General features: G+C 44.9%; 1 protein-coding gene across 4 annotated transcripts; it reads left to right on the top strand.

Annotated features, from left to right (window-relative positions):
- The first annotated feature begins 64,074 nt into the window (after nucleotides 1–64,074).
- Nucleotides 64,075–132,268, top strand: LOC119170663 (DNA damage-regulated autophagy modulator protein 1). 4 transcript variants are annotated; one of them, XM_037421889.2, is made up of 7 exons: nucleotides 64,075–64,185; nucleotides 115,085–115,245; nucleotides 120,221–120,288; nucleotides 122,023–122,195; nucleotides 127,153–127,330; nucleotides 129,660–129,724; nucleotides 131,265–132,268. In XM_037421889.2, the coding sequence occupies exons 1-7, from the start codon at nucleotides 64,090–64,092 to the stop codon at nucleotides 131,448–131,450; spliced, it is 927 nt and encodes a 308-aa protein (XP_037277786.2). In that variant the 5' UTR covers nucleotides 64,075–64,089; the 3' UTR covers nucleotides 131,451–132,268. The 4 variants fall into 4 exon arrangements, with proteins under 4 accessions (XP_037277786.2, XP_075743053.1, XP_075743052.1 ...); XM_075886938.1 differs by lacking the exon at nucleotides 64,075–64,185 and adding an exon at nucleotides 79,448–79,612; XM_075886937.1 differs by lacking the exon at nucleotides 64,075–64,185 and adding an exon at nucleotides 89,606–89,635.
- Nucleotides 132,269–144,179: the final 11,911 nt, after the last annotated feature.

Here is a 144,179-nt window from a genome sequence, read left to right as displayed (position 1 = left end):
GACCGGCGCGACCAGCGTCCGTCGGCGGGGCCCGACGGCAACAGCGGCGACATGCGATATGCCGCATTTCGGGCCGATGCGTTACCCAGATAACACTGCGTCTCCCTAATTTCGTGACGGAGGGACTCCCGACGCATTGAAACGCGCATGCGTCAAAGCAACGCAGCGCGGCGTGCGCCTGCGAGTATATGGCAGGACCAGCGCCTGGCGTGGCAACGCCGGCGTAACGCAACGAAATGGACGCCGGCGAGCACACGCACCGCGTCATGTGAAATGTATTGGCACCTTTACTGTGGCATGTAGTCATGTTCTCAAACGACACGCATCTCAAGATTATCATGGTTGCTCCAATCGCATACCTTCATCATCTATAGACGTCACGTAACACTAAATTTGGCATATATGAATCTAGCGAAACGGCTGCGGGCACGTCATGAGTGTGGCATGTAGTCATATAGATATATAACACGCATCTCATAATTATTATGTTTGCACCCGTCACATTCCTTCGTCATTCAGTCACGTCCCGTAATACCAAATGTGAGGCTAGTGAAACGGCCGACAGCGCATCAGGAGCATGGCATGTATTCATGTTGTTACATGACACGCATCCCATAATTATCTTGTTTGCACCAGTCACATTTCTGCGTCATCCATTCACGTACCGTAATACCAAGTTTGGTATATGTGACGCTAGCAAAACGGCCGCGAGCGCATCATCACCGTGGCACGTAGTCATGTTGTTACTTGACACGCATGTCATTATTTTCATGTTAGTGTCTGTCGCTTGTGTTAGCCATGCAATCATGTCATACCATACCAGTTTTACAACATAGCATGTGAACGAAACCACCGCAAGAGCTGCGGGACCACGAAATGTAAATCTTGACATTCATGACATACATGTCATGATTTTTATGATATGACTAGTCAAATATGTTCTTCATACAGTCACGTTATGCCATACAAAGCTCGGTATTCATACCTTTATCCAAGTGGCCAAGAGCGCTTGAAGTCGTAGGCGGCTAGATAGATAGATAGATAGATCGATAGATAGATCGATAGATAGATAGATAGATAGATAGATAGATAGATAGATAGATAGATAGATAGATAGATAGATAGATAGATAGATAGATAGATAGATAGATAGATAGATAGATAGATAGATAGATAGATAGATAGATAGATAGATAGATAGATAGATAGATAGATAGATAGATAGATAGATAGATAGATAGATAGATAGATAGATAGATAGATAGATAGATAGATAGATAGATACGCTCAAAGTCAGCGAAGTTCGCAAAGAAATGCTTCGCATTTAAAGCTAGTATCAGAAGAATGCACTTTGAACACTATGTGGTTGCCACGTTGAACTGACTGGGCGTACTCTCTTCAGCTTTAGCAAGGTATAGCGAGTGTAGGGATGCAGTTGCATGAACTAAAGGCGGCGCAAGAAGGGAACTTCGCACAAAGTGCTGTACGTAAGCACGCGCGCACCGCTCCTCTAGTCCGGCCGTCCCACCTGTCATTTAGTCCTTGGAATGTCTACTAGATCGCGGTACTTCTACATGATAATATATATGATGAAAAGATGTGAGACGGTGGAACTTGGAGTGTTCACTAGATGGACGGATGGATAGACAGACAGATGCACGCACGCATGAATACGCGAGTGGTTGGATGGATGGATGGACGCATGGACGAATGCACGAACGGACGGATTCATGCACGGACGGACGGACACGCAGATGTATATGCGCAGGAATGGAGGGACGGACGGACTGTATCGCAGATGGACTGAGGGATGCTTCGCCCCACTTATCATTACGCACTCGGTGGATATGCTGTGATTTTTTTGTTATTTAAATCTAGAAAAATTTGTTCTGTGAAGCGAAATGCACGAGGTTCAGACATTGCTACACGAAGAATTGAACTGTTAGTGGACACCTCAATAGCTAGGTACCACTGGCATTACTGCTCACTTATTCGCAGGTGAAAACATAGAAGATAGGTTGTGTTACAGCCGGATATTTATTTTATTTTATTTTATTTGACAATACTGCTAACTCCTGGTGGAGTCTCCGCAGAGTGGGGTTACAATAAAAAATGAAGACAATACAAAGCAAAGAACCAACACAATTAGTTAAACAAAACAGGCGCACAATGTGTAATTGTACAGGCGCACAATGTAAACAGGCGCACAATGTATAAAGAGAAAACCAGAAACAAAAACGGACACCCATTCAGGCCGAAATATAAGGCGAAAGGCAAGCAATGCATAAGAAAGGAACTCCACACAATCAACCGGCAAGCAATGAATCGAACAATTCCACACTGTTGGCCTCAACGGTGGGTGCATCCAGGGCGTTCCACTCATCGATCGTTCGCGGGAAAAAAGAATACTTAAAAACATTATTAGCCGATTGATATGGAGTGATTGAAAAACAATGTCGCATTCTGGTATCATAACCTGTTGAAAAATGCACATAATTGGATATACTGTCGTTGAGATGACCTTTAACTATTTTAAACATAAAACGTAATCGTGCGATTTTATTCCTCGCCGAAGTGTGCTTCAGATTAGCCTTCGCCACTAAGCCTGAGACCGAGACCCTATCGTAGCGATTGAAAATAAATCTTACGGCTTTGTTTTGGACTCTTTCTAGCTTATTAATATTAGATTGTGTAAAGGGGTCCCAAACAATATTAGCGTATTCTAGAATAGGTAAGACAAGTGTTTTAAATGCTATAAGCTTAGTATCACAAGAAGAATGATGAAGGGAGCGTTTTAAGTAATGCAGTTTCGACATTCCTTTGTTAGTGATCTCTGTTATATGATCATTCCAGCGCAGGTCGCTACGAATGTGAAGACCAAGGTACTTGTAGTGCTCGACGCGAGATAGGATGGTACCGTCAATTGTGTAGTCAAATGAGTGTATATGTGTTTTATTTGCGATAGACATGACAACACTTTTCTTAAGATTTACTGACATTTGCCATGTATTGCACCATTGAAAAAGCTGATGAAGTTCCCTGTTCAGTTGCAGTTGATCATTAATAGAGTTAATAACGGAGTAAATTACCCAGTCGTCCGCGTACAACCTAATTTTTACATTACAATTGTCAGCAATATCATTGATGTAGAGTAAGAATAATAATGGTCCTAACACCGATCCTTGGGGTACTCCCGAAGAAACCGGAAGCATGGTTGAAGTAGCTTGATTGAACGAGACACACTGTTTTCTAGAAGTTAAGTAAGACTCTATCCAGTTACAAATTGTACTATTCTTTAAGATGTGCGAAACTTTAAGTAGTAGTTTTGGGTGCGACAGTTTATCGAACGCCTTGGTGAAATCCAGAAAAATAGCGTCAATTTGAGTATGATTGTTGATCGCCGAAGCAAAGTCATGAATTACCTCAACTAGCTGCGTGACGGTGGAGAACCCATGCCTGAAACCATGCTGTGCAGGTGATAAAACTGAGTTGGCTTCCAAGAATTTCATAACATGCTTGTAAATTACGTGCTCCAATAGTTTACAGCATGTACAGGTGAGGGCTATTGGTCTGTAATTGGCTATCAGGTGTTTATCGCCTTGCTTATGTAGGGGTTTAACTATCGACGTCTTCCAGTCATCAGGTAAAAGACCAGTGGACAGAGATAAGTTATAAATTAATGTAAGATACTTGGCGCACCATAACGCGTACCGCTTTAAAAACGCATTGGGTATTTCATCTGGACCAGGACTTTTTTTTATATTCAGGTCTAACAATAAATTAAGTACCCCAGATTCTGATACATCTAAATTTTCTATAGGGGGCAGATCACTAAATTTTTTATAAAAAGGGGAGCTTCCATCATCTGTGACAAATACAGATTTGAAGTAATCATTAAATTCACTGGCAATTACAGTAGCATCAGAGGTAGAAGCATTATTTACAATGAAGGTATCACAGTTTGAGATCACCGGTTTTATGAACCTCCAAAAAGAGGCAGGGGACTCTTTTATCATTTTACTCAGCCTAACATTGTAAAAATTATGTTTCTCTTCTCGCATCTTAATTTTAAGTTCTTTAGATACACTTAAGATTTGATTATGAATATTTGTGTTATGGTGGAGCTTTTTTTTAGCTTTCTTCAAACGCTTAACCTTCCTTTTTAAATGAATAATGTCCCGTGTAATCCAAGGATTGGATACGTTAGTTTTTTTAGTTCTAAGGGGTACAAAAAGTTGTATGCAAGCATGGACCATGTTTCTAAATTTTACCCACAAAGCGTTAACATCACATGTGTGAACACTGCGAAAGAAATCGTCGTAAGATGATTCCAACATTTCCAAAATAGATACATCATCAGCTCTTGCAAAGTCATGAAAACTTATAACCTTAACATGTTTCGTCGCCTTTAAAGAAGGAAACTGTACAAGCACCGCATGATGGTCGGAGATGCCATCAACTACATCACACTCAATAGTTCCCGGAATGTTGCTTCGAACAAAAACGAGATCCAGAATGGATTTAGACTCACCGTGAACACGTGTACAATCCTTAACTATTTGTCTTAGATCAAAGCGAAACGCAATGTCGATAAGTTCTTCACCACACACTATATCATTATTAGTAGCTGAAAATGTATTCCAGTCGATTCCCGGCAAATTAAAATCACCGCAAAGAATAAGCTTTGTGTTTTGCGATATAAGGGAAGCTATAAATGCTTTCAGCTCTTCCAGGACTTTTACATCTTCGCCGGGTGGTCTGTAAACTACTCCAATTACTAGGCATTCGTTTTCAAAAAACAATTTGCAGAACATAGCTTCAGCTCCAGGTGGCTCGGACAAGCGTACTACTTTTAAGCCTTTTCGAAACAGAAGTGCCACTCCCCCACCCCTGAAATTCCTATCTCTCCTATGAGCGCAAAACTGAGGGGGCGTGAATTCGCTATCGAAGACACCGTTGTGAAGCCATGTTTCGGTTAAGGCGATTACGTCAGGATCGTGAATTGAAGTTAAGTGCTCTAAATCGAGGCCCTTGCGCACAATACTTCGACAGTTTGCGTTGAGCAGTTTCAACGAAAAGGGAGGGTGCTGGGGTCATTGTTTTGCGTTTCTAGAAACTGCAACCTTATCGTTAGATGCTTCATCCCAGGTATACAGAGTTCCATTGACAGACACCTTGTCGTAGGAAAGTTTAACCCGATCCCCGCGTTCTCTGTGTACACTGGTACAATCCCACAACCTTTTTCTTATGTTCCGTACTTTTTCTGAGTAATCTTCGGTCACATACATACCAGAATTTTTTAGTTTGCCACAGTTCTTTAGAATTGATTGTTTTTCTCTATAATCAAGTAATTTAATAACGATTGGTCTCGTTTTGTTTGGGCGTTTTGATCCAATCCGGTGACATCTTTCCATACCATTTATAGAAAGCTGAAGCTTTTCTTGAAAAAAATCCCTAGAAACACATTCACACAGAGATGACAATGTTTCATCTGCGGGTTCACGAAAACCGTGAATAATAATGTTATTGCGCCTGCTGCGATTTTCGAGATCGTCAACTTTATCAGCAATAGAGGCAATGCTTTTATCTATGCTCTGCATGTGGGATTTCATAGAAGCAAATTGCTCCTGAGCATTGGCAATCGGTATGACCGATGCCTCCAAGGAATCTAGCCTGTCTTTGAGCTGAACTAAGGTGTCCTGTAAAGAAGTCTGCGCCGTGCTATAATCGTTCATACGGCGAATTATTTCCTTTTGGCCTTCAAGAACGTGAAGTAGTAATTCATGATCACTTTCAGAGTCTACTTTTGAGCTGCGCAGTTGGCGTGATACCTTATCATCATTAGGCCCTGGGTTTTGCTCAACGTCACCGCACAGTAATAGCACATCAAAAAAGAAAGAACTTAACGAACATAGTAGACTACAAAATGCACATTTTCGCTTCTGTGGGCAAGGCAGCAGGACAAGAAAAGGATCATTGCTTCGAAAACATTTAGCACCGCTAAGGTAACTGACCTGCACAAGGAAAAAGACGTGCTTGTTCAGCATAGTTGCAGGCACGCTGCCGCCTCGCCCACTGAAGATGCGCAGGGGTGGCGGCGAGTATATAAGTCCTGGGCCGGATGACGTCACGTGAAAGGAGGTGAAGGCATGGCTCGCAAGTGCACACGAGGCGCCTGGTTGTTCGATGAAACTGCAGTAGTTCATGAATGTTGAATTTCCGTGTACTTCGCCAGATAGGGCACGAGAAACGTCGGCTGGGCAGAAATCCTGATCGGATGCCGGCATAGGGCTGGACGAAATGGCGACCAGCATCTGCACAAGGAAAAAGACGTGCTTGTTCAGCATAGTTGCAGGCACGCTGCCGCCTCGCCCACTGAAGATGCGCAGGGGTGGCGGCGAGTATATAAGTCCTGGGCCGGATGACGTCACGTGAAAGGAGGTGAAGGCATGGCTCGCAAGTGCACACGAGGCGCCTGGTTGTTCGATGAAACTGCAGTAGTTCATGAATGTTGAATTTCCGTGTACTTCGCCAGATAGGGCACGAGAAACGTCGGCTGGGCAGAAATCCTGATCGGATGCCGGCATAGGGCTGGACGAAATGGCGACCAGCATCTGCACAAGGAAAAAGACGTGCTTGTTCAGCATAGTTGCAGGCACGCTGCCGCCTCGCCCACTGATTCCTTCTAGTGGTGTTCGTGTTCGTCTTTTCTTCTCATGATGTAAAGAACTATGGCTCCCTACCGATGTTTGAAATTAGTCAGAATTCCAGTGAATAAAAAAATAGTGAAAGGTATGACTGGGGTAACTACTATTCGAGAAATCCCATGTTCGGCATGAAGTATATTTGCGTGGTGTGCAATAAAAGCAGAATAAGTTACGCTGAAACGTAAAAACTGTCTTCTGATGATTCTTGTTCGTGTGCTTTCATGCAGACGCCAACGTGCTTGGAGGTATCTGTATCGCTCATGAAGTTGCTTTTTGCTTTTTCATTTTGGCCCTCAACAAAAATACACAATCTCTGACAAAATTTATACAAAACAACGGGAAAGTGTTTTTATTTTTTTATCATAGAAGCCACATTCGCCCAATTTAAGACATATGATTTTAAAATACACGAAGTCTGTGCCTGTTAGTGCAAGTGCTCGAATGGGACAGCTGCTATATTGCTAGCAACTGCGCGAAGTAGCCAATCTTTGCTCCTTTTTTTTCACGTCTGCCTCACTCAGATATTCGTAACAAGCAAAATGAAATGGCTTCATCGGATGACTACAAAACAGGCCTCTTGTTTTGACGCCCTTCCCTTTTTCAAGTGGTGTGGCGCGACGCAGAAGCGACCGCGATACAGCTGAGCGAGCTCTTTGTGTTTGCATCCCCCTTTCACACACACACACACACACACACACACACACACACACACACACACACACACACACACACACACACACACACACACACACACACACACACACACACACACACACACACACACACACACACACACACACACACACACACACACACACACACACACACACACACACACACACACACACACACACACACACACACACACACACACACACACACACACACACACACACACACACACACACACACACACACACACACACACACACACACACACACACACACACACACACACACACACACACACACACACACACACACACACACACACACACACACACACACACACACACACACACACACACACACACACACACACACACACACACACACACACACACACACACACACACACACACACACACACACACACACACACACACACACACACACACACACACACACACACACACACACACACACACACACACACACACACACACACACACACACACACACACACACACACACACACACACACACACACACACACACACACACACACACACACACACACACACACACACACACACACACACACACACACACACACACACACACACACACACACACACACACACACACACACACACACACACACACACACACACACACACACACACACACACACACACACACACACACACACACACACACACACACACACACACACACACACACACACACACACACACACACACACACACACACACACACACACACACACACACACACACACACACACACACACACACACACACACACACACACACACACACACACACACACACACACACACACACACACACACACACACACACACACACACACACACACACACACACACACACACACACACACACACACACACACACACACACACACACACACACACACACACACACACACACACACACACACACACACACACACACAGTATCGCTGCGCATGGGAGCTCAGCTATAATGAGAAGGGATCATGGGCGTTTCGGGTATGAGGGGTGTTTCTACGCGAGTCACAGCAGTGTCGTCCATTGGCACGATTAATTCACGTATCGCACACTGATGTGTGCGAGAGAGTGCCCGATTTGAGTATGATTTCTGGCGTGACGACATCGAATCACGTGAAATGAGATCCATTCGTAGCAGCGAGGAGTTCATCGCTAGCGGGTAAGTTTACGCTCGCTTCACTTCTATACGTCCACGGTGCAACAAAATCATTCCGACTAAGTTATTAGTTTCGTTATAAGCGAGTAGTGATGATTTAGTACTCCGGAAATACCCCTTCCCCTATCGTATACTGTTTATAACGGAGGAAGATGATTTACATCTTCTCAATTGATCACTCGCATCAAGACATGTCGAGTGTTATTTGTTCCACTGGCACCTTTTTTCTTAATTTTATTGTCGCAGTTTCGGGCATGCGTTTTCATTGGTTGCATAACGCTACCGTTGCTTTCACCATTTTTTTTTACCTCGCGATCACAATTAGTGCATTGGAATGAATCGCCGGATTATCTCGTTCAGCGTGTTCTTGCAATTTTTGCGCGAAGGCTATAACATCACTCTAACCCTTAAATGGCTTCTCCGAGTGAGCTTCACTCATTACAAATTGCTGCAAATTTTATGAAGACCTTATCTTTCTGAGTATTCGAGACGTTTTACACCGAGTTTGAGTTTTCTGCCACAGCACACCACTCTTCTTATCACCAGAATAAGGTACTTGTTTCACTTGCCTTCCTCAATGACTAATATTCGCGAAGAGCTCTCCAGACGATTGTACAGCGCTCATGGTGACAGTTACCACGATGATTACGGAACCGCCGAGCAAATGCGCCGAATCAGTTTTTCCTAACTACAGCAATCTATTGCGAACCAGTAGTTCAAGGACCATGCATAACTCTCTTGTTTGTCCTACCACTATTTTTGGAAGTACGATCAGGTGGTATTTGGTAAAACTCGTTGACAGACGAAGCTTCCATCCATCTACCAATACCAGCGAGCACTGTTTGCTTGTGGTACCTAACCTATTTTTATACTACGCAACATGCTACTCGCCCGTGCACGTGTCAGTCGCTCAGACGTCACTTCGCTTCGTGCGTGCAGAAACAACAAGGAAGTCTTCGAGGTCCCAATACAAATTGGCTCTAGTTCACCGCCTCCGGGTCAGCACGAGCGGACGCCCCGTTTGTGGCACTATGCCCCAGGAGCGGCTGCCATTAAGAAAACTTGAGCGAGAGATATGACATAGAGCTCACGCTGGTCTGACAAAATCATGACGTCAGCCACGTTGTGAGCGCTACAAGATGACACATTCTTTTATAGTTTGAAGGTAAGGTCATAAACAGCATGCCAGTAACAGATCTCGATCTCGTCGGTTGTTCAAAATAAAGCAAAAACCATGAAGTCTTTACGAAAACCCACAAAAGGACACTGAGGCACAGGCGCTGTACGCCGCCTTCCTTCGTAAAATGTGCGCTGTTGTCGGCTAATGTTAAACAGGGTATAGTGCATGGTCATACACGCAACGTAAGCTTCCTTTTGTTATACAGGTAGATTGATAGCGATGCATATTGGGCGTTTTTTTTTTGAAGAGCCAACTTAGAAACCTTAACGGGGCCAAATTAATGTTATAACACGATTGTAGTCAATATGCGGCAATTTCTCGTAGTAACGTGAACTCGAAGAGGCGGTTGCGATCTAAACAAAAACATTTTTGTCCCCATCTGAAATGCACCAGGATTCGATCCCGCGACCGGCGGGTCAGTAGCCGAGTGCCATAATCACTAGAACACCGTGGCGACTTCATAGCAACAGCCAAATTAGTTAATATGTATTATGAAATACATGCGCTTAAAGTTCATGTCGGCTATCATTTTACATGTAGAAAAGTGTTTAAAAAAAGGAAGAGTATAATCGATTTATTGTGGGAAACTGCTAAAGCTGTAGGGTAAATTCCCCCCCCCCCCTCCTAATGGATTAGGGGTGGCTGCTTGTGCAAGCCTGTGCCCCCTTCACGAATGACCAAATTCTCTACTACACCAGAGAGTAGCGAGGATACGATTGAAATAATAATAATAATAATAATAATAATAATAATAATAATAATAATAATAATACCTTTTATTTCTTCAAATAAAACAGTACATGTGACTAGGCCAAACCGGACGCGTTACAAGATTAGCCTAAGAGGGATGATAGGACGAAAACAACGTGCTTATAAGATTAGAAACAACAGGGCATATAAGCAATAGTTACAAGCAATATACAATAGTTACAGCTATTGAAAGTGAGAAGGTGTAAAGGAAAAAAGAAAGAATTAGAGCAAATGCTTCTTAAGCAAAGTAACGCACTGGATAACTGTGCAGCATCATGCTTGCGAATGAGTGTATATGAAATAACACACGACATGCATTACAATCGTATAGACAGATACGCCGTAGCAGTTTCTTTAATTTGTATTTTGTTTTTGTGCGAAAAATGCTGGGGTAAAGTACATTGAAATAGGTTGGTACATAATGGGCTCGTATTCTAGTTCCACACTTTGTTGAGCACCGCGGCCTCCAGTAACGTACTTTGGGCCTTAAAGAACGAAAAGTAACATATGAAACCAGGAATTCTTTGGACCAGAAATGTTTTAAAACAACCGTTTGAATTAATAGATCACTGAAGTTTGGCATAAACAGCGTTTTGAAAATGTCTTTCTCAGAATTAGTTCAGGTCGTAAGATATATTTTTTAAAATCGAACGCAATATTCTGTTTATTCTATTGAGCCAACAGACAGCACAGTGTCCATAAATGGTTATTCCGTAACGCAGTATACTGTAACCTAAAGCGTGTGCTATCATTTTACGTACTGGAAACAGCATGTTGTATCTTATGTTATATAATAGACATGACACAGCGCGAAGTCTTCTTTTGCAAACATAGGCGAGATGACTATTTCAGGAAAGGTCGCTGTCAATGTATAAGCCAAGGTATTTCACAACAGATGAATACTGTGATGGCCCACAAGAGCAGGATAAACAGTCAGAAGAATGCAAAACGAAAGGATAGTCAAGGGTTACTTTCTTCAATGGATTGTGGAGGCAGATTAGATTAGTTTTAGACACAATTATATTAATAAGGTTATCTCTAAAACAATCCATATCTTTAGTGGCAGCTGACTGAAGAAGAGTAATCACCTCATAAAAGTTGTTTGCAGTCGTCACGATCACAGTGTCGTCGGCGTATTGATATAGAGAAACCGGTATCGTGCTGTGAAGGTCATTTACTAAAATATTGAATAGCAGCGGACTAAGAATTGATCCCTGTGGAACGCCGGTTTTGATGATTTGAAACGCGCTGCGAGATTGTTCAACGGATACAAGTTGACGCCTGCCTTGGAGAAAATTTGCCAACAAAGACCAGAAAGCACCCCTAAACCCTAACTGAAAAAGTTTATCCAATAATAAGGTATGATGGACACTGTCGAAAGCCTTGCTGCAGTTAAGAAAGAGCGCACAGGCAACTTTGTTGTTATCGAACGCCTCGTTCAACTGATCAGAGAAGTCTTCCAATAGCGTCTGAGTGCTTTTCCCCTGTCGAAAACCATGCTGGCAAGGCGATAAAATGTTGTGACTATCGAGAAAGCTTGTCATCGTTAACAACAAATGTTTTTCTAGTATTTGTGTTATAGAAGGCAGAATTGATATCGCACGATAATTTTCAAGTTTATCACGCGCACCGCATTTGTCTATAGGTATAACTATCGATGTTATCAAGTGTATGGGAATTTCTCCACTAGAAATTATGCAATTTATTAGTGCTAGCAGAACTTCATGGGTGTATTCAAATGTGCGGTGCAAGTCAGTTATAGAAACACCATCAATACCAGCAGATTTTTTACACTTCAAACTGAAAATGATAGATCGTAATTCCTCATGTGATATTGAAGGTAGATAAGCCGATTCGCTAACACTGTGACGTAAAGTGCACGGGCCTACTTGAGAATTTGTGTTTTTAATTGTTCGAGAGAAAAAGTTGTTAAGTTCGTCAGCAATCTCCTGTGCGTTATTGGCTTGACTCGAAAAAAAGTTATTCAAAATATTGACGCGAGTGTTTGCGCCTCTAAAGGTGTTAATTAACGCCAAAGTTTTTTTTTTTTTTTTTTTGCTGCTGTTACTGGCATTCTTAAATTTGGTTCGGAAATGGGTTCGTTTAGCCGAGCGAATCCAAGCATTAATCTTGTTTCTGCTTTGCTTAAATTTGGCTCGCAAGCCTGAACAGTTAGGATAACGCTTACATTGTGTCCAAAGCAAGTCCTTTTCTTTTAGTGCAGCGAGTATATGTGTTGACATTCATTTATTATCCAATTTACGTTGTTTAATGTGTATCGTTCACGTCGCACTTTCTTTTAAGCTTATGAACGCTTCTACAAATTTGACGTAGAGGTCACTAGGAGACGTTATTGAGAACAAAAAATTCCAGTCATAATGAGCTGCCAGATTATCAATTTTTTTTAATCTAGCACCGAAATCAGTTTTTTTTTTTTGTATCGGTTGGCGTCGTCGTCATATGTGGACAGCTGATTGAGCCGCAAAGTAATGGTCAGCTATCTTCGTGTGTACTATTGCGGTTTTTGTGAGCAGGTTCTGCGCACGCACGAAAACGTGGTCAATGCACGACACGATATGTGGGGTTTAACGTCCCAAAACCACCATATGATTATGAGATACGCCGTAGTGGAGGGCTCCGGAAATTTTGACCACCTGGGGTTCTTTAACGTGCACCCAAATCTGAGCACACATACCTACAACGTTCCTGCCGCCATCGGAAATGCAGCCACCGCAGCCGGAATTTGACCCCGCCACCTGCGGGTCAGCAGCCGAGTACCTTAGCCACTAGACCACCGCGGTGGGGCAGAGTAACAAGGAGTACGCTATCTATGAAAATGCTCACCCAGTGAAGCAAAATATTTATCTAGTGCAGTGGTGTACATGATAAAAATATGTGATCCCCATTAAGCGCATTATATAATATTTTAATGAGCAGATTTTTTTGTTCTGAAAGATCGGAATATTTTTAAATAAATTGAGGAAAAAAAGACGTTTGATGGCTGCGGACAATGTGGTTCAGCCGGTAAAAAAACTACGTTGTCATTGTAGCATCTTCATATCGCATTACAATATTAGTGTACGAGAGCTATAATACCAGCAGTATTTAGGAGTAAATGCATTAGTGGACCCCTATAGGTGTATGGCTTTACTATTTGGATCACATATTTTTGTGTTTTAGGGCATAAACGAGCTACATCGGGGGTGAGGGAGTTGCACAATGCACGCTGTTGTACTGCGCACTTGTGACACTGGTGTTTAAGGGTGTCATACATTTAAAGAATTTGTTTCAATAATAAATTGAAATGGAAGTTCGCGCCTGTCTGTTTTACGCCTTTCGTCTAGACAAAATTGTTTGCACAAGAAGTATGTTATTCTCGAACCCATGATCTGTGCCCCTCCCCCTACCCACCCCCCCCCCCTGTTAACCCACATAGTTGAGCGTTTTTCTTGGAACAAGTCACTCTGTGTCAGGGCTAGGTAGAGATACTAGAAAAGTATTTAAGAATAGATATATCGAAATACACGCGCTATAAGTGTAAAATACAGATCCTGAGACAGCAAAAAGCTGCTTAAGCGCAGGCTTTTGGAAATAAAAATTTACACGATGTCCCGCTGAAGGGAAATTATGTGTAGATGAGAAGAAGCAGGCACTAACGCTTACATACACTGGCGTAGGCGTTGCGCAGGAAAGAAACCTGGGGAGGCGGAAAGCGCGTAATGATGGTGGACCGGCATTTTTTGCGCGAACATACCAATTGCTGCTAATGGACGATGAGAAACAGAAGACTCCGAATGGACACAGAGACCAACAGTTAGTTTTAGTTATTGCACACGCTGCGAATTTCCATTGTTCAAAAACGCACACGAGCGATCTCGCACCGGTGGTATCTTTGAGGTCAAGACCCAGTGCTTTGCCATTTTTTTGTTTCTTTTTTTGGAATAAAACATGCAAGATTTCATTCATCAGTGTTTCTCTTGTACATCAAAACTTGTGCTTTTCGCATACCCAGTGTTATAAACATCGTATAATCATTTTGTAATACTTTGTTAGCCGTTTATCAACGTGTGCATCGTTTCATGATTGACCATACGCTGTTTTCTTGTTTTATTTGTTGTTTTTCTCTCTTTGTGGTATGCTTATTTTACGCAAACCGGAAACTGATGTAATTTTGATCCATTTTCTTTTTATTTCCTAATTTCTTGAAGCTTTGAAAATCGACGTCAAATTGTTTTTTCATGTTTTTGCTCTGCGGATTTGTGATGCCAAGTGAAAAGGGGTAGGAGCCTCGTCAAGCAGCTAACATAGCAGCATTTTGCTCTTATCCTTGCGTTTTCTTTTTCGCAACTCTGTGAAGAAAATGCTCAATGAAACTGAAACTGAAACTGAAACTTATATATGCGTGGTGACCAGTGAACAGTTGTGCAGCGCGGGCAATTTTTTTTTTTTTTTCAATCAAGAAACTCGTTAGCAGACGTTGCCTCTGTCATCGATGAGAGGCGAAAGAGGGTGAGCGTACGAGAGGAAAGAGGGGAAGGAGACGCGCAGGCGCAATGGGGTTGTAACCACCGCGAGGAGGAAAGCCCAGAGGAGAGAGAGGGGAACGAGCGTAGGCTAGCAGACGATGTCCGCGTCGTCGTTGCGAGGTGGGAGATGAGAGAGGAGAGATAGGGAGAGGAGACGCGCATGCGCAGTGGAGCGAGGACGCCACCGGATGAAGCTCGCTCATAAGATGCTTCGCATCTAAAACAAGATACATCTGTCTTACGGATACTGCGATAGTGTTTTTTTTTTGGGGGGGGGGGGGGGGTGGGGGGGGGGGTGTGCTGATACTTCGGAAACGCTATCAAAGTGCAGTATATATTCTGAAATATGTTGCAGCGCACTAAATCTTTCAAGCAAAGCATATCACCGAATTTCCTAACGAACACGAGTAACTATAAAGAAGGCATGTAATTACTTTACACACAGAACATGCTTTGCTGATAAGCTTGTTTCTTTACTAGCTTTGAAGCATCAGTAGCTTGTCAAATAAGCTCTCTGCTAGACAGCGTCAGTTTGGCTTCAACGCAGGACATGCACACGCTAAACGGCTGGCCTGCTAAAGAGAAACATAGCTGCTGCACTAGCCTTCAAAAATTGTGACTTTGTTGAAAAAAGAAGACAATATTGCTTGTGTGGCTCTGTCGTCATCAGCATTCAGTGCTTTACCATGGGGCGGAAACTCTCTATTCCTCTCTTGTATTCGGTATGGGCAGCGGCAGCACCGATTTTACCACTGGCGGTTGCCGGGCATCCTACTGGAAATAAATCAGGAACAGAAAATTTCATGATGCCGTCACTGGCGGCAGCCAAAAAGAGAGGGAAATGGCAAAAATCGGAGCAGGAAGTTTGCTACGGAAGCCCTCCTTTCTCACTATGCATGCAAACGGAATGCGCTCGTGCCTTCTTTCAGACCCGCTGGCTGCTTGGGCGATGCAACAATTTGTTAAACTTTGTTAATCTTTTCTATAATTTTGATTTTGTCCGTGTTTTCGCAAAAGTTGAAAGTTAAGCTGACTGGTCTCTCAGTAAGACGAAACTCGATCGGCCGAAATAAAATTAACTCTTGTTGCACGTTTTGTATAAAAACAGGCATGCATGTAGAGAGAAAGTGCCAATCTATAAAATCAGCTTTACCTTCCAACTGACTTAAGGACATAATTAGCAACAGTTTAACCCATAATATCCGAACCAATGTGAACATTATGAACAATCGCGAATAGGACACCTTTTATTTGGCTAAATCATGATTGTTTTAACGATGGGGATAGTTTTCTTACAGAGCTTGAGTACTAAAGGAGACTGAAGTTCAGAGGCACGGAAAGGCTTGAAGCGATCAGTAATTTTACGAGAAAGAACGTCGCTGAAAACGTTGCTTCGGCAAGATGACTTGCCTCTTTCAGGGCAACAGCGTTACCTTGACGAAGAAAATCTCCTTTGTCAGAACGTTGGCTCCGTGACATTTTCTTTATAATATTTAGAAGCAATCAGTTCATCACGTGTACATGAGTGGCACTATTAGAAATAAAGACAATTTTTTTAAACCGTAGCTTCAAGCATTTCATAAGCAGGAAGCAACATATAATTGCTTCACTTCATTTGAACTACACAATGAAAGTAAAAGAAACTAAAACAATGTAGCCGAGCTAACTCGAATTCAAGCATTTCAATAAGCGCATTTTCCCCACATGGGCTTGATTGTTGTCTTCACCAATTAATCAAGATACACTGCAATTCTGTCCGTATACTCATGCAGGCTTGCTGAGAACTGAATTTAATCTTATGTAAATCAATACCTGCTCAAATAATGGGTCCGAACTCTTGTGCTCACCCGTTGCCTTTAGGAAACGCTGAAGAACCTTCGCGGAACTAGAAATATCCTGGTTAGCACATTGCAGAGCCGCGCAAAACTGTACTACCCGATTAAATAACCTTCGACGAAAGCACGGTTGCCTTGTCCGACGCAGCTCACAGGGCATAAAGAAACATACTTACATAAAAAGCCATGCGTAGGGCCACTTACATAGGTCCCTGAAGCCGAGCTACTGCGCTGCATTCAGCGCCACGAGTGGGTTCTCAGACCCGATATTGTCTTCAACATAATAAAATAACAAATACTTTTCCTTGCGATGTTGGGATTTAAGCCCGTACCCTCATGCTCCGATGGCAAGTGTCCTTACCACTAGTTCGCACACCTATGCTTCCACAAAGGGAATACATGTACAATACATCTCAACCACACGAATGTGCACCCTTTGTGCAAAACAAATGCAAAAAGTAAACAACACTTTCTAAACACACTTCACTGATTTTTGTGGCAAAGCGTTAAACGTCCTCAGAGGGACACAATGTAAAGCGGATATGCTAAATTACACAAATTAATAAAGTTTATTTCTTACGAAAATTTGATGCCAAACTTGGGTTTTTCTTTTTTGTCCTCCTGAAGTGGCTGCAATTACGTGTCTTCACAATGGAATAAAAGTGAGCATGGGTACGTCATCTAGCAGTTGGTCAAACTCTTTTGGTTGCTTGGCTTGGCCACTCTTTATATAGTATATTTTTGTGTGAACGCAGTGCTTGTTGTCTGCTCCCCACAACATGCTTTCTTCATCTTTCCCGTAGTTCTCACACCAACCGAGTGAAATAGGTGAACGCGATCGAACTTATAATGTCGCCGAGCGAGGGGCCAGAAGGAGCGGAGACAGGTGCTACGAACGCAGGTCAATCACTTGCCGCGTATCGCCTGATTTAAAATTCCCAAATAAGGAATAAGAAAGGATATAAAAATTTTGTACAGAGGTATCAAAGTTTTTATTTGCAAAAACTTGTGAAAGTCAATAAATACGAGCATTCACATCAACCTCGCTTCGTTCAACCGGATCTTAGGATGCCTGGCAACCACTATGAGCGTGCTTGTTCCTTGAAACCGAAACTAGCGCTGATATTCTGGAGCCTGGCTTTACCACATCGGCCACTGTGTGCTAGAGTGCCTCGAGGCCCACTCCTAAGCGCACATAGAGTCACCCTAACGGTGAGCGCCCCCTGCACTCTCTCGCCTTTGCTAGGCTTAGTGATAAAGAAAAACAAAAGTCTTGTTTTCTCATTGCAAACACGTCGAATTATTTCCCTTAAAAAATTAACGAGATACTTGCGTCGTGCACAGTACTGCGACGCGTTCGATACATCCTAAATGCGCTTCACATCTGAAATACAAATATATTTTTCAAGTGTAAGTCCATACAGAAAGACGGGTTCAAATCCCGGCGGCGGCGGCTGCATTTCCGATGGAGGCGGAAATGTCGAGGCCCGTGTGCTCAGATTTGGGAGCACGTTAAAGAACCCCAGGTGGTCAAAATTTCCGGATCCCTCCACTACGGCGTCTCTCATAATCATATGGTGGTTTTGGGACGTTAAACACCACAAATCAATCAAATCAATCAATCATACAGAAAGACAGATACTCGCAAGCATCTCTGGGATACCATCGCGATACCCTTGTGTCGCGCGATACCGCCCAGCCCCTGCTAAGCGCCCAACAACGAAATAAGTGCCACTAGGTGTTGATGCCACCAGGCGTAAGGTGGACAGTGTTCTAGGCAACTGCTTGTATAATTTGTCGTCGCTTAAACTCTGTACAACGCGACTCAAAGAGAGTGAATCAATTATTTGCCCTTCAAACCGGGCGCCTCCAAATGGGTGCTCGATCGAAGCGTTTCTCTCGCTCCATCCGAGTGAGTGGGAACGCCGACTGTGGGAGGTCCCCCACACTGCCAGGCAAGCTCACTTTGAGTTCTGCGGGAAGGTGGCGCTACCAATCTATAGAGTGGGTAAGTGTATAGTCTACTTCGTAGCATGACCCAACCCCGTCGAGGCTATGACAAGGATTATGCTATCACTCCACGCGCTCGCCACCCTTGTCGGAGGCGGGAGCCTTCCCGTAAAGGCCGCCAGCACATATTCCGCATATTCCGCTTAATATCCGCGGGAGGCCCGCAAACTCTTTTTTTATCGTCCCTCCTAGCGTCTCTCGCTTGCATTTACGTGAGAGCAAATGCAAGCCAGAGACGCGAGAGAGGTCTGTGCACCATCTTCGTAGTCGCGCGAGCACCTTTGCGAAGCTAGATGTCGGTCGTGCGCTTCCGATGGGTCCCCAAGGACCGCTTGCAAAGTGGTTACTGCGAATGCGTGAGCAAGTTCACATTCCCCTAGTTAGCCGAGATAGCCACAGACTAGCAGGCAAAATATTCTTTCCATTAGCTTCCTGCTTTTCCTTTATTACGTTTCTCCCGTTCTGTTGTTGCATGGGGTCGGAAACACGCTGAAGCGTGACGTTCCCGGAATGCATTTTGAAAATCCTTTGTGGTGCACCCACACCTTCGCTAGAATGTGGAGGGATGAAGATGCTTTGAGTTACAAAAGCAGTCTGAAAACGAAAGCTCCTGTTTTTAAAACATACCTATGGGAAATCAAACATGCAGGTGTCTTTAAAGAGCACGTAAGGGGGCGCTCCCTATAGTGTGAATATAGTTACACTATAGGGAGCGCCTAAGTGTAAATGCTAATAAGCACCCCCCTTCGTATACGCGGGGGTAAAGACTACATGAGGCTTTGGGTTTCAGGGAAAAACATATAAAGCTGAACACGTCCGCGATATAAGCAAGCAACAGAGAAGAGGCTGTTAGAGTATTAGCAGCAGACAAGTTCAGATAAAGAACAGAAATAGTGGGAAAATGAGGTCACTCTGCTTGCAAAGCAGAAATGGAACATCAATTATTTTTTTGTTATAATAAGATCGATTTATTCGAAGTGGATAAGACATTAGGACAACATAAAAAGAAAGTTTTCTTTTCATTTTCTTTCTTGCGAGCCTGGCGGTACACAATTCACCGCCCCGTTATAAAGGGGACGCTCATAGCATGCATGCATGCATGCATGCATCCATCCATTGATCTATCCATCCATCCACCCATTCACCCATCCACATACCCACCCACCCCCATCCGTCCATCCATCCATCCGTCCGTCCGTCCGTCCATCCATCCGTCCGTCCGTCCGTCCGTCCGTCCGTCCATCCGTCCATCCGTCCGTCCGTCCATCCGTCCATCCGTCCATCCATACATCCATCCATCCATCCATCCATCCATCCATCCATCCATCCATCCTTCTATCCATCCATCCATCCATCCTTCTATCCATCCATCCATCCATCCATCCATCCATCCATCCATCCATCCATCCATCCATCCATCCATCCATCCATCCATCCATCCATCCATCCATCCATCCATCCATCCATCCTATTAACGTGATAGCGTTAGGGAGCTCGTGTCGCAGAAATTCTGCCATCAGCGTCGGCACCGTTGGTTGTGAGCGAAAAAATGGTCCGTGAGCGAAACGTCGAGAAAGAAGCAAATAAAATATTGAATAAAAGTTTCAGTTCCATTTAGGATCGAACCAGGCCGTTAGCGTGGCAAGCAGCTGGTGTCCTACCACAAAGCCACAATGTTACATGCAGCTGATTCGGGGGGAAAAAAGACTGCATAATGCCATGAAGTGGAAGGAGTCTACTTAACGCATTTTGTTCGACAGGTGTCCCGACGAAAACGAGCCCATTCAGCGATTCGTACGCGCATTTGGCAGGCCATCAAACTACGTCGAAAAAGGCCAGGATACTGCAGCGATCGCCACTAAATACACAGGAACTTTCAAACAGCTCTAAATATGAACTATGTCCATCTAGCTGAAAACATATCATGCCTTTCCAGAGGCGTTGATCAAGCAAAGAGAGAGAGAGAGAATAAAACATTTATTTGCGACCGTGGAAGGAATGTCGGTGAGTTGGTTTCTCAGTACGGGGTACCATTGGCACGGGCCGCTGTCCTCGCTCGTCTCACGAGGGCCTCTTGCGTCTTCGGATCCGAGCTGGACAGAGCAGCCTCCCACCCTAGAGTGTTGTGCTGTGCTTTAGGTTGTAGAGGTGGATTGTGTGGGCATTCCCATACCACGTGGTATAGGGTGGCTGTTTTCGTGACGCAGAAACTGCACTGTGGTGCGTATGTGTCGGGATCTATCTTGGACAGTATGTATGGATTGGGATAAGACGAGGTCTGCAGGCGACGCCAGGCTATCTGAGATTCTTTGCTGGGCTTTGGCCTGAAGGCGGAAGTTTCCGTGTTTCGAGTCATTGATGTTCTAGAATATCTGTGTATGTTAGGAATAGGTCCATACGCGTAGCCGAGAGTGGGTGCAATGTACCGGGGTCGGAGGTCCGGAAGAGTAATTCTCGGGCCGAGGCATGGGCGAGCTCATTGCCTCTAACTTCGCAGTGGCCGGGTATCTATATCAGCTGTTTCCATTCGCCCTCTGAGCGTGAGGACGAGAGTTGTTTAAGACGACGATGCGAAATGGGGCCAATGTAGCTTTTGCGAAAATTTCGATTGGCTGCTTTTGAATCTGTTAGAACGAAAGTGGACAAAGCAAAGAGTAATGCTAGATAGTGTGCTGCCATCTGTGAGGAATTGTGAGACTCATTATGGCTTTTGAGTTGGCGAGCGCGCGGCGTGTATCGTGGGCGCCATGTGACTCTTGCTTTAGATCAAAACCTTTATGTACCTTTCGAGCGTATAGAACCCTCATCGGATTGACAGACAATGCGGAATGCGACGTCTGCTGCACCAAAAAAGACATCGACCATCTGAAATGCCATTGCCCTCGATTTGCCTCTGAAAAACTGAAGCTTTCGGACGCCTTGCGACAATGGGACGATCGGCCACTCTCTGTGCAGATGCTACTGGAACACCGTCATCGCCTTTCGTCGGCTCAAAAAGCAGTCAAAGCTGTCTTGTGCTTTTTGAGAACTACAGGCCTACGTAACCACCTTTAACTTTTGCGTAGTGCCACCGCTGCATACGCGCCAGCCGATTGACTGACAATCCTCTTTTTTTTTTCTTCTGTTTCTCTTCTATTTCATCTCTCTCTCATTTTTATGCCCCCTTCCCATTCCCCCAGCGTACGGAAGCAAATCGGGCATGTGCCTGTTTAACCTCCCTGCCTTCCCTCTTGTTGTTTATCCCTCCTCCTCCTCCTCCTCCGCCTCGCGCGCGCGTGTGTGTTTGTGTGTGTGTCCATGTGCAATCTGTGAGACATTATGAAAAACGTGTCTCGACTACAGCAGAGCGCCGTTCCATCTGAGGGAAGTGTCCACACTGCACAGCCACTGCGTTACTATAGAAGGGTATTAATAAGTATGCACTTAGCGGTTGAAGGGCGCACTAGGAGCCGTATTTCGCTATCGCGTTTGACTCTTAATTAAAGGTTCAATTTAAGGGTCCCCCGATTTTCGTAACGCCGTCAATCGGCGCTTCAGTGCGCGAATTCCAACAAGACAACTACGAGGAACCAGGTGACTTTTCTTCGGAAACTTAAAAAAAAATAAAAATTTACACGTGCGGCTCATCTCACTAGCGTGACCTGCTCAGCCAGCTCTGTATAGCTGTGCATTCCAACAGTATATTGTCTTTTAAACCATGAAAAGCGGAACAAGTCCGCGATAGAAGCAAGTAAGAGATGGTTAGATTATTGGTGTAGAAAAGTAGAGATAAAAGATATAAAAGGGGGATTGGGGGAATGACGTCGTTCTGCCTGAAGAGGCAGAGAGATGGACCGTGAATATATATTATTCTTTTATATACTGAGACCAATTTAACCAAATTAAAGACTATACAGCCTGAAAAAGAGCTTCTGCCTCATATCTAACAAATATGTTTATATATTGCCCAAAAATACAAGAAACTTTAGCAGATTCTTATTACACAGTGTGAATTAAACACAAAAGAAATTCATGACAAAGCAACATTTGAACATACGTTCATTCTTACACAATGTGAAAACACACATACACACACACACACACACATATATATATATATATATATATATATATATATATATATATATATATATATATATATATATATATATATATATATATATAAAGCCAGGTGGTCCAAACCAGCGATGCCCATGGTTCTCTTCTCGCCCATGTTTTTCATAAGCCGTTCCATGGAGATATCTTCGAGGATGTTGATGAGCATCAACGAATGGGACAATGTTCGCAAGCTGCGCCGAGTTTACTTTTACTTGGAGGAATCTGCGAAGACGTGGTACGAGAACCACGAGGGTTCCTTTGCAACCTGGCAAGAGTTTAGCCGTCAGCTCCGTGACGCCTTTCGGAACACCGAAAGGAAGGAGAGGGCTGAACAAGCCATATCCTGCAGAAACCAGTGGCCGAACGAACGAGTATCCATATTTGTCGAGGACATGCTTCGGCTCTTCAAGCGCGCGGACCCTGCCATGCCCGAGGAAAAGAAGGTGAGGCATTTGGTTCGCGGAGTAAAAGAACAGCTTTTCGCTTTGCTCGTGCGCAATCCACCAACGACAGTCGCCCAGTTCATCAGTGAGGCGACCACTATGGAACGTACGCTGCAGCAGCGGTCATCACATTGCGATCGCCAGATCCCGGCCACCGCATGCTCTATCGGCTCTGACAGCGAGACACAGGCCCTCGCAGACTTCATTCGAGGTATTGTTTGGGACGAACTGCGACAGCTTCAGGCGGTGGGATCCCATCAACCTGTGTCTGCCCTCGCGGATGTAATCAGACAAGAAGTCCGGCAGGCCGTCACACCCCTGACCCCAATCACACCACCGATTCCCGAGGCGCCAATCCTGACATGCGCAGCGGCATTGTGATCCCCTGCGCCACCGGCTACAGATCTTGCTATGCGGTCCAGGTACCAGGCTATGCAGTAATTCCACGCTACTGCTTCGAGCCCGCCTCACGGCTCAAGGTTCCCGAGCACACCCACCTATCTGCCGTCTACCTCAAGACAAAGTGGTAGCAAGGCAAGCACGTGCATGGCGCACCTCGGATAACCGTCCGCTCTGCTATCACTGCGGCGAAGCGGGTCACGTATACAGGAACTGTCAATACCGGCAACTAGGTCTCCGCGGCTTCCATCCTGATGCTCGATGCCCGCGCTACGGTGAGCGCCCCCGCGAAATCGAAGCCTATCTCACGGGCCAGCGAACACCTTCGACTGTTCCGCACCACCAGTCGAGATCACCGTCGCCTCGCCGGTCTACGTCACGCAGTTTGCCCTCATTGTCTTCCGCTCCTTTCAGGAGCCGGTCACCAAGTCCCCGCAGGGGAAACTAGGAACGGCGACTTCTGGGGGTGAAGTCACGGCTCGGCGAACTATAAAGGACCCTCACTCGACGCAACGTCCAGGCGAGGACCATTCCGGTTTTGCAGTGTTCTCTGACAGCAGAAAGATCGTTTCTGCCGAAATCGCCGTATTCGTTGACAATCATGCTGTCAACGCCCTCGTCGACACCAGCGGCGACTATTCCGTAATGAGCGCCGCACTGGCATCTGAACTAAGGAAGGTTACCATACCATGGCAAGGACCCCAGTTGCGCACGGCAGGGGGCTATCTGGTGATGCCTACCGGTATGTGCACGGCACGCATTCGTATACGTACGTCGACACTTGCAGGCTCTTTCCTCGTATTGCGCGTGTGCTCTCGGCCAGTCATTCTAGGAATGGACTTCCTTCGTGAATACGGCGCCGTCATCGACCTCCGTGAATTACTTGTGTCGTTCAAGGATCCTTTTTGCGCTGCAACTGACAGTACACAATTCCGGATAAGAGCACTTCGTGTTACCGATGATTCTCTGACTCTCCCACCTCGAAGCAGCCTCTTTGTCGAAGTAGAATTGGGACAGGACATGTCTGACGCGGTAATTGCAGAGGCCAATTTGTCTCTCCTTATTTCACGACAAATCTGTGTTGCCGGAGGAATCATTCAGCCTAGCAATAGGCATGTTCACCTGCTTGTCACGAACTTCAGCGACGAATATCGCCACCTAACGAGACACACTGCTATTGCATATTGTGAAGAACTTTCCGATGCCGATGGTTCGCCCATGTTAGCTTTATTTTCATCGAATGGTCACCCTGACGAGGCGTTCGCGACCACTCTTGACGTAAACGAGAGACTACCTTCGTCTCAACAAGAAAGCCTTTTGCGTTTACTCGGCTCATTTCAAGACTGCTTTGCCACTACGTCAAAGGTTAAACAAGACCTGCTGCCAGGAGTTCACCCGAACCAGAGCAACGAAAACGTTCTCCTCTTCTTCGTAGCCCAAAACGGCAATGAGCCACAGCGGCTATATATATATATATATATATATATATATATATATATATATATATATATATATATATATATATATATCTTGTTCATTGCCATGTTTAAGCTACAGAGCACATTCGCTTTGTTTCTGCGCTTTCTCTGCCTTTTTACTCATCTAAGGGCAGCAAACCATAAGCTTGTCTCCCGGTAACGCCTCTTAATTTCCTCATATGGCGGGCCCCCTCTTACTCGTCCAGCTATGACATTATGTATGATGGTTATAAACACAGATTACTCTTAATAGCGAAGCTGTTCTTATTCGTCGTAACAAGTCAGTCGTGACCCAAAATGGTCATACTTTTTCATCGGCATGTGCTATCTTCGTCCTTTTCTATTTCGCGTTCGAAATATGTACGCCAATTCATCCGGCGTATAGCAAGGGTCTGAGAGACTGAGTAATAGAAAGAGAAATAGAAGATATGGAAGAAAGTTAAAGAAAAAAACTGTGCGAGAAATTTGCGCACCTCTACGAACCAATGATGATGAGTGGGCGTCCTAAGGTCCACAATGTCTACGTTGATGCCGCCGACTAGTATGAAGGAAGTAGAAGCGACAGTTGTGCCTATTTCGCGATGAGAAAAAAAATCACCAGGACTGCGCAGAGCGCCACACATTCACAACGAAAGCATGAAGAGCGGCCTTGCAGAGCCTTTGTAAAAACCAGATGTGTAAAATCTAGCAGAAGATTTGCCGGGGAAAGCCATTATGGCATAAACAAGTAGGCCAGCATTTGAATGTATAGAATTGGTCGGTCGGTCAGTCGGTCGGTCGGTCGGTCGGTCGGTCAACCGGCCACCCGTCCGTCCATTCGTCCGTCCACCAGTCAGTCAGTCAGTCAGTCAGTCAGTCAGTCAGTCAGTCAGTCAGTCAGTCAGTCAGTCAGTCAGTCAGTCAGTCAGTCAGTCAGTCAGTCAGTCAGTCAGTCAGTCCTTCTGTCTCTCTCTCTGTTCGTCTCTTTGTCTATCTGTCCCTTTGTCTGTCCGTGTGCCTGTCTGCCTCTCTTTCTGTTTGTTTGTATTTCCGTCCGTCCGTACGTCCCTTCGTCCGCCCACTCCTACCGAACTCTAGCACGCAGCCGATGAACGGACGCTTCACCCCACTCGTCATCATTCACTCCATAGATATGCTGTGCACATGTATTTAATATACGAAAATGACGAACGCATCTAGGTAAATTATTTCGAAGGACATATATAGACAACGCCATCTAGTGAGCAATGCCTAAAAGTAATTATGGGTGGCTACTACAACAACATACTACTACAAGGGAATGACCCACACCCTATAAGGAGCTTCGCCCCTAAAACTGCAACACTACCTTGAAGAATTGCTCCCCCTGGCCCTTTCTTCGTTATTTTTTGCGCTAAATAGCCACAACTGTGGATTCTAATTGAATATTCTAAATAGTTTGTGCGTGTAGGTGTTTTATATTTTCCAGTCGCAATTATGATTCATATTATAGTACTGGTAAACCGTCTTACCATCTTTGTTTCCCCATATAATGTAAATTGTGACATAAAGTGACAGAAGGAGCTGGCGACTAACCTCGCCCATAAGGTTCATTATGTTGCCGACTGGAATAAAGGGTTTGCGCATGTAGGTGTGTTATAATGTTTCGTTACTTGTGATTGTTGTTCGTCTGAACATTTTATATTCACACACACACGCACACACGCACACACGCACGCACGCACACACACGCACGCACGCACACACGCACGCACACGCACGCACGCACACACGCACGCACACGCACACACACACGCACACACACACACACACACACACACACACACACTGAGAGAGAGAGAGAGAGATGTTTCGACTATAGGAATGATTTCCTTTACACCATGACCACGGGCAGTAAGCGTTGACAACAAATGTAGGGCTGAAAGTCCGTAATAAGGCTATTTAGGTCACCGACTAGTATAAAGGGTTTGTGCTTCTATGAGATTTATACTTTTCTGTCACATTTATGAATAACTTTAGTAGATTCCACACTTTTAGGGACTAAGTTCCTTACAATCGAGGCTTGTCCATTGGCGTTGGCAATGTTGTGCACCGTAGCCAGCGCTGATGACGACAGTGAAGAACAGGCGCGTTCCAGACAACACATTCTCTTTCTGCCATCACGGCACAGCACATGCAAGGTACCCGCTATGCACCATGACGATGAAGATGGTGACAATGATGGTCACGGACAACAACTGGCTTGTGCAGTCAATGACGTGCGAATATGCTCTACGATGCATTTCATATTTCTGGAAACCAACAACCATCAGGGGAACGTCGCAAATCCTCGTCTTCACCAACGGCAGGCTATATTTGGCACAGCTAAGCAATAATGTTGAAGGGAAAGCAATATTGACAACTCAACACAACACACCATTTATGACCGATCAACCTTGTATATTACTGTACACCACTTCGTCAGTCCCTTACATGTGGGAATGCCCACTGTCAAGGGTGATTTATATACGGCAACACCAAACGTTCGCACTGCTTTGCCCACTCATAATCATTCACTTCGTGTATATGCCATGATTTGTTTTCTTGCCTGACATCCGCGCATCTCCCCGTTACGGACACGGACGTGGGTGAACAAGCCTCGGTCCTAAGGTCCATCGCCCCTAAAGAATTCAAGAGCCGGCGTGATTTGAACTCGCGTACCTACTATCCAAAAGTGAGAATCCTAACCTTGTGGCTATCCCTGCTTGTTTTTTCTTTATCATCTGTGTATATATTCGGGTCTCGAAATGGCGAGCGAGCACCACGCCACCTTCTTGGAGTGAAAAGACACAGTAGAAACGGTCGGTCCAAACCAAACAACATACTTTTATTTACCCACTTTTAGAACGGTGATATCGTCAGCCGAATTATACATCACTTGTAATGAAACCCCTAAGACATCCTTACACAATATTACCATACACCCCAAAACGTGACAAACACAATAACACACCCAAGGCGGCGTCGCCAACGCTTGACTTACCACGCGGGCCCCCCGGGCTGCAGGTCGCGATACCACACGCCGAGGACCCACGCTAGAGACAACCATTCGCGGCAACCGCCACACGCAGAAGAGACTTGCTTATTTCTCGCTCGCCGCTACCAAGGCTTGTCGCCACCGGCGCTGACGTTTCCTAACCATGATGATGATAGCGGTGATCACCGCTAGCCAACACAATTTCACCTATCGCTCGGTAGTTGTATCCAGACATGCGGCTTTTGGGCGAGACATGTGAGCCACGCGGCGCAAACAACTTTACGAAGGGAGGAGGGTGTCAGCACCCTCACAATATGTATTTACAGCACCGACGAACAAATATATACCAGACAAAAACAAAAATGAAAGAAAAGGTACAACTCTGCTAGCCATGTAGGCTGACAGAAAGTGACATAGCCTTGTATATATAGCATCAAATACCAAAGGCACAGGAAAGAAAATTGAGGGTGAAGGGGACAGATGTGAGCGTAAGGAGGAGGGAAAGGTGGCAGGAAATTATATAAATCATAGCATACAAAGACTTAGAAAGACAGATAGAAATAAATTAATGGAAAAAGAGAAAGAGAAGAGCAAATAGAGAGGGGAAAAAGCTACAATTACAGGGAGCAAGCGAGGTTGTTCTTTCTTGGTATATTTTGTTTTGCTTTGCTCATCGCATCTTCCTTTGTGTGCGTCTTGTGTACGCATTGGTGTTGTGTGCTTACGGCACGCGTGTTCATCGTTTTTTAGGTGTATGCACGCCCACTGTCTTTTTCCCAGCTGTGCACACATCTATCAAAATATGAGAAAGTGAACCCTACATATAACGCAGCTAATATTGGCTGCACTTCATTGGCTACATGTGTGGAAACATAATTTATTTTTGTACAGTTAGTGATGATATACACTTGGAAAACGAACAGACATTACCTTAGGATCCGTGCCCTCTCTCCTTGAAATTCACCGACTCTGCATTGATTGATTGACTTGTGGGGTTTAACGTCCCAAAACCCCCATATGATTATGAGAGACGTCGTAGTGGAGGGCTCCGGAAATTTCGACCGCCTGGGGTTCTTTAACGTGCACCCAAATCTGAGCACACGGGCCTACAACATTTCCTCCTCCATCAGAAATGCAGCCGCCACAGCCAGAATTCGAACCCGCGACCTGTGGGTCAGCAGCCGAGTACATTAGCCACTAGACCACTGCGGCGGGGCAAAAAGATCCATCTGGCCGTTTGGCGCGCTGAAGCCTAAGGCTTCTAGAGTTCGACATGACCATCACCTAAAAATCTGGGAAAAGGCACACCGACGCCGACTGTCTCTCACGGTCGCCAGTGGAGACGGTCGCTCGTGATGATAGATAGATAGATAGATAGATAGATAGATAGATAGATAGATAGATAGATAGATAGATAGATAGATAGATAGATAGATAGATAGATAGATAGATAGATAGATAGATAGATAGATAGATAGATAGATAGATAGATAGATAGATAGATAGATGTAGGCAAATATTTTCTTACCGCAATGGACACTACTTAAGTTCTTCAGGATCCTTTCATGTTTAACATTGTCGAATGCACCTTCAAGGTCGAGTGCAAGGATTGCTTTGTCGTCGTGCGTCGAGGGAATGGGTTGGATAATGTCTCGTTTTAGTTGCAAGAGGATATCTTGCGCAGACAGGTGTGGCCTAAAGCCAAACATGGAATCTGCGAAATGCCCCTTGCTCTCAAGGTACGTGGCGAGACGGTCTCTAACCATTGTTTCCATTAATTTGCCGGCACATGGAGTTAATGATATAGGTCTGAGGTTGTCCGTGCTGTTTGCTTGCCTGGTTTGGAGTAATAAGGAGGAAGACTGAGCCCTGAAAGAGGAGGACGTCTAGTTTCTTCGAAAGCGGCTTCCGCACGGCCCGCATCTCCCCCGTGGGTCATTCCTTTGCATGGAAAAGGGAGACTAAGTGGTTTGCACGCGGCACGCATCCTTCTGTGGTAACTTTTCAACGGTCTATCCGTTCATCGCGCGCACCTATTGGGGTCAGTTACTTCTTTTCAGATAATTTCGCTAGAGTGTAGGATTCCCGGCAACTGCTACGAGCGTGCATGTTCTTTGAAACCCGAACTAGCGCTGAGATTCCGGGGCCTGTTTCAGCCGCCATGGGTATGATGGGTAGTACACCGTTTTGCCTAATCTTCATGCATGCGACTTCAAACGCATTTCTGCGGTCGTTTATTGTTGCGTTTTGGTTTTGTTTCGAATAAAAGAACGGACCACTGCGAACTTCGTGAGCCTATTTCTATTAGTGAGCCTTAATGGTCAAGGTGGCGAAGCGTAAGCGCTTCACCTTTGCTGCACTTCGTCTTACGGCAAAACGGATTCAGGTCACACGGAGCCAAAACATTGGAGATTAGGCAAGTCCGTGTACTATCATTCTCAGCAGGCTGAGGAGCTGCCCGTTGCAGCTCCCATAAACGCCGGCGCCAGAGTTCCTTCTAGTGTATTTGTAAAAAACTCTATGCAACTGCGGCGGTACATACGGGCAAAGAGTTGTTGCGCACACATGAGATGAATTAGAGAGAGAGAGAAATGAATAAAAGGAATAGACAGGGAGATTAACCTGGAAAAACTGGTTTTCTATCCTGTACAGGAGTGGGGAAATGAGGGTTGAAAAGAGGGTAGAGATAAACCTGTAAATTTAAACGCAAAATCACAGCTGAGTAGCGAAGTCACCAAAATATTCTTGCGCACAAAGGCGCCTCACACATGTCTATGCATTTCAGTTTCCTCGTAGACAGGAAGAGGTTCAGTTTGGTGGTCACCGTGCAGCAAACGTGCACTATAACGAACTGCCGTAACGAGAGAAATTCATGACGTTTGCTCAATGGGCCGAGGCAGTGCCGTTGACAATTTTTTCGCAATAGTGGGCGGCCAAGCGCTGAAATGTTTCCTCTTACACTATTACTTTCCTTAAGCGTTTCCTCATTGCTCAGAACACTGGTCGTAAATAGCATACGACACTGCAAGAAACATCAAGCGGCGTGCTCCGTCAGTGTAAGATCAAAATATAGGGCCCTTGTGTGACGCCAAATGGTTATCGCTGTGGTGATCCTGGTTTTTGGCTATATTAGAATGACACTTAGTTGGTAGTAAAGAACTTTGAAGCACCTCAACATCCAAGATGTGGATCAAAGCACGTCATGAAAATGGTTTAAGAGACGTCGTTCCTAATATTGCGGCCTCCACTGCCGAGCAATGGGCCCGGGATCTCATTTTTAGCAGCAGAACAAAAAAAAACATGGTGCAAGCGCAACAGATGTATGCAAAGAGAACGAATTGACTCGAATCTCGTGGCATAGATCAGTGAACGTGAGATGGCGTATTTTTATTTTCAAGAAACTCGCATGTTGTTAGGCAAGCAAATTTTTCTAAGAGAAAGTTAAGTGACAAAGCATAGAAGAGAACAAATATTGTGTTTAGCACTACTTTAGTAATTATTTCGTAAATTGAAATGATGTAAAGTTGACGAAAAATCACCCTATTTCTTAGCGGGATTCAAACACATAACCGTCGAAGTGCACCTTCTGTTCCATATTACACGCACTATTACGCGCCGAGCTTATTCAACAGTGAAAGGTTCGGATCTCATCAATGAAAAAGCTCAATTTTCGCCCACTTTAATGCCTCGATATTTGCGCATTCATTACTACAATGTTGTTCAAGACAACGATCAATGTAATCCACGCTTTCTTCAGGCTAATGCTTCGTTGGGCCCATCGGCCAGTAGCAAATGAGGGTACACCGAGGATGGGATGTCCTTTCTCTCCTAACCTTTTACGTTCACCATATTGCCGAAGTGGATATGGACGACAGACGTTACCGTATTGTTTGCCTCACTTGCTCAACACACTGTAATAAAATACAATGAGAGAAACATATCCTTTAATATGTAGGATTTTACGTACGAAATCCACTATATCGTCAAGGAAAACGCCACAGTGGGGAACTTGAAAAATTTAGAACATCTGGTATTTTTTTAACATGGACTGACATCTCATAGTAACATGGGCCCCTACCATTTCGCCCCCATCGAAATGCCACCTCTGCAACCGGTATCGATCCCGTGACCTTCGGGTCAGTAGCCGAGCAGCCCATAGGCACTGATTAGCCGAGGCTGACGAGAAAACGTGGTGTAAGAGATACTCAAAAAAAAAAAAAAGAACCTTCACGTTTTCCAAGTTCTAAAAGTGATTGCTCTATTGTGCTAAGAAAATGTATTTTTATAGCTATTACAGCCTGTTTGATGTTATTCTGTTGCTTTGTATACGTCAATATAACACGTTATTTACTTGAACGAATATCTATCGGTAGTTATTTACGTATATGCAAACTCTGTACCTGTGTTACTATAAGCTTTCAGGAAACAAGGTTTCAGATGACACGCTACTTTTTCTTACATGTGCGTAAGACTCTGAACTGCTTTTAAGATAGTATTGGTACATACTTGCGTGCCTCCACCTATGACTTGTACGGGGGATTCGGCATTCGTCAAGCGAACTCTTTCCCGCTTCTCCCCTAAGCTTGCCCACATCTACAGTGTCTAAATACACAGCTTGTCCACATCTAGACATCTACAGAGTCTAAACTTTCATTTCATTTGACTTTAATCGCGAGGCAAGAAGCTGTTCTGTGTGGATTGATCAACGTTGTAACTATTGAATGGGCATACCAAGCAAGGGGTGGGGCGATGTAGGATGCGAAGGCGTATATCGACCTATGAGGAAGCGGTGCATGCAGGGAGACTTTGTTGTCTTTCCGCTGTCGACTTGTGGTCATCACTTCATGGCACGTGGCTTCCATCAACGTCAAGCATGCTTCGCGAACTCCTCGCTTAGATGTACGCGCACATGTTAGGTGTGTGCAAGGGTCCCAGTGGTTTAGAGGAGCCGTCCCTCGAAATTTCATGACCACCCCACGTGAGTGACAAATAGTCGCTTAAGTAACGATTATCTACCTTTCCGCTAAAGTCGGAATCGGCATCCGCCTGCCCTCTATTTCTTCCTTAGATTATATTCATCCGTGCCGCCATGCACGATTAGTAAAACCTCTGGGGCCTCCATGCATTGATTTTTTATTATCAAAGCACTTCGTTCCTCTAACTGTATGTCCCTGTGTAATCGCTAAATGCCGACACCTTGTGGACGAATTTATGATAATTGGTATATGCGAGTTGGCATTCCTCTGTGGGACTCAGATAAGAATAAGGAAGAAACAGTAGTAGTGGTAGTAGTATTTGGAGTGAAAGAGTACTTCATCATCATCATCATCATTTATTTTTCCCTTAAAGGCCCCTCTCGGGGTATTACATAAGGGGGGGGGGGTTACATAAAGAGTTACAAAAAATATCGGATCACAATACTGAAACATAACACATAGAAATGCAGACTTATTTAAAAGCACAAAAAAATGTTACAATTTGAATCAGGCATATGAAGGCGAAAAGAAAGAACAGTGTAAAAGAATTTTACAGCGTAAGATGATCAGTGAGCAACTGCTTAAACGCAATAGGGTTTCGCTCAACGACAACACAGTCTGGCAAAGTGTTCCATTCTGCAATGGCTGTTGGCAAAAAAAAAAATTGCCCGCAGCTTCCCTCGGGGGAACACTGAGGAGGATGCGGAGCATATAATTGGTTAACGTTGTGTTAAAGTGCGACTTACTTGGGTCGATGGCTAAATTGGTTAACGTGGTTGTGAAATGGGGTGTTAAATTGCGACTTACTTGGGTCGATGGCTAAATTGGTTAACGTGGTTGTAGGAGGGGGTGTTAAATGAGTGAACACGTACACACGTATGCGAAAGGGCGGCGCTGGTCGAAGGGACGTTGATCATTGTGTTTGTGGATTCGTTGGAATTCATTTCACCGCGACCTTGGACGTCGACGCGCCGTACAAACCAACCGACGAGCGGCAACTGAGCGAGCGAGCGCCGACCTTGAGTATATATACAGCGCGACGGCGCATACACTGTCAGCTGTCGAATGTTCGAGAAGGGGGAGAAGCGCAACGGCGCATGCGCGCGCGTCAGCTGCCGATGTTCTCGAAGCGCGACGGCGCATGCGCGCGCGTCAGCTGCCGATGTTCTCGAAGCGTGACGGCGCATGCGCGCTACATTATACAGCTAGCGAATGTTCGTGAAGAGGAGAAGCGCACGCGGTGTGTAGAGGAGGAAGGGTGCACAGATGGTGGAGGAGTGAAGCGCGCGCGGTGTGTAGAGGAGGAAGGGATGCACAGATGGTGGAAGAAGGAGGAGGAAGCTTGCGGACGGCGCCGCACTACAAGCCTCGAGTATTAGATGCTCCGCATCTAAAAGATTGATTAAAAGAAGACGTAGAACCGTGCAAACGCTGGACGCTGCACGAGTTAAAAAGGCGATGAGATGTACGGCTTGGCGGGATAAAGAGGTTACCGTGAAGATGTGGAAAGTTATAGTAAAGCCTATGGAACAAGCACAGCCTTGCAATCTTCCGACGGAACGACAATGACTCGAGTCCCAATGATGACTTTATGGCACTGATGCTTTCATCACGGCCGTACCTAGAAGAGATGAATCTGGCCGCACGGTGCTGCATAGATTCTAAAGTGTTAATGAGGTATGCTTGATGAGGGCTCCAAATAGCTGAGGCGTATTCAAGCTTACTTCGTATAAATGTTTCGTAAGCCAGTTTTCGCGTGGATGAGGGACACAAGGAAAGGGAACGTCTGATGTAACCAAGTGATTTAGTAGTGTCGGCTGCTAATTTGGTGATATGATCGGACCATGTCAATTTTTTGTTTATTGTGACACCAAGATAACGATAAGATTCGACGAGGGACAAAGCTATTGAGTTTAAGGAATACGTGTAATTACTGTTGGAGCGCTTACGGGATATCTGCATAACTTTACATTTCGAAATATTGAGTTTCATTAATGAATTGGAACACCAGGATTCCATTTGATGCAAGTCGCTTTGAATGATTTCATGGTCAGTTCGGTGTGCGATGCGACGATAAAGAACGCAGTCATCTGCAAAAAGTCGAATAGAAGATGAAATGCCATTAGGAAGGTCGTTTATGAAGATGAGAAAGAGCAGAGGACCAAGAACGGATCCCTGTGGTACTCCAGAAATCACGATAGTAGTGGCTGAACAGTGATTACCGACAACCGTGTATAGGAGACGATTGGTCAGGAAGCATCGGATCCATGACAACGCTAGGGGGTCCAGCTGTAGGCATGAGAGCTTGGCCAGAAGTCGCTGGTGGGGGACACAGTCAAAAGCTTTCGCAAAATCAAGATAAATGACGTCAGTTTGAAAGGATGAGTCTAAGTTTAAGTGAAGCTCAGTAACAAATTCAAAGAGCTGAGTATCACATGATAGGTTAGGCCGAAAACCATGTTGATTGGGGAAAAAGAAGGATTATTACCTAGATGACATGCTATTTGTGAGTATATTATATGTTCTAGGAGTTTGCAGGCAATGCTGGTAAGCGAAATGGGACGATAGTTGGAGGGATCCGAGCGGCTGCCAGACTTGTATACAGGTACTACTTTATTAATTTTCCAGTCCGTCGGAAGTGAACTGTTAGTGATTGACTGCGTGAAAATTATTTTTATTATAGAACTAGAGAACACTTTCGTGCCTTTTAGTATTTTGGCTGTAATACCATCATGTCCTGGGGCACTAGAAATCTTCATTTTTTCAAAGAGCTTCAAGATTCCTTGAGAAGTAATGATTATAGGAGGCATATCGGAAAGAGAAAGGTTGGGCGGATCAAAGTCGTTTAGCGTGGGTTCATTAGTGAAAACAGATGAAAAGTACGAGTTGATTACATCTGATCGCTCATCAATTGGCACATTAGAACCATCAGGGTAACTCAAAGAAATATTTTTGGAGCTTTTACTAGTTGTGAGGATTTTCCAGAATTTTTTAGGGTTGACACGCACAATGGTCTGCAAGTCGTGGTGGAAGAACTTCTTTTTGGATTGCCTCAAAGCAGAAGTATATTGACGCAGACTCGTAAAATACTTTTCCCACTTTGAGGAAATTACCGTTTGCTTCGCATCGCGGAAAAGACGCTTTTTTTTCTCTAACAACCTTTTTAGCGTGTTCGAAAACCAGGGTTTTCCCAGGTCACCGCGAATGCGTACAAGGGGTACATGTAACTCTACAAGCGATGTTAACTTATTCTTAAATAACAGCCAATTATCGTCTACTGAACGAAGTGAAGCACACCGACGGAAGTAATCAAGGAACTCACTTAATTCTGAGTTTATTTTTGTGAAATTGGCTTTGTTGTAATCCCTGATGTGTTTTATTGAGCGCTGTCGTACAGGACGTGGGATGCTTAGGTTAAAGAGCACTAAATTGTGGTCACTTAGACCTTCAACGGATAATAGCGATTTAACTGTATCAGGGTTGGAAACAAGTACGAGGTCTAAGATATTTGCCCCACGGGTTGGTGTATTAACCATCTGAGTAAGGTTAAACGTCAGGGTTGCCCCGCCGCGGTGGTCTAGTGGCTAAGGTACTCGGCTGCTGACCCGCAGGACGCGGGTTCGAATCCCGGCTGCGGCGGCTGCATTTCCGATGGAGGCGGAAATGTTGTAGGCCCGTGTGCTCAGATTTGGGTGCACGTTAAAGAACCCCAGGTGGTCAAAATTTCCGGAGCCCTCCACTACGGCGTCTCTCATAATCATATTGTGGTTTTGGGACGTTAAACCCCACATATCAATCAATCAAACGTCAGGGTCATTTCAAGAAAATCTTTGGACTGGCGGTTATCTGACTCAAAATTTGTCCAGTTAATATTTGGAAAATTAAAATCACCACAGAGCATGAAATAAGCAAAAGGAAAACGAGAGTAAAGATGTACTAGGACTGTATTTAGTTTATAAATGAAGGAGGCATCACAATTAGGAGCGCGGTAGCAAGCAATAATCACAGTCATTTTCGAAGCGAGTGAGATGTTCACAGTGAAAACTTCGTGTTGACAGTTCATTTTGATGACATAAGAAGGAACACTTTCTTTAACAAAAATCAATATTCCGCCCCCCCCCCTCCGCCCCACCCTGTCAAGCCGGTGAACAGCGTACGCTTGGCCGTCTTGTAATAGCTCGTGGTCAGCAATGTGCAGCTGAAGCCAAGATTCCGTAAATATTGCAACGTCAGTGTTGTTGTCATTCAGAAGGGATTCAACAGCGTCTTTCTTAGGCAGGTAACTACGCACATTAGCGATTAAGACTGCCATACATTGACAAACGGGATCATTCATAGGGGCGAGGCAAGGTTGGGGGGGAAGTGGGAGACGCGCATGCCTGAGATATAGAAATGACTGCTACGACTGCAATTCAACAACGCTATCAGATTCTGCATGGTACGAAAATAGCTTGTTTTCAAGTAGTAACTTGTCAAAGCGTAGCTTGAAGGGTTTGCCGCTCAGCATGCCATGGTCATATAGTTTCCTTCGTGCCTGTCGAACTCTAGCTGAGTAGTCTTCGCGAATTGAAAAAGTCGTGCCCTTGAGCTTGGACGCAACTGCAAGAATTTTTTGATTTATCTTTAAATCTTGCATATTTTACTATGATAGGTCTACTTTTGTTTTGCTGGTATCGACCAAGCCGATGTGCACGCTCCAAGTCGTCTTCTGGTATGGAGATACCGAGATTTTCAGAGCAAAATTTTATCACTTTTGCCTGGGACTGAATCCAAGACTCGCCTTTTGTGTCTGGGATACCACAAAAAAGCAGGTTAGAGCGACGTAGGCGATTTTCAGCATCATCACACTTATCTGTGAGAACCCTGATTTCCGCAGAAAGTTTGGCAAAACTGTCCTTCACGTCTGCCTTTAGACCTGTTTCATTAGACTGAGTCGACTGCACAATTTTTTCTAGGGTGTCAACACGAGTCGAGAGGGTGGTCACGAGCGCCTCAATGCTAGACTGGGATGTTCGGATTAGTGAAAGTTCTGTCAGGACCGAGGTTTGAGATGCTTCTATGCGGGATATTGCATTTGCAATGGTTTCCATTGACGGTGGTGAAACAGGTCCTGGGTTTAGTTCGACGTCACCCGACAACAATAGGAGCATATTTACCGCCTGAGCATTGTTACAAAGAGACCACATTTCACACAGTAACCTACATGTACCAATAACACAAGTGGGGCACGACATCGCAAGAAGACAGCGATTTCCAGAACGCACGCAGGCCGCGTTTGGAAGGTAACTGACCAGCATTAAGAAGGGCATTTTCGTGACCACTGTCGTTGCGGTGGCGTGCCCCAAGGCGCTCGAGTCTGGTGCCGCTATTTGTAAGTGATGTTACGCCCCTCACTTGTAGTAGGCCGGTGTTGCCAGACGCAGAAGCGAGCGGCCGACGGAAACGGCATCCTCGGGGTTTCTTGTGAAGAGGCATTCCAGGCCAGCGACTGAATCGTGACGGGCGCGATTTGGCAATAGCCAGGAACGGGTGGTTACCCAGGAAGCCAAGGCGGAGCAATGGTGCGAACAACAGGACGAAAACCTGCATTAAGAAGGGCATTTTCGTGACCACTGTCGTTGCGGTGGCGTGCCCCGACTTGCATTATTATCATTATTATTATTATTATTATTATTATTATTATTTTGTGGTTGTTGTTACGTATAGTTGTAATAATATCGTGGGTTCTACGGGTCAAAAGTGCGATCAGTATTTAAGGCACAGCAAAGTGGAATGTTCCGCTAAAATTGATTATTCGGTGCTCTTTAGCATGATATCGCCCAGTACGTGGCCCTTTAGCATTGTGCTTTACTCGAAAGGCGACTGCCGCAGTCAGGATAGGAATTGCGAATTTAGTGCCGAGCACCGTACTCACTGCTTTGACGCTGCCTCCATTTTTCAGAGCGTGTTCAATTCTCTCCACGTTACACCTTCTTACATTTGATACCTTACCCTTAATAATCAACTGAGAAAGCTCTACCAACTCTATTTTTCTTAATGAGGTTCTTCGTTTCCTGGGACAGCTTGCCAGTGTCCTGTCGAACTACTGTACCTCCAACTTTCACTGCACACTTCGTAATGATACTCGGCAGATTATCATTCCTTGCATCAACGCTAAGGCTGGTTGACTCGATAAGAGCCGAATACCTTTTCTGAAGTGAGACTCCGAATTCCTGTACTTTCCTTCTCAATGTTAGCTCATTGATTGACTTCTTGCGTATCAGTTTCTGTCATTCCTTCATCAAGCCTAGGCGAATTCGAGACCGTACAATTCTATGGCCACTGCGTCGTACCTTACCAAGCACTTCCAGATTCTGCACGATGCCTGGGTGTGCACTCAGTACAAAGTCTGTTTCGTTCGTAGTTTCGCCATTAGGGCTCCTCCATGTCCACTTATGGTTCTCTCGTTTTCGGCAGAGGTATTCAAGATCCCCAGTAAATTATGGCGTTCGGCGAATTCTACTAATACCTCCCCTCTGGCATTTTAGTACCGATGCCGTAATCTCCTACTGCCATGGTCTCCAGCCTGCTTCTTCCCCACATTGGCATTGATGTCTCCCATCAGTATAGTAAACTTTGTTATATACCTTACTCATTGCCGATTCCAGGTCTTCATAGAAGCTTTCAACTGACGCGTCATTATGGCTCGATGTAGGCGCGTAAGCGTGTGCTGCCTTCATCTTGTAACTTAGGATGGGCGAAAATTAGATGTATGCATCAGGGCACAAGGATAGGATAGTTAAAATAGTGGAGGAGTTATACAAATATCTGTATAGTAGTCGGGACCACCACGACCTTACTACAAGAACTAGTAGTAACCCAGGTGGCACCCAACTAGTAATGATAGAAGAAGTCAGAAAAACCTTGGAGATCATGCAAAGAGGCAAAGCTGCTTGTGAGGACCAGGTAACACCAGATCTGCTGAAAGATGGAGGACAGATTGTGTTAGAAAAACTAGCCACCCTGTTCACGACGTGTATCCGGACGGGAAGAGTACCAGAGTCTTGGAATAACGCTAACATCATCCTAATACATAAGATAGGAGATGACAAGGACTTGAAGAATTACAGGCCGATCAGCTTGCTCTCTGTAGTATACAAGCTATTTACAAAGGTAATTGCTAACAGAATTAAGGCAACATTAGAATTCAATCAACCAATAAAACAAGCAGTATTTCGAACAGGCTACTGAACAATCCACGACATTTTAAAGTCAATCAGGTAATAAAGAATTGCTTAAAGTACAGCCAACCACAATACATAGCATTTATATATTACTAGAAGGCGTTTCATTCAGTAGAAATATCAGCAGTCATGCAGACACTATAGAATCAGGGCGTCGACGAAGCATATACAAACACCCTGGAAGAAATCTACAGGGGATCAACTCATACCATAGGTTTCATAAAGAAAGCAACAGAATACCAATCAAGAAGGTTGTAAGGCAGGGTGGTACAATCTCCCCAACGCTATTCACCACGTTCTTAAGGAAGGTTTTCAGGGGCCTGGAATGGTAAGAATTAGGTTTAAGAGTTAATGGAGAGTACCTTCATATATGTGCTTTGCCGATGACTTTACATTGCTGAGTAACTCAGTGAATGATAAGCGGAGTTACACAAGGAGAAGAGGAATGTAGGTCTTAAAATTATTCTGCAGAAAACTAAAGTAATGCACAGCAACTTCGGAAGAGAACAGCGCTTCCAGATAGCTAATAGTGCCCTGGAAGTTGTAAAAGACCACTTAGGACAGGTAATAAATGAGCCGAACCACGAGATTGAAGTAACTAGAAGAAGAAGAAGAAGAAGAAGAAGAAGAAGAAGAAGAAGAAGAAGAAGAAGAAGAAGAAGAAGAAGAAGAAGAAGAAGAAGAAGAAGAAGAAGAAGAAGAAGAAGAAGAAGAAGAAGAAGAAGAAGAAGAAGAAGAAGAAGAAGAAGAAGAAGAAGAAGAAGAAGAAGAAGAAGAAGAATGTGGTGGAGCACATTTGGCAAGCACTCTCAAATCATGACAGGTATTTTGCCACTATCCGTCAAGAGGAAAATATATAACAGCTGCATCTTGCCGCTACTTAGCTACGGTGCAGAGACCTGGAGACTTAAAAAGAGGGTTCAGCTCAAATTGAGGATGACGCAGCACGCAACGGGAAGAGAAATGGCAGGTGTAACCTCACAAGACAAGAAGAGAGCAGAGTGGATCAGAGAACATACCGAGGTTAAGAATATCATAGTTGAAATCAAGAAGAGGAAATGAACATGAGCCGGGCATGTAACGCGTAGACAGGATAACCGCTGGTCATTAACTAACTGGATTCCAAGAGAAGGCGTCCGGTTTAGGAGGAGACAGAAAGTTAGGTAGGCACATGAGATTAAGAAGTTCGCGGGTATAAAATGGTAGCAGCAAGCACATGACCGAGTTGGCTGGTGATGACGACCGTATTCGCTGTACCAGCGCAGAGGAGGGAATTCATCTCCAACGATTCGTGTCATGCGTACTTGACGTTGCAATAGACACACCCCTGGTATGGAATCCAGCGTAGACAGGGAACTAATATGCCCCTTCTGATCGTGTTCCGTCACAATCGCGAACACATAGCACCTGTGCAGAAAACGTTGTGCGACAATAAGCCATCAAGCTACCCTGGCTGTATAGTGACATGTAAATTGCGATTAGTACTGCAGAAAACACGTACACGTGCGCCCGTCGAGACCACCTGTCATTGGGAATGACACCACAGCGGAAATGGCGCACGTATCTTATGCTGCTCTCACAGGCGATGCTCTCGCGTGGCCTATACGTTGCTTTAAAGGACCCCGAATTCACACTGAGTTAAAAGGCAAGACAGTACTTTCGTTCTCGTTCTCGCCTTCAGTGCCCTTCCCACAAGAGCCATATTCTCCTCGCCAGTCATTTCTTCATAAAACACGTGCAATGTCAGCACTAAGCGTTGAGCCAGTCAGAATCTCGTGCTTGTCGACTACACATTGCTATATCCACTTGCGCAGACGCACGAAAACCGAAGGAAAACCATTTTCTGCACATAATAGGTGAGCGATACAAAGCAGAACAGGCATGCTGGTGCGTGGCAAAAGCCAGGTAGTCGATAACTGACAACAGATATTTTCGTACGGTTACAAATCAGGAGGCTATTAAATCCTGACGTCACGTGACAGAATTTCTGGAGTCCCGAGTTTTGCTGTTAAGACAGGAAACGCAGGGAGATAATAGCACGCTCGTTCATCGCATTTTCCGAGGTTTCTTAATTAGGGGCCATTTAAGAAGGGTTCAACTTCAGTTTCATCGCTTAGTGACCCAGTGGATCTACGGACGCCTGCACTAGCGGATCTACTGATGCAGCTAAGTTTGTTTGACATCACAAGCCTCGACAGTGAACCATCGTTGTACAGTGACACGTCAGTTAGAATGTGCACCGTAGCGGACATAGATCACTAATGAAGACAGACTTTTCTTGAGCATTCCAGCGTAGCAAAAACGGAGCACTTATGCTGCTCTTATAGATTAAATATTCCCTAATGCTTCAGGTTATTAGAGCAAAGACTACTGTATACTGTTTTGCAGCGTTATCTTGTCTAGCTGAAATTCGTAGTGCTGTCAAATGACTGTTGACTTGGCATTCGAAAGGGCACTCACCGTATATCGGGTTGTTGCTTGTGCTGATGGTTGACGTTTATTTGAATAACGGACGTGGAGCCGAAAGGGAAATATAGTAAGTAAATTTTCGTCCCATGCACAGCGTATAGAAGCTGATTTAAGAAGCGTATCCAATATAGTGACAATTACTCGAAGCTGCTCCCGGTTCTCCTACACCTGAGTTCAAGTTGGATAGTGTGTTAATCCATACAGAGCAACGAACTCAACCTGTTCAACCTGCTTTGCTTGAGGGAGTCAGAGGCACAAAACAGCACCATATATAACAAACGTTGTGGTGAAGTATACTCGGAGAAGGTGTCGAAGCTGGGGTGTATTCCACATTCGCCAGATGCCTCGGACGCTGCATCACCAGGTATACCACGGTGTCTTTTATCTTTAGGAAGCTCATGGTAATTACATCTAGATGTGATTACACAAAGCATAGACTCAGGCGCCGTAACTTGTTGTTTTTGTTGTTGGAGATGACGAAAACGAGGACTAGAATGCATAGGCACAGAATTTGATTACGTTTTTTTTTTCCGCAGAAACTGAGAAAGTATACTAGGTAGATCCGCGGATTTCGAATCGTGTGTACAGACTTGGTCATTTTACTGCAGGCAAATACCATCCCATAATAGCGAAATTCACTTTTTTTTAAAAGATAAGCAGAGCATTCCCATTTGAGGCTATAAATTAAAGGAATCAAGATTTCCAGCATGCGATAAATTCTTTTTACCCTACGCTACAAGCCAGGTGAGGCTTATCGAATTTGCCAAAGAGGAAAACAAGTTCCACAGGCTAGTAGTTGAGTGTTGGCACATAAGTGGCGAAACGTACAGTTATGATAGTTCTACTAACGCAGTAAAGCCGTCTATTAGAGAGCCATCTTCGTAATGACGGCGAGTGATTTATATACCTAATGTACAGCTGCAGCTACACGAATGACGGAGAAGCTTGTGCGTGTTTTCTGTTCAAACTACGCACCTATGCGTTTTTTGTTTACGTTTTTTTAATTTAAAAACGGCCCTTGAGACAAACACAATAAAGTGGCCTATTTCTGTACCCACTCGCGATGTGAAGCCATACACTAACTAAATCTTAATCTTTATGGAGCATAGGCGACTGCACATCATAAAGGGGACGCTTTTTTATCTACCCATTCACTGTTGCCAAAGAAAGGGGAAAAATGCACACTCGTCTAAGACGACGTGGAGGTGGAAGTCACTTTCCCGTCGGTCTTCTGCGTTAGACAGTACTCATGCCCCTCCCTCTTCACAAGAATGACGTATTATCTTTCGCATCTGGCTTATGCGAGGGACGCATAAATTAAACAAGTCATAGTGTTATTCAAAGCAAGCTTCAGTTTCTCACGGGGATTTCGCGTCGATCGTCGACATTTCTCTCTAATCGATGACGAACGAGAAGTGGCAAATGCACTACGCTTGAGAAGAAAATTGTATCACCACCCTACTAACCCACACTGCCCGAAAAGCTCCAGAAATACTCGAAAATGTGGGTAATTACCCTAAGGCTGGCCACACTGTAGTAGTGTGTGCGTGTAACATATTAAATATGAAATTTCAGAAGCCTATACTTGAGAGTTCACCGAAAAAATTCTTTCGAAGGAGTTAAGGTATACGGCGTTTCAGCTCCTCTAACATGAAACCTTCGGAGACGTGAAGCAGGCATTTTTCATGGGTATAATCAGAGCCCCCGGTTTGCTTCGATTAAACCAAGTAGGTTGTAAACCTCCTTTCATTGATTGATATGTGTGGTTTAACGTCCCAAAACCACTATATGATTATGAGAGACGCCGTAGTGGAGGGCTCCGGAAATTTTGACCACCTAGGGTTCTTTAACGTGTAAACCTCCTTTCAGTGGAAAGACACCTGTAGTATATTTAAGTTGACGCGCACGTAGCGAATCTTTATGGTACAACTACGCATGAAAAAAGAAAGTCTCCCGCAAGCACTAAGTTACAGGTCAAGATCCCGGGCCCGTATACGCAGGATGGCCGGTGAATAATTGTTCAGCACGAGCAGTCGACTTTTCAGTCAATGAACTCGCTAGTGGCCGCTGCCTGCGTCAGCGTTGTATATTTTATTTATTTATTCACTTAACACACTATCAAGGCCCTAAGGCGGTACAAAAAGGAGTGATGTGATCAATCATAAACAAACGTTAAAAGAAAAGAAAAGAAACAAAAACAGGAAAACAAATTGCAGGCCACCATGTACGGTGAGCTTCAATTCTTCTTGGTTGGTTATAGAGGCAATGGACACGGGACGGTGGTTCCAGGCGGCGCTTGTTCTTCCCAAAAATCAATACTTATACAGTCTGGTGTCAGAAGATGGCATATAAATCCTCCTTAAAGCGACGATTGGTCATTGGTGGTATGAAGCGAGGCGGATGAAAGAGGGCATTCTTCAAATGGTTGTTGTAATGATCGATTTTTTTAAGAAAAGTTAAGGCAGGACAATTTGCCATGCGATGAAAGAACCGGCAAGTTTATGGTGCTCTTCATGGCCATTACACTAGAATGACATGAATAATTCGATAAAATGAAACGCTCTGAAAAGATGTCATGGGCGATGGCGTCATCGCAGAAAAAAAGCGTTTTCGTTGTCAATGCGCTCTCTCGCCACGCTGTGAGTGCTGAGGTGGTGGCATTCTCTCTGGCGATCTGACAGAAGCACCATCACGACCACAGCAGCGAGCCGTAGACGGCTGTTCTTTTGCGAGCGTTAAGAACACACAGTACACGAGCTTCTATAGCATTTCACCACTATATCTCGCCGCTGACATGCGGCCAACATGTGTGTAAATGAGTACTCATACACAGGGTAGAGTACTATCACGAGGTCATTCACGTTGTCTTGAGTGTTACCTCTAACACAGAAGCAATCGCCAGCGCTAATTCTTCGAATACTGTCTAAAAATAAGTGCCAAATCATGTCAATCTACGGAAGAAGACGTTTAATAAGGATTGGCAGATTCCATGTACAGTGGGAATCTATGATATGCGAAGCACGAATGAGAAAGGTTGATATATAATTTTAAAATCACCACACCCTTACAAGGTGGAGGTAAATAATGCCGTACTTGACTTCTGTGTTATGATTATCATTTTTGGATGTGTCACTTACATTCGCTATCTATTCACGTCACGAGATACCAAATTTACAATTTGTGGAGCTAGTGAAACGGGCGCAAGCACGCTATGCGTGTGGTATGTTGTCATGTTCTTACATGACACACGTTTCAGGATTATCATGTTTGCAACAGCCATATATTTCGTCGTCTATTGACGTCAGGTAACACAAAGTTTCGTTAATGTGGAGCTAGCAAAATGGCCGCGAACTCATCATGAAGGGTCCAATATACTTCAATATTTAGCGTTGAGCACAGCGACGCTACGTTAACAAAACGCGAGCACTCTATAGTCTGACGCCGGGCACGACCAGCGTCCGTCGGCGCGTCCCGACGGCAACCGGAGAGAAATGCGACATGCTGCATTTTGCGCCGATGCGTTACCCATACATCACTGCGTCTTCGTGACGGAGGGATGCCGGACGCGCTGAAACGCGCATGCGTCAAAGCAACACAGCGCCGCGCGCGCATGTGAGTATATGACACGACCAGCGCCTGGCGTGACAACGCCGGCGTGACGCGACGAAATGAACGCCGACGAGTACGTGCACCTCGTCATGTCGAAATGTATTGGCGCCTTGACGGTGGCATGTAGTCATGTTCTCACATGACACGCATCTCATGATTATCATGTTTGCACCAGTCACATACCTTCGTGATTCATTGGTGTGACGTAATACCGAATTCGGCATATATGAAGCTAGCGAAATCGCCGCGAGCGCATCATGAGTGTGGCATGTAGTCATGTTGTTACATGACATGCAAGTCGCGATTATCATGTTTGATGTGTCATTTACCTATGTCGTCCGTTCGCGTCGTGTAATACCGAGTTTGGTAGATCTGAAACCGGCGAAACAGCTGCGAGCGCATCATGAGCGTAACATTCATTGATGTTACATGACATGCATCTCGTGTTTATCATGTTTGCACCATTATCATACCTTCGTCATCCATTCACGTCCCATACTACCGAGTTTGGTAGATGTGAAGTTATCGAAACGGCCGCTAGAGCATCTTGAGCGTGGCTTGTGGTCGTGTAGATACATGACATGCATCTCATGATTATCATGTTTACACCAGTCACATACCTTCGTCATCTATTCACGTACCGTAATACGAAATTTCGTTTATGTGACACTAGCAAAATGGCCGCGAGCGCATCATGAGTGTGGCTTGTAGTCATGCTGTTACATTACACGCGTGTCATGATTTTCATGTTAGGGTCTGTCGCTGGCGTTGGCCATGCAATCATATTATACGATACCAGTTTTGAAACATGCCATGTGAACGAAACCACCGCAAGAGCTTTGAATCATAACATTTTATGTAAATGTAAATTATGACATTTTGTGACATACACGTCATGATTTTCTTGTTATGACGAATCAGATATGTTCTTCATACAGTCATGTTATGCCATACTACCGAGTTTGGTAGATGTGAAGTTATCGAAACGGCCGCTAGAGCATCTTGAGCGTGGCTTGTGGTCGTGTAGATACATGGCATGCATCTCATGATTATCATGTTTACACCAGTCACATACCTTCGTCATCTATTCACGTACCGTAATACGAAATTTCGTTTATGTGACACTAGCAAAATGGCCGCGAGCGCATCATGAGTGTGGCTTGTAGTCATGCTGTTACATTACACGCGTGTCATGATTTTCATGTTAGGGTCTGTCGCTGGCGTTGGCCATGCAATCATATTATACGATACCAGTTTTGAAACATGCCATGTGAACGAAACCACCGCAAGAGCTTTGAATCATAACATTTTATGTAAATGTAAATTATGACATTTTGTGACATACACGTCATGATTTTCTTGTTATGACGAATCAGATATGTTCTTCATACAGTCATGTTATGCCAAACTATGGTTGGTACGAATACCATTATCTAAACGGCCAGGGGAGCTAAAAGTCGTAGGTGACTAGATAGATAGATAGATAGATAGATAGATAGATAGATAGATAGATAGATAGATAGATAGATAGATAGATAGATAGATAGATAGATAGATAGATAGATAGATAGATAGATAGATAGATAGATAGATAGATAGATATGCTTCAAGTCACCGAAATTTGCTAAGAAATGCTTCGCATTGAAAATAAGCCCACATCAGCTTAATAAAAGTGGAAGTGGCAACTCTGTGCTTGTCCTGTCTGCACGTGTTCATTCTTCTTCAGCATCTATTTTCGTGCTTCTGTTGTGTTCTGCAATATTATAGTGAACTAGCTATCTAATTCACTGTAGCAATATCAACCTGCTTGTCGTTCTTCGTGTGTGATTCCAAATTCTTGCTATTGCATTGAATGCTTCGTTCTCCTCGGAAATGAGGCTGCCGATAAATTGGCGCGAGGGTTGATTAGCCAGGCTCACGACAGCTTCGATTGTGGCTTCTCGAAGGAGTGGCCGCACACTTTCACAGAGCTTACGCTAATACCCTGTTTGAACCGTCGGATCTACCCTCCTTCAAATTCCTCTCTTACGCACTCCCAACAAATCCTATGGAGACGTATCCAGACTCGCACTGTTTCTTCCCCTCAGCTGCTGTCCCACTACTGTGGCACTTCCCCGGAATGTTTTCTCTGCGGCGAACCTCACGCCACCCTTTCCCACATTCTATTTGGCTGCACTTCTTATCCTCCCCCGCAGAGACAGCCTGCCATCTCAAGCTGGGAGGACTGGGAGGTCCTGCTCTCGTCTGGGGACCCAGCGCTGCAGCTTGCTGCGATGACTAGGGCAGCCGATGTCATTGCGGCGAGAGGTATGACCGTGTAGGCGTGGTGCGGGACCGTGCAGTAGTCCAGGGTCCCCGGGGGGTCCAAACACACTTGCTAATAATGTTCTTCTGTCTGTCTGTCTGTCTGTCTGTCTGTCTGTCTGTCTGTCTGTCTGTCTGTCTGTCTGTCTGTCTGTCTGTCTGTCTGTCACCCTTGTGGTGAAACTGACATTTTTGCACCTCTTTTTTCAACTTCGCATTGATTTGTGAGAATACCGTAGCAGACAGAAATACATAGAACAGTACCCTTTATGCATCCTCTTTATGTTGTTGTCATTTGGTTAAAGGTCAACATCAAAACGTAAATTTGTTTTTCGAGTATTTGTTATTGCTCTAGGTTTCGAGTAAAACGATATGAATAGGCAGCTGAACTCTCTAATAATACCAGAATGGGCGTGGAGGGTTTTCAGGAAGTCTTAGATTCAGTGTGCCCGTTTGCATGTGGCTCCAATGCGAAGCGCTCTTGAATGGGCATCGTGTATATGTTACTGGAATGGTATGAAGCCTTTGTGTTTGTACATGCTGTAAAGAAATTTTTTCTAAACAGATTTTCCTTGCTGCTGGTTGGTGGGACGGCTCACTGCTCTCCCATAGGGTAGTACGAAGTACTCGAAAGCGTTACACGCTTTTCTAAACACAGTCTTGTATGTATGTTTCTTTCGGAAATAAAATTATCTAAAATGCAAACACAGTGTCATCAAGTGTGAGGTTCACGGGATGGCTTTGGGATGTCCAATAGTAGAGTACCAAGTACTCTAAATTGTGAAACACTCCTGTTATAAACACACACTGCGGTTTTTCATTTGGCCATGTGACATGCTGGGATTGGGACAACATGCGGCTCACCCATAGTAGATTGCGTATGGTGGTCTAAAGTTCTCATAATTTATGCTGGACACATGTCACAAACGAGCGCTCCTAAAATGCGCGCGCCACTGAATTCTTGCGATCAAGCGCTAGAGAGACGCCTCAAGGTTAACGATAAAGAAGAAAACAAGCATCCAAAGACACCCTGGGTGCACCGTCCCTCCTCCCCTCGGAAGCGTAGTTCACCGACTTACCTCCTCACATCGGCGGCCGAGCAAACCCTGGAAGGTTCTCGAGGAAAAGGGGCGTGGTGATGCAGAGTTGCGTCATGTGTCGCGGACGGCCCTCGAAACATCTCGCGCTTTCCCCAGCCTTCGCTGCGCATCGCGCCGATGAAAACGATGAGAATTTTCTGGAATCTAGCGCGAAGGGTATTTAACCGAGCAGCAGAGATGGGAGATCAGGAAGAAGAAGGAATTTTGCGCCAGTGCGCGTAGGGTGTTCCGCCTTGTCGGCGAAGCCTTTTGTCCTCAGTAACAAAGAAGAAGAAGGATTGTTGCGCTAATTAATGTGCGTAGGGTCTTTACACCGTGTGGGCGAAGCCTTTTGACCTCAGTGACAAAGGAGGAGAAGAAGAGCATTTCCACCTGAGGGGTGAAGACTCGTGCTACAAGTAGAAGAATGTGAGACTACCGCCAGAGAGCGAAGACGCGTCCCGCAGTCGCAACGCGTGGGAAGCCGACGTGTTACCGGTGAAGTTTGGTGCTTATAGAGCCGCCAATTGAAGGCGTGAGGTTTCCTGGAAGAGAAACTTCGGGGGCACCAGAACGACAACAGCACTGGACTTTGAGTGAGTGATTCTCGGAAGAGTATCATTCAGATTTTTGTTCCAAGGACTTTGGACTGAATAAGTTTTCGAACTCTTTAGTCTTTTAGTGTCTTGGTCGTTCTGTGCATGCGATTGCATTGTAGTGCGTATTGTTGTTTGTGTCCGTTGTTTTGAGTGTGGCTGATTGTACTCTGTAGTACCTTGTTATATGGGTGATATATCGTATTCAACTATTGCCGAGTGTGCATAATTGTGTATCGTTTTGATGTGCCATAATTGAGAATGTAATTTTGTTTTGTTTATGAACTGTCGGCTCTGACTTGTTCTTTGGGCCACAGCTGGCGTCCGCTGGCGTGCCAAATATTAACACTTCTAAATTATCCACGCTTTCGTGGTGCGGCTCGGAGGGGCCGATACTTCGGCCCTTGGCATTAGCCCGGCGATCGCCTCCCTAAATAACGGGATCTGTGACAACACACCAACTGACCAAATGAATATGCGTTGCTCGCACTGCTGGCGCTGCTTAAGTTCCTCGACATCGGCTTTTAGGGGCACGCTAAAACAGATGTGCGCACGCGTCCCCCGTGTAACACGGTCACAATCTACACACTCATGCAGTGAGGCAGGCACGCGCAACGTTGTTCCATTTTTTCCGACCCCATCTCTTTATCAGTGTTTTCATCCGCAAGGCTTTGCACTCTGGCACTGCAGTCACACTGGAAAGTTCGACTGTATGGTACCCTTAGGGCAATTGTTTCTCGGGAGAGCTTACAGCTTTGTCACTGTAGAGTGCAGAGTATACTTCAACACAGCGCTATAAGTTACTTATTTACATCGTTGTCTGATGTTACAACAACTTCACCTAATAACTGCCCTAGAGTCGTGTACATAATGGCAAGAAACTTCATAGCAAAACCGCAAGCTAGAAAACGATACTCAATATGTCTTTATCTTACTATAAGGGCATGACTCGTTCGACAGAGCTTACGCCAGGAAGCCATGACAGCAAAGTGAAACACAAATCTCACCATCTTTCAGACCGTGTACGAGCGGTCTTTTAACAGATAATATAATATATAACAACCATATCATTATGAGAGACGCTGTAGTGGAGGGCTCCGGAAATTTGGGCCACCAGTGGCCCTTCAACGCGCACCTAAAGCTACAGGCATGTGAGTCTCAGTCATTTTCACGTCCATCAAAAATGTGGCCGTCACGGCCGGGGCTCGATCCCACGACCTGCGGGTCACAAACTCATATCCACTAGACCACCGTGACGAGTCAGTTTTGACAGAGGAACTGCAACCGTCAAGAAACGCCATATCGACGCCCACCGGAAACAGCCCAGCTGTGCAAAGGGGAGTGAAGGCATAGTGTACCCACATATAGTATTGTTCTGTATGTTCTGACAGCTCTCTCTGTTCGAATAATCCAAAAAAAAAATCCTGTACAACTCATAGGTAAAACTATTCACCATATATATTTATACAGTAAACTAAGATGCTAAAGGTGAATAAAGTCATGTTCCGTTCTTTACCAAAAGGTCCCCGTCTCAGTGGTCATTGCTGTATCGTATGGCTCCGCCAATTTTATCTCACACATTATTTTCTCATACATTTAGCCATGCTGGGATTCTTTAGGGATACACGAAACCCTGTGCAGCTGTTAGCTTTGTTATTGCTTCTGCTGCTGGTGGAGATCAAATTCACTGAGAGTCAAAAACAGAAGGAATATAGGAAACGCAGGGTGGTTGACTAGATGTGTCCAATTTGCTACCTTAGACCTGATCAGAGGGGAATAAGGGAGTAAGAAAGAGAGAGAAGAAAGGAGATGGACATTTTCCACTCAGTGCAGAGTTTCATGGGTGGTCATTCACTCATGTTGCCTTCAAGAATTGTGGAAAGGTTCGCGTAGCTTTCTGGGCTGCTGGGAGACAATGCACACAAGATCTTTCCCTGAGTAAAAGGACCATCACCCAGTGTCCTCAAGGCACACTGCAGAGTCCGGTGATATTGTTCAATGTCAGGAAAGTTGTAAAAGAGGCAATCAATAGTTTCTACGCAGTTGCAGCTATCACGCCTGGATGAGCCATTCATTATAAATGTGGTAGCCGAATTATTTGGTAGGTGCTACACCAACCGATAACAGACACAGCATTGTAGGATCACGTCACGCTGCCTTTGGTGGCCTGTATTGTTGGAGTAGTGGTTCGAGGTTCTATGGACAACGACTGGATTTCAGCGGAGAATTCCGATGCGTAAGCGGGCCAGTATGCGCGATGTGGTGAAGTTCGCTTGCAGCGTCGAGTCTCGACAGGTGTGTGAGCTGTGTTGACGCTCTATCGTAAGCACATCGGGCAGCGTTGTCAATGAGGTTGTTACCACTGATTCGGCATATTCGGTAGCCATTAAAAAATATGTTGTGTCTTTTATTAGTGGCGCGATGACTAATTGCATTAATTTTAGGTGCCAACTGATGGTGGTTTCCACGTTGTAAACTTCACACACATCGAAGAGCCACCTTACAGTCGCAGAATATGGACTACTTACCAGGCGATTCATGCTCAACAAATTTGATTGCGGCTACAAAGGCGGTGAGCTTGGGTCCCGTAGATGTTGTGACCTGTGAAGTCTTCAACTGGACGCTGATTGATCGAAGTGGAGCCATGAAGGCGCATTTCAAACTTCTCAAGAACCATCCGTGTAAATTAGGTAAGCCTCTAATATAGGCAAAAGCTTCAATGAGATCTGCTGGAGGGCTGTGGATGAGAGGCTAGTCTATTTACATATCTTCGGAACTTCAAAATAGACGGGGGGAAGGCTCTTTGCACGGGAGATCATTGCACCACTCCGGGCATAGCGGTATGGTTGCGGGCGAGAGCCCTGCAGAACATGGAATGCTGGTTAGACGCAACAACTCTGGAAAACTCTGGTTTCAGTATCACTAGTGGCAGGCTAGCTAGGCACTGCTCAGGCACACGGGACATGTGGCGAATATTCACCCGACAGTTACACATGGCATCTAAGGGCTTTGTAATTCTTGCCCTTTACAACACTTACCTGTTGCTCAATTCCAATGTTGTGATACCGGATGTGAGTCTACGCTTCTCACACAATACATGATGCGTCAGATTTGTTTCACAGCGTGACATTCCTATATATATATATATATATATATTGTAACGCGGAGAAATAAGACAAAGAGACAACGCCTTTGCTGCAGGCCGGCTGTTCTTTATCTGCTTCCTCTTCGTCGTCTTCCGTCTCTCCCAGGTATGCGCCGAGCACGATCGCCGCTTTGTCATCATTACACTCGGCCACGCTGCAGCTGGTCTACTCCTGTAAGAAAAACACAAACCAATGTCACGTTTGCCGCCGTATGCAGTTCTTCATCCGCGACACATGCACCGCAAAGTTATTCCGTTTTCTCTTGTCTCTGCGCGTATCAGAAGCTGTGGATCGTACTCGCCAAGTGTTATCTCCCAAGCGCTCAGAAATAATGTAAGGGCCGTCGTACTTTGGGTGCAGTTTGTTTGAAGACGATGGCGCACCTCGCTGTAGCCACACCTCATCACCTACACTGTATTTCGGCGCGGGACGGTGGCGTCGGTCGTAGTATCGCTTTTGTGCCTGTTGAGCATGCACAATCCTCCTACGCGCCTCCACACGGATATCGCGACAAAGTCTCTGGCGTGCAGCGGAACGCCCTACTTTAACGGGAGTGTCCAAACCGAACGTAGCATTCAGTTGCGGGAGCTGACCATAGACAATCTCGTAGGGGCAAATTCCTGTGGAGCTGTGTGCCGCCGTGTTCACTGCGTACGCAGCTGCTTGGAGATGATCATCCCAGTCGGCCTCACCTCGTTTGTGATTCTTACAGTACGGTGCGAGTCTAGCCTGGATAGTCTGGTTCGACCTTTCGGTCAGTCCGTTCGCCTGCGGATGGTATGCCGACGCGAAGTGATGGTCCACTCCAGCTTGTTGTAGGTAAGTGCGGAGCTCGCGACTGCGAAAGGTGGTCGACCGGTCGGAGATCAACTTGTTAGGAAGACCGTGTCGCCATTCGAAGCGATCTTTCAGGAATCGGATGACATGGCTAGCAGCAAGCGAAGGCACGGCCGCGACCTCTACGAACTTGGACAAGTAGTCCACAGCGAGTATAATGTAACGATTGCCCGCTGTCGTCATTGGAAGAGGCCCGATGTGATCTATGCCCAACGTGTGGAAAATTGTCTCTGGAGGCTTGATCGGCGTAAGAAGTCCATGTCGAGCTCCAGGACGTCGTTTGTGTTGCTGACAAATCTCGCAACTGGCAACGTATGAACGCACGCTTTTATCCATTTTCGGCCACCAAAAACGTTCTTGTGCCTTGCGTAAGGTGGCTCTGTAGCCAACATGGCCTCCCTCGGGAGTGTCATGGATGGCGCGTAGTACGCTCGATCTTAAGGTGTCAGGAATGACCAGGAGATGACACTCGGTGCTTTTATCGGCCCAGTGACGCCGATACAGCGTTCCATTACGTAAGACAAACTTGGCATTGCGTCCCGCATCGCCAATGGAGTCTATAACGGATGCGAGTCTTCCATCGGCTTGCTGAGCCTTGGTCACGTCCTGTTGAGAAAACAGGATCCAGGTTTCTCGATTTCGTGTGGAGAACTCCTCGATCGGATTTCGCGATAAAGCGTCCGCAAGCTGATTTTGTGCTCCAGCACGGTGACGGATGTCGTACGTATAGTCTTGGAGCCGAACAATCCATCGGGCAAACTTGTGCTTGAGGTGCTGCTTCTGGAACATCCACGCAATCGCGGAGTTGTCTGTTACTACCGTGAAGTGTCGGCCAAACAAGTAGTGGCGGAACTTTTCATCCACACTCCATACTACAGCCAAACACTCCAGTTCATTCGAATGATAATGCCGTTCTGCGTCCGATAGTTTACGACTGGCGTAGCAGATGACGTGCCCACGCCCACTCGAGTCACGTTGAAGTAAAACCGCCCCCAGGCCAATCTGACTCGCATCAGTATGGACTTCTGTCATCCAATCTTCATTAAAGTGGCAGAGCACCGGGCTATGTGTAAGCTGGTGTTTGAGGGTTTGGAAGGCGTTATCCTGCAAAGGACCCCACTGAAATTGGGCGTTTTTCTTCAGTAAGTCCGTGAGTGGAGCAGCAGTTGACGCAAAGCTCGGTACAAACTTGCGCAAGTATGACGCCATTCCTATAGGAATACCTGGAGCTGTTTTATAGATGTTGGTGCAGGGTATTTGGCAACGGCGTCTATGCGTTCAGGCAAGGGTCGTACGCCATTATGAGATATCTGATAACCAAGATAAGATATTGTCGTCAACCCAAACTGGCACTTCTCGCGGTTAAGTCGAAAGCCGGTGTTGTATAGCCTCTGCAGAACCGTGTCGAGATTTTGTAGATGTTGTTTTTCTGTTTCCCCGATGACTAGAACGTCATCGAGGTACACGACGCAGGCACGGTCTATCAGTGTGCCTAACACTGTGTTCATGGCACGCTGAAAGGTGCTTGGAGCAGTTCGCAGACCGAACGGCATCCGATTAAACTCGTACAAGCCAGATGGTGTTCGGAAGGCCGTCTTAAACTTATCTTCTTCAGCCACGTTGATCTGCCAATACCCTGCTTTTAAATCTAGCGACGAAAAGAACCTCGCTTTTCGTACGGCGTCAATAGCGTCGTCAATGCGTGGCAGCGGGTACGAGTCTGGTATGGTGTGCTTGTTCAGCTCTCGGTAGTCAACACAGAATCGGAGATTGCCGTCCTTTTTACGGACTAGGACAACAGGTGCTGCCCACGGGCTAGAAGATGGCCTGATTATGCTTGCGGCAAGCATTTCTTGCACCTGCTGGTCAATTAATATCCGCTCTCGTTCGGCATATCTACGTAACGGTATGGACACCGGCGGATGATTGTCGGTAGTAATATGGTGCACTAGCACGCTAGTTCCGGGAAGCTGAGTAGTAGTATCAGCGAAGAGCGATGCGTGCCTCTCGAGTATTGCGGGAAGTGTAAGTGGCGTCGTCAGCTCACCTTGGGATTGCGCCGGAGGCACACTTGGAGCCACAGGATGGAGGTTGACGGTACTTCCTTCCACCGTGAGGCGCACTTCCCCGGAGAGCAGGGTCGGCCCCTAAAACCATGTCTGTGGGCAGGTCGTCGAAGACGGGCACCGAGGACAAAAACTTGCTGCCGGCCTCGGTGTTGAGTTGCAGGTTTAGGGCACCGACCGGTAGTACGTCGCCACCGAGACCCCGCAGTGGTGGCTCAGTCCAAGGCTGGAGAGGTTCGGAGGCGTGGCGGCGAAGCAACGCCGTACGTTGAGCTCCGGTATCAACGAGAGCTGTCAGTTCTCCGATGCCGTCGACGCGGACCTTGAGGGTTGGAAGTGGGCGTGATTGATATTGCATCGCTTGAGGTTGGCTTTGTGGGCAGCTTTTATATATATATATATATATATATATATATATATATATATATATATATATATATATATATATATATATATATATATATATATATATATATATATATATATATATATATATATATATATATATATATATATATATATATATATATATATATATATATATATACGAAATGTTGACAGGGCGCGGAGTAGTTAAAGGCTTAGAACTTCCTAAAATGCCCGCTTACCAGCCTCTGCCACAATACGCGGCACCCCTCCTTCTACGACGAATTGTTTACGGGACTCCGAGTAGTTAAAGGCTTAGTACTTCCTGAAAAGCTCTTTTTTGCCCCACACCGAACCGCCAGTGGCAGGAGGGGCCGTCTGATCGGGAGGAATGCGTTAGTGAACGGAAACATACGCAGACCGCTGACATCAGAAAGGTGAAGAGGAGAAGGGGGAGAAAGATGAAGGGGGAAGAGGAGGGAAGAGTGGAGGGAAGAGTGGAAGGGGGCACCCGAGGGGCGTCCACCGTATATTATTTTTCTCTTCTTCTCTTCTTCCTTCTTTTTCTTTCCTTTTTTTCTTTTCTGTCTTTTTTTCCTCTTTCCTTACCCTCTGATTTGAGATTGTATAAAGCTGAGCACCAACAAACTGTATCTTTAATCCTGATGAAGGCCAGACTCTAGGCCGAAACGTCGAAATAAACCACGTTGTGACCGCTCACGGAGGATCTACTGGACTATATGCAACGCTACGGCCACTCAACCACCATGCCTGCCTATATATATATATATATATATATATATATATATATATATATATATATATATATATATATATATATATATATATATATATATATATATGCGTTTTTTTTTCTGAAGCAATTTCAAGAAATATCGGGGCTTACAACAGCTACTTGCCAGGCAGATGGCTTAGGTCCGACCCTTATTCAGACGCAATTTTTATTACTTATTTTATTTGCATCTTGCTTGATCTTTTTTTCTTTGTACATGAACAAGAACAAGACAATTTTTCACTCTCAAGAAACAGCGCCAACGCCAGAATTCCTGCCAAGTGAACTCCTTGACGCTATCGCATTACAACAATTTTACTTGAAATGCCCGAAATATACCATAACACGTACTTTCATCACGGTACACATCACGCGAGCGCTTCAGCTGATGATAACGCGCGCTAGTTTACTCTGTTGAGGTCAGTGAGCATCACGTATCTCTAAACGTGAGACCATAATGCAAAGTGGCCCCGCCATAGTTGTCTAGTGGCTCAAGTACTCGGCTGCTGACCCGAAGGTCGTGGGATCGAATACCGGCGGTCGCGGCTGCATTTTCGACGGAGGCGGAAATGTTGTAGGCCCATGTGCCCAGATTTGGGTGCATGTTAAAAAACCCCAGGAGGTCGAAATTTCCGGAGTCCTTCACTACGGTGTCTCTCATAATCATATGGTGGTTTTGGGACGTTAAACCCAACACATATCAATCAAATAATGCAAAGTGTAAAAGCCTGTCAGTCCATGGGCAAACTCAGGCGCTGCGAGTTTCATGAAGAAGGGCGGAAGGACTTTGTAGTCTGCTTAATGAGCTTGGAGCATCGATGATAAGGAGCCTTTTAGTGCCGGAAAAGCCCCAGCTTCTTCGCCAAATAGCATAGCTGAGTCGTTGAACGAAATATAACATAAGGGCAAAAAAAGCATAAAGCGAACGGCTGACAAGAGATAGCAAACCAATTTTATATTCTTTTTTTTTTGTCACGTAGGCCTCTTCAAGGCCGAGACCTTCGTGACTATCCATGCCAACCTTCTCGCGTGGCGCACCAGCTGAATCAACCTCCACCTTCGTGCGGAAAGCAGGAGCGAGCAGATGACAACTCGCTGGACAACTCGTAGATCATTGCACGGGTCGGCAGGTAAGCGATTCCTGTGCACTAAGAAGGCAACTAGAGGCAGGTGTGCACGTTCGTCATCACATACTGCCTAAATGTTGTCAGCTGACGTCCAATAATGCAAGGTGGATAACCAAGCCGAGCCCTCAAATACTGTTGTATAGAATATACTTATCCAGCTGTTTGACCGCTAAAAATAGGAAGTTAGATTGGTTATCAGACAAGATAAAAAGTTCAGGCAGCTTCGCAATAGTGGTGCTAAGTCTTAGGGAAGTGCAGGGCTGAGCTGGCTCCTCAGTTCATCTTCAATTTTCTTTTTTTTTCCTCCCCTCTACTTCAAAGACAATAGTCTTTCTTGGGAACCTTCGACACAAAAATTTGGTCTGTCTGTGCAATTGTCTGTTTGTCCGTCTTTAACCATACTCCAAACGGCAATAAACTACATTATAAACGGCCGACCCCATCCGCAGCGCCTACCAATAATGTTCAAGTTTTAGTGTTCTACTTGTGCGATTGTCATTAAAAAGCAATTATTGCGCATATCTGAGGCACCATAACAAAACGTCAACCATTCTGTATGTGTGTCTTTATACTAGAAAAAAGGCATACATAAGCTATTCTAAGGACCGTGGTGTTTATCACGTTGCGCTGACAATGCCACACTTGCACAAAAAGGCAAGTGATTCCAGCGCTTTGTTAAGACGACACGGTAGTGGCACCTACCCGTCGGCTTGAGTTCTACACCTCATCGCCTCCGAGACTGGCACGCACGCCGTGTGCTTCGTTTTCCAAGCTAACGGCCAGTTAGCGCTCATGTCTCACGTGTGACGTGACGTTCCGCTCGTTCGCCTCCGCTGCACGCTCAAGGCACTCTAACGCAGCGCCTTCAGAATACTATTCACTGATTTTCTTGCGCAGAACATCAAATAAACGTTTTGTACACTCTGTCAGATGCAAAACTATGGTCTCTCAATGACGCTTCCAATGTAACATGCTGATACCGGGCCATTTTCATTCTTAGTTTTGATTTGAGTGTTTTTTTGTGTTCGTTTTTGTTTACTTTGGTTTTTCTTCCTACGTGTTGCCTTTATTTTTCTCTCAATTTCTCATCACTCATTTTCCCCTTTTCAATTTTTATAACATCGTTTTGGCAACGTTTCGCCAAGCGACGACAGTACACGTCAAACTGCGACAGCCCGAGCCCCTAAATCATGGCTCCCCACTCAACATCATCATTCAAGCGCTTGACCAATAAGAGTAAGAAGACTTTCTTTTGGCAAAGGCGGCTGTTTAAGTGGCCACGCTTTATGCGGTTTTGCCTGTGTAGCACCCTATGGAGGATTTCACACGCCAAGCGACAACAATAGCGCATGATAGCTCGGCCCGCCAAAGTGCTCCGCGGTAATGTGGACCACGTTACCTTAGTTTCAACTAGTGCGGAAACAAATTAGTGTGGTCTTCAGTTTGATGGTCGGTCATATCAAATTAGGTGGAAGTTTCATATAACAACGCTTAACTTTGCCGAGGCAGAAATAGCGCTTACTGAAGACGGAGAAAACATAAAACATAGGCGCTGGCTAACAAGTGAAGTTTCATTGTTCATGTGCCACGAAAATAAACATCACGTATCTACAACAACAAAAACGAAAAATACGAAGAGAGGCACAGCACAAGGGGCAAGGCTCGATAGATGAGCACTCAAAGCAGTTCACTAAGAAGGACAGTGAATGTATAGCTTCCGAATAGGAAGGCTAGCTCTTCATCTAAAGAAGGCATTTAATTGTGTGCTGGCGTCGCTGTCTCATAAAGCTGCGATATCTTGAGCTTCTGTGATTTCTCATTAATGCACGCTGTTTTCGACTCGGTATGAACAACTTGCTCTGAATGTGTTATTTCACCTCTACACTGCTTATTGCCACGGGATCGCGACATGAACGAATTTATGATTGATATGTTGGGTTTAACGTTCCAAAACCACCATATGATTATGAGAGACGCCATAGTGGAGGGCTCCGGAAATTTCGACCACCTGGGGTTCTTTAACGTGCACCCAAATCTGAGCACACGGGCCTACAACATTTCTGCCTCCATCGGAAATGCAGCCGCCACAGCTGGGATTCGATCCCGCAACCTACGGGTCAGCAGCCGAGTACCTTAGCCACTAGACCACCGCCGCGAGGCCACGACGTGAACGAAGACAGCAGTCACTGCCTTCAAGATGAAACTCTTTATTTGTCTGAGCCTGCGGCCATGAAATGGAACCTCAAAATATCGTAAACAAAATGCACGCTGTAAACCGATATCGACGCTCAGAGCGTCGGTACTCGGTAAACTGATCGTTGTTGGGACGCCCGGTCTTTTATACACCATGCATCGAACTTTCCCAGCCTTATCATTGGAGGTCGCACGAGCTGTGGAATAAGCTTGGCTGTCCGCATTCTGCGTGAAATCTTAACAAATTGATCTGCTACAATCGCGAAGCTTCTCGAACACTGATTTCTGTGCCGAGCATTGCTGACATTCTTCAAGGATGTTAACAGAATGCCGCAAAATTGAAATAATTAACGTGAGTGACAATATATACAAGTCCGCTTCGTCTGAACGTGAATTCAGTCACTTTTGCGTATCACGCCTCACACTCTTTATTAACGGGCATAAAAAGTTGCCATTATATCGAAGCAAATGCTTTCTAGTGTTCAGTGAGCACTTCAGCATTTCTTACCTTCATGAAGTTTCTTTAGTCCGCACGAAATGATTTGTGTTGAGATCTCTTTTTCATACTTATTTCGATGCGAGCATATGACGCAGCACTCACTCGTTAACTCATGCATTGACAATAAGATTTCTGACCATAACTATGTTAAATACGAACATAACAATGCCACTATCGTTATCTTTATATAGAAACTGGTGATCTGAGCACGAAGTGACAGGCACAATTTCACTCCGAATACAGTCAAGTCCAGTTACAACATTACTCAAGAGTGATGAAAATGTTATTGTTATAACCGATAAATTGCCATAAACAGGTCACTCGAAAAAAAGGTAAAATAGGCGACTGGCAGGATGTTGTGAGGAAACTATCCTACCAAAAGAGGAATGCCAACAGATATCAGTGGTAAGGTTGATAAAGCAGGCAATTTTTCGGACATGCTTTAAAATTTGGATCCTTTCATGGGGTGACCAGAATTCACATAAAGGCATTCACCTTAAATTCCCCACAATGCAACTCTTCCAAATCTCATTTGCTTTTATTCTAACTGTAGCTCCGAAGGTGTATTCACAGAAACCACCACCACTCCCACGCCGTAGCAGAATTTAAAGTCAGCTTTGCTGCAGTACTTAACCGCCATGAGACATAGCTTACCACAAATTCGAAGGTGCGCTGAGACACTGGGGTTGTGGATGGGGGTCCAAAAGCTTGAATTGCTCGTTTTATTGAGTTTTCACGGATTTAGCATTCCATAACCTTTTAGAACAAAAATTAACCACCAGAATTCACTGTCGCAGCACACCAACGCTCTACCAGATCACATCAAAGGAGCCCTGCAACACTTTTACAAGAATCCTGAAGTGGACTCACTAAAGGAGCTTATAGCCTCCAGAATTCACTGCCACAGCTTTTTTATATCTTCCGTTCAGTACGAGTGCGGCGGCGGACAAGTACCGCGCCAAAATGCAACCCTTGTGTTCTCATGACAAATTTCACTGTAAAAAACCAACGCACCTCCATGAAGTCGATCTCTAAGAGTGGCCGAAGTCCCGGGTATTTTATCGGTCAGTAACCTACGTTACCCGAGTGCTGCCCCGTATAATGTAAACTGAGTCTCACTTTCGTCGTCTCCATAAGAAAGTGTAACATAAATGCAAGTTTATGTCGCCTTTTAGTCATCCTATGTAATCTAAGGAGCATTGAAAAAATTGGTTGAGCGGAGAATATGACTGGAAAGTGAATCCAAGAACCCGCCATCTTACCGAAGGCACGATACCATTTTAATGTGAGTAATTTGTAGGGACATATAATGGTTGACGTTTGTCTCTATGTTACAGGTGTAGTGAAAATAACTAAAATACTATATGGTGGTTATGTCCCACAACTACAATATGACTATGAAAGGCACCATAATTGAGCTCTCCATAAATTTGGACCACCTGGTGTTCGTTTACGTGCGCTGAGATTGAGAAAAACCTCAACACCTAGACACATTTTAGTAAAGATTGACTCATCAATACTCTTCCGGATAGGTTACGTTCGCAGGGAACAGCGATCTCCTGCATAATAATTAGAGTAGGTCAACGGTGAAGTCAATTATGAAACCGTTTCTTTTGTGTGTGTGTGTGTGTGTGTGTGTGTGTGTGTGTGTGTGTGTGTGTGTGTGTGTGTGTGTGTGTGCGTGCGTGTGTGTGTGTGTGTGTGTGTGTGTGTGTGTGTGTGTGTGTGTGTGTGTGTGTGTGTGTGTGTGTGTGTGTGTGTGTGTGTGTGTGTCACATATGTTTCGACTATATCAACGGGTCTATGCCGTGACCACAACGTAAGACAAGGCTAGGCCACAAGAAGTCTAGCAAGTAATGCGCGAAGTTCATTACAGCTACAAGCTGAGAAAAGCATTCCATGAATGCATACAAATTCCAGATTACGCGATAGTTTTCGGGTGTTTTTGCTGCGGTATCACTTACTAGAAGCTGTTGTTGAGATGTGCTGGAGGTTGTTATAGTAACACAAGTGTTATTGCATAGTCCGAACAACAGAACCACTATACGTCACTATACGTGTCCACTTATTTTTGATAATTAACGCTGTTCACACAAGGGCAGAAGGAAACCTTCCAGATCTTCACATAACTCTTCCGCGATACAAAAACTTAAAGGTAATTAGGAGCCACGTAGGGGAGGGAAGTAGCAAAGTAAAGTGAAGCAAGCAGTGCTATTTCTCCCAACGATGAAACTGTAGGTGGCCGGACTCCCTTAGTGACAATAGACGTTGCATCGACATACGCCACGAGGAAGTGAAATGTCATTCCGAATGACGGATGCAACTGCTTGCTGATCTCTACTTTGTAAGGTGATGAGCGTGACTGTGGCAAGGTAAATAAATAAAAAAAGATGCCACATCTTCCTTCTCTTGTAGCAAGACTGTAGAAGCTGCAATGCAGGACGTTACTGCACTTACACATATCTTGTTGCCCGAGACACTCACCTCAACGACAAGATGAGTCGCCTGAACTGCAGACAAGCCATATCCAATCGTCTTAAAGCCATTTCGCCCATAACCATCACGGATGTGTGGATCTACAGCATGAAAAAGGTAATAGCGATTGATTTTAAGGATTTAATCCTATAGATGAAATAAGCAGCCTTGAAATGCTCAGTTACGTTAATGGTCAACGTGGCACTCTGTTTTTTTGTCGGTACAGTTGTTATAACAGCCATTGTAGAGTTGTCCACAAGGTGATACTAATAACACCACGAGGAGATATACGCCCCAAAACCACGTAGTGCAGGACTCCGGAAATTTTGACCATATGATGTTCGTTAAGGTGCACTCACATCGCACTATACACCGGCCTTTACCGCATCGCCTCCATCAAAATGCAACCGTGACGGCTGGTATCGAGCCCGTGACCTTCGAGTCAGCAGCTGAGCACCCTATAGTCACTGCTCCATCGAGCCAGACGAGCGCAAGGGAAAAGTTACCATCAGTATAGAACCAGGCGTGTGGAACGAGAGTAAGCGCTTTTACCTGTTCGACGACAGGATGCCTGGGAAAAGGAGGGATATCAATCTCGGTGATCTGTATTAAATTCAGTACAGCGACACAAGTGCGGGCGTAAAGTCGACCGGCGAATCAACCAGAAACTTCGTGCTGGAGATCCCCTATAGGAATCGCATAAACTTATCTTTACGCCTTTTATTCCATGGATGTCGTCAGGATATGAGAAAAGAGAGGGAGAGCTAAAAAGAAAACAACAACCGCTTACTTGAAGGAAAAAAAATATATGCATGTGGGGTGCCTACGCAAGACTCATTCCACAATTCTGTTGAATGCAGAGATCGTGAAGGGGTACAGAAACCACCACCACGGCGAAAATGCTGTGTTTGACTACCAGTGCTGCCTCGAAGGCCCTTGATTTTCTTTTGGGGAGATAAGTATAGCTCGATCTGGAGCTTGCTTGTGTCTGGGGAATCCTTTCTTAAGGTCGTACGTAATTTCATCGCTGTTGCTCTTCGTCTAAACGTGGTTATGTGACCAAAACTGAGCATGCACTCTATCGAAGAAAATTGCAAATGATAATTGTCTACTTAATATAAGTATCACACATTGACATAAATATTAACAAAATAATGAGCCTTCTGAGTGACACGCGTTCTCATCTGCTAGTTCCTCGTACGCCAAGTACAGGTGTCTCTGCAACCCTAGAATCTGGAAGATTCAAACATGATATACCTCTTCTTCCAGTTTGATATGCTTCGTATCCCGTAGATTTGATGTCGGGGAGGGTTCGTTTTGAAAGGTGCGCCACTCTGCTTTCTTTTTTTTCTTTTCTTGGTGCTCTTTGTCTTTGTTCTTCCTCCTGCACAAGCACTTGCTCTCCTCTAGCTGCAAATAAACATGTTTTATGCTTTTTTTTTCTTCTCTTCAGTGGTCTATGTCTTCGAATTTTCACAAAACTCTTCTCTTGCAGCTGTCTCTGAGCGTACGTTTGCAATTGTAGGAGTGTACCGCTCAACTGCCCCCTTCAAAAAGACCCTACTCCAGTCAAAAAGTCGGATAACTATTTCGTTTTGTCTGTTGTGCACGCGCGCCTGCACTTCATATTACATATTCACCGGAACTGATGTGAACTTTGTGTGCGCACGTAAATATGCAAGCAGTCGCTCGCATACACGCACACGCAGTCTGGCTTAACGCATGCGCTCGGCGTTATGGACAGGTCATTAATTGCCGTTTGCTGTGAGTTCGTTCCTATCTTCATTTTAAGCGTACCAGTGGAGAGTAGTGAGCGTTATAGAGTGTGCAGTAATGAGGACCAGTAAGAGTAATACGCAGCGTGCAGTTTACTTTGCACATACGTGTGCTATATAGGCGCCTTCATGCGCACATGAAATGCCTGAGGCATGCGCAGTTTACTGAAGAAAATAGAAATTTTTCGAAACGTTGCTGCCGCCGCTTCATATTTCGGTTCACATTTGTCTCTGTCATGTGCAGCAAGCGCAGCCTATTATTACACGCAGAAAAAGTGCGCAATTACCCACCCGTATACCCGAGCAACTCTTCGAGTGCGTAATCGTGATTTCCACAAGGCTGAACAGAATGAAAGAGTTAAAAAATAAGAAAACAAGAAAGCTACAACACCCCGCGCCGACTTCTCTTGACTGTCTTACTCCATTTATTGCATTGTGGAGCATGAAGTGTATACGGTGTTCTTGCACCATTCACCTTGCGCTTTTGTTCTCCGTTCCATGTACTTGTTGCCCTTACGCTGAATTCACCCGATTCGCAGCAATTATGCACACAGCCGTTCAGATGGAAACTCGCTGATTAAGGCATCGAGTGACCCGATTAGCCCCGCAGTACCCATTTGTTTATTTTCTTGCCCGTGTGTCTGCGTGTCTGCGTGCGTGCGTACGTGTGTGTGTACAAGTGTGTGTGTGTTCCCCCTTGCCTGAGTGTCGCTGTTTCTTTTTCACTTTCTCTGCCGATCTCCTCACTAATACTAGGTAGCATATTGACGTCAATAGCGGCATTCAGTTACTTCGTCATCGCTTACCAAGGTCAGCCATTAGGAACACGTTTAAATGTGCTGTTCTAGAAGTGAAGCCGCTTAGCGCCTAGCCTTGTCCGTCATTATTCCCGCTACACAAAATAGAAACCAAGACTAAACACCTGCACAAAGAAAAGCGAGAACATCTCTGTAAAAACCAATTTCATGTGTTCATGCATGAAAATTGAGTATATGAAAGAGCAATACATGAACACCTGTGCCATACATACAACCGTTAATTCGTCCTTGTATCTCTCCATCCATTCATCCGTCCGTCCGTGCATCCGTGCGTCCGTCTCTCCGTTCATACATCCGTGCGTTAAACCGTCTGTCCGTTCATTTGCCCATCCTCTATCAGCCTCGAGGACATATGATGGCACCACCTACATGACGACGCCACTCATAGGATACCGGGTTGACTTTTTCTACTAGAACACCTCATTTCCTGCGCTTTTGCTGTGGACACCGTGCGTGCTTCCTTTTCTTTTGAAGTTGAGTGCTCAAAGAAGCAGTAAAATATGATAATACAGGCAAGCAAACTACGAATTGGTGCCCCCGGTGGCACTCTCGTGTCTGATTAGCATCGTGAAATTGTGACTAAGATTCAGTGCAGCCATGGGGGACGATGCAAGTGGTGCCGCGAAAGCAAAGCTGCCATATTTCACAACTACACATTATATGTGTGACGTTAAAACGATCGCAGCGCTGGCTAGTGGAGGCCCTCACGGCCAATACCGGTCAGCGACTTCAACGTACACATTGTGGACCTTAGGATTTGGCTTCGCTGACTCGTCAACATTCACTTCACGGAGATGCGTGATTTCGTGTGCGTGAGTGTGTGTGAACTGCGTGGGTAAATAGCGTACGCGTGTAGGCAAAATAAAATCAAATTGAGAAAAAAGAAACTGCTCTTGATCCCGTGAATTCTTTAACGTGCACCTAAATCTCCTCATGCGGGCGTTTCGGTATTTCACCCCCACCGAAATGCGGCCTCATCGTGGCCAGGAAGCAGGTCAGTGCCCCCGAGTTTAGCAACATGATACCTTAGTCACTAAGCTGGCCCGTGGACATGGTGCGATAAGGCGCATGTAAGTGGATAGAAAAGCTGTAACGTAGCAAACTTTTAGTTGGATTCCGCGTTCCGTGTAGAAATAAGTACGCGATTGCACATAATATTCAAACTCACGATCAACTTTTCGGTAGGCCATAAGCATTGTATTTGCACTCTTACACACCATTTTACGTTTCGGCGGTGCGTCACCTTTCATATTTCATCAAGGCACTCGACGGTATGTTTGTGTAAACAATGTAAGAGCAAGCTGACAAAGGCTGCACAATCGCATGTGCACCGAAAAGGCAAGAAGGGCTGGAGATCGGATCGTTTGGACTCCGGCCAGCATTGAAGACAGCTCTAAAGTGACTGGAGCTGCTGTTAATGTGGTTTAGTAAAGCGTGCACAAGTGTCGTTACCACCTTGCGTAGATAAGAAGAAATCTGAGAACATGAACTTTATTCCTGCATAATAATGCTTCGCGTATATCCCGAATTTATAAAAAAACACAACAAAGGTTTCATTATGCGAATGCCAAAGAACGTAACAATGATTTTCCCCATCAGCCGCAGTCACCCTTGCCTGTAGTTTCCAGAATTCTGTTCTGCCGCCACTCCTTTTCGGACCGAATGGCGCCTGCATCGCCTCTGGCTTCAGTGTGATCTCAAAAGTTGTGTTTTTTTCGGTGGTATAGCTAGAATTGTAACAATCCTATGGATATTGGGCTCATCGCTGTCAAGTCTTGATTCGAAACCACATTTCATAGCTCAAAAAACAAACTGCCGAGCTGTCAAGTTTGGTAAGGACGCCGTATGACTCTTGCCTTCGGCTGTGACATTTTGATGGTGTCGAAGTGCGATATCACTGTTGTATTTAAGTTCATTCAGCTCCCCAATAAAGTATTACACGTGTTACAGATCGAGCACGAGGGCCCAATTTAAGGCATTCTTCATAATCGTTTCGTCATTATGGCAAGCAGAGCCCCAAAAATGAATGCTAAAGATTTGGATTCGCTCTTGATCTGAGGCAGACAACACAAACATGCAACTGATCGTCTTGACAATCGGTTACATGATGAAGGAACATGTGAATATAAGTTTTGTTGCAAATAAACATAAGGTAATGACATGAAGAATCACCTATGCATGACTCTACAAATGCCGTCATAGGAACTGCGAAATCTCCTAAAACGACGCCACTGGAACTCCACGAAATCTCAGTTGTGCTCGCAGGTCTAAGATCAGAGACCCAATTCTAAAATATCTTAGTCTGTGTCTTTCGCCACTGGTCAGCCAATTGGGCCAATGCTGTATCCAGCATCGGGATCGGCACAACATGTCTCTAGTCTACCTTTTAGGCAACCGTAGAAGAACCTTTCCAAGGTGAGACTGTGGTTAATGTTTCTGCGTACACTTGTTTTCTCTTTCCTCCCCTCTCTATTCTTTTCCTCCCATTTCCCCTTCCCCAGTTTATAGGGTAATAAACCAGGTACTACCCGGCTAAGATTCTTTCCTTTCCTCTGCCTCTCTCTCTCCCTCTATTAGGGTGAATGACAGCGTAAGATGTTTTAATAAACGTCCCCAGAGCACTCTGAGCATTCGGCCGGTACTCCTGAAGAACCATTCCAATGATTTAAGAATGCTCGATTTTGACAAATGTGACGTGCGTCGTCGGAGCTGTGTGGAGCGCTCGATAACAAAAAGTCGTATGTGTCACTACAAATACCGTGGTTCGCCCGGCTGTACGCTTAGCTATGCATGACGAGTGTTCTGACACACTCATTACGTAGGATTTAAGTGCGTGGAAAGTCACTCGAGTGTAACTTGGAACGTCTACTGCAATGCTCATCGAACTAATGACACTTGCTTGATTTCTAATGTGGTTACGCGTCCAAAATGTACAAAAGATGCTGTGATATAGCTACGTCAGAGGGTTTATAGTTGTGAACGGCGCATAAAAAACACACAGAACACAGATACAATTGACCACACAGACATGGCCGGCGCCCGTGTCTGTGTAGTTTTATTAATCTGTGTTCCGTGTGTTTTTGTTGCGCTGCTCATAACTATGAATCACACAAACTCGCCCAACTGTCAGTGCTGCGTCAGAAGGGTTCTACAAGTCTTACTCAACTATGTTCGGTGTTGAATATAAAGCCTCTCTTTAAGTCTCACAAAAATACCAGCACATGGGAGCATTTTTTATTCATGCGAGCGCGGATGACACGCCGTGCTGTACAATGCATGTTTTTTTAAACTGAAACATGATGAAATTAGGCGGTTGGCCGTAACTGAGCTATAGGTCACTGACACGAAACGAGAGTGAAATAAGTCGGCTTTGACCAGCGCTCTTTTTGTTGTTGTCTTCGTCTCGAGTTGCTGTCTGCTATAGCCGTGGCATTTCGTCATGTAAAGCCAACAAGCCTGGTTTGTGATAGCTTGTTTGAGGCAACATTGTAATATAGTACGTGCTCTATTTCTGCCTTCACCGCAGCTCTCACACAAGTGGACGAAACTATTTCAAAAACATTTGTAAGAAAAAACGCTATAATTGTGATTTAGAAAACTGACACGAATAACTGCAGCACAGCACCACGTCTCTGAGATGGAGAGGCGGGGGGGTTACAGTAAACTTGCAAAAACTCGTTGCATGCACCTATTGGCTGTAGCTTTCAAAAATGCTGCCAACTTATTCGCAAACGTGTTGCCAACAAAAGTGTCGCCAACCCTATTAGGTTATGACTAAAATCACGAATTATCCGTTGCAAGGAGATAAAGATAGTATTTATTAGAGTAACAGATTTATGTCGGCCTCTATATTCGCCTGGCGTACTGCTCTGCACAAGGATGTGGAATGAAAAGATTGCAGAAGATAAGCAAGAACAATATTATGAAAAATAACATAAATACAGTAAGTGTGAAATGAGCCTATAAAAATGTTTAAAACTAGGGTGTAGGTTAAGTTGAAACTTTCCTATGAGAAATATTCAATAAATATGGCTTTACGACAAGGCCAATTGCTGACGAGCAACTGCAAAACTGTCACTGTTTTGAAGGGTGTTGCACTAGGCCTTATATTTTGTGCAACGTTAACTGATCGTGACACTATGCCGCCTTTTGATGGGAGTTTGCATTCACGAAGCCATACTCGCTTGGCGTCTAAATGGCTGGCGCGCCTACATCCATGCGACACTTTCGCTACTGCCGATGCCATTGACGTTATTCTGTGTGTTTGCACTCGTTATGAAGAGATGCGATACCCATTATGGGCAACAATGAGCGATTGGACATGTAGACTTGAAAAGCCAAGCTTCTTGGATCACGCTCATTTTACATCATGGAGCGGCTGTTGCGCCGAAGGCAAAGGCACCGTTGTTAGTGCCCTTTCATGGACGACAGTTCTTTGCGTCCACTTGAAGACCTGATGTGCTTCCCCAAGCAAATTCGTGATTAGTGCTTTTAGCAGCGGAGCTGTTCAAGTCGGTGACGTCCACTGTCGGGTTAGCCAGTGCAGTGCATATACCACATTACAAAAAGGAGTGCTCGCGTGACGCTTTGCTGAATAGTAAAGCCTCACGATGCTTTACAGAATAGTTTACTGAAAAGGGAACACAAGGTGGCTTGTGAACCAGCAGATACAGTCAACTTGGAGGGCAATGTATCAGCGTGCCGTCTTTGTCTCTTTTTGAACAAGAACTTACATTGCTAGCTAATAAATTTTTGCGCATTCCATTTGTGAGTTTTCAGGGTGTTTTTGTGTACGCATGCGTGAGCGTTTCGGAAGCCAAGCATCGCTTTAATAATAGTAACTTAAAAGTGTGCGACTGTGTCTATTCCATCGCCCATGTTCTTGGTTTGCGCTTGTGGATTCCTTCCTAGCTGTCGAAGTCTGAGGTAGGTCCACATACGATGGCCGCGGAAAACTTGGTCCAGCTTTGCAAAGAGATCGAAGTTGAGGCATAGCATAGTCATGTATACTGCAATATACCAAAGAGGTGGGAAAGAGACGTGAGCGTGTGGCAGACTGGTGTACAGGTGTGGATGATGAGAAAGAGGAGGGAGATGGTAAAGCATAGCCGAGCCTTGTATAACAAGAGTGTCGAACAGGTGAGAGAGGATGAGGAGGACAGATGTGATTGTGAGGACGAAAAGGAAGGGGGAGGGTAATGCATGGCGTAGTAATACATTGCATAGTGTTGCAAGGGGTGGGAAAGAGAAGTGAGGGCGAGTTAGTGATGTGAAGGAGCAAGGAGGGGAACGAGAAGGAAAGAGGTTAAACCATAGCATAGTCATGCATGGGGTAGTATATCAACGGGGGGGGGGGGGGGGGGGGGGTCGACGGTAAGGGAGAGCGAAAGACCACCAGCACTGCTGTTTGTCTCTTCGTACCACTGGGGCATAGATGCCCCAATTGCTCTCTCTTTTATTCTACCTTTATATTCACTCTTTACACGTAACAAAACACAAACTCTGTTCCTTATTCTGTAGTTGCATTCAAAAATATTGGATCTGAAGGCATCTTATTTTTAAAAGTAAGAGTATCAACTCCCCCAGCAATCAATAAATTATTGCACTCCGGTATCCTCGTGACATGCTTATTTATGCCTGAGTGCTTACGGCGGAGATGCGTAGACCTCGTGTATACCGCCAGAATCTTGTAAACAGCTTCTGATTCTCAAACTCCTAAGACAAGTGTTGGGCCTGAAGCTACCGTGTTAATATAAATTCTAGTGCTACATAGCTCCAAGGCTGGAGACCATCCTCTCCTCTCCCTGAAGGCCTCGCTAAACTCGCTCTTTTCCGCCGTGGCCGCTCAGACAGCGAAGCTCGCGTGGTGTGCACCCGTTTAGAGGAGTTATGCCGGTAGCTTTATTATCCCCGCGACCCAGATTGACCTGCGTCCTTCACCCTCGCCAACATTGGTTCTCGCGTTGCAAGAGAATGCGCGCACCACCGTACTTCGACGTGCAAGGTAAACCGTTTGAATTCCGCTGTCGTTTCGCTCGTCCGCCTCGGTGAATACGTGTTCAAAAAGCGCTTAAAAATAATTCGGCGCTTTTTGAACACGTATGGCTCGATATACCCATACGTCCACACAGTACAGTCTACATTTGCATGTGCGATTGATTTGTGTAGATAGTGATGTGCTGGGCGAAAACTTGTCATGCAGAGCGAGTAGGGTTTGTCGGGTAGGTGGGATAGGTTTCAATGTGCAAGTTTCCGTTAAAAAAAAACTTAGTTATCGCTATTTTTTGCGAGCTGCTAGTAGAGTAGAATCTCAACGAGGTATCCGTTTATGCTATGTCAGCGTGCAAGTCATAATATTAGACTGCGTGGCAGTGCCACAATAATATAAGGGTTATAGTGGTGCTCCACTTCTGACCCGAACCTCACAAAATCTAATATCGGCAGTGGCGGTGGCGTTCTCGCTGGACACCCAAAATGCTGGAGGCCCGCGTAGAATAAATTGAGGTGCATAATAAGCACCTCAGATGGTCTAAAGGACGATGGTAAAAGGCATTTCGTTTGTGTATATATATATAAATATATATATATATATATATATATATATATATATATATATATATATATATATATATATATATATATATATATATATATATATATATATATATATATATATATATATATATATATATATATATATATATATATATATATATATATATGTGTGTGTGTGTGTGTGTGTGTGTGTGTGCGTGTGTGTGTGTGTGTGTGTATGTGTGTGTGTGTGTGTGTGTGTGTGTGTGTGTGTGTGCAGGCACATCATCAACATTACTCAAGCCATAAGAGTCGTATGAAACATAATACACAGAAATGGACGTTTAGCTGACACAATCCTTTCTTTTTTGTTCTGAAGTGAAATTCCTCCTGAATTTCACATTCTGTTTATCTTTACTTATGCCAGAGATCCTCGCATGCTCCGGAAGTTGCGCAGTGATATCCTTTTTTGATTGCGGCCTGCTTGTCCCTACGCAGATCTTTGATTGATATGTGGGGTTTAACGTCTCAAAACCACCATATGATTATGACAGACGCAGTAGTGGAGGGTTCCGGGAATTTCTAACGTGCACCCAAATCTGAGCACACTGGCCTACAACATTTCCGCCTCCATTAACGCAGATCTTTCTATAGGTTAGCGGTAATTTGCACCACACACCACTTGGACGCCGAGTCTAACGTATGTTGTGACTCCCAGTCTTGGAGGTGCCCGTAGTGTGGGGCGGTACGTTGCCACACTGTGTCTGGGATCTTCACTAAGAAAGTCTTGCGAATGTAAGATGCAGAATAGCTTCATATATCAATTTGCTCAGCTATGAAAAGCCGGTTACTCTGATCGCGTCATTTCGTCTGTGACGGGTTCCCTGTAAGCTAACAGCAGGGACACTGGAAAAGAGGGCTGCAGCTGGAATGGTTGATAGTCGTGCCAATGTGGCTTAGATGAGCCTTCATCTAAAAAAACCGTAGCTCACATGTACACTGTATTGTTCTATTCCCTGCATCCAACAAGCTAGCTAAAAATGCACCTTCATCACTGGCGCCTCCAAGACTTGCTGCCAAGTCAAGCACAACACTCATTACACTCAGTGAGCGACTGGTTTGGTGTATACACTACACTAACTTGTAGGTAGTATTACGTAAGGCAACCTGGCAGATCTGTATATGAGTGCATGAGAGAAGGCGTGAATAATTTTAGGAATAATTTCTCTGTGCATCTCTCGGTGTATTGCAAAACATACTGATGTGAGTCAAGATTCTTTGATGTGAGGATCCTTGGAAGAAAAACTAGACATGAACTTCAGGGGCCATTCCACTTGAAAAAAAAAATCCTACTGTGCTAACCAAGCGTCCGTTTCACGGTATAAGGCAAAACACAGCCTGTTTAAATCCTTGTTTTGACACGCCCTCTGCTGTGCGACGCCGATGATGCGTCCGAGCGTTGTGAGAAGTATTCTTGTGCTCTACTTTCCTAGTGTCCAATAATGTTGTGAGGTAACGCCTGTTCCATTGCCATGCGTCCCTTTCTTTTGTGATTGTGATTAAGCGCTGCAGGAATGTATGTGAGCAAGTACCAACTCGCCCAGCTACACGTTCTCAACTCCGTTAGTAAGTTTAGCTTGGCATGCGCTAATGATCCCCAAAACTAATGCAGAAACGTGGCCGATCCCCTCATATAATAATCGCTATAAAGTGAAACGTGTGTTTACGGGTGTACTTGAGCGTTTATTTTGTATTGATTTAGCAACAGCAAAATAGAATTGCAATGTCACGGTAAGAACGCCAAGCAGCTCAAAACTTCCAGCGTACACCTCAAGCATCTGGGGAGCATACACAAAATAAGCATACACAGGACGTACACGGACGAGAAGCTGTCACAGCTCGACACTCGAAGTGCGCTGTTGAAACAGAAAGACGCATGAAACGAGCGCACAAGTATACACTGGACATGCGCAAACCACTATCCCAATTCTTCTTGCGCCGCGTGTCAGCAGCGCGCTCCTTTCAGAAACACGGCCGCGTGCGAAGTGACCTTCGTCGTCTCCCAAATCGTCTGATAAGCGCGCACGCAGGAGACCCCGCTCCGTGGAGGCGGCGCTTGGTGGAGGCGAGAACCGCGCCAGACGCAAGCCCGGCGCACAATCTGGCCACTGATAACGAAAACGTGATGAACTTTCGAAGGTCTGAGGACTGCCAAACTACGTATAGTTTATATAATTGGCTTACCGTTAGCACTACAGGAAGTGTACTCGTCGTGGCATAGTTGTCAAGTTGTCAACGTGCACGCGCTTAGGATTGAGAGGTTGCTGGTTCAACTCCTTGCAATGTATAGCAGCCTTCTGGTTTCTGTTTTCCCTTTGCAATCTCCTAGTATATACTTCACAACGTCACTTCCGTGACAGAAGTACGTCAGCGGAGCCATGGTGGACCACGGCGTTAAACACTTTTATGGTAAATTTTAGCCTCAGAATTAACTGAAGCTTTTTTCTCTTTTTTCTCGCTTAGAGCAATTTTTTTCGTAATATTTAACATACAAATTGCTGTGAATTCGGCCTTTTTTTCATAAGTGCATGTTCTCCGCTCACGGAACCAGCAGCCGAGAAGAGTTCTGGTTTTGGCAAGTTGGTAACAATGGTTCATAAAGTGTTGTTTGCACGTTACTGGAATACGAATGCTCTCAGCTAGACAGATACAAGCGCAACTTCCAATCCCCAGCCCGGGCTGAGAAAGGTCATCGTTTGTAATAGGCTTGTATGATTAACTGGTAGCATTCACTCACGCCCAACGTTCATATTGGCAATAAATCTCTTATTGTAGAACTCGCTGTTGGGCTAGTTGGTGCATGTCTGAATTAAATAGACGATTTCGCGCCAAAATCAGTACCACGCAAAAGAAGAAAACACATAAGCAGGACGGATGCTCGTTTTCTTGCAACTGTTGCAAAAAACGAGCACCCATCCTGCATATGTTATCTTCTTTTGTGTGGTCCTGATTTTGACGCGAACTTTACCATTTAATTCAGATATTTATAAGTTTCGTTTACGAACAGGTCCAGCATCACAGATGTATTCGAATTTATATGTTCGAGTGGTGCCCAAGTCACCGTTTAGCACCTGCCCCATCTTCACCTCATCGTTTGTAGATTTTCTTGTACCATGGTTTCTGCAGTACATACAACAGACTGCCCATGTTTCCTCCATTCTAACCTTATATCGTCAATGACACAGATGTCTTTGCCACAAGTGAGAAGTTATGCGCCGAAACAAGTGTATATACAAAGCGGTTCTTGGAAGTTCACGTTCCTCTTTGGCCGAGTCTCACGTTCGGGGAGTTTTCCGTCGCCGGCACTTTTCCCGTGGAGGCCTGCAGCGATGCGCGGCCGCAAAGGGGGAAGAGAGAAGAATATGACGCCGTCGGTGGCTGCTCATACTTCTTTATACAGCCAGCACCTGGACACACATACATAGACATACGAGCACGTTCACTCTCGGTAGCCGGCGTAAAGTCGAGCCGGCATTCATTTTTTTTTCTTTCCTCTTGGCCGCTCGACAAGGTAGCGCCGGGGACTCGATTGCCTTGCCGTTCGTGGCGCCAAACTCGACGCACCAATGGCGTTCCACCGGAAGTAGCCTAGGGGAAGTTACGTAAGTGCTGCCGCTCTCGCCGGCGTGTTTGTCAGCTTCGGCGGGAAAGTGGAGGAGCGCTTTCTGTTTCTTGTTTTCGCTTTCACGTAGCGCGACGCAGCGCGTCGGACGGCACAGCGGAGTGCTGCGATCATCCCGTCCGGATTGAGACCGAAATCCCTCCCCGCATCGCCACGGAGCGCGGCTCGCCGGCTGTCCACCCATACGACCACGTGAGCGAAAAAACGACGCTCTTTATTTTCTATATCTGCCTGATACGTGTGCGACATCTCCATGCTTCTACTGCAACTGTCAACTATGTGATAACGCACTCCGCATCATCGTATCATTGCCGGCAAAGCTCTCCCGTCGTTTGATTTCTTCTTCCTCTTCTTCTTCTGTTTTCATTATGCTACAGCACTGCTAGCGGAAAGAGTAATTCGACGGTGGTGAAACAATTATACTTTAGACCACGTGTATTCACAATTGGCAGGTGCACTTGTTTTTTTAATGCCTGAACTATCACGTTCGTCTTAATTAAGTTCATCGCTCTGCAGAGTGATGCTGCCGATGTTCGAAATGCATAGTCCAGTTGCAGCACACCATCAACCGAATACTTTTTGTGATTATCGTCACGGTGGGTAATGAAATTTATGAGATCTGCACGGGCGTTTATATGGGTATTTTGAAAACAGAAACTGAAGGTTAGCTGCCGACTGCACTCTTTACCAACCGTATCATATTGTGCACAAAAGCGCTTATTGAACAAAACCCAAGCTTGCGTTCAAAGGAATTTTGTACATGGTATTCTATGCAATCATCATTAAAATATAACGCCACTATCACCTCTTCGAGACAAGAGAGAGGAGCCAAGCTAGAAGATTCGCGGAATTGGTGCACTGATTTGATCTGTCATATCAACTTAATGAATGACGGATCAAAATCTGCTTAGTGTACTATATAAACTACGCAAAACGTTTGTTAAAACAGCCCCCGTTAACGATCGGCAGAAGTGCCGAATGGACCTTAATTGGCGAAAGATTCTAGTACTCCGGGGCGAAAATGTATAACGGGTCTGATGGAATGTCTAGCTTACTTAATGAAGTCAGTGGGAAGGAAGGTTACGATGTTCTCACACTCCGACTGCGTTTCAATAATCTACCAGCGGCTTGCACGTGAACTAGATGAGTCGTCATCGTGTGCTCGATGTTTTCGCGAAGGGTGGCAGGAACTTCAAGAACGGCCACGCAACTCGAATAAAACACTGCTTGAATTGCTCTCACGTATCTTGAAGGCGAACCAGAAACATCTTCAGAATATTTTTGCGGGCACCACCTTCCACGTCTTTGTGCTGTTGCCTCCCTGAGAAGCAGGTCGTTCACGACGCATTGAAATTAACGCCGTTTTGTGCCTGTTGAAGACATAACAGTAAATCCCGTAAGCTTCATAAGCTTATAGGTCACACATGCAGTGCATACGCAGAAAAGCAGTTCACCGTTGTTAGCGATTACATGATCCTGCCTTATTGATTATCTCACACCATGTAGGTTTAGTCGTCATTGATTTATATCGCTGTTATTTGTTGTCATAATTTAATTATTTTCTATTCCCAATTTATTCTGTGCTGCTTACGAGGTAAGAGTAGGTAAGAGTAGGTAAGTGTACCCACTCTTCAAGTGTATCTGTCACCCACTCCTGCCTACGACTTCACATAGAAGTCGGTAGTATTCACTAAATAAATAAATAAATAAATAAAAAAAGTTGTTACCTGGTGAGCAGCGGCGCAGTCTTCCCGGCAGCCAGTGGCTCGTGCCAAGCAACGGCGCATGCGCGCTTAGTGCGCACATGCTCATTAAACTGCCCCAATCGAACACGAACCACTCTCGCACCCACTTTTCGCAGTATGTACTGCCACGTGTGTATATGACTTCGTATTCGCCAAATATAGCGAAATTTTGATTACACACGTTTCACGGCGTTTTGAACGATACCGTTCCTTAATTAGACACTGATAAGTAGGCTTTTCTTTGCGTGTTTACAGAAACGCTGTTAATTAGAGTACGATGTACTCTACTATGGGAGAGTAGAAAGCCGTCCCGGGGCCCAACTTATTGACCTGTCTCGAACAACGAGACGGATGAAAGAAAACAAGTACCATAGGTTGCAGTCGCTTTAAGCAGAATGGTTCTTTATGAGGTGTACACAGTATACCTAATGGTACGTCTAAACGAAGCCACTAAAAGCTTTTATGCAATTCTCGTCACTATAGCCGTAAGCGAGGTGGCAAGTGTGGTAGCTTTAATTACAGCTCCCGATTCAGGACGCCCATATTACCATAAGCTTAAAATAAAGTTCGCTTAAGACATGCGATGATGTGTCGTCATTTTTCATGGTTACGTGATACAGTGTAATTCTTTGTTTTTATCGCGATGGCAGATACACGAACGCTCGAAGAAGGAATAGAACAGAAACGTGGAAGGCACGAAGGTTCTTTGGAAAAGCGTCTGGTTGGCTAACGCCGAAATAATAGGAACTGAGAATATCAAGATGACAGCGAGAGGATGAGGGTAGGAAAGAAAGAAGCGAGCGGTGAATTCATTGAGGCGTGCGGCATTTTCCAAGTGTAGTAAAAGGTGCACGCACAAGCCCGTCGTCCTTGAGGAGAAGCCCGGAAGTGCTCTTGTGAGCTCACGAGTAATTTTCTACGATGGCTTCTAGTGAGGACGTCTGCCCAGAAAGTGGCCCATCGTCCAGCCAACAGACCGGATTACTTGAGGTACAAATTACTCCCTTGGCGTCGTCGTCTCAGAGGTGCCTGAGACGACGACGACGAATTCCCCCTCAGAGGTGCCTGGGAATCTCGTGACGCGGACTGCTGGGTCTTCAGGGACGAGAAATCTTTGCTTGCAGCAACAGTGAGTTGACGCACCGTAAACGCCAGACTTATCACTGTATTCAGAAACGCTCTTTGAGTAGAACTTGACTTGCAACCACTCCGCTGTCAATGCAGCATAAACTGTAGGCCCATGTGCTCAGATTTGGAAGTTGCCCCGCCACGGTGGTCTAGTGGCTAAGGTACTTATCTGCTGACCCGCAGGTCGCGGGATCAAATCCCGGCTGTGGCGGCTGCATTTCCGATGGAGGCGGAAATGTTGTAGGCCCGTGTGCTCAGATTTGGGTGCACGTTAAAGAACCCCAGGTGGTCAAAATTTCCGGAGCCCTCCACTACGGCGTCTCTCATAATCATATGGTGGTTTTGGGACGTTAAACCCCACAAATCAAATCAGATTTGGACGTACGTTAAGAAACCCCATGTGGTCGAAATTTCCTGAGCCTTCCACTATGGCGTCCTTCATAATCACATGGTTGCTTGTGGACGTTAAAACACACATATAAATCAATCATGTAGCACAAACGTGTTTCGAAGGTGCTGCTTTAGGCGGTGTCAAGGCAGCATGAGCACATAGGCGCGTTTTAAACGCGCTGCATTGACGGCAGTGGCAAGTCAAGTCAAGGGCAGTTTTGGAATACAAGGGTTAGTCTCTTGGCTGGCCGAGTGAGGGATGCGCTAGCCTTCAGCCGTAGTATGCGCACACGTCCTAGCAATACTACTGAGTTACTGAATGCTTGCACCGCTCAAAGCAGAATGGACAATGTCTCAATGTCTCAATCAGGCCAAATATTCATAAATGTTTCACTAATTTCAATCGCTTATTTACGTGACGTCAGGACTGTCCGCCTATTTCATGCATACGACTTGGCCTTAAAGGCACGTGTTCAAGTTTCCAGTCGATAATTTTCACTTCGCAAATTTCACAATAAATTGGATTTCACTGCTCAGCCGAACGTAACATCTTAACAGGAAACGACGAACTTTCAATTGACATTATGCGTAGCATTTGAATTATCAGCGAAATTGTGCTATGGTTCGAACGAAAGCCACTGGTCAATGCTCTGTGGCACAGGTTAATGAGAGGTCAGCTGCGGTATTGGGGGCTGAAAGCGTATATTTATTTTAATGTTGTAACAGACTATATTGCACTGGATGGCAGGCGCTCACTATTGGTGATAGCTTCTCGCCTTTATTGTATAAGGCCTCGGTTGCATGCAAGGACTTTGGCAAAAACTTTTCGTGGGCAGGAGTACCTTCTTGATTTTCTTTCGGAGGGGGGGGGGGGGGCAGGCATTCACTTGAAATTTCATTTTTCGTTCTGATTACCACGACAAAACATTTCGGGGTGGGTACGTGGCACGGCTTTGCGTGCCATCCTCTGGTTACGCCACTGATTGCATCCAGTGGTACCATCTCGGCCATCATTCGTGTGCCGCGTCAATGGAGCTACTGGCAGCGCTTCTCGGCCCGCAAATGTTGTAAGAATCCTGGAAGTTCTCAAAGCACTGTTTCTTTCGCGCACAGCGGGAGCTGCCTTGCACCCACCCCTCTCGTTAAAATGTCACGCCCGCGTGCAGATAAAAACGCCGTCAAAAGAGAACACGCTGTAACGCTAGACTTTGCTATCACTTAATTCCAGTTTCTTTTTTTTCTGTGATACATTGTCGTCTTCATACGCCAGCAACGAGAGCTATTCGCGCTATTTTCGGGGCGCGTGACCTGCAGTAGACGGGCATTGTAGAGACGGAGTGGTGCTTACTTATCGTTTCCCGTCTACAGCGGAGGCAAGTTTACGTACGCACGCTTCCAAGAACCAGAAGCAACACCACACCAAACGTCGCAGCAAACACGAATATGACCCGCAGTCACACTCATTCTTTTGAGGCGTGAGCAACCGGCCGTCCAACTCCGCTTCTGTGCCAAGTATTATTATAATTGCAGGAAACTCCCGAGCGCGCCCAGGATCCGTGAACTAGAGGTCAATCAGAACAGTGTTTAAAAAGCCTTCTGCGTAGAAGAACACAATCAGGCGACCGTTTCTTCTCTTTGTTTCTCTTTTTTTCAAGCCTCGCCGAAGGGTTCGCATCTGACGTTCGCAACGCTGTGTTTTATGGGAAAAGTGCCGATTTAGGGGGTAGGCCATGATTATTTACCAAAGCGAGGATGAAGGAGGACTACGAGAGGGAGAAAGCTACGAAGTTAACCAGATGGCAGTCTGGAAAGTTTGGTAGTATTAATACTTTCTAGTGTCGGTCATTCCTTAGCATAGTCCGTTTTAAGAACAGCAGCGTTAAGGAGTGATGCGAAAAATTGAAAATGAATTCAGGATAATTATATTAGTTGCTACCCTATCTAGGAGCACGTAAACACATTGACGGATAAAAAAAGTTACAACACTACAAAAAAAAGACGGACTCACGGTCCCAAGTTGTCACTGTGACAGCATCTCTGGGATCGCATATACACTTCATAGCTGACACCAGTTCTCTGCACCACCTTTTCTTTTTTTCTAATTTGTTATACTTAGAGAGATGTAGAGAAACAGCTTTCATACAAATAAGGCTTCCTATTTACTGTGGATGAAGCCCTTCGTCCAAGGCCCCACTGGCTATAACGGCAAAACTGTCATTCGAATGTGTGCTAACTGTTGTAGTCCGCATTGCATAGTGGTTTGCTCCAAATACTGTTTGTTACTTAAGCGATCAAGCATAGTTTCGAGTGATTGTGTATACGCGCTAACTGGGACAGTTTAGCAATGTCGAAGAAATCTGTGCTATGGAAAAGGACGCCGACACTTTTTAGTTCACTGCTGTTTTCCTTTTGTTTTTGTTTTTTTATGAGTGCAGTTGGGCACGTGAGGTAGGTTATTTGTTCTTGTAGCGAGAGCTACATCGGCCGTATTCTCGCCGTATTGCTGTGGCTGGTGGCCACATCGGGAGCTGAGCCGTTGCCTAGCAACTGCCGCAGCCACTCACCGCGCCATTTGGAATGACGTCAGAGGAGGAGCCAGAGCAACCGCGGAGCCAGCGTTGAATTGTATGTATAGTAGGCGCGGCTAGGTTGGATTCGTTGACAGATATGAAAAGTAAGTCGGAGAGAGCCAAATAGTTTTTTCCTGACAATCAATATAGCACATGTAGTTTTTACAGGGTGAGCTCAGGCGCAGTTGGCAAGGGGTATGACACATTTTATTCGCATTTCTGTGAGAAACGGAAATGACTGACTTGTATTGTTACCGCTCACCAATAGGATATACCATGCAATGACCCCCCCCCCCCCCTCCTTTCTACCAATGTTAAAGACATCGCAACTATTGCCAGCACCACCACCATCGCTTGTAATAAAGCATCCCCTTAGAAATTTTCCACTCTTGGATATTCCATACACTAGCCCTTCTGCTTGGGCGGCTCAATGATAACTGCCTTGCGCTGCTGATCGCGAGGCTGATCCACGGCTCTCGAAGGCCGTATTTTTCCAGTGTCCGTGAAACTGATCGCACTCTCACATCTCAGATATTCAGTTGTTGGGGAAGAAAAAACAACGCCTAGACGGGTCCGAATGGTTTCCTGCAGCATTCTGTTTTTCAATCGCCATACTGCATGTCCTGCTTTCTACGTAAATATAGTGATCTGTTTAAACAAAGTCTTACTGCGTTTTTAAAGTAAAAACCGTGTTTATCATGACGACGGAGGCCACACGATCAGTGAATTCAAGTTCTTGACTTCTATCAATGACGTTAAAACCCCCTTTCACGCTTACATAGCAACAACAAACCTAGCAAGAAACAACGTTGCTGCCAAGGACATTTTCGGCGGTTCGTTGACACGGTGCTTCACCTTCCCACCTTGCACTTGGGCAGGTGCTTAAATGCAATGTGTGGGAGTCACCTTCGCACGCCCCTCTCATACTTCGTAACAGGCGATAGATTGTCCATCAATCCCAGACTATAGGTGTTCTTGTCCCACGACAGTGTAGTCGTCTGCATGGCAACAAATGAACCACAGCAGACGACCAGAATAGAGAGAGGTGGCCATGACTTCGGCAATCTTTCATTAGTCTCAGGCCCCATTTGGGAAATTACACTCACTCTAGTTATTTTTCTGTCGACAGTTCTTCGTTTAGACCGTAAACTAACAAATTTACTTTAAAAGTTCAATAAAGAGATCAGGGCACTGCAGCGATGCATGCATGTTGCATAATACGATGGATGGATGGATGGATGGATGGATGGATGGATGGATGGATGGATGGATGGATGGATGGATGGACGGACGGACGGACGGACGGACGGACGGACGGACGGACGGACGGACGGACGGACGGACGGACGGATGGATGGACGGATGGATGGATGGATGGATGGACGGATGGATGGATGGATGGACGGATGGACGGACGGACGGACGGACGGATGGATGGATGGACGGATCTTACCTTATATAACACCCGACCTCGATATAGTCAGCCGCCTCACGATACTTATTCACTTGCCCAGACATTTATTCTGGCTCTCGCTTCTCGCTGATTGCGCGCCAATTCCCTTCTAATGTATATCAACGCAGCCATTGATGTACAGCTAATCAGAGCAGCTGTAATGACTGGAAATAGTTGTGTAAGAGGACAAACGGTGAGCTGGCATGCAAATGCTTCAGGCCGGCAAGTTCATAGTACGTCTTGCGTTCGTCCCAACTTTATTTCACTTTATTTCACTAAGTATAACGTATCACTGCATTGCCAATGAATGTGATTTTGGATGGCCTTGTTGCAGCTTGATTATTTTCAGAGCTAAGAAAAGATGGAATGAGAACGGTGGCTAGGTACTAAATAGCAGTAAAAAGTGTAGCGCTTACCTTGTGTTTCATACTTAATAGGTCGTTCTGTATTTTTTAGCGCCCTAACGTTTCTCCAATTAAGGCAACTTCAGAGCGCGATGCTAAAGCGTTACTGCGTTTACGCAACCACTCTTTGTCACCTTCCGAGAGGGTCTTTTTGTTGCTGCTTATATTGCAAGACAGTTCTGGTTTTCCCTCTTGGCGGGCTTTGAAGAAGGCCAAGGTTCAACACTCTGTGCATAGATTTTCCACGAAATAAACCTCGGGGCTATGACGCAAACGTTACGTCATAGGCCAGTGGCACGCCTTTGCCTTATGTGCCACACAGGACTCTCTAAAATCAACTATAAGTGGCCTTCTTAGGCATGATGCCCCGAGGTATACGGATTGGTAGGCGTGGCACAGAAGGCAACCCCTTCTACGCTGGTATCACATGGTATGCATAAACACATCACCTACAGCGGTTCACCAGCTTTAGGCTCCTGTGTTCGTTTGTCAGATCATTCTAGCTTTTCGGGGTGTTATCTGGTGCAATGGAATTCAATCGACTAGACCCTTCGTTTGCCATGTTGCAAACGTTTTTTTTTTTCCTGCCTAAACGTGACTTGAGTTCTTCTAAATAGTTCAACGAAACTGTTTTGATCCTCGACGCTGGCAGTAATTGATAGCGACCCCCTTCTCAGTTTTCTGGAATCTTTGCACAACACTGCACGATTAAGTTTATGTAGCTGTAGTTGTTTATCAACGGAAGGGTGGTGTAGCGAGCCCTAATTCTAAGAGTGATATGCGAGCATAATGTCCTGTTTTTTTTTTTTCAATAGGCAGTTTCGAATACCTCACAGAACGATCACCTTTATACACTGCGCAGTGTGATCACATCAGAGTGTGATGAGTGAAGTTTGCACTTAAGTGTAGATAAACTCGTAGGTAAATTATTGGACTCTTTGGATGCGTATTCATTAACTTTAGTGATATTTACCACTTGTAGGGTAGTGGGACAGCGCTCACCTACAATTCAAATCCTATTTGTCCACTGTCCGTTCTGTTTTGTTATATCCTCTTATTCCAGCTTGACTTGACCACTGTAGTGAAATGCATGGCGTTTGGTCAGTGAGTCCTTTCTACCTATTGCTTCTAACACGATAGTCAACTTCTATGGAGAAAAAGATGGGTAATTTGACTCATTTCGCAACCAAATTCAGAATAATTCTAAAATAAGGCATTCTGCTTTGTTAATATTCATTATAGCTAGATCGCGCTACCGTCCGTTTATTGAAAATCATTGCCGCTAAATGTAGATAGTTATTGCTTACCAACTCTATTTTAATGCAGACGCGTGGCTGTATTATAAAAAGGCGTGTGGTGTAGTGGCTTGCGGCTCGTTAATTGTCGCAATTTTAATGATATGATAATAAATATAGTTTTTGATAAAGAATAACTTAAATATTTCTTTACAATAGACTAGCCATCTGTATGCGCATAGATATGGCATTCGAGATAAATTTTGACGGCCAATACACACTGCAGAATGAAAGCTAGAGCCCGTTCATCCTTGGTGACTGCGTTTGTGTAACTTTTTTATGCTAGTTGTGTGAACTAGTGGACGATAGAGCAAAAAATATTGTTTATTAAATCCATCCCGATCGTCCGCATGTATTGCCTTAACCTCAGTGTTCTGCGTATGACAGTAGCCGATCACTTTGGGGAAAACACGAAAATGTTAGACGGGTCGTTCGACGTGCCGCCTTCAAAAACCACCGTCATAAGTGTTACTTTTATTTTCTTGAAATGAACACAACCACGAAATAATTGCACGCACATTTACAGCCTATGATTTCATTCTTTTTATGTTATAATGGGACCTGAGTGAGTGCAGCATATACAAGTAATAATCTAAATGCTAATTATGTATAATTACCGACATCCTTGCTGAACGACACACTGCTTCATTCCTTTTCTGTGAATATAATTTCGAGTACCTTGAAACTATGCTAAGTGAACACAACACATTCTCAAATAGCGCATCTTCATTCGTGCTTGAAGGGGATAAATAAAGCGACATATATTGTACATCGCATATGGCAAGCGTACCGTGGATCACAACTGAGCCGATGCATTCAAAGCCACAGTTGACCACTAAATAACATTGTCTTACATATCTTGATCTTGATGTTCTAATACGCTGAAGTAAAATGAGCCACGTTTTCACAAGCACGTAAAACTGCCATCAAAGATTAAAAAGGAAAGGCTGTTGACTCAACATCACAGTCACTGGCACGTAAAGTGAATACTAGGAAAGCTGTAAAATACGGCGTGACAAATAAAGAAAAAAAAACGTACACCAAGTGACAGAGAAGAGGTGGTTTCTCAACCAAGTTAAAAAAAATGTCTGGTTGCTTCTGACAATTCAGTTGAAGGACTTCCTTGTTCGTTGTAACTCGTATGAGGACATGAACGTAGCATTTCGTGGTCTGAATTTACTGTGTACACTGTTCCTATGAACTAAAGGGTCTGTGTGCGCGAGTATAATGTGTTGCTTGTACATGTTTGCTAATGGATACAAAGAGGTGACCGATAATTTTTAGATTTATTTTAATGAATTTTGCATTTCGTAATTCTTGCTGGAGTTCTCAGCGTGGTATGATCCATGATAGTGCAACCACAATGTATGAAAATCTTTTCCGTATATTCGATTATTACGCCTATTTTTTTTTTTTTTTTTGTAAATCAGTTTCTTGTAACATATAAGTTTAGATCAATGTGTCTAAGTCACTCTTGCCCAGCCGTGGTAGTCTAATGGCTAAGGTACTCAGCTGCTTTTCCGCAGATCGCAGGATGGAATCAGAGCTGCGGCGGCTGCATTTCCGATAGAGGCGAAAATACTGAAGGCTCGTGTACTCAGATTTGGGCGCATGTTAAAGAACCCCAGGTGGTAGAAATATCTGAACCCCTCCACTAGGGAAGTCTCTCGTAATCATACAGTGGTTTTGGGACGTTAAACCCCGCATATCAATTAAGTCACTCGAATTTCTTCGAAGATGTACACCTTCACATATAGCACATTTGAATCATCTACTGCAGTTCATGAAAAAAAAAAAGTCGTCGCCCTCAGCCAAGCAAATTGTTGCCAAAACCACCACAATTCCTTCCCTACCACAACCATTACCTTGTAGAAAGCCCTGAAATGGTTTTAGGGAAAAAGTGCAGTATTAACTGACAGAACGATGGCCAGAGGGTTAAATTTTTACTGCCAGCCAACATTAGATATGTGTTACAAAGCCGGTGCATGATACTTGCTCACTTATGTTACAGAGATTAAGTGTTACATCTTCAAACATCGGGTTACCAGGTGCAGGAATGGACAGAAATAAAAATAAATTATTCAACATGCGTCACATTTTACAGAAATATAGCTCTCTGAACAAATCTGCGTTGGAGTTAGCAGCATGCGTAAATGCATTACTGCTGTGAGTTATAAGACAGATTATAACAGCATAATGTAATTTATAAAAGACCTAAACTTTGTACCTTGATTGAACTGTGTCAACTAGCATGATATGAATGCAAGCTAGTTGATTTTTGCTGATCTTGCTGACAATTTTGCATTCGAAACTTGGAAGCCATCACTTCCGGTTGTTGAGTAAACTTTTTTATTTTTTTATGTAAGCTAACAAGCTTATGGAATGTCGAATGCACCAACCCACAGTTTTCATGCGTACGCACCTAATGTAGCGCTGTTTCTTCGCTTGTTAAAGGTGCAGAACGGCGTGGCCACAGCCCGTAAGGGCGTCATTGACATCCCTCAGTAAAACACTTCTTAAGGATTTTCTGAAGATGCAAATCCTCGCCTGCAGTCATTTGCTAAGTAATCCACTTTAATGTCGATGCACAGCCATTGTAATGCTAAAACCGTCACCGGCACGCATGTAAATGCACTGGGCGAGGTTTTGTTGGTAATTTCACGATATCTTCGAGCAGCATTAGTAGTACTGTGAAGGACTAGGCTGTCACAGCCCTCACTGTAAACAAATAAGCACCTTTCAAGTACATCACAAGTGTAGTATTTAAATAATATTGCCAATTAAAACTGGAGCATAGCAATGCTTTGTACTTTGTTAGCGGCATAAGAGGACCTTGTAGCGACCTATTTATGCATTAAATAAAGATGTCTATGTATCTGTATTTTTTCTTTCGTTCAAAATCGAGTTCTGTTGCGAGTTTGTTGTCGAAAGCAGCTTGGTTTTTCCATTTCTTTATTCTGTAAATGAATGAATGGATGAATGAATGAACTCATGAACTTAAGTTCACTGATTTGAGTATGGACAGAAGAAAATTTTGCGAACCTACTAAACTCGAAGAAGAGGCAAATGGAACTAAGGAATCTTTATGTGGAAGCTGGAAAGTTCTAAATGCACTAGGGCGATAGTTAGCTCGGCCTTTTCTGTGCAATAAAACGCTCATTAAGCTGCTGAAATATAATATAGGAAGTTTCATTGATCAGTGACCTGGCTAGCGTAGCTCCCTCACCTGCTATTGCTTGTCCACCTTGTTATCAATAGTCATTAATGCATTATTCCACTAATCTTCACACCGCAGACGTGCTCTATAGATGACTCAAGTTATCCCATCTTTTTAAATGAGGGTCATGAACGGGGTTTGTGTGTGACGCTTTACTGATACAAATCCAGCTACACTTAACTGAAAATGTAGAGCGACACCGTTACGGAACTTGCACCGCACAAGGAAACGCTTGAGTACGGGATTACGATTCGTAACGTTTGACATGTCTATGTGCCCAGGCGGTAGCGAACACACAGTCCTATCCAATAACTGCGAGCTTCGTCCAAGTCGAACAGTTGCTGTAATGACAGAAGCGAGGAGGTCGTGCCTCGTGTGTATACACACACGACGCGACAGAGGGAAGTTGACAATGACGCTTTGCGCACGGTCGATGCCGGGCCGTGAATGCCCATATATAACAATTCTAAAGCCGTGCGTGCCGCACGCGAGTAGCTCCGGGCCGTCTCACTTCCTCTTGCGGAGTGCCGGCTTTTTTTCGATGCCACAGTCACAGGTGAGTGGGAATCACTTCTAAGGGCTCAATCAGCCACCGTACGTGATGTTTGTTCCTTCATATCTCGTGATTCTTTAGGGGCGAAGCTCCTTAAAGCGGCCCCCGTTCGTCCCTCGTAGTCGTAGCGTGTAACAAGTGTTACATTTTGACCTGCAAGGTCGGGCCGGTGGGAGATTTCTCCTTTTCTTTGTTGAACAATAAAAAGTTCGCGCAGTGCGCGTTAACTAAAAGCCGTGTTATCCTGTCTCTTATTCCCCATTACCAGCCATTGGCATGTTACAGTAGGAAACGTTAGTAGAAGTACAAGTGTTAAAAGCCGACTTCTGCTGTCTCTCAATCCCAGTAACAGCCATTGTTTACCTCCAAGGTAGTGCCTGGTGAGATTTCTCTTGTGCGTGATTAAACTATAACATTCTTTTTATTCAAAACGCCGTTGATTGAGGGAATAAACCGACGAAAGACACCAGATTTTTTCTAAAAGCAAAACGAAAAGACGCCAGATGTTTCCAAAGCAAAACAAAAAGAAGATGCCAGCTGCTTAACGAAAGACGCCAGGTGTTTTCTAAAGCAATGGTTTTATTTTATCGGGCGAATTAACGGAAAAAATTGCACGGTAATACTTCCAGGAGCTTCGCCAATCTCATCATCATTCACCTCGTGGATCTGCCGTCAATATTTTAATGCGCAATACAGATGAATAACGTTTCAAACCTATGAGTAGGGGCATATCCTCTAGTTGTAGCAACAGTATAGCTAGGAAATTGTAGTTCAGCATTCTTAGGTACTATTTGCGTCATTTTTCGAATAAAAGAGATCGAGCTGAAGTGCAGTAACTGTCGGAAATATAAACTTCCCTAAGTTTTGTAGGACTGCGTTTAAGGTGTCGTCATAGTTGCAATAAAAATGACAGTATCGCGCCGAGCCCACACAGTGCGTCTCCTGGTTGAAACGCAGCTTGCGCTGTGCTGTTCAATGTGTTCGGTATAAGAAATAAATAGGGCTACGTGCGTGGCGTGTTTTGACAGTAAAGTTTTTTTCTTTAAAATTTGGAGCGTTTTTTAGGATTTTTTTTAGGAAGTACGACGTTCATCGAAGTTTATTTTTTGTAGTTCTCTAAAATTTGGTGTTTTGTATTGCACTCTAAGTTGCTGTGATGTCTTCTTTTTCATTTTGTTTCCGATCAAAATGCACTGCTTTTGTGCTGATGCTCCCGTTTTTCCACCCCTTTGTTCTTCACCCTTCCTCTTACTTACCCCGTTGATAAGGCCGTTGATGTGCCCTTTCTTATCACTGATCACTGTCTAATTATGCACAAATAATTATCATCTCCCATCCCGACTTATATTTCCTCGCACGCTGGCCGAAATTGCGCAAGCTACAAATCATACTTCTACAACCATTACTCGACTCTCTAAATGTACGAATTCGTGATGCGCGTCCTTTGACGATGCAGCTTAACTTCATAGACATTGTCTACCACGATATTTTTCCAAACCATGCGAAATTATAACTTCACAGAATTTTAAATGTACAAGAGCATCAACCTAAGCAATCTGCCAACAAGTGTGGTTATTGCAACCGATGCATCATAAACTGAGGAAAGAGCTGGCATAGAAATATTTGGCCCTGAACATGAGTGGTCTTTATCTTTACGACTGCCTGATTTTATTTGTTTCTATAACTGTATATGTGGCCTTTATATTTGCTAATAACGAAATTTAAGTAGTTCAATTACAGTTGTAGTAATTAGTTCTTCTCTCTCCGCATCTCGTGCAACGCCTCTACCAAAGCTTTTCAAAATACTAGTTCCCGTGCACCTTCAATGTGTTCACCTTATTTGGGTACCAGGACACAAGTGTTTGTTTTATACGAAATCGCTCATTCTTTAGCCAAGAGGGTGCTTTTGGCACAAGTTATTCGGGTTTTCTCGCTGACAGCATAATTTACAATTGCAAGATTTCGCACGATAACATTCAAAAATGCTTACCAGACCCTCTCTTTACAGCTTTTTCAGAATATAAGCACCTCTTCTTTCCCTTGAACAGTAAGTTATCGCGATCAAGAATAACGGAAGCAGCTATAACCAAACTTCACTGCCGGGTTACCTCCCCCAACTTTTATCTACGTAGAGCAAGTCGAACTCTGTCTCAGCTTTCTCTTTTGTAAATAGGTGGAAACAATTGGGCATTACTTTTTTATCCTGTCGCTGGTACACATCATTCAGGAGAAGATTGATTGTACCACCTCTTTGAAATCTGGGTCTGGAAATATCCGAATCAGCTGTTCTTTCTTTTGGCGCCTCTGCTCTGGGCTACAGTCACAGGAATGTTTTCTACACTGTATAGGAATTAGTCAATCATTCTAAAATAACATCGAGCTAAACTCTTCATCCTTTATTTACTTCAATAGTAATATACCGTACTTAAGTTTTTTGTGTTAGCTATAGCTTATACAAGAAGTATTGCGAAGAAATACTGAAAAAGTTCACCTAATACTCGGTCTATCCCCTGCATTCGGTATGAGCCATGAGAGAGAAGAAGAGGGTGTACCCTGCTGAGTTTCTTAACTCTAAAATTGAATATCTTATAAGACAACTCAAATTCTGGCCAATTCGCCACAGTGGGTATGAGCCACAAGTTAAGGGCAACAAGAAAAAGAACACGAATTCGCCAAAGTGTGCTGTTGGTAGAGAGAAGAGCTAGCCGAGTTGCATCTCAGCTTTTTCTCCCAGCCTCCCTCAACGTTTTGATGAAAAATAAAGGTTCTGTTACTCCACAATCTCAGACGAAGTGATCTCTGAACACGAGAAGATGTGAACATGATACGTGTATTTTAGATCTTTTGAAAGTTTGAACGCGCAAACATATTCATACGAGCACAAATACAATACAAACATCTATACGTTTTTTTCGTATTACAATCTTAAAGCTTGTTGTAATAGACGAAAGCTTATTTTATGGGGTTGCTGCCACTGATGAAAGTGTGTGCCTTTTAATCGATGATTATAATCTTTGATAAATCTCGAATAAATCCTAATTCTTAAAAACATTACGGTGGGTGTTCGTCTCGTTTTTTTTTTTTCAAATTTGTCTGAAAATACAGAGCTTAGGTATTCTTCAGTTTTCTGCTACTTATGGCTGACCTATATGTAAAAATTGAATCCTTAAATTTTATTTTTCTTTGTAGGCAATGAAAAGTGACCACCCGCGCTACAATATTGGTCGCGTTACAATTGTGTAAATACAATATAACTTTTTTGGTCATCGACATCACCTGCCTGCTTATTGAAGGCAACGTAGAATATAGAGTAACTGCGAGCATGATGAAAACCGAGGCCTGGTTTCAAACCTGATTCGATTCTGTCTTAGTCACCATGAAAACAGAATACTTTGATGCAACTTGAAATTTCTCGAACAGGTGCCTTAACTAATAAGTTTTCTCGGCATGCTGAGATAATTTTCATGCATTTTCGCAGGATTTGATTTTTTTTTTGTTTTTTCTGCCCAAGAAAAGTCTGTGAAGTGCTTCTGATGGTGCAAAAAACAATCGTGAAGAAAGATCTTTTTCGTCTTGGGAAATCTTGTGACGTAACAATTTTTTAAAGGCCTTCAATCTCCTATGGAAACAGTTACGAAATCCATTTTCCAGCTGGAATAGGCCACATTATTGACGTTCTTTACCTATCGAACAACAGACCATTTCTTGGCGTATGACCTCATAATAGTTGCCAAAGCTATGAATCATGGATGTTGATGATTATGAGAATTAATTCATTCTCTTTAGTTAGCACAAGCACGTCTGCCCTCGAAATTCTGTTTGCTTAACTTTTACAGACACACACGTTTTTTTTTTTTTTTCATTTCAGTGTCCTGATAAGGGCATTTCCTCGACATACAATTGTATTGTGCTTTCCACCCCGATCACGGATCTGACCCTCGTCTCGGCAGTCACATTTCGATGGCGGCAAAATGATAGTGGCCAGTGTTCAGTGTGATGTCAGGGCGCGTTCAAAAGGACCAGATGGTGAAAATTTACAGAGACCTCGTAATCGAATGCCATGGTTTTAGAACGTACAACCCTTCATAATATTATTAATTGTATTTTGCTTCGAGCTCTGCCGCATACACTGTGGAAGTTTGCTGCCTCATACACTGTGAAAGTTCGCTCGGTTTGCTATAGGCTAAGTGCTGGCAAGCGTAATCATTCCACCCCTAGCGTGACGTATAATCGAAAGGACAGTTGGGATTTCTATCCCCCTCGCTCTCCAGTTAAATTTACGTTTTGTACATGTATAGAGAAGCACACATAGCGACGCACGCATGAACATAGGTAAAGGGAGGCTGAAGGCCCATTCTCTCCACTCCCATCCACCCTCTAAAAAAATGCGATTTCTAGTGACGCCCCTATTGTGCTAACCTTGAGTTTTTCACCTCGCATTCGGGCACGTGAGCTTCCCTAGCAGGATAGAATTGCACATTCGAAGCGCTCCCATTGTGGCGCCGCGTTTGTTGATGTCTGCACGCCACGCATGCCTCTGAAAAGCGAGATCCATGGCGGCAGCAGAGTAGGAGTGGGGTTTCAAGTCAGTGGACACCAGTCTACCGCGCGTCCCAATGACCTTGGCAGACGGCTGCGTAGTGACGCTTGCGTACGTGCAGGAGTGGTAAAAAGATTTGCCTTTGAATTTAAACGACACACCGTTCTTTTTTTCCAGCGTTCATTGCTACTTCTTGATATTTCAGTTTGTCGTACCGCAGTGACGTTTTTTCGAAGAGGAGCTGAAGAAGTTTATCGAATTCTAAATTCGATAAAACTTCGTGGTTAGCAAGGTCCCACGTTTTTTTTTTTATCGAAGATATCACAACCTTTTCCGCGGCTGTTCCACAAGCAGGGAATATAGTTCACGCTAAAGAGAAAAAAATCTTGCTTCGCAACGCTTGCGCGCCGTTACTGTGGACGTGGACACCTGCGTCATCTTTAGTTCCTTTGGTGGAGCCGTGCTGCGGTCTGACAGAACGTCTAAGCCGTCTTCCTTGGTGGAGCAGCAGCTAGGCTGCTGACCCAAAGGTCGTGGGTTTGGTGCCAGCCGTCTCGGTCGCATTTAGGTGGAAGCAAAGTGGTAGAGGCCCGTATTTACTGTGCAACATGTCAGTGCTCGTTAAGGAACACCAGGTGGTCGAAATTTCCGGAGTCCTCCACTACGGCATCTCTCATAACCCTATCTTCATTTGGGTGCTTAAAACTCCAAGTAATATTTTTATTGTTTCTGGCACCCACTGATCCGAACTAAAGAAGCTCTGGTATTGTGACGAAAGCTCAAGGAAGTACAGCGAAGCTGAAAGTCTCGTTACTGGATTACGATGTACAGAATAACGAATAACAGCCGGGCGCTACGCCAACAAGCGTTTCGAGTGTCCTGAGCCTTGGCCACCTTGACTAACTCGTCACTCGCCGTTACAAGATGTAATCGACGAGGCCACGTTTCAGCCATGCCTCGGTTGCAGGTAATGTGGCATACTGCGTAGATCTTAACCGTTGATGTTTATATCTGAATACCCCGATATGATTATGAGAGACGCCTTAGTGGAGAGCCCTGAAAATTTTCACTGCCCGGGGCTCTTTAACCTGCACATAAATCGAAGCACACGAGATACCCAAGAGGATGTTTCCATGTTTGTTCAGCCTATATAGCAGCACGGCAGCTACATCCTCCATGTTTTTCTCTTTTTTGGAAGTGTTATTTGCGTTCATTTTTGAGAACTATCACATCGCTTTACCGTGTCTTCAGATTTGGGTGCACGTTCCCACGAACGGTGCGCGAATCCCAGGTGGTCGAAATTTCCTGAGCCGTCTACTACGCCGTCTTTCATAATCATATGATTGTTATAGGAAGTTTATCCCCACTTATAAAAATATATAATACATCACTTTTTTTTTCGAATTCAGCATAGATCGAACTGCCCTTACATGCATCAAAGTCTTTTTTTCTTCTTTTTCGGAAAGGGCCACCTTTTTTTAAAGGAGCACTGACATCAAGTTTACTCATGTCAAGAGTTTTGCGTCAACGAGTAGCTAATGACCCTCTAGTAGCGATTTGAGACCTAAAACGCATCTGCGTGACGAATGAGTATTTGTGTTATTGATTAATATATTTGCTATCGAACGCGGTTCAAAGTGGGTGGAAAGCCGGCCTAATCGTAGTGCTGGCAGCGCTACCTCGCGGCCACGTCGAGGCCGCTGCACACCTGGTGCCACTTTCACAAAAAATGGTGACGTCACGCTGGCCTTTCGTCTGCTAGGAGTGCACGAACGGTCAGTTCAGCTGTGTCTCTGAAGGCGTAAACATGTCTCTGTCGTGAACATCGTCGTCCTCGCCGTCGTCGCGGTCAACATCGGCAAGTGATGATGACAGTGACTTGGAATTGGGTATCGCCGCGATTCGCAACGATTCTTGCTTGACAATCTCCGCGTTAAATGCAGTGTTATCAGTCCCGGCCGTGTGGGAGCACAGAAACGCCAACTACGCAGCTCATGTCGAGAACGTTTGGCGAGTGAATCGCTGCTTTCAGCTGCAGCAGGGCAAACGGTAGGAATAGCTCCAGCCTCGAGAAGAGGCCTCGTACTGCCAGTGAAACCCAACTGGTTCGCCAACACAGGATTTACCCCGTAGCAGCTCACCGCAAAGTGAAGGGAGCAAATGTGCCTGTTCTTCACAGGCGTCCAGTCCCTCTGTTAAACGGTACGTACGAAGTCAACCCACTGGCTGCGTTGAGGTTCGTGGCTTGGTATAAGGCATGAAACGCCACGCACTTTCCCGCTTTTTGCGCGCCTCGACGTGCAGTTTCTAGCTACGCAGTGGTTCCCCGACATTCTGGCACGAATTGTTGCTCTGAATGACCGCATATACTCACACGCAGTGGAGCACAACGCAAATCAGTCGATGCGACACGATGAATAGCACGCACGCTTCAACACAGCAAGGAGAGCCACTAGTGACAGCATGGCTGGGGGCCGGCTCCAAACACACTCGGAGATCGTCGACGTCATCGTTACTAGCGTATCGTCACTCAGGATACTATTTATGAAATGTATGACACCGAACACGTAGCACTGTCAATGTCGCAGGGCAATCTATTTTTCGTTTCTTCTCCTTAGCTCTTCTGTGCTGTTTGATGTCGATATAAAAAAATAAGGCAGATTTCACGTGCAGAGGGAATCGAAAATACGCGAAGCACGAATTAGAAAGGTTGATGTGTCACTTTAAAATTAGCACAACGTCATGAGGTGGAGGTAAATGATGCCGCACATCAGTTCCGCGTCATGATTATCATGTTTGGATATGTCGTTTACCTTCGTCATCTATTCACGGCACGTGATACCAAATTTAGTATATGTGGAGCTAGCGAAACGGCCGCGAGCACGCTATAAGCGTGGCATGTGGTTATGTTCTTACATGACACCCGTGTCAGGATTATCACGTTTGCACCAGTCATATATTACGTCATCCATTAATGTCACGTAACACCAAATTTGGTATATGTAGAGCTAGCGAAACAGCCGTTAGGGCATCATGAGCGTGGCATGTAGTCATGTTGTTACATGACACGCATCTAATGATTATCACGTTTGCACCAGTCACATACCTTCGTCATTCATTCACGTACCGTAATACCAACTTTGGTATATGTGACACTAGCGAAACAGCCACGTGCGCATCATGAGAGTGGCATGTAGTCATGTAGTGACATGACACGCATCTCATGATTTTCATGTTAGAGTTTGTCGCTTGTGTTGGCCATGCAATCATGTCACACCATACTAGTTTTGAAACATACCATGTGAACGATACCACCGCAACAGCTGCAGGACCATGAAATGTAAATAATGACATTCATGACACACATGTCATAGTTTTTCATGTCTTGGCTAGTTATATATGTTCTTCATACAGTCTTCTTATGCCATACCAAATTCGGTATTGATACCATAATCGAAACGATGGATGGATGGATGGATGGATGGATGGATGAATGGATGGATGGATGGATGGATGGACGGACGGATGAATGGACGGATGGATGGATGGACGGACGGACGGATTGATGGATGAATGGATGAGCACGCGCACGCTCAAAGTCGCCGAAGTTCGCTAAGAAAATTGACGTGACGGACGCCATTGAAATTTGGCCAAGAATACCTATGCATATTAAGTTATCGCATGATCGGCACATCTCGATATTGAAATTTGATGTCAGTGCTCCTTTAACGCCCCTTGCAAGGTCTCTAGTATCTAACAGCTTACATTTGGAAAGCTGTGTGGCAACGAACACTTCAATCGCACGAGAAATATAAGTGAAGATACGTGCTCACGCCAATCGCCTCTCCTATTTACTCAAACCATAGCCGACAGCAGTGCATCCACCTATTGACGTCAACTTTGTCTTTTCCTGTCATGTACGATACAATCACTACGCCTGTCTCCTCAATCGATACATGACCTTCTATATCGCTCATCACCGAAACCAGGTAGTTTTTCGAAGTCGCTTAGCGCGCCACCAGTAGAATCATGAGGAAGCGAACGCTTGGCACGGTGGCCAGCGTATGTAGCCGAAGGTCGAACCTAACAAAGGTGTCATTTGCGCATCGTTACGCACAACACGAGCGACAACAAGAAAGAGAGAGAGAAAAAAAAGCAAGGAGAAAAATAAACCCTCGAGGTGCGGATGCCTTCGCTACCGCACGCCTCTTTCCTCGTGTCACACGAATCATAGAAACAAACAGGTACAAGAATGGGAAGCACCGATCGGGACGAGCCATGCGCCTTTCTTTGTTTTCCTCGAACGGGGCCGACAAGTAATAGAACATCGAGAATCTTTCAGAAAACGTCGTTCGAGTCTTTCCGCGTTTTCTGGAAGAGAAATTGGTTACCCAGCAATATCGATGACGATGAAACACTGTCGTTGAGACAAGCACGTTTCTTCATTTCCTTCTAAACGGCTGGGGCTGTATTGTTACGAAACGAGCGTGCGTCTTGCTTCGTTGAAATCGCGGAAAAAAATATAGGACGCCGTGGCCTTAAACCGCTCAACGTGGCGCTCGTTGAGACGCGTTTTCCGTCGCCGACGTATAAACTCCATGGTCACGGGGTAAATTAAGACACGCGATATACAATGCGCTCCTTGGCCCACTCGAGGAAAATGTGCACGCGCGCGCGCTCAATGTTGTCCATATGGTATAGCAAGGCCCGCGGTGATATTTAACGCAGTTAGGCTTACGATACAAGGGGGGCTTGAGCGCGGCGGTGGCGTACACTTTCACATCGGTTGAAGAGGCGAAGTAGTACTTGGGTTGCCGCATCCGACTAAGTCGGAACATCGCAGCTGAAGCAACTGCTTCGCCCCACCGCAATGGTCTATAGTGGCTAAGGTACTCGGCTCCTGACCCACAGGTCGCGGGATCAAATCCCGGCTGCGGCGGCTGCATTTCCGATGAAGGCGGAAATGTTGTAGGCCCGCGTGCTCAGATTTAGGTGCACGTTAAAGAACCCCAGGTGGTTGAAATTTCCGCAGCCCTCCACTACGGCGTCTCTCATAATCATGTGGTGGTTTTGGGACGTTAAACCCCACATATCTACCTATCTAGCAACTCCTTCGTCGTGATAGCTCTATTGCTAATGTTTGAGAGCATACAACTGTTTTCGTGAGCAGTAAGTTGTACACTCAAATAGGTGGTAACAACAACACCATGGGCATATCCGCGGGAAAGGAAGGGGGCAGGGAGTGTGGCCCCCTCCCCACCCCCTAAGGGTGTGCCAATTCTGCCCCATACCTCCAATCAGTCGGACCTTTCACGTCCTATGTTTAATGAACTGGCTGAGTTGCGGCTAAGCATGTTTTTTGATGGTAATGAGGAGCAGGTAGAGGTTTGCGAGAAATGTTCCAGATTGCTTTCGAAGTAATGTTCACTCAAGAATTCGGAAAGCCGGGCACGAACAGTAGACTGTTGCGAGAAGTAGATCATCTCTTCATTTCATTTTTGCATCAATTCATTTCTGCATTCATTGCACCCCTTGTTCTCTTTAGGACTCGAGCAATGGAGAGGGGGGGGTTGCCACAGGGAGGCACCGAACCTCCCCCCACCCTCTAGAGAACTTGACACACGCCCATGCAGCATACAATGTATTAAACACGCGAAACTGGCATAAGCCGACCCTCTACAGCTGCCATGAAGCTCTCATGTCCGTCTTATTGCGCGCACCTGCGTACGAGTTCTGTCACAGAGGTATGCGCCTGGTCATTTGTTTTCCTACACTACAGAGACAAGTAACGTGCGCGGTCTTTGATAGACGGGACACATAGCCCATATGTCAAACTAGAGTATCTATAGCAGGTCATGACCCAAATAGAGACTCCTTCTCCCAAAATGTGTTCACCGCCCATTCAACTCTGCGATAGATTCGTGGTATGCGGTTTATGTTGTAACGGTACTTTTTCGTTGCCGGTGTAAATACCACGCATAATCATATTTCGAAGTTCAATCAATTGATTGATATTTGTGGTTTAACGTGCCAAAGCCACCACATGTTTATGAGAGGCGCCATAGTTGGGGGCTCCGGAAATATCGATAATCTAGGGTTCCTTAAGTTCGCCCAAATATGAGCACACGAGCCTACAGCGTTTTCGCCTCTATTGAAAATGCAGCTGCCGCAGCCGTGTTTCGATCCCGCGACCTACGGGTCAGTAGACTAGTACCTTAGTCACTAGGCTACCGCAGAGGGGCAATTTGATGTTTGTTCTTTCTACACAAAATATTAACTTTCCCAAACAGTGACGTCAGAATCTTTGCTACAGTTTTCAGGGAAGATAAGTTATTGGCTGAAAACCAATGACACGACTAGGTGGCGTAACCAAAAGGTTAGGCACTGAATCCCTGCCCCCCCCCCTCCCACACCCCCAAAGTTTTTTTCGCCATGGCATACCGAGCAAAGAATAACTTTTCAACCCCCCCTCTCCCGAAAGAATTATCTGCCCATGCCCCTGACTTCAACATGCGTCTGCATAAGAGAACCACCTACCAGAGATACTCGACATGGGCTTGACCTAACGGAAATTATCGAATGCACCTGGACGGGACACCAATGCAACTTTTACTGGGTGGGGCAGGAACGGTGGTTGCTGGAGTCGGCATATAGTCTACGTTGTAACTATGGGCCAGTTATCCTGATTTCATTAATATTGGGGATATTTTATGAGTCAGACACAATATCATTATTACGAACTCATTATTGGGGCACCCCGAGCAGATTTAGATGAGCTTTAATACTAAGCATGTGGGTGTCGTTGAATTTCTTCCTGCGGTCACTGTTCGAAGCCGTGTCATCGAGCTCGTAATGTGTCACCTCACCTGTTTGGATACAACAGCGGATTGTCCTGTCTCCAAAGGATCTATGAAGGATGTGTGAAGCTCTGTACCTCAGAACCAGCGATGTGGGGCATGGCAATGTCGTTGAACTTTAATGTGCTGCTTATAAATACTGTACCACGCAGGTGGTCTATTTTCTTTGGCGCTTCACTTTCTGTTTCAGCCCATCACCTCTTTCTTCCTTTCGGAGTGGCTACACAGCGAAAATTGCAATCTCAATGTGTAGCCAACCTGTAATGGAGAAATATGGTGCTACACCCCGCAAGTGATTTCACCGAGACTCAGCCAAAATTGCATTTTCGCTAGCTTCTCTCGTTCTATTTATTATTTTGTGTCTCTTTCCCTCGAGCATCTAAACATATATTGCGGCGATGTAGCATAGCTGCATGAATTAAGGCGTTGGCTGTCACTGCCACTGTGACTTGGGCTGTTGAAGTCGACGTTAAAAAAACGTAAGCGTAAACATTCACGATTCCTATTCGGTCAAAGCTATTCTTATGGGCACACAGTAACCGAATATTAACTGCCTGCGTTTTACGTCCCAACACCACAATATGATTGTGAGGGATACGACGTAGTGGAAGTGCACGGGTCTAGGGCATCTCGTTTCCAACGAAATGTAGTCGCCGTGAGCGGGATTCAATTCCTTGACCTTCAAATGGACAGTGGAGCACCACAACTACTAGACGACCAGGGCACGGCCAGGGAAAAAGCAAAATAAAGAAAACGAAATGTACGTCGTATTTAATTGTAATCCAACGAAACTGAACCTCACTCTCACAGGTCGGCTTGATTTGAGTGTGAGTGAGCTTCAGTGAGCATGTTCATTAGCGAACTTATCACAATGTCCGGATTGGTTATTCTACGAGGGAACTATACCCCTGTATCTTCTGTGAGGCTCTGTAAAACGCACTAGCGGCGAATTCCGTATTGGCAATCAGCACGTTAATGTATTCAGTGCATTTACCGTTTTTTTTCCTGTTATAACACCTCCATTTAAAGCCTCACAATCGAGACACCGGGTTGACAAGATCGCATAGCAGACCAGGGCACGGTAATAATTACTCCAGCTTTGTAATGTGCCATCGCGAATGGCGGTGCGATCATGAGGAAGAGTGAGAATTTACGCACTCGGGGCAACTCCTCGGGGCTATATCTGGCAGCATTCTACAAAGGGATATCGTAGCTGCCTTGGAGCATGTTTTTTTTAATTCAATTGCTTTTTTTGTGTGCAGAAGGCTGCTTTAAGATCAGGAGGCCATAAAATCTCACACTGATTAATGCGATATATTAGTACTTAAGGAAGTATACGTAAAGAGTCCACGAAATGATCCATCACGGCGTCAGAGGCCTCTACACATGCACAGCCTGTGTATACTCGGTCCTAGTCGTTAGTTGTCTCCATATGCATGGTTTATGAGAGACGCCGTAGTGGAGGACTCCGGAAATTTAGACCACCTGGTGTTCTTTAACGTGCGCCCAAATCTGAGTACACGGGCCTACAACATTTCCGCCTCCATCGGAAATGCAGCCGCCACAGCCGGGATTCAATCCCGCCACCTTTCGGGAAACATTACTAGGGGACATTTTGTTATCTTAACAAAGAATCTTTGAAAAAAAGGCTTCTTTTGTTGCCAAAGTTGTAGGGCTAAGCTGCGAAGTGTAAAACAAGAAGCAAATCGGTTCTCGAGTCATACAGAATTTTACCCGTATTGCTCCAAACCAGTAGAGTATGAAATTCATGTACCACCTGTTCTTGCCTCACTACCACGCAAGCTGATGTGACGTCATGCCAAGCCGCGCATGCGCCGAAGCAGTGTAGCAGCGGTGAAGCAGCCGTCAAACAGCGCTCGGTAACGGAATCCGCCATGGCTAGCTGCCGCGACACTTGATGTGACATCACGCCATGCTGACAAGGCATTGTAGAGATAGCTGCGGAGGTGCCACGTCGGAGCTACAGAAACGAGGCTTTCATAGGAAATGGCTAGTGGCTCCACAGCTGCTATCGTAACTGGGAATATTCATGGAGCTCCTTTCGCCACAACCCTGCCACCCCTGCTTCCGCGCACACGCAGAACTCTCCGACGACATTTGTGATGCGTGGCAATGTAACCATTGCAGTGCGCCGGACCGAAAGACGAGTGCATGCGCGCACATGTCCTTGCTGCCGCCGCCACTGCCAAATCCGGTGGCAGACCGCCTTCTCCGGCAGCTTGCATCCCCGACAGCTCGGCTGTGCGAGCGTCGCGCTCGAACCTGAGCTTGGGTTCCCTCTAACCCCGCGAAGTCTAAATAAGAATTGCCTAGCGACCGTTCATGTCATTCAATGCATCATAAGTAGGCCTACTGCGCATGTCCATGTCCTCGGGATTGTTATAAAAGAGCCGCACGTGGTCATGCTAAGACAGTAGCCATGGGTGGTCCCCAGAAGAATTGTACACCAGAAGCAGATCCTGCCTATCGCGAGCTCGATGTGCTGCCGAGCGAGAACGAAATGGTGGTAATCCGGCGCAGAGTACTTCGGCAACAAATCGGCTGGCATGGTGAGGAAGACGTGGTCGATCCATAAGCTATGAAAAGCTGGAAGGTAGCCTTATTGAAGTCAAGATTGAAACCATAATAAAGTGACCTATCAATAGCTGATAAAGTCTCATGTAGCCGTATTGATGAGCTTGAAAGCTGTAAAGACTTCCGTGGCTAAGTGCAAACTTTTTTAATTGCATTTTTGTATGAAAGCATGGGGCGGCAAGGTGAACTGAGCCAGAACTCGCTATGCCAACATCCTGAAATTACATCGCACTCAATACATGCGAACCTATCTTCAGTTTTGCTTTGTCCTTGTTAACATCATGTGATATTTACCCCACGGCTATCTTCTGTCGTCACTGATACCTTCATTTGTACGTCACAGATTAACATGTATGGGCTTATCGCTGCGCGCTCCAATATCGTCAAGTAGGGGCCTCTTCATGTACCGTTGTTTCACTCAGATTACTGATTGTTCCGTTTGAAGACGCAGAGTAACATAGTGAAGAGAAAAAACCAAGAGAAGCTGGAACAGACAGGAAATCACCCGCAAACCATTGTTCACGTACGTTATCTCGCAGAAGTGCGCGTATATACAGCAAGCTTTCTATGTGCATTGACAATGCCCGAAAGTTGTGTCGTAGCTATCACGTAGCTGTAAATAGCTATATTAATCAAGAAAAATGCTCCTCTTCCTTGACAGTTGCGGTTGACAATCGTTGTTTACGATAAAATACTATTCCGGGATACCATAAATAGCCCGCTGTGGTAATAGCGAGGATACGGGCTACTGGTCACGCACAGCGCAACTGAACCTGTAAGTCTACCACTTCCATTCTTTGGCCCGCTGCAAGACACAGTTGGCCGAGTTTGTCTAGACGGAAGACGTCAGTTTGGTGCAAGGATTGCTTCTTAGCAGGGAAACGCAATCCTCTACTCAAACATTCGCAGTGTTATTACAATGTCTCGTGTTTGGCTTGTTAGTATTGCGTAGCGTTAAATTTGGATGTAGGGCACCCAACACCATACCATAGCGAACATGAAGCACACACACTTACTTGCGCCAACCTTCCGTGCCTGCGTTTGAGTGTGCGTGCGTTCGCCGAGTCATTCTCACGCTGGGCCCCTCCGAGTTTCTTGCCGTACATTCTACAAATGATACAAGTAAGGTCAATGGTAATGAAGGGCTCACGACTGTTATTCGAGACGCTAAATGATTAGGCTGCCTCATGGAGCTCTCGCACTATCGTAACATCAAGAGCTATCGATACAGCAGCTCGTAAATAAAAATAGGCGTCTGGTTTCCTCATTTCGACTTTATCAACTAATAATCTTCATTAAGTTTGCAAAGCTAGGAAAGTTTTCAGAAGCCGGTGGCATGTTCCCCGTTCAGCTCAGGGCATATGTAAGTCCCTGGCGACCCGTATTCATGCAGCGCACCTAAACACTCAGAAAAAAATGAGGACAAGTCATCCACATCTATTATTGATTGTGAATGCCACCGCTGCGTGACAAATTTATGCTGAATAGTGGGTTGTTTCGTATGAGTGTGTGACAAATATTCCGTATACAGTATCGCAATTGTATCCCTGACGTAAAGAAGCTGCCACGGTCGTTCCTATTTCAAGATACCTGAAAGTTTTGCCAGTCTTCATATCTATAACTGTTCCTAGCTCCTTTCCCTCTTCGTTTTAATTCATCCCCGTTTTGAAGGCAAATCGGTTGACTATGTCTTGTCCTTCACCAAGCACACCTCACCCCTACAGTGTGCGTCCGTGACCTGCTATTCCCGCGCTGCGAAATGCGGACACCTATATTTTACCAAAGCGTACGCCACACAATCGCAGCCACCTTCGATAAGCACGGAGATTAGCCGAGTAGTTCGCGCGTTTATGAAGGTTTCTTTCGGGAGCTTTAGTGGCAACACTTTGCCTCATGGACCTCTTGGACTTCCTAACGCAGCGTAGCGCGCACAAATTCAGCTTCAAGCGTGCGGAAAAAGTGCTTCCACAGGCAAAGCGCCAACGCGCACCGGTTCTGCCACACGAGCGTCGCGAATACCCTGAGGCTAACCGGGTGTGCGTGATAGGCATCGGTTCTTTCAATCGTCGTCGACGTGGTTGGGATTTTTTTTTTCTCGCTCGCTCTCGCAAGGGCGTTTTCGTTTGCCATTCGTTTTGCATTTTTGGCAGACTGCGCGTCTAATTACAGTGCACACGCAATGCATTCGTAAAGACGTATCGTGACGATGGCTTTTGCGTCACGCTTACGTAAGCGCAACGTCATCTGATGTCCCTGTCCGGTGATTCATGCGCAGGAATATTCCGAAGGCTAGGTGGTGGCCCTCATTGAGCCGTACCCACGCAGCTTGCTTTGAGGGAGTTTTATGAATGCTTATACCGTATTTATTCGATTGTAACGCGACCATGATTGCCACGGGAGGCGTGACTTTTCATTGCATCCAGGAAGAAAAACAATTGATATTATGGTGTTCTATTACAATGCGTCAGTCGGCTTTAAGGTAGTAAAGATCTGCAAAATAAAACTCATGGTACATCCGAGTAAATACGATGTCTTCATAAAGAGCGCTATGGCCCCTGGCATACATCTCGGAGCGTGTGGTCCGAGATGTAAAAGGTCCGAGCGAAATTAGTGATTGCAATTGAACATAAGCGTAATCTTTTCTTCAGTTAAACAAAAATAGTGAATACTAGACATGCCAGGGGATATTCAAGTGGAAGAGAACAATAAAGATAATAGCAAACTGATAAAGTTAGCAGGCATCTCTAAAACCTGCGTTCTAAGCTCCTCCGTTTTGGATACAGAACACGTTCATTGGTGGAATTATTAAATTCCTTCTTCGCTCATATAATCCCAATGAATTGCACTTCGAACTAGTATCCAGTTTCGGCCATCTTCAACGAAAAAGGGGGCGACAGAAACGAGGATTAAAAGAGGAAAGACAGACTACAGCACTCACTTGCAACTCAAATCATATTCCGAAAAGAAGTGGATTTATTAACATCTGGGAAAGACTAAGAAAACAAACAACCTTTGCACGTGCACAATGAGACAAAAGAAACAACAGCAGCCTATGTGGCTGATCAGACATGGACGTAACGCAAGCTATCTGTGTCAAATCAGAACGACCAATTGGGTGAGTTTGTGTGCCTCTTTCTTGAAAGAATATTAGCGCGATAGAAACAGACTGTTGTGCTTATTCGCAACTAATATTTTGTTTGATTTGGCCATTGAATGTCGAAGAAGTTCTTGTAAACCTTCTTTTGATAGAACGGAAATCTCGCATTGCGACCGCAACCAGCACTCACGATAAATCACAGATGCATTCTAGATGTCACTGTAAGGTTACAAGAGTATCAGTTTGCCTTCGTTAGCCCTATCAAACGCAAAAGTATCACACCTCTCAGATAGGTGTGATACTTTTGCGTTTGATAGGGCTAACGAAGGCAAACTGATACTCTTGTAACCTTACAGTGACATCTAGAATGCATCTGTGATTTATCGTGAGTGCTGGTTGCGGTCGCAATGCGAGATTTCCGTTCTATCAAAAGAAGGTTTACAAGAACTTCTTCGACATTCAATGGCCAAATCAAACAAAATATTAGTTGCGAATAAGCACAACAGTCTGTTTCTATCGCGCTAATATTCTTTCAAGAAAGAGGCACACAAACTCACCCAATTGGTCGTTCTGATTTGAGACAAGGCCAACGCTGAAAATTTTCATAAATAACTGTTTGCAGGCATTGAGACACGCTCGTTGTATCTTATGTAAAGAAGACACGCGTTAATCTAGAGCTTACAAAGTATCCCACCAGTATGGTCTTTTGAGATGGAAAGAGGAAATTGCTATCGCATTTCAGACTTCTTAGGCGAATGTAGTCTACGCGTGACTTTTGTAAGACATGTATGGCTTCATCACCTGGTCCAGAGTAGTATTGCTAACTACGAGCATGATAAAATTTATGCTGTTGTTTTCACTCACTATTTATGGCAGTGCACCCTTTGGCATGCGTGGATGCGTGTAGTGTTTGTGCGTTAAAATCCCAACAATTGATTATGTTCTTAGATACACCAAAACAGTGGAGCAGTATTTTAGCGGAGCGTCCATTGTGAATGATGCCTTGTTCAGTGCGGTCCTTTCTTCGCGACTACTGGGTTCAGCACTTATGCTTCCAATAAAGATGTCATGAATGAATATATATATATATATATATTGTGAGCGCTGATTGTGTTGCTCATCATTTTCACTTTCACCTGCGCATACAAAGCACCGTGATCATCATCATCGTAGCGGCTCGCTGCTTGTTCGGTTGCTGGCTCGCGCGTCTGGGTTGACAATAAAACGGTCGCTCCTTCGTACCTGACGTCGTCTCACAAGTGGTGGAGCGTGCTGTGATTCCCAAGTCCTCGTGCACTACCGGTCACCCCTGGAGCTCCGATCAGGTCGACGGCTGTGCTTGCCAACAGTGATGGCGCAAAACGACCCACCCCCTACCGCCTTCTTCGCACCACCCGCTCAGCCTGCTGGGCCTCACCACACCGTGAGTACCTCGCAACGAGACCCTCCAGTGTTTTCTGGCCTTCGCGGTGAGGACGTAGAAGAATGGCTGGACAGTTACGACCGTACCAGTGCTTGCAATTACTGGGATGAGGCACATAAGCTGCGCTATGTACCCTTTTATCTGAAGGAGGTTGCTAAGACGTGGTATCATAACCACGAACGCGACTTTCCTGATTGGTCAGCATTCACGGTGCAGCTGCGTCAAATATTCGGCACTTCTACAGGACGCTCTGAGGTAGCTAAACAGAAGCTCGCTACCCGCATCCAGGGGCCTGACGAATCGTACACATCGTACATTGAAGACGTTCTGGCCCTCTGCCGCCGCGCCCAAAAGGACATGCCGGAGGCCGATCGTATTCGGCAAGTAATGAAAGGCATCAACTCCGTCGCCTTTAATGCTCTTGTCATGCAGAGCCCGACAACAGTTCAGGACATTATTACCACCTGCCAGCGCCTGGACGCACTTTACTCAATGCGCCTTCCACACGCCTCCTATGACACTCGTCTTACTGGCGAGCATGAGCTGCGAGCTCTAATTCGCACCATAGTGAGAGAGGAACTTCACAGCCTTGTTCCTGCCAGCGCACCGACTTCACCTGCCCGCTCACCCCCTCCTAACCTGCGGGAAATTATAAAGGACGAATTGGCGTCGATGACGAGCGTCGCACGTGCCCCGCCTCCTGTGCCCTTACATGTGCCTACGTATGCCGAAGTCGTGTCACGGCCTCCTCCACCTACTCCACCTGTAACTACGGACGTCGTATACGACCATTTGGCCGCGATGGCAGCCAAGGCACCACCACAACCACACTTCCCTGCCTGGCGCCCTACGCGCCCCGTCTGTTACTACTGTGGCATAAGAGGACATATCTCCCGCTTTTGCCGTCGGCGCCAGCAAGATGAACGACGAGGTTATTCTTCGTACGAGAGTGACCGGGCTGCGAGGTCTGACCCCTACGTTCCAGGAACCTACATTCCCTCGTCACGACGTTCGCCTTCGCCTCCTTTGTCCCACGGTGAACCTCGTTCTTCCCGCTCACCCCGCCGTCGTTCACCATCGCCCTTCCGCCGTACTACTTCGCCTTTACGTTCTGCCCTGATGCCCCTCGACAGCCACTCGGAAAACTAGCAGCTGCAGTTTTTGGAGGAGAAACTGCCTGTCGTCGAAGTGTCCCAATTCCTCCTGCGCGCCCTGCAAATTTACTAACTGTTTGTGTAGAAGGCATTTCGGTTGACGCACTCGTGGACACTGGAGCAGCCATTTCGGTCATTGATCGCGAACTATGTCATCGTCTACGAAAAGTGCAAACTCCATATGTTGGTCCGGTGTTATGTGGTGCTAATGAAAATAGAATTTACCCTATTGGACAATGCACTGTTCGTGTTCTGATCGACGGAATTCGTCACCATATACAATTGGCTGTGCTTTCTTCATGTGCTCATCCGATTATATTGGGCTGGGACTTCCTGTCAGCCGCTTCCGCTGTCATTTCGTGTGGTCCGCCCGTTATTCGCATTACGGACACTGAAAATTCTAGTGCTTACGATTTTTCGTCGCCTCACCTTGTTGCAGCTGCAGACTTTGTACTGCCCCCGGCCCAAGAACGTATCCTCACCATTAGATCCAGCGATACCATTGACGGTGACGCAGTGGTTGTCCCCGATCAGCGCTGCATTTTCCGAGGAATCGCCATCGCATGTTGTCTAGTGCGGTTTTCGCGTGGTCATGCCAGTCTCACCGCCTACAACACGACAACAGAGCCACAACTACTGCCAGAGGGGTCCACTGTTGCCAGCCTTATCGACATAGCACCGGTATGTGTCGTCACTGTATCGTCTCCGCCGTCAGTCGCTAAGTGTACGCCACCAGGAGGCTCATCTAATGCGCTTAAAGCCACTTTGAGTCCATATCTCACTCCAACGCAAACTAATGACTTAATGGCCCTTTTAACAAAACACAAGACTTGTTTTGACGTTTGTTCGGATGGCTTAGGTCAAACTACGGTGACCTCTCATCACATCGCCACAGACGGTTCTCGTATTATCCGCCGTCGCCCTTACCGCGTGTCGTCTTCAGAACGCAAGGTCATCGAGGAACAAGTCAATGACATGCTCGCACGCAACGTTATCAGACCTTCCACAAGCCCTTGGTCTTCTCCTGTTGTCCTAGTTAAGAAAAGGGACGGATCAGTGCGATTTTGCGTTGATTACAGGGCACTAAACAAAATTACGCGCAAGGATGTATATCCTATGCCTCGAATTGACGATGCACTTGACACCTTACAGGGTGCAGAATATTTCTCAAGTCTCGACCTACGATCTGGGTATTGGCAGATCCCGATGCATGAGTCTGATAAAGAGAAGACAGCGTTTGCTACTCCTGATGGTCTCTTCGAATTCAATGTGATGCCTTTTGGGCTCTGCAATGCCCCAGCCACATTTGAGCGGATGATCGATACGGTGCTGCGTGGCCTAAAATGGAAGACCTGTCTTTGTTACCTGGATGACATCGTCATCTTTTCATCCAGCTTCTCGCAACACCTAGAACGTCTAGACGAGGTGCTCACATGTCTAGCCAAAGCCGGTCTCCAGCTAAATACCAAGAAGTGTCGGTTTGCGAGCCGCAGCATCAAAGTGTTAGGCCACGTTGTCAGCAAGCTTGGCATCGAACCTGATCCCGACAAAGTGGCCGCTGTGCTGCACTTTCCTAAGCCCACCACGCTCAAAGACCTTCGCAGCTTCCTCGGCTTAGCCTCTTACTTCCGCCGTTTTGTCCGTGATTTTGCCACTATCGCGGCTCCTCTTCACAAACTCCTGACCACAAGTGCATCATTTCTTTGGACAGATGACTGTGAAGCTGCTTTCCAGACCCTGAAGCGATGCCTCACGTCAGGGCCAGTTCTTCGCCATTTTGATCCCACAGCCCCTACTATATTACACACTGACGCAAGTGGGCACGGAATCGGCGCTGTTCTGCTGCAGCGTGACCAGGCTTCACAAGAGCAAGTCGTGGCTTACGCGAGCCGTACTCTCTCCCCAGCGGAACGCAATTACAGCATCACTGAACAGGAATGTCTCGCTATCGTATGGTCCGTGCAAAAATTTCGCCCCTATTTGTATGGCCGCCGCTTCACGATCGTCACGGATCATCATGCGCTCTGTTGGTTGTCATCATTAAAAAACTTGTCAGGACGCCTCGGTCGTTGGGTGCTCCGACTGCAGGAGTATGACTACAGTGTCACATACCGGTCGGGCCGCAAACACCAAGATGCCGACGCTTTGTCACGCTGTCCGCTGTTGCAAAATCATGACGCATCTACCTGCTGCGCAGCACCTCCCAGCCAAGAGACCACGCAGATGACCAGTCTTAGTCCCATCGAGCCCACTGCACCGGATGACTTCCTTCAATCCGCAGACCTCACCTCGCTCCAACGTGCAGACACATACTGCCGTACAATCATCGATCGGCTCACCGGCTCATCTCGTGCTCCCAACAGCCGCTTGCGACGACAACTCACGCGTTTCAAACTTCATGACGGAATGCTACTTCGACAAACTTACCATCCTCTCGGTAGCCGATGGGTCCCGGTCATACCTCGCTCACTTCGACTCCGAGTCTTAGAAGCCTTTCATGACGACCCGACGGCTGGCCACTTGGGTTTTCATAAAACCTACGATCGCATTAAGACTCGCTGCTTCTGGCCTGGCCTCTCCACTAGTGTTTCCAGGTACGTCACTTCCTGTTCATCATGTCAGCACCGAAAACGTTCGACATCTCTTCCCGCCGGCCCTCTACAGCCTCTCCCGTGCCCATCCGCTCCCTTCGAGTTCGTCGGCATAGACTTATACGGACCCCTTCCGCTTACCGCCGCCGGTCACCGCTGGATTGTTACTGCCGTAGACCATCTTACTCGCTACGCTGAGACGGCAGCTCTTCCTACTGGAGCTGCCAGCGAAGTAGCCGACTTTGTTCTGCGTGCCATTATCCTGCGCCACGGCGCCCCTCGTGTTCTCCTGAGTGACCGTGGCAAGACATTTCTTTCTCGTGTGCTCGCTGAAGTTTTACAGGCCTCTGACACAATCCATAAGACCACCTCGGCATATCATCCGCAAACCAATGGTCTTACTGAGCGTTTTCATAGAACTTTGTCAGACATGATCTCTATGTATGTCCAACCCGATCACAAGAACTGGGACACAATACTACCTTTCGTCACGTTTGCCTATAACACTGCCATACAACGCACTACAACTTACAGCCCGTTTTTTCTTGTGTATGGCCGTGCACCATCTTTTGTTCTAGACACCAGCTTTTTGTCCACGCCTTCTGTCCCATCTGCGTCCCTTCCGGAAGAATTCGCTGCCCGTGTCAACCACTGCCGCACAATCGCCCGGGCCAACACCTCTACCATTCAGGCCCAGCGAAAAGTTCGTTGTGATGCGACACGTCGAGTTGTGTCATTCTACCCAGGCGACGAAGTGCTCCTCTGGACACCTGTTCGCACACCCGGCCTCCGTGAAAAATTCATTCACAGATACCTGGGTCCTTACACCGTGCTTGAACGAACATCGGCCGTAAATTATCGCGTCGCGCCGGTTACTTCGGCTTCTGATCGCCGTCGTCGCGGGACCGAGATCGTCCATGTGTCTCGCCTGAAACCTTATATCCAGCGCTCATACACTTACTAAATGAACGTCTTGCAGACCGCTTTCGTGTAGGGGGGAAATAGTGTGAGCGCTGATTGTGTTGCTCATCATTTTCACTTTCACCTGCGCATACAAAGCACCGTGATCATCATCATCGTAGCGGCTCGCTGCTTGTTCGGTTGCTGGCTCGCGCGTCTGGGTTGACAATAAAACGGTCGCTCCTTCGTACCTGACGTCGTCTCACAATATATATATATATATATATATATATATATATATATATATATATATATATATATATATATATATATATATATATATATATATATATATATATATATATAAATCAAAGATTATGACCATAAATTACCCATGCAAAAAGAAATGTCTATAGTAATGGCATATTTTTTGCCTTCCAAAAGGCGCTGGCCTCCGTTACAAATATCCAATCATTCATGAAATCAATGAAGTGCTCTGTCTACGCTTCCCCTCACCTTGCAACGACTGTGTAGTTGTAAGGAGCCATGGTTAACTTTCGCCTCGCCTGGCCAATTCCGCTTATTTCTCGTATGTGATACAGAACAATGCAGGTTGCAGCAACAAGTAGATATATCACGAATGGTGTGGCACGACTTGTGCGCTAAACTAATTGTGCCACCCAGTCTCGTTTGCTGAGCTAGCGGAACTGACATACTTTTATTTATTGACACACAAAGCACAGGAGGGGCACAAATATCGTTCGGGCGCGATAGCGGGTCCAGGACAGAGCTGTCTGGAATTGGATTGTGCATTATTCCTTTGCGTGTTATCGGTCTGGTGCACCGGGATTGGATTGCCTAACCGAGGGTCCTATACGAACCCTATCCTTCCCGGATATATTTAAATTTACTACCGTCGCCGATGGTTTCGAGTCGAGTACTCCAGGATGTAGCGTCGTTCGGTCCCGGAGCAGGGAGGTCTGTCACAGTTCGCTCTGTGAAGGCAGATAAGATTACGCTGTTCCCGCATCGTCCTATCTCGCCGCTTTGAGAGTCCGGCGGATCTGTTCCCGATAATGCCGGCATGCAGTGTTTGATTGAGCGTCGTTGTCTTTCACCTAGTGGCAGACGATGTTGCAATGGTTGATCGCGTGCCTCGTAACAAAAATGCGTATGCCCGCACTGTTGCAATGATTTCGCTGCGGCAACCTAGAAGTGGAGGGCCCCCTCAAGGCATGGCGTATGGACATTTTTGCTCAGCTATTGTGAATGTATTTGGTTTAGGATCGCGGCCTTACATGCTGCCTTCTGCACGGGCAGTTGCGAAGTGGAGCTGACAGACGTTTTTACAAGGAGCAGCACCAGTGTAAGTCGACTGCAATAGATATCAGCTTGACAGTCCTTTAACACGTGTTATTCCGGAGAACTATTGGGAAAATATATTTAGTGGCTGTCTGCTTTCCGCAAGAGCATGTGCGATCACTATAAGAACGTTGTAGGCGTTTCTTATGGTGCGTGTAAGCTTTCCACAAAACATGCGCTTACGCTTGACAGAGCTAGATAGTTTGCTAAGCCCGTTTAAAGTGCGGCATCAGTATTATATTTTGAAAACACTTTCGGTAGCACAGCATCTAGCACAGAACAGCCATATTACATTAGCTAAACAGCCTTTTAAGACTACGAAATGTTGTTCTAGGCGGTGCGTTTGTGGTATGCAATCATAAAGGTACGTGTAGATGTAAATGAATGAAAAGCGTTCTTCGTGCTGTGTTCTTCATTTCACTGTGTATTTCCTTCACTTATCGCCCACCTTCTTCTAGGCAGGCTATGAGACCAAGTGCTGTTTCTATCTTATTATTTTTTTGCCACACTGCCTTCTTTACCTGATATTGAGGAACGTTTGAGTCTGATAGATGTGCAAAGTTGTATACCTCTATAACTTTGCTGAATGATTATTAGTGCTCTTGAAAACGCGTTCATTTTACCGTGACGTAGGTCGTGCAATGATAACTTTTCTTTTCTTCTATGTTAAGGAAACCACTGCGTAAGAGGCCGTCAGTCCAGCTCTGGTGGCAGAAAAAAGTAGTGACAGTATACATCACTGCACGTGGCAACCAAATTTCTGCGACGTCGTTCACGGTGTTTCAAGTGGATGCTACTCTTTAACCAAGTGTTTTTGGCTGCTTCGAAGCCTGAATCTTTTGTCTTGTTGGCGTTGCTTTCACATTCATGTGCGAAAGGAACGTTGCCACCGCATCTCCGCAATTACAGCACGCGTTCATTCATCTCGTGCAGGAAGGAAACTACCTGCAAGTTGTCAGCGGTATGGAGATCAAGGTCTCCAAGCTCCACTGGTTCCCATGGATTTTCGTGTTCACCATGACCATCACCGTTATGATCGTCTACGCGTGGAGCGTCCTCATCGGAGATGTGCCCGTGTTCCTGCCGTACGTCAGGTATAAGACAAATTTTCGCATTTACGTGTCTGTTTACTGCACATGTATTTATTTGGAATTATCTGCAGTGCTGGGTCTGATGTGTGCGACGGCCAAGGGAACATAATCCACTCATTCTGTCACTGAGCTGAACTTAAAACAAACCCCTTCAACCACGTATTTTCTTTCTCGCTATCTCTTTCATCTCCCCCTTCTCCTTTCTTCACGCTATGGTAACAATACGATTTTACTGTATATCCAGGCATTGTTCGCTCTATTTTTCCCTGTCTTTTTTCTGTGTTCTTACACTTTCCGCTTTGCTTTGATTAGAAAGGCCTGCTGTTGAGTGTAAATTACGGACAAAAAGTGATGGAATTCAGACCTTTCTTTGTCCAGCGATGCTTACCTGTACTTTCATCGCTAGCTCTCACATTAATAAGATTAGAAAGTGTACCTAAGAGTTACGCTTCATTGCACCCTCTCCCTCCCTGACTTGGAATAAAAAAAAGCGGCCATTCTTCCTCTACACTTTCCGTCTTGCTATAAATCGAGTCCCGCTGTTCTGGGATCAACCACGTGACGTCTTCATTTCGTAACTTCATCTTGTCATTGCGCAGTCGCATTCGCTAATAATTCGTTCTAAATAAATGGTTGACAATAACTTGTCCTTGAGAACAATTACGTAACGTAAGAGTTCCTCGCGGACACGAGCCCCTATAATCATTGTTGAAGCGTCTCTATAGTTTTTTTTCCTTCAATTAAGAAAAATAATTGCCTGACTTTTTTAAAATAGGCTATTTCTACATTGAAGCTAAGAACAGGTTGCGCAGGGTGCAATTAAAGCACCGTGGAACCCACTAAAGCTGAGACCACTTCGGTCCGCTACGAGTTGTGCAACCAGAGCAAAATGAATGTAGTTTCGTTCATTGCGACACTGCCTGTCCCTCACTTTCGTGCGATTGTACTTGAGTCTCTCACATCTCGCTAAACGACGAAAATTTCGCACAGTTGGCAATTCTCCTTGAAATTTTAAGTATACTTCTTCTCGCAACACACGAAAACTGTGCCCTGTGAATTTAAACGGGTCTCACCTGTGCGCACACTGCGTCACGCAATGAGCGCGTTGGGTGCTGTTATGTTCTCCTGGATTACATTGTGACGACTTTCCACGAAACCGGAGATCAAGTTCTATACTTACATGAACCCACTTTTTGCATTGAAAGAGCGTAGTGTCGTCATACATTCATTCATACAAATTCAAGCATTACGTTAAACAGGTAGCTGTCGCATCAGTTCGAGAGATCTCGAGGCACGTGGGGCATTGTATTAGCGCGTTTAAGTCATTGTTTCCGCAACACGAGTATTGTTTCGATGAACTGCGACGTACACATTGGCTGAGACCTGCTGAATAAATGAGACACGTGGAAAGGGACTTTTCGTAGGCCACGTAGGAGGAAGCGTATATGTGTTGCATACAATACATGACACTAACACGGAAATATAACGTTCTTCTAGCAATACAGGAAGCTGCGTCGAAGAAAGAGAAACGGCACTCTTCTTGAAGGTTGCGAGATGTTTCCAAGATGTTCATTGTTTTGTTGCAACTAAAGCTGATGACTCCCATCATGATGCGCAGAATCGTTTTGTCCTCTGGCTTTTCATACAAGCTTCGTTTTCCTCCCAGAGCACTAATATGGCTACTCATTTAGCATTATCAAATATTGTTTTTTTCTCAACATTGTTAGGTAGCAAGCGTAATAGAAACGTGTAAAGGGTGAAAATATTTTTAGAAATGTTTCGGACTTTTCATCGGAAATCTAGGAAGTTTGACAACACGTATGGTCCGCTATCATGAAATTATAAATAAGAAACCTTACACACAGAATAAATGTTGAAAAAAAACGAAGGTAACAAATTATTCAACAAAACTACGATAGATTAACTAAAGGCTGAAGTAAGTGTGCGTACCAAATTATTTACGAGATGAACAAGCATAACGTAACAAACCGAACATGTACACAACTCGGAACTCTACGAGGGACGAATGACCATTTATATTCAGTTGGAAATTTTAACTTATGACATAAAGCAGGAGAATGTTCCTGTACATACGCGGATTTCTTTAAACTTTGCAACAGTAGTCCACAAAGTTGTCCACGTATCCTCTGATTGAAATGGGCTGATGCCTTCGATGTGCGCCTAAGGTTTTACAGTTTGCCGTTTTGATGACTGCCGTCTGAAGGAAGTGAATGCCTAATAAACGCTCTTTCATGCATAGCAGGTAATTCTATTTAAGCTGCGCGAATTGTTTGGATATGAAATGTACAATTACATGCGTTTCGGTGTTGACTTTAACCGTTACAAATGATCTTGCTAGCCGAGTGCGAAATTCTCATAAAGAGCCACGGCCGGCATGCAGAGGAAAAGTACAAAATAGAAGAAAGAAATCATCATGCAGTGAATCACGACAAGTGGGCGAAGCTCTGGGTAATGTGTCGCTTGGTAACCGTACGTAATTGCGGGCGTTGACCCATGTACTGTAAGCTTAGTCGCATAAAGTGTATCAAAAATATTACTTTATTTTACCTTCCACCTATCTTACGTAATCAAGGGAAGATTTAGAAAATTGTTGTAATGAAGGATATGCCTCAAAAGTGAATTCAAGAACCCGCCATCTTACCGGCGGAAATGTGCCATTTTCATATGCGTGATATGTTGGGTCATATATCACAGTGCTCGACGTGGGCTTTCATGTTACAAGTGTTCTTGAAAAGCCACAACATCTCAGAACTATAGGCACATTTTTCTTCTATTGATCATTTCATCAATACTTTTTTCGATAGCTTATTTTCGCCGAGAGCGTCGATGTCTTATTCCATGTGAGAGATCTTAAACTGTAGGTCTACCTTGAAATCGTTTGCAAAACCTTTTTGTTTATTGCATAAGTTTCGACTAAGCAATGATTCTATACCGTGACCACAACGGAAGACAAGGCTAGCTCGTAAGGAGCTTCACCCCTAAAACATGGCGGACGCATGAGCTTCGTCTTCGAGAGTATAGGACGCGACCGCGTAATCGGGGCCTCGCGTGCATCGCCTTCTCAGTTGCCATAGTCTGGCATCGCTACTCTGTGCTTGCATCAACCGTGTGGTAAGGAGAAAAATGACTGAGCACGTAACATTGGCCGATTGATGGCATCCTTGAATGCCTACTTCGAATAATGTTGTTAGGCGCCCACAACGCCATAATTATTCCGGTTGCGAATTGGAGAACGTACTGCGGGTACGTAAGCCAACGCGAGATGGGTAAGCATACAGGCAAAGAACTTTATTATTATCCGAAGGCGCCGCTCGAACCGTCTGAAGGGGTGATACCGGTGGGTCACTGCCACGACGGGACGGAGAGTTTAAACTCTACGGGCATGTCACGGACCTTCTAGATGGCCCTAAACTGGTGTATTTTGTCTTGCCTAGTGAGAAGATAGTCCCAGTTCACCGACGTAGAGGGAGACTCACTGCTCCAGCGCAACAAAGGGCATTGCCACAGCATGTGTTGCAACGTACATTTGAGATGGCCACAGCGTGGGCATACCGGCTCTATGCCACCTATTTATTTAGAACATTCCAGGGCTATGTATACGCCTCCATCTGTAACAGATGCAAAGTCACATACCAAGCTCTTAAGGGGAGGGGGGGGGAGGTGAGGGGTTCGTGAGTAGGTACTTCCCCTTTACTTCCGCACTTTCGTTCCGCACTTTCATTGAAATTAAAGATGGTTTCATGTACGTGTTGGCCGACGTGTGCTGGGAACCAGGTGACGTGCTTTTTTTTCTGACCAATTGGCAGTAGACAAAACGCATGACTTTCCGACAAACCAAGGCCGTTCTGAAAGCCCATGTGATTGTGAGTGAATCTGTGTAAATGGTGGTGTGGTCAGTGGCAACGAGAGATAGAGCCAAGGTGGCCTGCTGTGTTCCTGTTGCTGATGACAATTAAATATGCCTGAGCGCATTGTAATGGATGGGCCTTTAAAGCACGCACTCTTTGCTCAATGCACATCTTTTGACCACTGGGAGTTCTACACTACTGACACGCCATGTTGCATGCGTTAAAGAGGTTCTTTTAATTATGGGACATTCATATAGGCTTTTTTTAAGCAACTTGAAAAAATAGCGTGTCTTTGTTGTAGAATACTTGCTTGCCCGGCAGGTAGCCTGGGTTTAGTTCTCCTTCAGACCCGGAGTTGTTTATTATTTTATTTGCACCATCCCTAATTTTTCAATCACGGCAAGGTGATGTTTTTTTCGCTCACAACCAACGACGCTGACACAGACGCCGGCACCAGAATTTCTTTGAAGTGAGCTACTTAACACTGTTGCGTTAGTTAACGCGTAACTGGGCTGACATAAAGTATGAAAAGCCGTATAACATAGTTTGCTTATTTGAAAGCGCGAAAGTTTTGCATTCCATGCGTGGCAGAATTAAAAAAATAATTTAATGCAATTGCCGGTTAAATGTAGCGTTTACGCGAGCTATTTTTGGTGTGCGAGGAGCTGGGGCACGATATGTCGCTTTGGTTCACAAATATGTTTGCTGTGGAAGACGTAGTGAAGGGGCGACCGATTATATGAGTAAATTATTTGCAATATCTGGGCTTTCAGTGAGGTGTACATAACTTTGCGCATACACAATAGGCCTAAAACAAGCAGAAGTGCACGTTACTGGGAAGAAATGAGATTTCACTGAGTTGGAAAATCAGCGTATGCTGTTCGTTTGGTACTAAGTAAAACGATAGAGAAAACTTCGGCAAAAAAAAAAGTGTCCTACAGTAACTCAGCCTCCTTTCACTTTATCGCCATTTACATCAGAGACAACCCGCTTTTTTGTAGGGTTTGTGATCGTGAAATGGCGCGTCTTCTGATCTATTGAGTTTTCTGTATGTTCACATTCGTGATGACTGATGAGTCCTAAAGTGGTGTCATTCATTTTTGTTACAGCGATGCAGGTGGCAATCCTCCGCAAAGTGCACTATTTGGGCTCGCCATGATCGCCTGCATACTTTCAGGTATACAGCACTGCTTTTGTAATTCAAACCTTTTTTTTTTTCGCTCTTGTCGTCGGCAACATGGACGGGACATAATTATGGCCACCACGTGTTTGTTGTTCTCATCGTTTTTTTTTCTTGCTAAATGAATACATCAACTCTAGGGAGTTAATCGAATGGTTATGTTATATCTATACAGGACTGTATAAGGATGCTTTTTCTGGTCCGCTAAAGGACCAATAACGTCGAGCTAACAAATATCGAAAGTTTGTCTCTATTGTACCGATATGCATTCAATTGTGCATGGCTATCCCGTGTGATCTTCATTTGTAAGAAGTGATCAAGAATGAACTGGGTCGTTGTGCGTGTTGTCTTCTCAAAGAGTAAGCGAATATGGACGCTATCATAAGTCACATTTATAGGCGCAGAGAAAATCTTCGTTTCTGATCCAGAAGATAAAAAAAACTCGGAAACACTTGGTCCTGCTTTGTGCAATCGTTTTTTCGTCAACATGTGTCAAAACTTCAGGACATGTTCGTACATGAATTCATCCAATAAATATTTTTTGTGCCCTGTATTAAGAGAAGTGCATGCCTTCTTCTTGTTTTCTTACTCTGTCTTACAAAATTCACTCATCTAATCTATCCCCATTTGTGATTATGAGGCTACACTGGTATCTTCATCCACTCGAGCTGAACTGCTGTAAACTTCACTGAATAGCATATTCAAATCGTTATTTTCATTCCTACACTCTTATCAGATCCTAGGTATAACCATAAGACGAGAAATATTGGTATTTTCTCCTTGTTGCAGCTGGCACATTAAGCACTAACTGCGCGATGGGGTGTTAGCTGCAGCATATCACGGGCTCTCTTCACCGTGTCTTATGTGGGACACTCATGACAGACATGACCGGTTCAGTTAGGTCCTCCTGGAAGAGTTTTCAAGTGTGTTTAAAAAAAAGCGTCATCTTGCTCGAAGCATACAAAGTTTCTAATCGCTACAGCGTAGCTTAATTGTGTCTATTTTACCTGTTTTAATAACACATCTTTAGAGTTCTGTTTTTGTGTGTTTGTGTGTGTGCGTGGGGGGGGGGGGGCAAAGTTTCAGAAAAGCGGTATGCCCGTGTTAGTGCCTTTGTCGATCGAAAACCTGCTCTGTTTTCAAAGAATCACCCGAGTGTATATATTACTAATCGTTCTTAAAACGAAAATTGGATACATGTGTGATATTTCACAGAACAACTGCGCGAAAATTGCACATATGGAGGTGTTAGCGTTTTGTCTTGGATAGCTAATCACTCCGGCTTGTGTTTTCACCCTACATTTCTAAACACACACACACACACACACACACACACGCAAGCACGCACGCACACACGCACACACGCAAAGAAGCACACAACACAATTTGGTACACAGCATCTGCTGCCACCGCATCTAGCTGCTGGCATTTCAACATTTTAAATTCTAGCCCAAGTCAACCTCATAAGAATCCGCTAATCAATTTTTCGGATCAGTGTCTGGGTTTGCGCGGTGAACACTGTGTGTATGCGCATATTACTTCTACTCTGTCTTTCTCCTTTATTTTTTTTCTCTCCTTCTCCCAACCCCCCAGTGTAGTGTGGCAAACCAGCTACAGCCCAGTTAACTTTCCTGCTCTTCCTTTACCCTTCTCTTTTCCTCTTTGTTAGTTCACCCTTTACTGTGTGGTCACAAATAAGTGACAAACGCGCAACATTGTTCCCACAAACAGGCCTGACACCAATGCTGGTTCGCTTCTTCGCGGTGAAAGCGGTGGATTGCAAGCACAAGAAGATTGTCACGCTGCTCAACTACTTGTCGCTCATTAGCGCCGTACTGGCTGGCACCGGCATGGCCATGGTGGCTACAAATCCCGTCAGCCATATACGGCGGGATGGCACTTGGGTGAGGCAAGATCTATCTATCTATCTATCTATCTATCTATCTATCTATCTATCTATCTATCTATCTATCTATCTATCTATCTATCTATCTATCTATCTATCTATCTATCTATCTATCTATCTATCTATCTATCTATGTATCTATCTATCTGTCTATCTGTCTCTTTATCTATCTATCTATCTATCTATCTATCTATCTCTTTATCTATCTATCTCTTTATCTATCTATCTATCTATCTATCTATCTATCTATCTATCTGTCTATTTCTTTATCTATCTGTCTATTTCTTTATCTATCTATCTATTTCTTTATCTATCTATCTATTTCTTTATCTATCTATCTATCTATCTATATATATATCTATCTATATATCTATTTATCTATATATCTATCTATTTATCTATTTATCTATCTATTTATCTATTTATCTATCTATTTATCTCTTTATATATCTATTTATCTCTTTATCTACATATCTATCTATTTATCTCTTTATCTATATATCTATCTATTTATCTCTTTATCTATCAATCTATCTATTTATCTATTTTTCTATCAATCTATCTATTTATCTATTTTTCTATCAATCTATCTATTTATCTATTTTTCTATCAATCTATCTATTTATTTATCCTACCGGCCTTCCGTCTCTCGAGCCATTCACATGTACACATTATGATGGCGGCTTCTTCGCTAAAATATTATAAGGTTCACATTCACTCCGACCTGAATTTCTTCGAAGATGCGATCGCCGAACGCAACCTAAAACAGAACATTTCACAGCTTCATCTACGTCTTGAAGCCAAACTTCAGCTAAGTTTTTGTTATTCCATATTTTTTTTTGGGGGGGGGGGAGGGGGGTCTTTGATGTTCGGCAAAATGTTTAAAATCTCTTTTTCTCTCCGGAAAATTGAACTTTTTAGAACATTAAACGCTCCTCATGCAGTAGCTTTCGACCTATTTGCTCACTGCCTTCGTGAAACGCATCATAATTGAATTCGCAGGTCACTCCTCGCTGATTAACATGCTTTTAACCACGCTGCTAGTCAGCCCAAGGTCTGTACTGGCACACGGGAACACCGTCAGTGATTCGAATCTACCGGCACATCGAAAATCCTGACTGCGGCGGCTGCATTTCCGATGGAGGCGGATGGAGATGTTGTAGGCCCGTGTGCTCAGATTTGGGTGCACGTTAAAGAACCCCAGGTGGTCGAAATTTCCGGAGCCCTCCACTACGGCGTTTCTCATAATCATATGGGGGTTTTGGAACGTTAAACCTCACATATCAATCAACTGGTCGAACCAAACTGCCTATTAAGTGTGTCAAGCGTAACGCAACGCGTCTGTTCTGTAGTTCCGATCAACGTGTTCCCTGGCTCATTATTAAAAGGCTATTAGATATCATCTGAGACCGTGCCTATTTGCTTCGGTGGTTTGTGTAAGGAACACAATGAACCGCTCAATGCTACCGCGTACAGTACTGAGAGTTTTTTTTATGTTGGCACGAAACACCGAGTGACACTCTTGCCTTTCTTCTAATGCACATCCAGTTGAAGACTTACTTCAGGTTTGGAGAATATTTAAAAATGTCTCCTACAAAATATAAATTGGTGGGTGCGGTTTAAATATGTTGGATGCATAGGACATTGAAGCATAAGTTTACTTGACATGAAGGCCAATGAACAGTCGGTGTAACTGATTAAAACTAATTATGTTTATTCATGGAAAGGAGAAGGAATAAACGTTAGTGGTGAGGAATAGGTATGGGAAGGGGACTCCGTGAACCAGGTGAAGAGGGGGAGTAGGCGAGCACGCCATCCAGGGAGCCGCAACTCAAACATACCAGTCCGCCAGCCTGGTCTGTGTGTGGCAGTTTGTGCTCTTTAATGACCTCTCACATGCTTCTGGTGAGGGCAACAGGATATTTGGCGGGAGGGGTTGAGGCACCACCATAATATGAGGCCTTGTTTTGCTTGTGTGGGGCTAAGTTGCCCGCCAAAACCATTCAGTTCCTTAGGAGATTGTGAACAGCCGCTATCATTACGACACCCGGTGAAACAGATCTCGACCGTTTGCCTTTTTCTGCGTGAGCTCTGTGCTTCGCTTCGGCAGCACAAGACACACCGAGTTAGCCCAGGGAATATACCGGGGTACACTAGCTCTGGCGTTCACGTCAAAGATGAAGGTAGCACCTAAGCGCCGCATTCATGGCATGTAAAATCCCGCTCTAAAGTGTTGAAATAATTGTATTCTTTTTTTTCGTTCGTTATTGTGAAGAACATTTTTGTTTGCAGCTGAGCATGGTTATGTGCTCTCCCGCCTATGCCGTGTTTGCTGCTTACCGCGTTCTACGAGTTTCCTCGACCTGCTGCTTGTCCTACACATCTTCTCTCTCTTTTCTCGCTATTTTTGGGGTGTGTTGCACATCTCTTGCACTCTCATCTTTTTTTATCTCTGACCGCTTTCTTCTACTCCTGAGTGCTACTATCTCCTACCTCCTCTCCTTCCATTTCCAACTGGTTGCAGGCTCTCAAGTTAGCGAAGCACCTACTTTCCTTTGGGAAGCTATTGAACCGAGAGGGAGTCAGTGCTGAACCTCCGTAAGTTGACCGCTGCGTTGAAGCCTTTGCTCGTTCGCGCACCGCTCAGATCGAGACCAATTCAAATTTTACTTTTCGATCCCGAACACGTGTCCGTGTTCTAAGGAGTGTGCTCTAAGTAAATCGGAGAGCAATGTTTATTTTGGAACCACCACACGAGCATGAAAACCATCCGGCTTATGCGAACCGTTCAATTAACCAGGTACATTAATGACAATCGTTGTCTTATCCGTAGTTCGCACTATGTATAAACTAGTAAAAAGCCAAATAGAACTTTTTGTTTGGCTAGCCAATGCATGTTTTACGGAAGAAATAAAGCGGAAACGAGATGAACGCGAGAAGTGTTATACGAATGCGGAACGTCTTTTTTTAGAAGCACTGGGTTGAAGTAACTTCTAGCGTTAGGTGGAATACCTACCACACATGGCCGAAAAACTGGAAAAATGTTACGTTTAATGGTTCTGACTGTGTTATCTGTTTCAAAACTTGTTGCTGCAATCTCCACAATATTTGTTTTATTTTCATGCTATTTAAGCTTTATACACCACGTATCATTGATCATATTTTTATTTTTGTTAATGATACGCCATCACGAACAACTTTTATCGCTTTTGAAAACACCATGTGATCAGCGCTGTCGTAATGTGAGCCTATATGTATTCCCCTTGAAACAAAATCAGTTGTTAGTAAAAAAAAATGGTGTTCGTTCATGTCTATTGTGTCCCTCTCGTCTGCGTCTTATTCCCTCCGTAAAAAAAGAGAAGTCAATATTACTTTCAGAATGAACTTGGACAGTACGAAGAAAACGCATAAAATAAAAAACCCACAGAACTTCCACACCACTGGGAAGTTCCAAGATTAGCGTATATAATGAAAGTACCCTCTGAATAAGGTCCCACCTAAAGCTTGAGCTCTAGCCAGGAAACTGGACATTTTCTGTCTGGCTTTCTAGATATAGCCTAGATTTAACCAATACCTGAATAAACGTGTATAGTTTCGAAAGCATGCTCTAAAAATAAATTTGTTCATTTATTTGTATTGTTCCTATAAAAACTGTTTTTTTTTAATTTTGCGTCGTCCAAGACGCCTCTTTGATAATGTTATATGAAGCATGGCATATTGATTGGACGTGTAGAATGTTTGTTGCGAAGGAAAAATGCACGCAAAATGTCGATTTGAATCCCATTCACTCCAATAAGACTTTCATTGGCATGAAGCTAGTCAACACACTCGCCATTCGGGTCTCATTGAAATAGCACTATGTGTAATGCATGTATTGTTTAGGTGCCTCATTTTTCTATCGCGGCATAATGTAATTTACAGTGAAATTTTATTGCCTGTTCACAGACCATTACGCCCTTCACTGCGTCGCTGCTGCTTCTTTTGCAGAATCGCTTTGCTTGCAATGCGTCCCTTTTTCTCCATCTGAAAAAGTAGCTTCATGTTGATATGGTTTGCTCAATGACAGTTCAGTCAACATTAAATTGCAACCTTCCGTGGTATCCTAGTGCTAATTTGGTGCAATACTAAGCTCCACAGCGCACATTCGATGCCTGACCACGGCCGATGCATTGCGATGACCGAAAACTATACACGGAAAAACATAAGCGATGCCTGGGATTCGAAGTGCATGCTAATGAACCCGAGAGTGCCAAAATTAACTAAGAGTGTGCCCCCGTATTAGTGTGGCGATTTTAGTACGGGGCAAAGAAAGATAATGTTATTTGTTTTTGATTACATTTCTGTAAATCCAAGTGTCAGAACCATGCAATCAATTTTCACGCACTTGTGCATGTACATGAAAAAGAATATTTTATATAAATATCTGAGCCTCTATCCACCTGCCTCGTTGCTCTCCGTGGTGGTCTAATGATTGTGGTGTTCGAAGGGTGACCCGAAGCTCGCGCGATCGAATCGCAGCCTCGGAGGTGCAACCCGTACGTGTCAAAATCCTTGAGGGCCCGTCTACTTAGTTAAACTTGAAGAAAGCCTTTGAATCATCAAAAAAATGAAGAAATATAGAAGCAAAGACTCTTATACTGGTGGCTACTAACAACACTTATATTTATTTTAAAAAATGCCCCCCTCCAAAGTATTTGTAGAGCATGAAATAAAGCACCCTGCCGGATCACTGTGCTGACATTATCCATGGAAACCAGTTATATTGATGGACTTAGATTTAGGTGCATGGCGAAGAACTGAAGATCTTGTGTCCTTTCGAAGCCCTTCATTACAGCGTCCCTCGTTATCACGTCGGAGTTTGAGACCTAAAACTCCCACAATTACTGTTCCCACTTACCTCGTTCTTATAGTGTTTCGTGTAAATTTTAGATTTTGTTTTGTTTTTTTTTCCGCAGCTACTTCCAGTTCTGCTTCCACACATCGCTGGCGCCGGTCTGACGTTCGTCTTCTCGACAGGCTACTTCATCATACAGGCCTTGTTCGTGTGGCTTCTGGGGCGAGAACACTGCCGTCCGATGCTTGGATACGCCAGAATCATCTCCACGGCAGCCACCATTGGTGGCGCCTTGGCCAGTATCCTTGTCCTACACGCAATTCACTGTGAACATGTTCTCTCTCTGCAGGTCGGTACGCTGGTGAATGATTATGAAGCATTGTGAGCGTCCGGTGCGACTTGAGAAGGTAGGAGCGTCATAGGCGTGCGTGCGCACAAGGGGGGCAGCCTCCCGTCCCCGTCCCTCTTGTCTGACTCGCCTAAGAGGAGAAAGTGCGTATAGTCTGTCCCAGGAGTGGAGGGAGGGGGGGACACTGCGATGAACTCTCCCTCTAACCTGAAGGGGAGAGATGGAGAGGAATAAGAGGAAAGGCAGGGTTGTTAACCAGAAGAGAATCCAGTTTCCTACCCCCCTCTGGGGATAAAGAAATGGGGATTAAAAAAAGAAAAGGAGGAAGGCATAAAGATGGCCCTGCACGCAAGCAGAAGTACAGTCAGTCACTGAGGCAGGAGCTTTGCCGGCCTAATTGAGTTCAGTGTTTTGACATTCGACTGGAAAATTGCAGCTTTTGAGAATGCTGTGGACGAGCCGTATTCATTACTGAAGCGCTGAACACTAGATTAACAACTTCTAATGGAACCCTGCGCATGCTTATAGGGATGATGGATACACAGTGTTCTTTTTATAATGTTTATCTCGACGCTATTTAAGATATCCGGCGTCGTTGTTGATGTCGGCGGCGTTGGGTTTTTAGTGATAAATTGTCATTATCCATGAGTGAAATTTCAGCAAGGCTCAACGCTTTGAGTTGCATCTAAAAAATACTACAATAACATTGAATTGATAGCACGCTGACTACTCCCGGATAATTACATTCGTTGTGCATTTCTTTATTCTGTACAACAATAACCAAGTATCATTCGTGTTCATACAATTACCTTAAATACAATTACGTTGTGGCCAGGGGTAATGAAGCGATCCATAAATTCGGAGGGGCTCGTTCTCGTGTCGATGCCATAGAGAATGCCTTGATGCCATAGAGAATGCCTTGTTTCTTGAATTTCCACGGATTGTCGGGAGCGACAGTGTAAAAGGACACATGATAGGTAAGCTCGGCTAGGCGGAGGTGCTCGGCACTGTAGAGGTTCAGGGGATGTGCTCATGTGGCATGCATACAACAGCGAGGTTTCATCCAGGGCATAAGAAGAAAACTAGCTGGTCGACCTCGGTAGGTGGTAGGCTTGCGGCAACTCCAATAGCCCTTGTCTGTGAGGTGTGAGAGGATACGGTAGTTCCTATTATCGGCGAAAAACAACAAAATTGCTATACGCCGATTGTCGTCACACCTGACTTCTGAACACATGGTCGCAGAGATAAGGCTGATGGTGCCCATGCATCTCAAAAGAAATAGTGCACCAGACAGTGCTCGCGCACAAAAATTATGTCTGCGTTTGCGCATCCTGTAACAAATCTTGTTAGTTCTCGCCCATATTTGAAGCTACAGTGTCCAGCAGCCTAAAGTCCCTTAATATAGAGAAAATAGCGACATTCTCCTCCATATCCTCTCTAAAGTGTCCAACCTTCCTCTTCCAAGTGTCCAAATGTTATCTATGTCCTCTCCAGAACGGCTACCGTGCAGGCGCCGGCCCTATAACCTGGCTCGCACCACTTCTCTATCAAGAATGCTATGTCACGCTGAAAAAACGCGCGACGTTCGTCGCGGGCCGAGAGGCGGGAGGTAGAGAGGAGGGTGCGCGGCGCGGCGGCTCGTTTAAAAGAATTGCGGTACTTTCCCAAATATATCCAGGGACTTTACAAAGATCAACGCTCACGCGATTTCATTAAAAAGAATGGCTGGGGTGTATAGTCACACTGAATATCAGTTGCAACGTGTTGTCTGTATTAAAAAGGCACAACATTGCAAACTTACAACTACATTGAAAAAGAATGCTGTATTGATCTCCCTCAACTAGTGGTACATACTGAACCAATTCGACATATCTCGGTGTCATTGCTCGAGCTTGGGGTCACTTTTCAACTCATAATGTCTCCACGTGTTTGAACTCATAATGAGCTGTACAGTCATGATCACAATATTTATTAGTGATTAATATAATTGCTATACGGTGACATCACTGAAAAATAAAGATGATCATTCAGTGTGACCAAATAGCTATCTCAGATCAAAGTAAGAATCAAACACGTGATCTCAATACCCTGCCGCTATGTAGCTTTATAAAGTGGATTATACTGGGCAATGTAGTTCTTTAAACAACTTGCACGGGCTGTTCCTGTGTGGCGCTGTGAGATATAATCTTGTGGTTGCCATATTATTATCACGAAACTTCACTAAAGAGGATTGCAGCCAAACATTCTTTCCATTTTTTACCTTGACTAAACCAAAACAGTGGCCGCGTTTGCTCCATTCAACAGCTTAGATGACTTCAAGCCAAACCCAAATCGTGGCACTATCGTAAGTCTGGCCCTGCTTTTCTGTATTTACTTTCACAATGTGACATAACCATTTCAAGGGATATCAAATATATCAGGGCCCTGGTTTTCTTTGGTAAAACACTTTTTTCTAAGAAAGGGCAACCGCCCGCAACTTCTAATGTTCCATTTTCGGCTTTAGTAGCTCGTTATGCGATCAGATGTGCAAGACACTTTCACTACTAAAACATTTGAACACTACAAAACTTCGTAACGAGCATTGAAATCAGCAGAAAGAATTATGTACCTATACTAAATTTTGCAGGCTTCAATTCTCAAATCAACAAGTCAGTTTCAGCTGTCCCATTCCCCCCGTCTGTACTGGTCACCGCTTGTACTCACCCCTGTCGTAACTTGATGGAATCCTATAACTACAGCGTCATATATTTGGGTCCTCCTCGGTGATACCCCGATTTTGTTTAGTCATGCAAATTAAAGGGCATGTGAGCCTGTTGAGGCTACGCATATCCCCAAGCCGTCCCATTTGTGCTTCAGCGTACTCACTCTCATTCTGCATGAAAAAAAAAAACTAAATTGCATTAGACCTATTTCAAAGGTGTGCATGGCGTGGCGTGTCGTAAATTTTTGTGTGTGTCAGCCCTGCTCGCCGATATGTCTTCCCGCTGGCCCCTCTATCACTTGTGCAGCGTCTGTAAGTTTCTTAACTGTTTTATATTAGCTAGTTATGAGACTTAGAGCTTCAGATGATAGTCAGGGATAGTTTGTGTTACGTTCTCCTTTTTTGGTGTTTTGTCCTGTTTGGCACTGTTTCGCAGGAAGCCATTGCCGACCGGTTCAGGTTGTGGCAATTCTGCCAATAATTGCTTTGGGGTGAGGACTGTCGCAATGTCAACTTCACGAAAATACCCTGCTCATCGGTTATTCACCTCGTATACTGTATATGTCTCTGGTGATCTTGATTGCCATCATACTTTTTATTCTGTTATTTGTTATAGTTTTTCTTATATTTGTGTATTTTTTTCAATGTGACTTTTATAGTGAAGGGCTGGCCGGCTGAAACGTAACCTACCTGCCCATGTGAATTTTGTGTGTTTAGAAAAAGTGGGTAACAATTTAAAGTACTAGGTACTCACTCTGCTATGGGAGGGTCTAAAGCCATCCCTTGGGCCTCACATTTGATGACTTGGCATTCATATATAAACAGAAAAAAATGTCCCTTTACAATGATGTACTAAGCGTCCTTTGGCCCCACAGTAGTGCCACTGCTGATTCGCCTCATGACGGCACCGCATTTATTTTACGGTGCTTGAAGTTGCGCAAAGTAAAGCGTTACATGAAGGTCGCTGGCTTGGATCTTGCCCACGGCAAGTTATCTTTTCATCCACCTTTTTTATTAACAAATACATTACAATTACTTCTACTAATATCCCCGATACTTTCCTTGGTATGATTCTGTTAGATATCATTATATTTTGTCTAACAAACAAAGCGAACCGTTAAGCTTACCCTTTTTTCCTTCATGCAAATTAAACGAAACTATTCTTACTTCTCTTCTATTCCAGTATCGCGGCATGAGCCCGTGGTCCTCTGTCGGCGAGTGGATTCTCATCCTCGGCCTCATGTGCAACTTCCTCACGCTCTCAGCTGACATGAAGGCCGTCAACATCACCGTCAACCTGGAAAATGTGGTCGTCAACACCGAAACGCAGCAGGAGAAGGAATCGAGCAACGAAATGATGAAGTTTTAATGACGTCACAAAGTGGCGTGGACATTGCTGTGTGCGTTTTGTCGTTGACAGACAGCGGGCATTCAGGACGCCAACAAGTACTGGTCGTGAAGCGATGAGCCTCGTGGATTGATTATGCAGGCGAAATGGTCGCGATAGGAGACGAGACGAATTCTAGGCACCTCTATTGTACTGCCTTCAGAACAATCGCTGCCTAAGGGTCATCCTAGTCTATGCAAACTCACTGTTGGCTTTTGGTCAAAAAGGCAACGGCAATATGACAAAGCACAAGTTGTACACAATTTATATATATATACCTCGTACAGACAGCTTCTAAAAGTTGCTTTATACCCTGCTTCTTCGCCTGTACGGCTTCGGTAACATCCGCACTCTGCTCAACCGGTCGTGGAAGCACGTGTTTTATCTTTACAGCGATCATCCAACGGCTCATAGCTTTGTACGTGCTATTCTAGCAGTTCAGTTTGCGATGAAGTGACGGACAGCGAGAATGTTTCAATGCTCGCTGCGGCGACCGCGTTTACTTAAGTAGTCATTTTGTTTACTTACACCGGTTTGGCGATAAAGGAGAGAGCTACTTTGTATAACATTCCAGCACGTTTCTAACGCAACTATTGCTTTGTGCTTGCAACAAAACCATCACTCTTGTAATGCTCTACATGCAGCACAACTCCACATTGCTTCCTCATGAGCCCGTTGAACGGGAAACGCTCACAGATCGAAGATCGTACAGCCAAGTCACGAACTGGACACAGTCTTGTTTCGATGCCTGTAAATACTCTGTACAGTTTGTAATAAAGTTTTCCACGATGTTTTGTTAATCTCTGTTTGTCATTGTCATCACTCAATGTTTGCTATCTTGCCTCTTTGCTATTTGGAGCTGCAGCTGAGGAAGTTAAAACTGCTAGACAAATGGGCCTTCTTGTAAGTATACATCCTGGAAAGATGTTTGCTCGTTCTATAAGTTACGCTTCATTGAGTTAGAATTGTTAATTGAAGTGATAAGTTGGTAAGTGAGTTATCGTATAGAAGCCGCATAACCTAGTTAAGGAGTTGCATGCAGCTAATAGCGAAGCATTGTGTTTGCGATACAGATGGAAAAAAGAAACACTTGATTCTTGTGGGGAGCAGCTGAAAACACAATCAAGAGGCAAGGATATGGCGAGCCAACTTCTTCGAGAAGTTAGACTGAGAACTAGTTACGTCATACCGCGTCTAACAGCCCGAAAAGTCCGAATTACATGGATGTAACGGGAGGGGAGGGGTCAAAAGTTCCCAGGCTATGCTCCTTTAATTTAGAGTGCATGGGATAGTGGACTGGGCACTTTTAACCCCTCGACCGCCTTTACGTGCCCCCTCCTAATGTATATTTAGGCGTCCGCTTTAACCCTTTCGGCCCTGGCGGTGTCAATTGACACCACCGCACAACATTTCCCCTAGTATCTCGGAAACGTAACCAATACTACTCATTCTTGGGGGCATAGTTCTTCAATGATCCCCACTGCAATTGACACCAATATTGTGGCACATTTATGGAGGTAGCAGCCACAAAGAAGAAGAAGCGTGACCGAGGTCTTCCGTGAAGCCGAGGCGCGTAAGTTGAGGAGGGTAAGCGCCATTTTTGGGGTGGCGTACCGAAGCTGTTTCAGTGAGTACTAGGCTGAAAAGTAAGATGTGGGTTGCCATTTTGTGCACACCATTGATTGGCAGAAAAAAAGAAGCCATTTTTTTTTTTCATTTTCCAATCACTGGTCCCTAATCGCCTAATTTGATATCACGTTAATTATTCCAAAAATGCTTGTACCAGTGGCTAAATTTTTTGTTTGTGGTCTTCTGAGGTCCTAACTACGAGAAAAACGCGCACAAAAAGTGTATTCGGACAAAATGAAAAAATCCAGGGCTGAAAAGTTAGTGTTTTTCGAACAGCATTCATTTACTGCCTTTAGGAATCTGGTCATACACAAGTATGCAGCGAAACAACTCTTCTAATGAAAATTTGGCATGATAGCTTCTTAGCCTAAGTATGTAAACCCTGAAAGCTAGAGCTAGCGTTTCTGTCTGCCATCAGCGAGGAAAACCTGGAATAAAAAAAGGAGAGCTGGTGTTGGAATAATGCAAAATTTCACGACTGGAACTTGATAAGTTATTCTCAGAACCACGACTTGCACCAAAGATGGAAGGAAACTGACAGAAAAACGTGATAAAGGGTAGTGAAAATCACTTTCTTCCTGTCTCACCAATGGCCGCCTCGCTGCCTAATTGCTTACGGGGCCCAGCTGTGCGCGTAAGGCACGGGTTGAATCCCAGTCACGTGATCAAACTCTGATGTGGACGAAACAATAGAAGCCTCTGTACTGTACAATGTCAGTGCATGTTTGAGAACCCTGTGCTGTCGAAATCATCCGGAGCACTCTACTGTGGCGCCTCCGATGACATGAATTACCTTGGGTCGTTAAACCCCATAAACCAGCCACTCACTCACTAATTCTGTTCTTTTTACAACGAAAGCTGTATTTAGCCAGGTGAGATGAAGAACCGTTCGTCGTGATAAGCGATAGCAGTCTACACTGATTGCGCCGTAAGTTACATCGTTCTCTACGTCACACCCAAGCGTGCGCGTCAATGGGAGCACCGTCAGTGGCGCAGTTGATACCTTCGCAGCCGTGCAGCAGTTTCCACTTACAACCTCCGCGTGCGGAGGGCACGGATCGTGCGAATGCCCTAACAGCAGACAACTTTCCAAGAAAATCGCCAACAACTGACGCGTAGGTCCGAAATGCTTGGGCGGTGATTTTTTATCAAGGATCTAGACCCATTTATCTAGCCCAAGGCACGCAACCATAGAGAATTACTTGGCCACTCGAGCCTTCTCACAGCCCAGCAAGAAAGGGTCTGACCGACCGCTAGATGGCGTAAGCACGCTCGCTTTTACTCCTTTCTTAAGACATGTAACAGCCTCCCCAGGAGGACATTGAAGGTTCAAATTCAGCATCGATTTTTCGCAAAGAAATTTTATTATTTGTGCAATTTTTCATATTTACTCTAAACCATGTCCCACTGAGGAAATTTAATGCCGTACAACAGAAAACAGTAAAATATGACTAGAAATTGTTGTCTTTCTGCATTCGTTTTTGCACAAGGAGGCTCATTCATGTGGTTCAGATGCGCTGTACATGTACTCTCTCTGAGGAGGCATGGGTGTGTAGCTTCGTGGTAAAGACGCTCGCTTTCGGCGCATGAGGGTGAGGGTTCAAATTGCATTGCTGGAAAGGAAAAAAAACATTATTTTAGTTTTGCTGAAGACATGATCGGGTCTGACCAACCACTCGTAGCGCTGAAAGCAGGGCAGTAGCTGGGCCGCAGGGTCCTACGGGAGTGTCTGCTCTTTATGTAAGTATGTTTCTCTATGACACAACCATCAAAAAAAGGTTGCGTCACTTTCCTTAGCGGTAAGGGTTGCACAAGTTGGGTCTTCCCAACAAGAAAACCAAGCAGAGACAAAAAAAAAAGAATACTAAGTAATTTTGAGCTTTGATAGTTTTTCACGAGTGTTTGTCTGTTTTTTACCAATATTTTCACAAGTGCCCCTTTTGAAAATGACACAGAAAAATGGGGTGGATGACAGACATAAGGTTTCCGTCTTAATAAACATCACGTGTCATTCGATGCCAAGCGCACTCATAATACATCCTTCTCATCAAACGTTTAACGCGCCGTATGATAAGCTGAGACATTTACTGCGATTTGGAAGTGTTCTTGGAATGCACTAAAAAAAAAAAAAACATCGGGATGTAGCGCTGTTCAATGGCGCGTGTCTTCTTCATTTTTATTCCTATGTGCTACGTCGTTTGCATAACCTGGTTTTTTTTTATAAATTGTAATGAGGCTCTCTATTCACTCCCAACTACTCACCGAAGAGTTTCCGATTGCTCACATATGAAGTGTAAAGCAGAAACGATCGCACAATTCGGTTTCGTTTGTTAACGACGAGTTTGAAGCGGTAGAGCTCACAAATTTTTTCTCTTCGTATGCATGTATAAAACAAGAGTGTCGATGCAAAGCCTTGCTTCTGACATTACCCGTCGGTATAGCCTAGAACGAGATTAGGTATTGAGGATATGTGTTTGGATAAAGTGTTTCACGATTTAGAGTACATAGTACTGTACTATGGGAGAGCATAATGCTGTCCCGACAACAACCCACGAACTGAAGAGGTCCACGAAGCGACTATTTCTGGAACTGGGAGACACCATGGCGATTGAGTTCCGCGTGCAGGTCAGTGCTTATGAACAACGTAACGTGTCAGGGTGGGCTATTTAGTATTCCCTGCCTAAAACTGCCCAATGCGAAAGTAGAAGCATCAACCGAGGTGAGACGAGGACGAGCGCTGACTTACAAGTGAATGTTATCTTGTCTTCGTCTCACCTGTGTTTTGGAGCCAATTCTTTGACGCTATCGCCAAGGTTGTTCTTTATGTTTTTGCTGTTTGTGCCACCGACTGCTATATTGGTCTGAGAGCCTCCGCTGTCCACCTCGTTCGGTCAGTGCCAAGGGTGCTCCGCTGCTGTCCAGGAGGTCGCGGGTTTGATACCGGCAGCGGCAGTCGCATTTTGATGGGCGTGAAGCGGTATGTGTGGCGTCAGTGCACGCTAACGAACACCAGATGGTTGAAATTATCGGAGCCTTCCACTACGGCGTCTCGCATAATCATATGGTGGTTTTGGGACGTGAAACCCCACATATTAATATTACACCCTCTGCTACGCCTGCTCAGTTTCTCTTCGATGCCAATGATAGTCAAACAGGCTATAAAACAATAAATGCAGGCGCTATATCTGATTCGACATACTAGATGAGCGATATCAGGATTGGTCTACGCGCGCACACCCTTGTGATAGCACTATGACCTCAGCATCTGCGCAACATACAGTCTTGATTGAGCTTTCTGGTATCAGAGTTGTCAGGTAAGGTGGAAATCGGTGCCCCGAGTTACGATTTTGACGTGACTCCCACTAACAACACTTCCTAATTTTCGGAACAACTGGTCGGCAACACAAAGCACTCCCAATAAGAGAGTCAGAAACGAAGCACCACCCAGAAATGAGCCGTCCTAGTAGCTTAATATGCGGTTTCATTTAAGCATAATAAACACAGCATTTATGGGTCACAGTCAAGCGCGGACAGTTTGGACGAAGAAACAAAAGGACACGGAGATTTGCTATAGTACAATATGAGCTATATGAAGTACGGAGTTGGAGAACGCACTGTGAAGTCCAGTGTAGCAAATACCTTCATCTGTTAAATTGTAACATTGACGACATATCGAGGAGAAAGCTAATGCGTTGAAGCACGGATTCAACAGTAGAGAAGCGTAGAACACAACAGCCATTTATTAACCATCAGTGTGCACTTGCTCAAAAGAAAGTATACACAAACAAATTACAAAATCCTCAATGAGGGAGAAACAAGCCTCAGCTTATTTCGGGTGAACCCTTGGTAATTATAACTCTGTCCTTCTTCACTTGACTTTGCGTTTATATTGCCACAAGGGTAAGAAAATCAACAATTTTACCGTCGTGCTATTACATTACATTGTAGCACAACTCTCCTCTTTCATGTTTCTCCACGTCTGCTCGTGTACTACATTGAGTTTTTCTAGCTAAAAGCAGCTAAGTATCGTAGCTGCAACAATGAGAGAGGGTACTTTCTAATGCTCGTTTTATTGAAGGTATCTATACTAAACTATCGCAAAGCTCGCGCATTCCTTTTCGTTAATTCTGATGAGCTCTGTGACTGAGCTGTAACGCTACAGGGCGTGCGTTTAAATACCGGCCACTGCATCTGCCTTAAGATATAAGCAAAACGCAGAAACAATTGCGTGCATAGATACCAGTACAAGTCAAAGGACCCAGGACGTCCAAAGCAATCCGGGGTTTCTTACTGTGGCTAGCCAACCTATGCGATGATATTTTCGGTTCGCAAACTTATAAAATTACATTTTTATACTTCTGAGTATTCTGATATTGGACTGGGGGTAAACTTCGAGGCTTCTACTTGATACAGAAGATCAATGCTTTCTCTCCTCACGCAAGCTTTTGATTTTAGACTATTGAAAAAAAATGCTAATATGAATATTCCTAGAACTGAGGGCCCATACACGATGAGATTGGTTCACTGGAGCAGTTAGTGACGATCATTTTCATTATGTTTCGGCAGTACTCACCTATCTGCTGCTTAGTTTATAAGCCTTAAATGCTTTTGGTATTCTGCCTTTCTAATTAATTTCTGTTGTCTCGTTAAACTAGTGGTGATTCACGCCCAATTTTTTACGTATCTATCATTATTTCAATACCTATATGTTTTACCCACCTTATCTAGCTGTATTTTAAGGACCTTATACAGCCGCTTATCATAATTACTGTCCTTGTTTCTTGACCACTTTTTCGGCGCTTTTTGGCCAACGAATAGGCTTTGCACCGTAAGTCACTACACATCATCAAATTTGCGGTGGTAGTTACAACTTTAAAAAAAACCCCGGAAAACTCGTGGCTTGGGCCTATAGGTCGTCCCCGAGAATGACCGGGGACCCTCTTCTGGTCCTCGTCATCTCACGGTGTTGCTGGTGGCTTTCAGTTGATCCTGGAAGCTAGAACAGCGCCGCGTAGATATTCGTCGTTGTTTTTCAAGTGCTGCTAAATACCAACCATACCATATCATGGACACGCGAGAGGTAAGCACGCGCAGAAGAAGATGAAAATGGAGCCGTCGGCGGTGAGCCTTTTGCCTTCGCTCCCTTAAATTGCCGTGACATTTCTCGGATCTTTCGTCTTCTAACGACGATTCCGCCGCTGCAGGGGAGCCAGAAGGTGTACAAGTCTTACAAGCACACCCTTTCGAACCTCGGCTTCTTCGCTCGCTTCGGAAGCGCCTTCGGTGCGGCCACCATCATCGCGGTCTACGTCATCGCTGTGGCCAACCACGACATCGATCCTTACAAGTCCTTCGTCAGGTAAGCTCCTCACTTGCAGATCAATTCACCGTCTCTCCCGAACACGTGCACACCGTCTCTATCAAGATTTTTATAATCCGACGTGGAGCCGGATTTGTAGCATTAGGGTAGTAAAGCGACGATTATGCGCATGCGTAAGAGCACGCAAAGCTAAACCGGAACTCTGCTGAAGGAGTCATTTTGTTAAACGGCCACTAAAGAGAAACTCTGAATCAGTTTATAGTGACAAATCCTACTCTAACAGCTTTGACTTCGTTAATTTCACCATCATGGGTTTAGTAATAACAAACAATTGCATTCAATGTTTTTAAATTCCGCTCCAAAATTTCCACGCTTTATGCAACGGATTACAGAGTGTACATGTCGCAATTTCGCGTCACTGGCTCCACAGAATTCTTTCAAACTTCTTGCGTTGAATGTATACGGTCCCCTCACAGAACACCTAACTTTTTTTCGCCAATTAGGAACTATGTGGGCTTCATTAGGCAGCATCAAAATTTGTGACGTCATGGCGAACGGTGCGGAAACGTCAAGGTGGCGTCGCCACTGATATTTTCATTTTTGCAGGTTTTTTTCACTTACTAAGTGTCGTCTCGCCGCAAGCGTGGTGTTTTTGTTTCCACGAAAGAGCAATTCACTAACACGAGAAAAATCGCTTGATTTTTTGATGGCCCTTTAAGAAAAACGCGAAATCGTGGTCCAAGTAGAAGAGAGCCACTTCTTGAACCCATAAAAGATTGACAAGCGCAACATCTGCATGGGCTATGAAACGTCGCTATAGACAGAACTCTGCAGACAAGATGCGTGCCTATAAAATACAGCATTTGCGCTCACAATATTGAGCAGCCAGCAGACAACGACCGCTCTAGAAAAGCATAAAAAGTTTTGCTTGGCTATAATATCAAAATTATAAATGAAAAGAGAATTAAGTGTCCTAAAAATAAAAACATTTGCCAGAAGCGATGTAATAACTGAGCGTTATCACATACGCCTTTGACGCTGTTCTGAAATGAAACATGCCGCAGCGTCGTTCTCTCGTAAACTGTTTTAAGTATACTGGTGTATGTTTAGTAAACCTCACCTTGCAATGTAGTTCGTGGTTCGTACTGGGGGAATACGTAATGACAACAGCTAACAGCTCAGATCATTTTGGGTACACGCGGATACGCTGCTTTTTTCCATCTGTACTAAATCTGTACGAAAGCTAGGCTGGTGAGATCATTACCTCGACTATTTACCGTCATTATAAAGCTATGACGATGTATAAGTGTTCATTCTTTTTTCGTCTTCTGTTCATTTGCAGCGATGCCAGCGGGGACCCACCGCAGAGCGGCCTCTTTGGACTTAGCATTGTGATCATGATTGTCATGGGTGCGTACAGTACATAACACCGCGCCAACTTCTATTTAACCAATAGCGTTGAAAGTCTGTCCCACAGAAATTCTGGTGTGGGAATCGGCGGCGTTGTCTGTGACCTAAGAGTCAGAGAATATACAACTCATGAATTCTGCGAGGCTGTCACACAGCCACACCAGTGCCCGTCCCCACCTCTTCCCTGCTTCAGCAAAGAAGCCACATTGCTGCTTCGGAAAGACGAACTATACGCATAGACGCCATGTTGCGCGCGGAGTGTCATTAAGAGATGTAGTCTTGCGTGCCCGAAGTACAAGATCACGCGACCAACTCTGCAACCGATTTGGTGTCTAAAGGACCATTCATTACAAAGCTGTCATCATTATTCATCAGCATTGTAATCGTCAAACAGTCTTAAAGCCTTTTAGTCTGTCCGGAAATGTGGCGTGAACTACGCTTGCACGCGCTCGAAAAGCACAGCCACACCATCGAAAGTGGTTCTAGTCTACCAAAATATGTCAAGAGGCCATCGTGCACCCAAAAAAGCGCTGTATCAGAGTTGATGTTCTCATTTTTTTTGTATTGATATCCACGAGCTTTGACAACAACGAGTACACTCGCGTCAATTAGGTAACACTTTCGAGAGTCATACTGGAGTAATCGATGCCGTATAGGCTTAGCGAGTGGTGGTGACCAATCTTGGAAGCTTGGAGGGCTTAAACTATGCGTTTGTTAGAAGTCACTTTATCCTTCATTGCTGGCCCCTCATGAAGTGGAGCAAGCTAATTAGGAGTATGCTATCTGACATTACGCTACGCCTTTGTGATACCGGAACACCGGACAGACCGAATGGATGTCATGTAAGTGATGACTACAAGCCACGCTCATGGTGCGCTCGCAGTCGTTTCGCTAGCTTCACACATACCGAATTCGGTATTACGGGACGGGAATGGACGGCAAAGGTAAATGACACGTCCAAACATGATAATCATGGCATGCGTGTCATTACTAAACATGACAACATGCTATGCTCATAGCGCATTTACGGCCGCTTCGCTAGCTCCACATATACCGACTTTGGCATCACGTTACGTGAATAGACGACGAAGGTAAATTACACATCCAAAACAAGATAAACATGACAAGCGTTTTATGTAAAACATGACTACATGCTACACTTATACACTGCTACATGCTTGCAGCCGTTTCTCTAGCTCCACATATACCAAATTTGGTATCCCGTGACGTAAATAGAAGACGAAGGTAAATGACATGTCCAAGCATAATAATCATGACACGTAAATCATGGATGGCATAATTTGCGTCCGCCTCTTAACGTTGTGCTGATTTTAAACCGACATAATAACCTCCGTCATTCCTGCTTAACACATTATCAATTCCCACTGTACGTGGGATTTGGTATTATAACAACAAACTCTATAATAGAAATAATAAATAATAATTTTTTTATTTTGTATATCTGAGACAGGACACCTTTCTGAGACAGGACAGAGCCCACAACAGTCATATATTTGTATTTGCTGTACTACAGATGACACTTTTCTGTTTTGCACACGTAGTAAAGTCACGCATGTTGCCCATACTTCAATCACCAAGCGGCGTCGCGTTGATATGAAAGGCCAATCGCGCGCAGCCATCGCTTTCCACAACGATGCAAAATGCACGCGATAGCGGTCTACTAGCATAAGAGTACATCTGCAGAAGCTCTGCCTTCGGGGCTTTGAAGCTTCATTGCCATGTAAAGTTATTTGCGAGTATACTTTCGTTCCTCCTGATGTCCCGTTAGGTCTGCACTTGGTTTTTCATCTCCTGTGACCCTTGTTTCCTAGGTTTTCCTGTAGTGTACCTCCATCACATGCAAAACCAGGTCCTTGTGGAGGCGATGGGTGGCGTCGGCGAGCGTCTGAACTCATTGGCTCTGGCTTCCGGCAGCCTCTCCTGCCTCGGAATGGCCGTGGTGGCGCTCAATCCCATGTCACACGTCCGCAGGGACGGCCTCTGGGTGAGTGCTTATCCTGAAGATTCACTACCGTACTACGATACCAGTGGTGCTTACAGACGGATTGTGCCACGGCGACGTATAGCTAGGCCAGTGGTTCCGAATACACCTCCATTCGCAGTCACAAAAGTTACTTCCTGAAAGGGTCTGGACAATGCAGATGAAGCTGGGGGAGGGGGTTGTTTAACGAAATGTCAGAAAGATTTGAAAGACCGCCTTTCTAATAACTCATATCGAATTTCTGAACGGCATTCGGCATGAGAATTCGACCAACACACACACACACACACACACATATATATATATATATATATATATATATATATATATATATATATATATATATATATATATATATATATATATATATATTAAATTATATATAAGGGAAAGAAGTGTGGACCTAAGGGCTCGTTTTTCATTGTTTTAACACAATAATAATGAGATCTAACAGACAGTAAAGCCAAGGAATGTACAGGGGAAGTTATTAGAACCAATGCAATGTATATAAGAAGAAAGAAAAGTGGATGAAAAAATAACCAGCCGTGAGCAGGAAACGAACCTACGACCTTCGAATAACGCGTTCGATACACTAACCACTGAGCTACCACAGCGGCCTTCCCTCCATCCACTTTTTTGGGTTTATATGTGAATTTAGAAGTAGGAGTGACAGTCAGCGCCATCTATAAGCCAATCGACGAATGTGAAAACACTCTTTTATGCGCATGTTTGGCGTCACGTAGCACGTGGACTTATTATGAGCGGGCAGCTGATTAATAGTCTCTCGTATACAACCTAATGACACCAAGTCTGCCAGTACGAGACTCTCGTTTAATGAAATAAGGGAAGGAAGTGTGTACCTAAGGGCTCGTTTTTCTGTGTTTTAACACAATATTAATGAGATCTAACAGACAGTAATGCCAAGGAATGTACAGGGGAAGTTATTAAAACCAATTGAATATATGGAATGTCCTGCTCACGGCTGGTTATTTTTTCATCCACTTTTCTTTCTTCTTATATACATTCCATTGGTTCTAATAACTTCCCCTGTACATTCCTTGGCATTACTGTCTGTTATATATATATATATATATATATATATATATATATATATATATATATATATATATATATATATATATATATATATATATATATATATATATATATATATATATACTGTTCTACAGAATTGCTGAAATGTAGATGCCGGTTCTGAAGTATAGAGATATAGTTCCGCGGTTACGTTTGAACACACGCGACCCCACGAAGAGCTTCACAAAACGAAAACGCATGAGATCAGTCCCGCCGCTGTAGCTTTCCCGATCAAAGAATGATTAATTGCAACAAGTGAGTAAATAATGTGAGTACAATTTAGCGAAGTTACAAATATTTTCATTCCTTGAGAAACATCTGGGCGGCCAACGGGCAGCATGTTTGGTACTCCTGGTAAAGAGACATTGTGCAATGGAGTTTCATTCATCCAACAGCAGCGCCAGACGGCACAATCTAGGGGGCTGAAGCATCGAAATTGGCCTTTTGCCGATCTAGATGGGGACGCAATGGGTGTATACATGGTAAATCCACTTAACCACAACAATTGTGTAAGATAATGAGCATGCTGTAGGGGGTACACGCGTGTCTAATAGTCATCGTGCTCATATAAGAACTATATGTAACGCCCTTCTGGTCAGTATACGGTGCTTGTAGTTATTCCGACGTCGCCTTGAAACGATTACAATCAGAAATTCTTATAAATATGCCTACCCAAAGTTTTGCGGATGCAGTCACCTTGGGTTATTTGCTAATGCGCATGCGCCACGCAAACCAGGAGGGTGCGCACGCTATTTTTCCTGACATGCCTGTCCATGGTACATATACAACGGCATCCGGCCTTCTACTTATGACTTTTCGTACAGGCCTGAAGCGAATTGGTAGTCCCCAAACTCCCTAAACCGTTGCCATGTCTTCCACGTCCTGTCGGACTTGGTCACCGGTGGTGGAATAACTGATTCGGGGGATTCGGGGCTGGACATGTGGGTGTTGACCTAACCTCCTTAATGCTGACGAATGAGGGTTAATCGCACAAACCACTGTCAGTCGATTGCCGCGATAAGCACACTCTTGTGGCGCGGAATACGCACACAATCCCACGTTTGACACTTTTTTATATATCTAGGGCCAGTCGGGATACAGTACAGTCTTCATTTTTGCGTGCCAAAGTGGGTACATCTCAATTGAAAGCTCCCGCAACGGTTTGTCACCAAAACCGAAGTCTGGCTATTCAAAAATATCGGAAATGCGATCTTTTCAGGTTGTGCCAAATAAAGATCGAGTGGCTTTGGAATTC

The sequence above is a fragment of the Rhipicephalus microplus genome, chromosome 2 (genome assembly GCF_043290135.1).
Source record: "Rhipicephalus microplus isolate Deutch F79 chromosome 2, USDA_Rmic, whole genome shotgun sequence".
Lineage (NCBI taxonomy): Eukaryota > Metazoa > Arthropoda > Arachnida > Ixodida > Ixodidae > Rhipicephalus > Rhipicephalus microplus.
This window is presented reverse-complemented; position numbering and strand designations above follow the sequence as displayed.

Coding starts and splice junctions, on each gene's coding strand:
- LOC119170663 (XM_037421889.2), top strand. CDS start 64,090: ATGAGTCGCCTGAACTGCAGACAAGCCATATCCAATCGTCTTAAAGCC. Junction 122,196..127,152: donor TACGGCGGGATGGCACTTGG/GTGAGGCAAGAT, acceptor TTTTTTCCGCAG/CTACTTCCAGTTCTGCTTCC. Junction 127,331..129,659: donor CATTGGTGGCGCCTTGGCCA/GTATCCTTGTCC, acceptor AAACCAAAACAG/TGGCCGCGTTTGCTCCATTC.